The sequence below is a fragment of the Paralichthys olivaceus genome, chromosome 4 (genome assembly GCF_024713975.1).
Source record: "Paralichthys olivaceus isolate ysfri-2021 chromosome 4, ASM2471397v2, whole genome shotgun sequence".
Lineage (NCBI taxonomy): Eukaryota > Metazoa > Chordata > Actinopteri > Pleuronectiformes > Paralichthyidae > Paralichthys > Paralichthys olivaceus.
In genome coordinates this window covers 5,255,409-5,379,273 of record NC_091096.1, presented here as the reverse complement: position 1 = coordinate 5,379,273, position 123,865 = coordinate 5,255,409, and the positions used below count along the sequence as shown (strand labels likewise).

At 41.4% G+C, this 123,865-nt stretch overlaps 5 protein-coding genes and 1 long non-coding RNA gene across 10 annotated transcripts; all 6 read left to right on the top strand.

Annotated features, from left to right (window-relative positions):
* The first annotated feature begins 2,610 nt into the window (after nt 1–2,610).
* On the top strand, nt 2,611–7,163 carry cenatac (centrosomal AT-AC splicing factor). Of its 3 annotated transcripts, none has more exons than XM_069523409.1 (11): nt 2,611–2,873; nt 3,704–3,870; nt 3,994–4,092; nt 4,177–4,243; nt 4,351–4,413; nt 4,804–4,871; nt 4,981–5,095; nt 5,174–5,204; nt 5,645–5,746; nt 6,134–6,266; nt 6,523–7,163. In XM_069523409.1, exons 1-11 carry the CDS (start codon nt 2,757–2,759, stop codon nt 6,641–6,643), a joined length of 1,083 nt encoding a protein of 360 aa, XP_069379510.1. In that variant the 5' UTR covers nt 2,611–2,756; the 3' UTR covers nt 6,644–7,163. The 3 variants fall into 3 exon arrangements, with proteins under 3 accessions (XP_069379510.1, XP_019954560.2, XP_069379511.1); XM_069523410.1 differs by adding an exon at nt 3,272–3,363 and having other exon boundaries at nt 2,633–2,873; nt 4,981–5,204; XM_020099001.2 differs by having other exon boundaries at nt 4,981–5,204.
* Nucleotides 7,164–11,986: 4,823 nt separating this feature from the next.
* LOC138407452 (centrosomal AT-AC splicing factor-like) lies at nt 11,987–16,528 on the top strand. Of its 3 annotated transcripts, none has more exons than XM_069523412.1 (11): nt 11,987–12,238; nt 13,069–13,235; nt 13,359–13,457; nt 13,542–13,608; nt 13,716–13,778; nt 14,169–14,236; nt 14,346–14,460; nt 14,539–14,569; nt 15,010–15,111; nt 15,499–15,631; nt 15,888–16,528. In XM_069523412.1, exons 1-11 carry the CDS (start codon nt 12,122–12,124, stop codon nt 16,006–16,008), a joined length of 1,083 nt encoding a protein of 360 aa, XP_069379513.1. In that variant the 5' UTR covers nt 11,987–12,121; the 3' UTR covers nt 16,009–16,528. The 3 variants fall into 3 exon arrangements, with proteins under 3 accessions (XP_069379513.1, XP_069379512.1, XP_069379514.1); XM_069523413.1 differs by adding an exon at nt 12,637–12,728 and having other exon boundaries at nt 11,996–12,238; nt 14,346–14,569; XM_069523411.1 differs by having other exon boundaries at nt 14,346–14,569.
* A 5,435-nt stretch (nt 16,529–21,963) lies between these two features.
* On the top strand, nt 21,964–26,512 carry LOC138407453 (centrosomal AT-AC splicing factor-like). The gene is made up of 11 exons (XM_069523414.1): nt 21,964–22,219; nt 23,054–23,220; nt 23,344–23,442; nt 23,527–23,593; nt 23,701–23,763; nt 24,154–24,221; nt 24,331–24,445; nt 24,524–24,554; nt 24,994–25,095; nt 25,483–25,615; nt 25,872–26,512. The coding sequence occupies exons 1-11, from the start codon at nt 22,064–22,066 to the stop codon at nt 25,990–25,992; spliced, it is 1,122 nt and encodes a 373-aa protein (XP_069379515.1). The 5' UTR covers nt 21,964–22,063; the 3' UTR covers nt 25,993–26,512.
* Nucleotides 26,513–31,903: 5,391 nt separating this feature from the next.
* Nucleotides 31,904–36,442, top strand: LOC138407454 (centrosomal AT-AC splicing factor-like). Its single transcript, XM_069523416.1, has 11 exons — nt 31,904–32,153; nt 32,984–33,150; nt 33,274–33,372; nt 33,457–33,523; nt 33,631–33,693; nt 34,084–34,151; nt 34,261–34,375; nt 34,454–34,484; nt 34,924–35,025; nt 35,413–35,545; nt 35,802–36,442. Exons 1-11 carry the CDS (start codon nt 32,037–32,039, stop codon nt 35,920–35,922), a joined length of 1,083 nt encoding a protein of 360 aa, XP_069379517.1. The 5' UTR covers nt 31,904–32,036; the 3' UTR covers nt 35,923–36,442.
* A 2,074-nt stretch (nt 36,443–38,516) lies between these two features.
* Nucleotides 38,517–120,466, top strand: LOC109637135 (uncharacterized). Its single transcript, XR_002203242.2, has 3 exons — nt 38,517–38,795; nt 116,313–116,505; nt 116,655–120,466. It is a non-coding gene; the product is annotated as an uncharacterized lncRNA (long non-coding RNA).
* gas1a (growth arrest-specific 1a) lies at nt 85,493–87,898 on the top strand. The gene has a single exon (XM_020099315.2). It carries the CDS (start codon nt 86,225–86,227, stop codon nt 87,017–87,019), a length of 795 nt encoding a protein of 264 aa, XP_019954874.1. The 5' UTR covers nt 85,493–86,224; the 3' UTR covers nt 87,020–87,898.
* Nucleotides 120,467–123,865: the final 3,399 nt, after the last annotated feature.

Here is a 123,865-nt window from a genome sequence, read left to right as displayed (position 1 = left end):
GATAGGTATACAACATATTTCCTTCTCCAAGAACAGAGTCAAGATCGTTTTCCGTGTCATCTCTCCAAGTTGCTATACTTTTTAACTCATTCATTATGACTGCAGCTAAACTGTTGGCTACACACTGTTTGCCAGCATTATCCCCAAACTTCCAATGGCTTTGTGAGAATGAGCCTTTTAAAAAATGTCTTTTGGGTGCATTGGCAACACTCGTCCCAATATATGCAGCGTCAACATGGAGGTCATCTGAAAGCTTGGATTCAGATGCAGGGCCATCGACAGCTTTACTGTGAGGAGTGTTTATCAACTCTGCATCAGTACTTATCCTCATCACCTTGGAGGGCCTTTCTAGAGGACTGTCATTCTTGGCAATCTCATTGTAGGGCCTTTTTTTGCCTCTCGAGCTTCGACTCTGGGTGGGCTCACGACATGGCCTTTTCACCCCTTTGCTGAGTTTGATTCTCTTCCTTTGTGAGAGTGAGCCTTGTAAAAAATCTCTTTCGGATGCATTGGCAACACTCTTCCCAAAATATGCAGCGTCAAGATGGAGGTCATCTGAAAGCTTGGATTCAGATGCAGGGCCATCGACAGCTTTACTGTGAGGAGTGTTTATCAACTCTGCATCAGTTCTTATCCTCATCACCTTGGAGGGCCTTTCTAGAGGACTGTCATTCTTGGCAATCTCATTGTAGGGCCTTTTTTTGCCTCTCGAGCTTCGACTCTGGGTGGGCTCACGACATGGCCTTTTCACCCCTTTGCTGAGTTTGATTCTCTTCCTTTGTGAGAATGAGCCTTGTAAAAAATCTCTTTCGGATGCATTGGTAACACTCTTCCCAAAATATGCAGCGTCAAGATGGAGGTCATCTGAAAGCTTGGATTGAGATGCAGGGCCATCGACAGCTTTACTGTGAGGACTGTTTATCAACTCTGCATCAGTACTTATCCTCATCACCTTGGAGGGCCTTTCTAGAGGACTGTCATTCTTGGCAATCTCATTGTAGGGCCTTTTTTCGCCTCTCGAGCTTCGACTCTGGATGGGCTCACGACATGGCCTTTTCACCCCTTTGCTGAGTTTGATTCTCTTCCTTTGTGAGAATGAGCCTTGTAAAAAATCTCTTTCGGATGCATTGGTAACACTCTTCCCAAAATATGCAGCGTCAAGATGGAGGTCATCTGAAAGCTTGGATTGAGATGCAGGGCCATCGACAGCTTTACTGTGAGGAGTGTTTATCAACTCTGCATCAGTACTTATCCTCATCACCTTGGAGGGCCTTTCTAGAGGACTGTCATTCTTGGCAATCTCATTGTAGGGCCTTTTTTTGCCTCTCGAGCTTAGACTCTGGGTGGGCTCACGACATGGCCTTTTCACCCCTTTGCTGAGTTTGATTCTCTTCCTTTGTGAGAATGAGCCTTGTAAAAAATCTCTTTTGGGTGCATTGGAAACACTCTTCCCAATATATGCAGCGTCAAGATGGAGGTCATCTGAAAGCTTGGATTCAGATGCAGGGCCATCGACACCTTTACTGTGAGGAGTGTTTATCAACTCTGCATCAGTTCTTATCTTCATCACCTTGGAGGGCCTTTCTAGAGGACTGTCATTCTTGGCAATCTCATTGTAGGGCCTTTTTTTGCCTCTCGAGCTTAGACTCTGGGTGGGCTCACGACATGGCCTTTTCACCCCTTTGCTGTATGTGATTCTCTTCCTTTGTGAGAATGAGCCTTGTAAAAATTCTCTTTTGGATGCATTGGAAACACTCTTCCCAAAATATGCAGCGTCAAGATGGAGGTCATCTGAAAGCTTGGATTGAGATGCAGGGCCATCGACAGCTTTACTGTGAGGAGTGTTTATCAACTCTGCATCAGTTCTTATCCTCATCACCTTGGAGGGCCTTTCTAGAGGACTGTCATTCTTGGCAATCTCATTGTAGGGCCTTTTTTTGCCTCTCGAGCTTCGACTCTGGGTGGGCTCACGACATGGCCTTTTCACCCCTTTGCTGTATGTGATTCTCTTCCTCTTTAAGAAGGAGCTTCTTAATCTCTTGCGGATGCCCAACAGCCAGGCTTTAGCAATGGACCTTTTTCTACACCTGCGACCTATATTGGACATCTTGACACAAAACGTAAGCTAATCTGGTTGTAAAAGCACTTCTCGATCTATCTCTCTTGCAGCAGGAAGCAGTAAGTTGCCAACTTCTTTGTTGAAGTTAAGGATTGTAGAATTCCTTAGAAGTTCCTTTGAAGTCATTTGTTCCATGTTTGTATCTGAGAACAACATAGCAGAAAATGTGTTTGATGTCATTTGACTTTGATCAATCGACAAAGAAACTATTTGACATTAGAGCAACTTTAACAGAGAATGAAAGCTGGCATACAAAACTCGAAAGGTATTTAGTTTGTCCATTCTGGGCTACTTTAAAAACATGGCGGCCTCCATAGTGAGGACCTCCTCTCAATGTAAATATAAAGTATTTAAATATAAAGGGTCCACTCCAGGGTGAAGAAAACTACAATTCGAACATTTTAGATGATTGAAAATATCGCTAGGATTATTTCATATTGACGATGACAGATGTTCAATAAATTGTGTTTGTTTCAAGGGGGAAACATATCGAGACGGAACCGCTTCCTTTCTGGAGCGGATATCCGGGCTGTAGCTTGTGTGGCTTTCCGTTTCACCAACAATAAACAATGAGAATTAAAACAGAAATGTTCGGTTTCTGTGTCAGTTCATCTGTAATTTACTAGTCTCTGTGTCAATGGCTCCTTATTATTGCGCCGTGTGTCGGCAAACTACATTCGCCGGGAAGGGACACATCTTCGGGAAGAGTCACCAGAGCAGACTGAGAGTGGTTCTTCTCAAATTCTTAGAGAAGGTAAGTAGTTTGATTTACACCGATTCACGCCGATGTCAAACATTTCCAGCCACTTTGTGGATCTACACGCGTGCTCGCCCCGATGCTAGCACCTGGTGCTAACCAACAACATAACGCATGCCGCGTCAGGGACGCTGGGGACCAACAGTAGTTTGATAGAGAAGTGAATTTAGCTCATTTGTATTCACATTTAAACATTTTCTAAGCAACACAGTTCTTTACAACACTAAAACATTAGCCAACTTTAAGATTGAGGGGAAAGGGATCTATTGGCAGCAAAGTAATTTAAATTAGTGATGTTTTGACTCATGTGTTTCATCAACACTGTGTGAATTGTTATTTTCTTTACCCTATAATGGTCCTTTATATTTAAATACACCAGGTTTTTTTTTTTACAGTAGCCCAGACTGGACAAAGCAAACACCTTTTGAGTTTTTATGACAACGGAAGTCTGCAACAGGTTCCTTCCTGTTTGGAAGGGAAGGATGAGGTGAGGGGTGTTCAGCAGCTACATGCATCTACTCAGTGAACCTTTAAAACACCCTCATCAATAATAGTTATAGCAACACAACAATTCTCGGCGCAGTGAACGTCTACTGAATAGAATGATGTCTTCATGAGGTGGAGAATCAGATGATGGGATGCTGTGTGAAATAAAATAAACAACAAATCAAATTACAGACAAAGAAGTGATCAACATTCAACCTTTATGAATTTAGCGTTTATTGCAGAGCTGTTGTATTAGACTGCCTCAGATTTAATCAGAGCTCCAGTCCAACCACCATGTTTATCTATGTTTCCTGTATGTGTTTTCTTTCTCTCTGTACCAGGTGAAGGAAGCTCGTCGCACTCTTAAAAAGCCCCAAGTAGAAAAGTTTGACTGCAGCGAGCACCAGCAGAAATTCTGGTGCTACTGCTGTGGGCTCGAAGTAGACAGAAATGTTACAGACGGCAACATGACTGTGCTGTACGGAGGCTTGTTAGAACACATGGCCACGTAAGTTTGATCAAATGAACTGCTTTTTATTTTTTTAATTTTGTTTGTAATAAGTAAATTGCATGAAACTGTGTGCATTTGAAAAATTACTGGTTGACCAGTTTTAAATGTACTTGGTTTCAGACCAGAACACAGGAAGAATACCCACAAGTTCTGGTGGGAAAATAAAGCCGACCCCAAGCTTCGAGACAAGGTCATCATCACGGAGGAGGAAACTGAAAGGTGGTTCTCCGAGAGTTGAAAGTCAATATTAATAAAGTTTTTAATGGAAAATAAAAGATTGGATCATTTTTTGCTTTTTTTTAGGTTTAAAGCTGAGTTGCCACAAGTTTTGGAATCATTTGTGGAGAAGGAGGATGAATTCATTAAACAGGTAACTGTTTTAATTTGAATGATAATAGAGTCTACAGCAGTGGAGGCAGCTCTGAGACTGCCACTAGCATTCCTAAAAACTGTTTACTTTTCTTTTCATGGCTTAAGCAAGCTGATCATATCCGGGCCCAGGAGAAGCATCGTCAAGAGGTCCTTCAGGCTCTAATAGAGGTTTGTTTTCCAGAGATGCAGTGGCAGTATCCATCACTAAAGCCTTGACTGTTGCTTTTTGTGTATTTGAGTTACATGTAAGATGAGAAAAGTCACAATTGCCCAACTAGATCATTGTGAGTGTAACTGAAAACCTGTTTAACTCTAAAAACAAATATTTGTAGCTGGTGAAACCTTGTGTCTGGAGGTCATGGTGGTTTAATGACAAACTTAATTTTACACATCAGGTTATGGTTACAATTAGATGGAGATGATGAAAAATAAAATATTGTGTTAACATTTGGGGCAAAGTAGTGTGTAAGGATTGTGATAATAAAAGCTGAGATGAAGATGGGTAGTGGTCAGACTTCCTCTGTGAACCACTGTTGGCATTTCCTGAATCACTATCAGCGTGACGCAGACCCGGAGTCATTCAATGGTCCCAATGGCACAGACGCGTCTGCGGAGGATTCTGTCAGGTAACACTTTGTCTACCTGAGACATATTATCCTCTTTTTGTATAGTGTCATCAATATAATTTGAATCACTTAACTTTGTTCGGGGTTCATCTTGTTCTCTGGGGAACAGCTCGCAGTTTACATCTCAGGGATCAGACCAGCAGCCAGGGAGCAGCTTCGTTGAGTCAATGGTGAAAGCACCGCGGGCGGCAGCAGGACATGGCCTGACTTTCATCGGCTATCAGGTAGAAGGACACCCATCATTCAGAAAGTTTCTCATGAGTAACTGCAAACACAATCACCTAATTTTTTGTCTGTTACAGAATTCAGCAAACAGTGGAAATGTTCACACAGGTACAGTGAAGGATGAATTTCAGTATCTCAACTAAGCTCTGTATTTGAACCAGTCCAATAATATACATTGTGGAAATGTAATAATATGTGGTGTCTCTTCTGTGTTTTATCTTTTTAAATCCCATTTTCTTATTATCATAAACCACATTCAAGTTTTTCATAAATTTTCCAGATGACTCTTGACTGTTGAGGAGTTATCTCGATGTATATTTTGTCTTTTCAGTGATGTTGCTCTGCCCCCTGTCCCTCTGAGGATTAATATTATTCTGAAAACATTACAATGCATCCTGTGTGATCCTGAAAAGAAACATTTAATTTGCCTTTCACACAACAAAGTAATACAATCAAAAATTGAAAGAAACCCAGTGTCTCCAGTAGTTAGGAGCTCAGTTCACCTGTTGTATGTGTTTGAAAAGTGATCAGTGTCCTGACTGTTGTAGGTGCTGTCCCACCTTGGCTCCAGGACGATCCTTTGGAGGGGACCTCTGGGGCTTCAGCACATCCAGAGATTGGCCCATCGCTCCAAGAGTTCCTCAAACAGAGTAGGAATACTTGTTTAAATCTACTTGTCAGCAGAGCAGTTTGTTCCGTCCTTGTTTTTCATTTCCATGAGACCTGACAAATCATGTGTTACTGGATGCTGTTACATCACTTATGATAACCAGCAGGTTTTTATTATTTATCACTCATCTGATGTTTTGCTGTTTAAGTGACTTTTTGTCTTTGCTGCTCAAATTGCATCTGTGTCAAATATGAAATCACATAAACACATTCAAATTTTTGAAATCGTGGCGCTCAAGTATCAAAATATTTATAATACCGGTCATTTTAATCTTCTCAAGTCTCAGTGATGCAGAGATTGTAGACTTGTGTAGAATTAAACTAAATGAATTTGATGATTGAAAATGATCTCATCTGTCTTTTGCCAGAGGAGCAAGAGAAGCTGAAGAAGCTTCCACCGAACAGAGTTGGGGCCAACTTTGATCACAGCTCACAGACAGACGCCAACTGGCTTCCCTCTTTTGGAAGAGTGTGGAACAGCGGCCGACGCTGGCAGTCCAGGTGAGATCACACAACCCGTAACTACACAGAAGACTCACACAGAACGATGGAAAAAAACTATTAACTCCATCACATATGTTTAACACACTCAAAGGCCTTAAGCCTGTCGTTTTAGTATATCTGCCAGACTTTGCCTCAAAGCAAACATTCCATCTGTTGTCCTTATGTTAAAAAGGCACACATAAAATGTTTTTGTTATGTACATTAACTTCACTACTCTTTGCAAACATATGGAACTTTTTCTTTCTCACAACAGGCACCAATTCAGAGAAGAAGAAGGGAAGAAGAACAGACCAAAGAGGAAGCGGCAGCAGAACTCGGATGGGTCAAAGAAAACTAAAGCAACTGGTCAGCTGACAAACTCTGACGGCACTTAAAACTGAGTGTTCGAGTGAAGGGATGTGTAGCAGGATGTGAATGAGGTTTTATACTGGGTTTCTCTGAGAAGTTGTACCTGCCTCGGTAGACGCCTTTCTCAAAAAACATCTTTGTAACATACAGGCAGTCCACATATTTACCCAATAGGCACTGTTGATTGTATTATGTTACTGATGATTGTATATTTTGTATAAAAAGAAGGAGCTCATTGAAATTAGCGTCCACATTCTTCCACCAAGTCCAGGACTCTGAAGTTAATTTGAAATGTGAGCACAATTTGATGGTTCTGTCAAGTAATCAGCAGGGGGCGCAAGACACCGTTCTAGGCACCTGCTGTGTGTTCAGAGAAGAGTCGACATGAGTCTGTTGAAGGATGTAAACAGTAAACAGACTGTGCATTCACGTGCTCCTCGGAAAGTCCAGTTTTCCCACTTGTGAAGTCGTTGTTGTTCTGACTTCAGTGTGTTCACGTGCTTTCAAGTCAGAATGTGGAAATAAACATGAACGCAGTAAACAAAATGTTTCTCATTAATCCGTTTGAAACGCGTTTAAACAACACATTGACCACCCTTTACAATATCTGCATGATATCAACGATCAATAATACATTTGCTAAATTAAATGTTTAGATGTTTGTGCTACAGGTTATTAAATAGCAGCTACAGTACAGTTCATTTACACACTGGAAGACGACTCGCTATAAGATAAATGGAATCAAAACAGTGGACACTAAGGATGTTTAGCTGCTGATTAACTTAAGGTTCTGCTTGACACAGACAGACGTGTTCCAATGTCTCGGATATATTTCACCCTTTGTTAATTCTACCCAACACAAATCTCAAGAGTCCCATTTCATGAAGTCTAGTCTGTGTCCACTCATTTCTGTTAACTTCATGTATTTTTGTTGGATAAGTTTCATCTCTTGTGTTTTTTCCCACATTTGCTATGTCTGACCTCACAATATCTTCAGTATTGATTGAAAAGTCCTTAGATATATATACAAGCAGATTTACAGTTTACATTGATGTCAAAACCACTTTCCCTGGAACATCATGTGACCTCTGACCATTTGAAAGCAGATGGTTGATGGTTTCATTTGGTAAAACAGCCTTCAATAGTAAACTTTTTGTTGGTAAGGAAGCAGCTCCGTTAGACAACAGCTCAGACAGAAACTAAGCGGGGTGCTAGTACTACATATAGTTTTACTTGGAAATCAGAGGGATCTAAGTGTTTATGGGAGAAAATGCCGACGTACAAGACACTGCAGCAGTCAAGTTAATACTGTTCACTTGAAATATCAAACTTTCAATATTATTGCACTTTGTAGGCCATGTAACAATATCTTTTGTTAGTGAATAGTATATTCTAAGGCCACCATGTGACCCTTGTTTCAGATGTTGCAATGGTGGATAGGTGTTGTCATAACTCTGGACACGACAAACGCGTGAACTGGAAAGCTGTAAGACAGTGTTGCAGTGGTGGATCATCAACTCCTAACCATGTCTCTGTCAGGCAAATGCAATCAGCATTATTCATGTGTGCAATCGCTTGTATGCCTAAAAAAGTACTCTAAAGACTCTGAGTGTTGTGCAATATGATGGTAAATGCAGTCTGTGTTATGCCGCTTGATGTTAGAGTTGATATTTTGCTTGTTGCTTCTGCTACCTTTACAATAAATGGCAGATTCCTTAAACTCCTTAATAATTAGGGCACAGACTTGTAACATGGCTGAGAGCAACATATGCTTGACCAGAGGAAAAAACCTTGCTGGGAGACACAACAGAATTTTCAATTGTTGAACCATATATTTTGTGGACAGTGGAGACGTGCATTAAGTTCACTATTAAAACTTTATTTTATAAAGGAAGGACTAGAATTGGACAGATACATGGGTTATTTCTACTCATGTGTCATATTCATTGCTAGTTGAAATCACTGTTCGCTCCAGACCTCTTCTTCTGTTTTTTGCAACCTGATGATTTAAATTTTACCTTTGAGCAGGGCACAATAAAGAGGTCTGACTTCCTGTTGGTTAGTGTTGCTGTTTAGCTGGTGGTTGGCTCCTCACAATGTGGCATCATTATCTATGATCCTGACCTTGACGCCTGTCACCTCAAATGGCATGTCTTCTAATGTGTCACTGGGAAGGAGCAGTTGTTGGGCGAGGTTCAACAAGTGCCCATACAGTATTTCGCACTCAGAGTGATAAACAACAACGGCAGTACCTCGCTCTTCAGGTATACAACATATTTCCTTCTCCAAGAACAGAGTCAAGATCGTTTTCCGTGTCATCTCTCCAAGTTGCTATACTTTTTAACTCATTCATTATGACTGCAGCTAAACTGTTGGCTACACACTGTTTGCCAGCATTATCCCCAAACTTCCAATGGCTTTGTGAGAATGAGTCTTTTAAAAAATGTCTTTTGGGTGCATTGGCAACACTCGTCCCAATATATGCAGCGTCAACATGGAGGTCATCTGAAAGCTTGGATTCAGATGCAGGGCCATCGACAGCTTTACTGTGAGGAGTGTTTATCAACTCTGCATCAGTACTTATCCTCATCACCTTGGAGGGCCTTTCTAGAGGACTGTCATTCTTGGCAATCTCATTGTAGGGCCTTTTTTTGCCTCTCGAGCTTCGACTCTGGGTGGGCTCACGACATGGCCTTTTCACCCCTTTGCTGAGTTTGATTCTCTTCCTTTGTGAGAGTGAGCCTTGTAAAAAATCTCTTTCGGATGCATTGGTAACACTCTTCCCAAAATATGCAGCGTCAACATGGAGGTCATCTGAAAGCTTGGATTGAGATGCAGGGCCATCGACAGCTTTACTGTGAGGAGTGTGGTTGGCTCCTCACAATGTGGCATCATCATCTATGATCCTGACCTTGACGCCTGTCACCTCAAATGGCATGTCTTCTAATGTGTCACTGGGAAGGAGCAGTTGTTGGGCGAGGTTCAACAAGTGCCCATACAGTGTTTCGCACTCAGAGTGATAAACAACAACGGCAGTACCTTGCTCTTCAACACAGCCCCACCTGTTGCGACAATGAGGATCAAACACAGCAAAATGGTGGCCTTGCTTAACAATCACACATGTGTAACAACTAAGAGTGACAAAGCAAGCATCATGATCTGTCAATGCTATCTGAATAGCCATGTCCATGGGTATGTTAATATTCCTCATATATTCATCCTCTGCCTCTTCGAAGATACCAACCATTCCACTGTAAGTTGGACCATGCTTAATTTCAAACAGCACATCTTTCATGATGTACATATCTGGCAACTCATCAATAAACAGAAAGCCGCTTTCCCCACTTATTTCCCCACTGTCTTTGAGATAGGTATACAACATATTTCCTTCTCCAAGAACAGAGTCAAGATCGTTTTCCGTGTCATCTCTCCAAGTTGCTATACTTTTTAACTCATTCATTATGACTGCAGCTAAACTGTTGGCTACACACTGTTTGCCAGCATTATCCCCAAACTTCCAATGGCTTTGTGAGAATGAGCCTTTTAAAAAATGTCTTTTGGGTGCATTGGCAACACTCGTCCCAATATATGCAGCGTCAACATGGAGGTCATCTGAAAGCTTGGATTCAGATGCAGGGCCATCGACAGCTTTACTGTGAGGAGTGTTTATCAACTCTGCATCAGTACTTATCCTCATCACCTTGGAGGGCCTTTCTAGAGGACTGTCATTCTTGGCAATCTCATTGTAGGGCCTTTTTTTGCCTCTCGAGCTTCGACTCTGGGTGGGCTCACGACATGGCCTTTTCACCCCTTTGCTGAGTTTGATTCTCTTCCTTTGTGAGAATGAGCCTTGTAAAAAATCTCTTTCAGATGCATTGGTAACACTCTTCCCAAAATATGCAGCGTCAACATGGAGGTCATCTGAAAGCTTGGATTGAGATGCAGGGCCATCGACAGCTTTACTGTGAGGAGTGTTTATCAACTCTGCATCAGTATTTATCCTCATCACCTTGGAGGGCCTTTCTAGAGGACTGTCATTCTTGGCAATCTCATTGTAGGGCCTTTTTTTGCCTCTCGAGCTTCGACTCTGGGTGGGCTCACGACATGGCCTTTTCACCCCTTTGCTGAGTTTGATTCTCTTCCTTTGTGAGAATGAGCCTTGTAAAAAATCTCTTTCAGATGCATTGGTAACACTCTTCCCAAAATATGCAGCGTCAACATGGAGGTCATCTGAAAGCTTGGATTGAGATGCAGGGCCATCGACACCTTTACTGTGAGGAGTGTTTATCAACTCTGCATCAGTTCTTATCTTCATCACCTTGGAGGGCCTTTCTAGAGGACTGTCATTCTTGGCAATCTCATTGTAGGGCCTTTTTTTGCCTCTCGAGCTTCGACTCTGGGTGGGCTCACGACATGGCCTTTTCACCCCTTTGCTGAGTTTGATTATCTTCCTTTGTGAGAATGAGCCTTGTAAAAAATCTCTTTTGGGTGCATTGGAAACACTCTTCCCAATATATGCAGCGTCAAGATGGAGGTCATCTGAAAGCTTGGATTCAGATGCAGGGCCATCGACAGCTTTACTGTGAGGAGTGTTTATCAACTCTGCATCAGTTCTTATCCTCATCACCTTGGAGGGCCTTTCTAGAGGACTGTCATTCTTGGCAATCTCATTGTAGGGCCTTTTTTTGCCTCTCGAGCTTCGACTCTGGGTGGGCTCACGACATGGCCTTTTCACCCCTTTGCTGTATGTGATTCTCTTCCTCTTTAAGAAGGAGCTTCTTAATCTCTTGCGGATGCCCAACAGCCAGGCTTTAGCAATGGACCTTTTTCTACACCTGCGACCTATATTGGACATCTTGACACAAAACGTAAGCTAATCTGGTTGTAAAAGCACTTCTCGATCTATCTCTCTTGCAGCAGGAAGCAGTAAGTTGCCAACTTCTTTGTTGAAGTTAAGGATTGTAGAATTCCTTAGAAGTTCCTTTGAAGTCATTTGTTCCATGTTTGTATCTGAGAACAACATAGCAGAAAATGTGTTTGATGTCATTTGACTTTGATCAATCGACAAAGAAACTATTTGACATTAGAGCAACTTTAACAGAGAATGAAAGCTGGCATACAAAACTCGAAAGGTATTTAGTTTGTCCATTCTGGGCTACTTTAAAAACATGGCGGCCTCCATAGTGAGGACCTCCTCTCAATGTAAATATAAAGTATTTAAATATAAAGGGTCCACTCCAGGGTGAAGAAAACTACAATTCGAACATTTTAGATGATTGAAAATATCGCTAGGATTATTTCATATTGACGATGACAGATGTTCAATAAATTGTGTTTGTTTCAAGGGGGAAACATATCGAGACGGAACCGCTTCCTTTCTGGAGCGGATATCCGGGCTGTAGCTTGTGTGGCTTTCCGTTTCACCAACAATAAACAATGAGAATTAAAACAGAAATGTTCGGTTTCTGTGTCAGTTCATCTGTAATTTACTAGTCTCTGTGTCAATGGCTCCTTATTATTGCGCCGTGTGTCGGCAAACTACATTCGCCGGGAAGGGACACATCTTCGGGAAGAGTCACCAGAGCAGACTGAGAGTGGTTCTTCTCAAATTCTTAGAGAAGGTAAGAAGTTTGATTTACACCGATTCACGCCGATGTCAAACATTTCCAGCCACTTTGTGGATCTACACGCGTGCTCGCCCCGATGCTAGCACCTGGTGCTAACCAACAACATAACGCATGCCGCGTCAGGGACGCTGGGGACCAACAGTAGTTTGATAGAGAAGTGAATTTAGCTCATTTGTATTCACATTTAAACATTTTCTAAGCAACACAGTTCTTTACAACACTAAAACATTAGCCAACTTTAAGATTGAGGGGAAAGGGATCTATTGGCAGCAAAGTAATTTAAATTAGTGATGTTTTGACTCATGTGTTTCATCAACACTGTGTGAATTGTTATTTTCTTTACCCTATAATGGTCCTTTATATTTAAATACACCAGGTTTTTTTTTTTACAGTAGCCCAGACTGGACAAAGCAAACACCTTTTGAGTTTTTATGACAACGGAAGTCTGCAACAGGTTCCTTCCTGTTTGGAAGGGAAGGATGAGGTGAGGGGTGTTCAGCAGCTACATGCATCTACTCAGTGAACCTTTAAAACACCCTCATCAATAATAGTTATAGCAACACAACAATTCTCGGCGCAGTGAACGTCTACTGAATAGAATGATGTCTTCATGAGGTGGAGAATCAGATGATGGGATGCTGTGTGAAATAAAATAAACAACAAATCAAATTACAGACAAAGAAGTGATCAACATTCAACCTTTATGAATTTAGCGTTTATTGCAGAGCTGTTGTATTAGACTGCCTCAGATTTAATCAGAGCTCCAGTCCAACCACCATGTTTATCTATGTTTCCTGTATGTGTTTTCTTTCTCTCTGTACCAGGTGAAGGAAGCTCGTCGCACTCTTAAAAAGCCCCAAGTAGAAAAGTTTGACTGCAGCGAGCACCAGCAGAAATTCTGGTGCTACTGCTGTGGGCTCGAAGTAGACAGAAATGTTACAGACGGCAACATGACTGTGCTGTACGGAGGCTTGTTAGAACACATGGCCACGTAAGTTTGATCAAATGAACTGCTTTTTATTTTTTTAATTTTGTTTGTAATAAGTAAATTGCATGAAACTGTGTGCATTTGAAAAATTACTGGTTGACCAGTTTTAAATGTACTTGGTTTCAGACCAGAACACAGGAAGAATACCCACAAGTTCTGGTGGGAAAATAAAGCCGACCCCAAGCTTCGAGACAAGGTCATCATCACGGAGGAGGAAACTGAAAGGTGGTTCTCCGAGAGTTGAAAGTCAATATTAATAAAGTTTTTAATGGAAAATAAGAGATTGGATCATTTTTTGCTTTTTTTTAGGTTTAAAGCTGAGTTGCCACAAGTTTTGGAATCATTTGTGGAGAAGGAGGATGAATTCATTAAACAGGTAACTGTTTTAATTTGAATGATAATAGAGTCTACAGCAGTGGAGGCAGCTCTGAGACTGCCACTAGCATTCCTAAAAACTGTTTACTTTTCTTTTCATGGCTTAAGCAAGCTGATCATATCCGGGCCCAGGAGAAGCATCGTCAAGAGGTCCTTCAGGCTCTAATAGAGGTTTGTTTTCCAGAGATGCAGTGGCAGTATCCATCACTACAGCCTTGACTGTTGCTTTTTGTGTATTTGAGTTACATGTAAGATGAGAAAAGTCACAATTGCCCAACTAGATCATTGTGAGTGTAACTGAAAACCTGTTTAACTCTAAAAACAAATATTTGTAGCTGGTGAAACCTTGTGTCTGGAGGTCATGGTGGTTTAATGACAAACTTAATTTTACACATCAGGTTATGGTTACAATTAGATGGAGATGATGAAAAATAAAATATTGTGTTAACATTTGGGGCAAAGTAGTGTGTAAGGATTGTGATAATAAAAGCTGAGATGAAGATGGGTAGTGGTCAGACTTCCTCTGTGAACCACTGTTGGCATTTCCTGAATCACTATCAGCGTGACGCAGACCCGGAGTCATTCAATGGTCCCAATGGCACAGACGCGTCTGCGGAGGATTCTGTCAGGTAACACTTTGTCTACCTGAGACATATTATCCTCTTTTTGTATAGTGTCATCAATATAATTTGAATCACTTAACTTTGTTCGGGGTTCATCTTGTTCTCTGGGGAACAGCTCGCAGTTTACATCTCAGGGATCAGACCAGCAGCCAGGGAGCAGCTTCGTTGAGTCAATGGTGAAAGCACCGCGGGCGGCAGCAGGACATGGCCTGACTTTCATCGGCTATCAGGTAGAAGGACACCCATCATTCAGAAAGTTTCTCATGAGTAACTGCAAACACAATCACCTAATTTTTTGTCTGTTACAGAATTCAGCAAACAGTGGAAATGTTCACACAGGTACAGTGAAGGATGAATTTCAGTATCTCAACTAAGCTCTGTATTTGAACCAGTCCAATAATATACATTGTGGAAATGTAATAATATGTGGTGTCTCTTCTGTGTTTTATCTTTTTAAATCCCATTTTCTTATTATCATAAACCACATTCAAGTTTTTCATAAATTTTCCAGATGACTCTTGACTGTTGAGGAGTTATCTCGATGTATATTTTGTCTTTTCAGTGATGTTGCTCTGCCCCCTGTCCCTCTGAGGATTAATATTATTCTGAAAACATTACAATGCATCCTGTGTGATCCTGAAAAGAAACATTTAATTTGCCTTTCACACAACAAAGTAATACAATCAAAAATGGAAAGAAACCCAGTGTCTCCAGTAGTTAGGAGCTCAGTTCACCTGTTGTATGTGTTTGAAAAGTGATCAGTGTCCTGACTGTTGTAGGTGCTGTCCCACCTTGGCTCCAGGACGATCCTTTGGAGGGGACCTCTGGGGCTTCAGCACATCCAGAGATTGGCCCATCGCTCCAAGAGTTCCTCAAACAGAGTAGGAATACTTGTTTAAATCTACTTGTCAGCAGAGCAGTTTGTTCCGTCCTTGTTTTTCATTTCCATGAGACCTGACAAATCATGTGTTACTGGATGCTGTTACATCACTTATGATAACCAGCAGGTTTTTATTATTTATCACTCATCTGATGTTTTGCTGTTTAAGTGACTTTTTGTCTTTGCTGCTCAAATTGCATCTGTGTCAAATATGAAATCACATAAACACATTCAAATTTTTGAAATCGTGGCGCTCAAGTATCAAAATATTTATAATACCGGTCATTTTAATCTTCTCAAGTCTCAGTGATGCAGAGATTGTAGACTTGTGTAGAATTAAACTAAATGAATTTGATGATTGAAAATGATCTCATCTGTCTTTTGCCAGAGGAGCAAGAGAAGCTGAAGAAGCTTCCACCGAACAGAGTTGGGGCCAACTTTGATCACAGCTCACAGACAGACGCAAACTGGCTTCCCTCTTTTGGAAGAGTGTGGAACAGCGGCCGACGCTGGCAGTCCAGGTAAGATCACACAACCCGTAACTACACAGAAGACTCACACAGAACGATGGAAAAAAACTATTAACTCCATCACATATGTTTAACACACTCAAAGGCCTTAAGCCTGTCGTTTTAGTATATCTGCCAGACTTTGCCTCAAAGCAAACATTCCATCTGTTGTCCTTATGTTAAAAAGGCACACATAAAATGTTTTTGTTATGTACATTAACTTCACTACTCTTTGCAAACATATGGAACTTTTTCTTTCTCACAACAGGCACCAATTCAGAGAAGAAGAAGGGAAGAAGAACAGACCAAAGAGGAAGCGGCAGCAGAACTCGGATGGGTCAAAGAAAACTAAAGCAACTGGTCAGCTGACAAACTCTGACGGCACTTAAAACTGAGTGTTCGAGTGAAGGGATGTGTAGCAGGATGTGAATGAGGTTTTATACTGGGTTTCTCTGAGAAGTTGTACCTGCCTCGGTAGACGCCTTTCTCAAAAAACATCTTTGTAACATACAGGCAGTCCACATATTTACCCAATAGGCACTGTTGATTGTATTATGTTACTGATGATTGTATATTTTGTATAAAAAGAAGGAGCTCATTGAAATTAGCATCCACATTCTTCCACCAAGTCCAGGACTCTGAAGTTAATTTGAAATGTGAGCACAATTTGATGGTTCTGTCAAGTAATCAGCAGGGGGCGCAAGACACCGTTCTAGGCACCTGCTGTGTGTTCAGAGAAGAGTCGACATGAGTCTGTTGAAGGATGTAAACAGTAAACAGACTGTGCATTCACGTGCTCCTCGGAAAGTCCAGTTTTCCCACTTGTGAAGTCGTTGTTGTTCTGACTTCAGTGTGTTCACGTGCTTTCAAGTCAGAATGTGGAAATAAACATGAACGCAGTAAACAAAATGTTTCTCATTAATCCGTTTGAAACGCGTTTAAACAACACATTGACCACCCTTTACAATATCTGCATGATATCAACGATCAATAATACATTTGCTAAATTAAATGTTTAGATGTTTGTGCTACAGGTTATTAAATAGCAGCTACAGTACAGTTCATTTACACACTGGAAGACGACTCGCTATAAGATAAATGGAATCAAAACAGTGGACACTAAGGATGTTTAGCTGCTGATTAACTTAAGGTTCTGCTTGACACAGACAGACGTGTTCCAATGTCTCGGATATATTTCACCCTTTGTTAATTCTACCCAACACAAATCTCAAGAGTCCCATTTCATGAAGTCTAGTCTGTGTCCACTCATTTCTGTTAACTTCATGTATTTTTGTTGGATAAGTTTCATCTCTTGTTTTTTCCCACATTTGCTATGTCTGACCTCACAATATCTTCAGTATTGATTGAAAAGTCCTTAGATATATATACAAGCAGATTTACAGTTTACATTGATGTCAAAACCACTTTCCCTGGAACATCATGTGACCTCTGACCATTTGAAAGCAGATGGTTGATGGTTTCATTTGGTAAAACAGCCTTCAATAGTAAACTTTTTGTTGGTAAGGAAGCAGCTCCGTTAGACAACAGCTCAGACAGAAACTAAGCGGGGTGCTAGTACTACATATAGTTTTACTTGGAAATCAGAGGGATCTAAGTGTTTATGGGAGAAAATGCCGACGTACAAGACACTGCAGCAGTCAAGTTAATACTGTTCACTTGAAATATCAAACTTTCAATATTATTGCACTTTGTAGGCCATGTAACAATATCTTTTGTTAGTGAATAGTATATTCTAAGGCCACCATGTGACCCTTGTTTCAGATGTTGCAATGGTGGATAGGTGTTGTCATAACTCTGGACACGACAAACGCGTGAACTGGAAAGCTGTAAGACAGTGTTGCAGTGGTGGATCATCAACTCCTAACCATGTCTCTGTCAGGCAAATGCAATCAGCATTATTCATGTGTGCAATCGCTTGTATGCCTAAAAAAGTACTCTAAAGACTCTGAGTGTTGTGCAATATGATGGTAAATGCAGTCTGTGTTATGCCGCTTGATGTTAGAGTTGATATTTTGCTTGTTGCTTCTGCTACCTTTACAATAAATGGCAGATTCCTTAAACTCCTTAATAATTAGGGCACAGACTTGTAACATGGCTGAGAGCAACATATGCTTGACCAGAGGAAAAAACCTTGCTGGGAGACACAACTGAATTTTCAATTGTTGAACCATATATTTTGTGGACAGTGGAGACGTGCATTAAGTTCACTATTAAAACTTTATTTTATAAAGGAAGGACTAGAATTGGACAGATACATGGGTTATTTCTACTCATGTGTCATATTCATTGCTAGTTGAAATCACTGTTCGCTCCAGACCTCTTCTTCTGTTTTTTGCAACCTGATGATTTAAATTTTACCTTTGAGCAGGGCACAATAAAGAGGTCTGACTTCCTGTTGGTTAGTGTTGCTGTTTAGCTGGTGGTTGGCTCCTCACAATGTGGCATCATTATCTATGATCCTGACCTTGACGCCTGTCACCTCAAATGGCATGTCTTCTAATGTGTCACTGGGAAGGAGCAGTTGTTGGGCGAGGTTCAACAAGTGCCCATACAGTATTTCGCACTCAGAGTGATAAACAACAACGGCAGTACCTCGCTCTTCAGGTATACAACATATTTCCTTCTCCAAGAACAGAGTCAAGATCGTTTTCCGTGTCATCTCTCCAAGTTGCTATACTTTTTAACTCATTCATTATGACTGCAGCTAAACTGTTGGCTACACACTGTTTGCCAGCATTATCCCCAAACTTCCAATGGCTTTGTGAGAATGAGCCTTTTAAAAAATGTCTTTTGGGTGCATTGGCAACACTCGTCCCAATATATGCAGCGTCAACATGGAGGTCATCTGAAAGCTTGGATTCAGATGCAGGGCCATCGACAGCTTTACTGTGAGGAGTGTTTATCAACTCTGCATCAGTACTTATCCTCATCACCTTGGAGGGCCTTTCTAGAGGACTGTCATTCTTGGCAATCTCATTGTAGGGCCTTTTTTTGCCTCTCGAGCTTCGACTCTGGGTGGGCTCACGACATGGCCTTTTCACCCCTTTGCTGAGTTTGATTCTCTTCCTTTGTGAGAGTGAGCCTTGTAAAAAATCTCTTTCGGATGCATTGGTAACACTCTTCCCAAAATATGCAGCGTCAACATGGAGGTCATCTGAAAGCTTGGATTGAGATGCAGGGCCATCGACAGCTTTACTGTGAGGAGTGTGGTTGGCTCCTCACAATGTGGCATCATCATCTATGATCCTGACCTTGACGCCTGTCACCTCAAATGGCATGTCTTCTAATGTGTCACTGGGAAGGAGCAGTTGTTGGGCGAGGTTCAACAAGTGCCCATACAGTGTTTCGCACTCAGAGTGATAAACAACAACGGCAGTACCTTGCTCTTCAACACAGCCCCACCTGTTGCGACAATGAGGATCAAACACAGCAAAATGGTGGCCTTGCTTAACAATCACACATGTGTAACAACTAAGAGTGACAAAGCAAGCATCATGATCTGTCAATGCTATCTGAATAGCCATGTCCATGGGTATGTTAATATTCCTCATATATTCATCCTCTGCCTCTTCGAAGATACCAACCATTCCACTGTAAGTTGGACCATGCTTAATTTCAAACAGCACATCTTTCATGATGTACATATCTGGCAACTCATCAATAAACAGAAAGCCGCTTTCCCCACTTATTTCCCCACTGTCTTTGAGATAGGTATACAACATATTTCCTTCTCCAAGAACAGAGTCAAGATCGTTTTCCGTGTCATCTCTCCAAGTTGCTATACTTTTTAACTCATTCATTATGACTGCAGCTAAACTGTTGGCTACACACTGTTTGCCAGCATTATCCCCAAACTTCCAATGGCTTTGTGAGAATGAGCCTTTTAAAAAATGTCTTTTGGGTGCATTGGCAACACTCGTCCCAATATATGCAGCGTCAACATGGAGGTCATCTGAAAGCTTGGATTCAGATGCAGGGCCATCGACAGCTTTACTGTGAGGAGTGTTTATCAACTCTGCATCAGTACTTATCCTCATCACCTTGGAGGGCCTTTCTAGAGGACTGTCATTCTTGGCAATCTCATTGTAGGGCCTTTTTTTGCCTCTCGAGCTTCGACTCTGGGTGGGCTCACGACATGGCCTTTTCACCCCTTTGCTGAGTTTGATTCTCTTCCTTTGTGAGAATGAGCCTTGTAAAAAATCTCTTTCGGATGCATTGGTAACACTCTTCCCAAAATATGCAGCGTCAAGATGGAGGTCATCTGAAAGCTTGGATTCAGATGCAGGGCCATCGACAGCTTTACTGTGAGGAGTGTTTATCAACTCTGCATCAGTATTTATCCTCATCACCTTGGAGGGCCTTTCTAGAGGACTGTCATTCTTGGCAATCTCATTGTAGGGCCTTTTTTTGCCTCTCGAGCTACGACTCTGGGTGGGCTCACGACATGGCCTTTTCACCCCTTTGCTGAGTTTGATTCTCTTCCTTTGTGAGAATGAGCCTTGTAAAAAATCTCTTTCAGATGCATTGGTAACACTCTTCCCAAAATATGCAGCGTCAACATGGAGGTCATCTGAAAGCTTGGATTGAGATGCAGGGCCATCGACAGCTTTACTGTGAGGAGTGTTTATCAACTCTGCATCAGTATTTATCCTCATCACCTTGGAGGGCCTTTCTAGAGGACTGTCATTCTTGGCAATCTCATTGTAGGGCCTTTTTTTGCCTCTCGAGCTTCGACTCTGGGTGGGCTCACGACATGGCCTTTTCACCCCTTTGCTGAGTTTGATTCTCTTCCTTTGTGAGAATGAGCCTTGTAAAAAATCTCTTTCAGATGCATTGGTAACACTCTTCCCAAAATATGCAGCGTCAACATGGAGGTCATCTGAAAGCTTGGATTGAGATGCAGGGCCATCGACAGCTTTACTGTGAGGAGTGTTTATCAACTCTGCATCAGTTCTTATCCTCATCACCTTGGAGGGCCTTTCTAGAGGACTGTCATTCTTGGCAATCTCATTGTAGGGCCTTTTTTTGCCTCTCGAGCTTCGACTCTGGGTGGGCTCACGACATGGCCTTTTCACCCCTTTGCTGAGTTTGATTATCTTCCTTTGTGAGAATGAGCCTTGTAAAAAATCTCTTTTGGGTGCATTGGAAACACTCTTCCCAATATATGCAGCGTCAAGATGGAGGTCATCTGAAAGCTTGGATTCAGATGCAGGGCCATCGACACCTTTACTGTGAGGAGTGTTTATCAACTCTGCATCAGTTCTTATCTTCATCACCTTGGAGGGCCTTTCTAGAGGACTGTCATTCTTGGCAATCTCATTGTAGGGCCTTTTTTTGCCTCTCGAGCTTAGACTCTGGGTGGGCTCACGACATGGCCTTTTCACCCCTTTGCTGTATGTGATTCTCTTCCTTTGTGAGAATGAGCCTTGTAAAAATTCTCTTTTGGATGCATTGGAAACACTCTTCCCAAAATATGCAGCGTCAAGATGGAGGTCATCTGAAAGCTTGGATTGAGATGCAGGGCCATCGACAGCTTTACTGTGAGGAGTGTTTATCAACTCTGCATCAGTTCTTATCCTCATCACCTTGGAGGGCCTTTCTAGAGGACTGTCATTCTTGGCAATCTCATTGTAGGGCCTTTTTTTGCCTCTCGAGCTTCGACTCTGGGTGGGCTCACGACATGGCCTTTTCACCCCTTTGCTGTATGTGATTCTCTTCCTCTTTAAGAAGGAGCTTCTTAATCTCTTGCGGATGCCCAACAGCCAGGCTTTAGCAATGGACCTTTTTCTACACCTGCGACCTATATTGGACATCTTGACACAAAACGTAAGCTAATCTGGTTGTAAAAGCACTTCTCGATCTATCTCTCTTGCAGCAGGAAGCAGTAAGTTGCCAACTTCTTTGTTGAAGTTAAGGATTGTAGAATTCCTTAGAAGTTCCTTTGAAGTCATTTGTTCCATGTTTGTATCTGAGAACAACATAGCAGAAAATGTGTTTGATGTCATTTGACTTTGATCAATCGACAAAGAAACTATTTGACATTAGAGCAACTTTAACAGAGAATGAAAGCTGGCATACAAAACTCGAAAGGTATTTAGTTTGTCCATTCTGGGCTACTTTAAAAACATGGCGGCCTCCATAGTGAGGACCTCCTCTCAATGTAAATATAAAGTATTTAAATATAAAGGGTCCACTCCAGGGTGAAGAAAACTACAATTCGAACATTTTAGATGATTGAAAATATCGCTAGGATTATTTCATATTGACGATGACAGATGTTCAATAAATTGTGTTTGTTTCAAGGGGGAAACATATCGAGACGGAACCGCTTCCTTTCTGGAGCGGATATCCGGGCTGTAGCTTGTGTGGCTTTCCGTTTCACCAACAATAAACAATGAGAATTAAAACAGAAATGTTCGGTTTATGTGTCAGTTCATCTGTAATTTACTAGTCTCTGTGTCAATGGCTCCTTATTATTGCGCCGTGTGTCGGCAAACTACATTCGCCGGGAAGGGACACATCTTCGGGAAGAGTCACCAGAGCAGACTGAGAGTGGTTCTTCTCAAATTCTTAGAGAAGGTAAGAAGTTTGATTTACACCGATTCACGCCGATGTCAAACATTTCCAGCCACTTTGTGGATCTACACGCGTGCTCGCCCCGATGCTAGCACCTGGTGCTAACCAACAACATAACGCATGCCGCGTCAGGGACGCTGGGGACCAACAGTAGTTTGATAGAGAAGTGAATTTAGCTCATTTGTATTCACATTTAAACATTTTCTAAGCAACACAGTTCTTTACAACACTAAAACATTAGCCAACTTTAAGATTGAGGTGAAAGGGATCTATTGGCAGCAAAGTAATTTAAATTAGTGATGTTTTGACTCATGTGTTTCATCAACACTGTGTGAATTGTTATTTTCTTTACCCTATAATGGTCCTTTATATTTAAATACACCAGGTTTTTTTTTTTTTTTACAGTAGCCCAGACTGGACAAAGCAAACACCTTTTGAGTTTTTATGACAACGGAAGTCTGCAACAGGTTCCTTCCTGTTTGGAAGGGAAGGATGAGGTGAGGGGTGTTCAGCAGCTACATGCATCTACTCAGTGAACCTTTAAAACACCCTCATCAATAATAGTTATAGCAACACAACAATTCTCGGCGCAGTGAACGTCTACTGAATAGAATGATGTCTTCATGAGGTGGAGAATCAGATGATGGGATGCTGTGTGAAATAAAATAAACAACAAATCAAATTACAGACAAAGAAGTGATCAACATTCAACCTTTATGAATTTAGCGTTTATTGCAGAGCTGTTGTATTAGACTGCCTCAGATTTAATCAGAGCTCCAGTCCAACCACCATGTTTATCTATGTTTCCTGTATGTGTTTTCTTTCTCTCTGTACCAGGTGAAGGAAGCTCGTCGCACTCTTAAAAAGCCCCAAGTAGAAAAGTTTGACTGCAGCGAGCACCAGCAGAAATTCTGGTGCTACTGCTGTGGGCTCGAAGTAGACAGAAATGTTACAGACGGCAACATGACTGTGCTGTACGGAGGCTTGTTAGAACACATGGCCACGTAAGTTTGATCAAATGAACTGCTTTTTATTTTTTTAATTTTGTTTGTAATAAGTAAATTGCATGAAACTGTGTGCATTTGAAAAATTACTGGTTGACCAGTTTTAAATGTACTTGGTTTCAGACCAGAACACAGGAAGAATACCCACAAGTTCTGGTGGGAAAATAAAGCCGACCCCAAGCTTCGAGACAAGGTCATCATCACGGAGGAGGAAACTGAAAGGTGGTTCTCCGAGAGTTGAAAGTCAATATTAATAAAGTTTTTAATGGAAAATAAGAGATTGGATCATTTTTTGCTTTTTTTTAGGTTTAAAGCTGAGTTGCCACAAGTTTTGGAATCATTTGTGGAGAAGGAGGATGAATTCATTAAACAGGTAACTGTTTTAATTTGAATGATAATAGAGTCTACAGCAGTGGAGGCAGCTCTGAGACTGCCACTAGCATTCCTAAAAACTGTTTACTTTTCTTTTCATGGCTTAAGCAAGCTGATCATATCCGGGCCCAGGAGAAGCATCGTCAAGAGGTCCTTCAGGCTCTAATAGAGGTTTGTTTTCCAGAGATGCAGTGGCAGTATCCATCACTACAGCCTTGACTGTTGCTTTTTGTGTATTTGAGTTACATGTAAGATGAGAAAAGTCACAATTGCCCAACTAGATCATTGTGAGTGTAACTGAAAACCTGTTTAACTCTAAAAACAAATATTTGTAGCTGGTGAAACCTTGTGTCTGGAGGTCATGGTGGTTTAATGACAAACTTAATTTTACACATCAGGTTATGGTTACAATTAGATGGAGATGATGAAAAATAAAATATTGTGTTAACATTTGGGGCAAAGTAGTGTGTAAGGATTGTGATAATAAAAGCTGAGATGAAGATGGGTAGTGGTCAGACTTCCTCTGTGAACCACTGTTGGCATTTCCTGAATCACTATCAGCGTGACGCAGACCCGGAGTCATTCAATGGTCCCAATGGCACAGACGTGTCTGCGGAGGATTCTGTCAGGTAACACTTTGTCTACCTGAGACATATTATCCTCTTTTTGTATAGTGTCATCAATATAATTTGAATCACTTAACTTTGTTCGGGGTTCATCTTGTTCTCTGGGGAACAGCTCGCAGTTTACATCTCAGGGATCAGACCAGCAGCCAGGGAGCAGCTTCGTTGAGTCAATGGTGAAAGCACCGCGGGCGGCAGCAGGACATGGCCTGACTTTCATCGGCTATCAGGTAGAAGGACACCCATCATTCAGAAAGTTTCTCATGAGTAACTGCAAACACAATCACCTAATTTTTTGTCTGTTACAGGATTCAGCAAACAGTGGAAATGTTCACACAGGTACAGTGAAGGATGAATTTCAGTATCTCAACTAAGCTCTGTATTTGAACCAGTCCAATAATATACATTGTGGAAATGTAATAATATGAGGTGTCTCTTCTGTGTTTTATCTTTTTAAATCCCATTTTCTTATTATCATAAACCACATTCAAGTTTTCATAAATTTTCCAGATGACTCTTGACTGTTGAGGAGTTATCTCGATGTATATTTTGTCTTTTCAGTGATGTTGCTCTGCCCCCTGTCCCTCTGAGGATTAATATTATTCTGAAAACATTACAATGCATCCTGTGTGATCCTGAAAAGAAACATTTAATTTGCCTTTCACACAACAAAGTAATACAATCAAAAATTGAAAGAAACCCAGTGTCTCCAGTAGTTAGGAGCTCAGTTCACCTGTTGTATGTGTTTGAAAAGTGATCAGTGTCCTGACTGTTGTAGGTGCTGTCCCACCTTGGCTCCAGGACGATCCTTTGGAGGGGACCTCTGGGGCTTCAGCACATCCAGAGATTGGCCCATCGCTCCAAGAGTTCCTCAAACAGAGTAGGAATACTTGTTTAAATCTACTTGTCAGCAGAGCAGTTTGTTCCGTCCTTGTTTTTCATTTCCATGAGACCTGACAAATCATGTGTTACTGGATGCTGTTACATCACTTATGATAACCAGCAGGTTTTTATTATTTATCACTCATCTGATGTTTTGCTGTTTAAGTGACTTTTTGTCTTTGCTGCTCAAATTGCATCTGTGTCAAATATGAAATCACATAAACACATTCAAATTTTTGAAATCGTGGCGCTCAAGTATCAAAATATTTATAATACCGGTCATTTTAATCTTCTCAAGTCTCAGTGATGCAGAGATTGTAGACTTGTGTAGAATTAAACTAAATGAATTTGATGATTGAAAATGATCTCATCTGTCTTTTGCCAGAGGAGCAAGAGAAGCTGAAGAAGCTTCCACCGAACAGAGTTGGGGCCAACTTTGATCACAGCTCACAGACAGACGCCAACTGGCTTCCCTCTTTTGGAAGAGTGTGGAACAGCGGCCGACGCTGGCAGTCCAGGTGAGATCACACAACCCGTAACTACACAGAAGACTCACACAGAACGATGGAAAAAAACTATTAACTCCATCACATATGTTTAACACACTCAAAGGCCTTAACCCTGTCGTTTTAGTATATCTGCCAGACTTTGCCTCAAAGCAAACATTCCATCTGTTGTCCTTATGTTAAAAAGGCACACATAAAATGTTTTTGTTATGTACATTAACTTCAATACTCTTTGCAAACATATGGAACTTTTTCTTTCTCACAACAGGCACCAATTCAGAGAAGAAGAAGGGAAGAAGAACAGACCAAAGAGGAAGCGGCAGCAGAACTCGGATGGGTCAAAGAAAACTAAAGCAACTGGTCAGCTGACAAACTCTGACGGCACTTAAAACTGAGTGTTCGAGTGAAGGGATGTGTAGCAGGATGTGAATGAGGTTTTATACTGGGTTTCTCTGAGAAGTTGTACCTGCCTCGGTAGACGCCTTTGTCAAAAAACATCTTTGTAACATACAGGCAGTCCACATATTTACCCAATAGGCACTGTTGATTGTATTATGTTACTGATGATTGTATATTTTGTATAAAAAGAAGGAGCTCATTGAAATTAGCGTCCACATTCTTCCACCAAGTCCAGGACTCTGAAGTTAATTTGAAATGTGAGCACAATTTGATGGTTCTGTCAAGTAATCAGCAGGGGGCGCAAGACACCGTTCTAGGCACCTGCTGTGTGTTCAGAGAAGAGTCGACATGAGTCTGTTGAAGGATGTAAACAGTAAACAGACTGTGCATTCACGTGCTCCTCGGAAAGTCCAGTTTTCCCACTTGTGAAGTCGTTGTTGTTCTGACTTCAGTGTGTTCACGTGCTTTCAAGTCAGAATGTGGAAATAAACATGAACGCAGTAAACAAAATGTTTCTCATTAATCCGTTTGAAACGCGTTTAAACAACACATTGACCACCCTTTACAATATCTGCATGATATCAACGATCAATAATACATTTGCTAAATTAAATGTCTCGCTATAAGATAAATGGAATCAAAACAGTGGACACTAAGGATGTTTAGCTGCTGATTAACTTAAGGTTCTGCTTGACACAGACAGACGTGTTCCAATGTCTCGGATATATTTCACCCTTTGTTAATTCTACCCAACACAAATCTCAAGAGTCCCATTTCATGAAGTCTAGTCTGTGTCCACTCATTTCTGTTAACTTCATGTATTTTTGTTGGATAAGTTTCATCTCTTGTGTTTTTTCCCACATTTGCTATGTCTGACCTCACAATATCTTCAGTATTGATTGAAAAGTCCTTAGATATATATACAAGCAGATTTACAGTTTACATTGATGTCAAAACCACTTTCCCTGGAACATCATGTGACCTCTGACCATTTGAAAGCAGATGGTTGATGGTTTCATTTGGTAAAACAGCCTTCAATAGTAAACTTTTTGTTGGTAAGGAAGCAGCTCCGTTAGACAACAGCTCAGACTGCCAGTCTACCCACAGAAACTAAGCAGGAATACTAGTACTACGTATACTTTTACTTGGAAATCAGAGGGATCTAAGTGTTTATGGGGGAAAATGCCGACGTACAAGACACTGCAGCAGTCAAGTTAATACTGTTCACTTGAAATATCAAACTTTCAATATTATTGCACTTTGTAGGCCATGTAACAATATCTTTTGTTAGTGAATAGTATATTCTAAGGCCACCATGTGACCCTTGTTTCAGATGTTGCAATGGTGGATAGGTGTTGTCATAACTCTGGACACGACAAACGCGTGAACTGGAAAGCTGTAAGACAGTGTTGCAGTGGTGGATCATCAACTCCTAACCATGTCTCTGTCAGGCAAATGCAATCAGCATTATTCATGTGTGCAATTGCTTGTATGCCTAAAAAAGTACTCTAAAGACTCTGAGTGTTGTGCAATATGATGGTAAATGCAGTCTGTGTTATGCCGCTTGATGTTAGAGTTGATATTTTGCTTGTTGCTTCTGCTACCTTTACAATAAATGGCAGATTCCTTAAACTCCTTAATAATTAGGGCACAGACTTGTAACATGGCTGAGAGCAACATATGCTTGACCAGAGGAAAAAACCTTGCTGGGAGACACAACAGAATTTTCAATTGTTGAACCATATATTTTGTGGACAGTGGAGACGTGCATTAAGTTCACTATTAAAACTTTATTTTATAAAGGAAGGACTAGAATTGGACAGATACATGGGTTATTTCTACTCATGTGTCATATTCATTGCTAGTTGAAATCACTGTTCGCTCCAGACCTCTTCTTCTGTTTTTTGCAACCTGATGATTTAAATTTTACCTTTGAGCAGGGCACAATAAAGAGGTCTGACTTCCTGTTGGTTAGTGTTGCTGTTTAGCTGGTGGTTGGCTCCTCACAATGTGGCATCATTATCTATGATCCTGACCTTGACGCCTGTCACCTAAAATGGCATGTCTTCTAATGTGTCACTGGGAAGGAGCAGTTGTTGGGCGAGGTTCAACAAGTGCCCATACAGTATTTCGCACTCAGAGTGATAAACAACAACGGCAGTACCTCGCTCTTCAGGTATACAACATATTTCCTTCTCCAAGAACAGAGTCAAGATCGTTTTCCGTGTCATCTCTCCAAGTTGCTATACTTTTTAACTCATTCATTATGACTGCAGCTAAACTGTTGGCTACACACTGTTTGCCAGCATTATCCCCAAACATCCAATGGCTTTGTGAGAATGAGCCTTTTAAAAAATGTCTTTTGGGTGCATTGGCAACACTCGTCCCAATATATGCAGCGTCAACATGGAGGTCATCTGAAAGCTTGGATTCAGATGCAGGGCCATCGACAGCTTTACTGTGAGGAGTGTTTATCAACTCTGCATCAGTACTTATCCTCATCACCTTGGAGGGCCTTTCTAGAGGACTGTCATTCTTGGCAATCTCATTGTAGGGCCTTTTTTTGCCTCTCGAGCTTCGACTCTGGGTGGGCTCACGACATGGCCTTTTCACCCCTTTGCTGAGTTTGATTCTCTTCCTTTGTGAGAGTGAGCCTTGTAAAAAATCTCTTTCGGATGCATTGGTAACACTCTTCCCAAAATATGCAGCGTCAACATGGAGGTCATCTGAAAGCTTGGATTGAGATGCAGGGCCATCGACAGCTTTACTGTGAGGAGTGTGGTTGGCTCCTCACAATGTGGCATCATCATCTATGATCCTGACCTTGACGCCTGTCACCTCAAATGGCATGTCTTCTAATGTGTCACTGGGAAGGAGCAGTTGTTGGGCGAGGTTCAACAAGTGCCCATACAGTGTTTCGCACTCAGAGTGATAAACAACAACGGCAGTACCTTGCTCTTCAACACAGCCCCACCTGTTGCGACAATGAGGATCAAACACAGCAAAATGGTGGCCTTGCTTAACAATCACACATGTGTAACAACTAAGAGTGACAAAGCAAGCATCATGATCTGTCAATGCTATCTGAATAGCCATGTCCATGGGTATGTTAATATTCCTCATATATTCATCCTCTGCCTCTTCGAAGATACCAACCATTCCACTGTAAGTTGGACCATGCTTAATTTCAAACAGCACATCTTTCATGATGTACATATCTGGCAACTCATCAATAAACAGAAAGCCGCTTTCCCCACTTATTTCCCCACTGTCTTTGAGATAGGTATACAACATATTTCCTTCTCCAAGAACAGAGTCAAGATCGTTTTCCGTGTCATCTCTCCAAGTTGCTATACTTTTTAACTCATTCATTATGACTGCAGCTAAACTGTTGGCTACACACTGTTTGCCAGCATTATCCCCAAACTTCCAATGGCTTTGTGAGAATGAGCCTTTTAAAAAATGTCTTTTGGGTGCATTGGCAACACTCGTCCCAATATATGCAGCGTCAACATGGAGGTCATCTGAAAGCTTGGATTCAGATGCAGGGCCATCGACAGCTTTACTGTGAGGAGTGTTTATCAACTCTGCATCAGTACTTATCCTCATCACCTTGGAGGGCCTTTCTAGAGGACTGTCATTCTTGGCAATCTCATTGTAGGGCCTTTTTTTGCCTCTCGAGCTTCGACTCTGGGTGGGCTCACAACATGGCCTTTTCACCCCTTTGCTGAGTTTGATTCTCTTCCTTTGTGAGAATGAGCCTTGTAAAAAATCTCTTTCGGATGCATTGGTAACACTCTTCCCAAAATATGCAGCGTCAAGATGGAGGTCATCTGAAAGCTTGGATTCAGATGCAGGGCCATCGACAGCTTTACTGTGAGGAGTGTTTATCAACTCTGCATCAGTATTTATCCTCATCACCTTGGAGGGCCTTTCTAGAGGACTGTCATTCTTGGCAATCTCATTGTAGGGCCTTTTTTTGCCTCTCGAGCTTCGACTCTGGGTGGGCTCACGACATGGCCTTTTCACCCCTTTGCTGAGTTTGATTCTCTTCCTTTGTGAGAATGAGCCTTGTAAAAAATCTCTTTCGGATGCATTGGTAACACTCTTCCCAAAATATGCAGCGTCAACATGGAGGTCATCTGAAAGCTTGGATTCAGATGCAGGGCCATCGACAGCTTTACTGTGAGGAGTGTTTATCAACTCTGCATCAGTACTTATCCTCATCACCTTGGAGGGCCTTTCTAGAGGACTGTCATTCTTGGCAATCTCATTGTAGGGCCTTTTTTTGCCTCTCGAGCTTCGACTCTGGGTGGGCTCACGACATGGCCTTTTCACCCCTTTGCTGAGTTTGATTATCTTCCTTTGTGAGAATGAGCCTTGTAAAAAATCTCTTTTGGGTGCATTGGAAACACTCTTCCCAATATATGCAGCGTCAAGATGGAGGTCATCTGAAAGCTTGGATTCAGATGCGGGGCCATCGACACCTTTACTGTGAGGAGTGTTTATCAACTCTGCATCAGTTCTTATCTTCATCACCTTGGAGGGCCTTTCTAGAGGACTGTCATTCTTGGCAATCTCATTGTAGGGCCTTTTTTTGCCTCTCGAGCTTCGACTCTGGGTGGGCTCATGACATGGCCTTTTCACCCCTTTGCTGTATGTGATTCTCTTCCTTTGTGAGAATGAGCCTTGTAAAAATTCTCTTTTGGATGCATTGGAAACACTCTTCCCAATATATGCAGCGTCAAGATGGAGGTCATCTGAAAGCTTGGATTCAGATGCAGGGCCATCGACACCTTTACTGTGAGGAGTGTTTATCAACTCTGCATCAGTTCTTATCTTCATCACCTTGGAGGGCCTTTCTAGAGGACTGTCATTCTTGGCAATCTCATTGTAGGGCCTTTTTTTGCCTCTCAAGCTTAGACTCTGGAGGGGCTCATGACATGGCCTTTTCACCCCTTTGCTGTATGTGATTCTCTTCCTTTGTGAGAATGAGCCTTGTAAAAATTCTCTTTTGGATGCATTGGAAACACTCCTCCCAAAATATGCAGCGTCAAGATGGAGGTCATCTGAAAGCTTGGATTGAGATGCAGGGCCATCGACAGCTTTACTGTGAGGAGTGTTTATCAACTCTGCATCAGTTCTTATCCTCATCACCTTGGAGGGCCTTTCTAGAGGACTGTCATTCTTGGCAATCTCATTGTAGGGCCTTTTTTTGCCTCTCGAGCTTCGACTCTGGGTGGGCTCACGACATGGCCTTTTCACCCCTTTGCTGTATGTGATTCTCTTCCTCTTTAAGAAGGAGCTTCTTAATCTCTTGCGGATGCCCAACAGCCAGGCTTTAGCAATGGACCTTTTTCTACACCTGCGACCTATATTGGACATCTTGACACAAAACGTAAGCTAATCTGGTTGTAAAAGCACTTCTCGATCTATCTCTCTTGCAGCAGGAAGCAGTAAGTTGCCAACTTCTTTGTTGAAGTTAAGGATTGTAGAATTCCTTAGAAGTTCCTTTGAAGTCATTTGTTCCATGTTTGTATCTGAGAACAACATAGCAGAAAATGTGTTTGATGTCATTTGACTTTGATCAATCGACAAAGAAACTATTTGACATTAGAGCAACTTTAACAGAGAATGAAAGCTGGCATACAAAACTCGAAAGGTATTTAGTTTGTCCATTCTGGGCTACTTTAAAAACATGGCGGCCTCCATAGTGAAGACCTCCTCTCAATGTAAATATAAAGTATTTAAATATAAAGGGTCCACTCCAGGGTGAAGAAAACTACAATTCGAACATTTTAGATGATTGAAAATATCGCTAGGATTATTTCATATTGACGATGACAGATGTTCAATAAATTGTGTTTGTTTCAAGGGGGAAACATATCGAGACGGAACCGCTTCCTTTCTGGAGCGGATATCCGGGCTGTAGCTTGTGTGGCTTTCCGTTTCACCAACAATAAACAATGAGAATTAAAACAGAAATGTTCGGTTTCTGTGTCAGTTCATCTGTAATTTACTAGTCTCTGTGTCAATGGCTCCTTATTATTGCGCCGTGTGTCGGCAAACTACATTCGCCGGGAAGGGACACATCTTCGGGAAGAGTCACCAGAGCAGACTGAGAGTGGTTCTTCTCAAATTCTTAGAGAAGGTAAGTAGTTTGATTTACACCGATTCACGCCGATGTCAAACATTTCCAGCCACTTTGTGGATCTACACGCGTGCTCGCCCCGATGCTAGCACCTGGTGCTAACCAACAACATAACGCATGCCGCGTCAGGGACGCTGGGGACCAACAGTAGTTTGATAGAGAAGTGAATTTAGCTCATTTGTATTCACATTTAAACATTTTCTAAGCAACACAGTTCTTTACAACACTAAAACATTAGCCAACTTTAAGATTGAGGTGAAAGGGATCTATTGGCAGCAAAGTAATTTAAATTAGTGATGTTTTCACTCATGTGTTTCATCAACACTGTGTGAATTGTTATTTTCTTTACCCTATAATGGTCCTTTATATTTAAGTACACCAGGTTTTTTTTTTTACAGTAGCCCAGACTGGACAAAGTAAACACCTTTTGAGTTTTTATGACAACGGAAGTCTGCAACAGGTTCCTTCCTGTTTGGAAGGGAAGGATGAGGTGAGGGGTGTTCAGCAGCTACATGCATCTACTCAGTGAACCTTTAAAACACCCTCATCAATAATAGTTATAGCAACACAACAATTCTCGGCGCAGTGAACGTCTACTGAATAGAATGATGTCTTCATGAGGTGGAGAATCAGATGATGGGATGCTGTGTGAAATAAAATAAACAACAAATCAAATTACAGACAAAGAAGTGATCAACATTCAACCTTCATGAATTTAGCGTTTATTGCAGAGCTGTTGTATTAGACTGCCTCAGATTTAATCAGAGCTCCAGTCCAACCACCATGTTTATCTATGTTTCCTGTATATGTTTTCTTTCTCTCTGTACCAGGTGAAGGAAGCTCGTCGCACTCTTAAAAAGCCCCAAGTAGAAAAGTTTGACTGCAGCGAGCACCAGCAGAAATTCTGGTGCTACTGTTGTGGGCTCGAAGTAGACAGAAATGTTACAGACGGCAACATGACTGTGCTGTACGGAGGCTTGTTAGAACACATGGCCACGTAAGTTTGATCAAATTAACTGCTTTTTATTTTTTTAATTTTGTTTGTAATAAGTAAATTGCATGAAACTGTGTGCATTTGAAAAATTACTGGTTGACCAGTTTTAAATGTACTTGGTTTCAGACCAGAACACAGGAAGAATACCCACAAGTTCTGGTGGGAAAATAAAGCCGACCCCAAGCTTCGAGACAAGGTCATCATCACGGAGGAGGAAACTGAAAGGTGGTTCTCCGAGAGCTGAAAGTCAATATTAATAAAGTTTTTAATGGAAAATAAAAGATTGGATCATTTTTTGCTTTTTTTTAGGTTTAAAGCTGAGTTGCCACAAGTTTTGGAATCATTTGTGGAGAAGGAGGATGAATTCATTAAACAGGTAACTGTTTTAATTTGAATGATAATAGAGTCTACAGCAGTGGAGGCAGCTCTGAGACTGCCACTAGCATTCCTAAAAACTGTTTACTTTTCTTTTCATGGCTTAAGCAAGCTGATCATATCCGGGCCCAGGAGAAGCATCGTCAAGAGGTCCTTCAGGCTCTAATAGAGGTTTGTTTTCCAGAGATGCAGTGGCAGTATCCATCACTACAGCCTTGACTGTTGCTTTTTGTGTATTTGAGTTACATGTTAGATGAGAAAAGTCACAATTGCCCAACTAGATCATTGTGAGTGTAACTGAAAACCTGTTTAACTCTAAAAACAAATATTTGTAGCTGGTGAAACCTTGTGTCTGGAGGTCATGGTGGTTTAATGACAAACTTAATTTTACACATCAGGTTATGGTTACAATTAGATGGAGATGATGAAAAATAAAATATTGTGTTAACATTTGGGGCAAAGTAGTGTGTAAGGATTGTGATAATAAAAGCTGAGTTGAAGATGGGTAGTGGTCAGACTTCCTCTGTGAACCACTGTTGGCATTTCCTGAATCACTATCAGCGTGACGCAGACCCGGAGTCGTTCAATGGTCCCAATGGCACAGACGCGTCTGCGGAGGATTCTGTCAGGTAACACTTTGTCTACCTGAGACATATTATCCTCTTTTTGTATAGTGTCATCAATATAATTTGAATCACTTAACTTTGTTCGGGGTTCATCTTGTTCTCTGGGGAACAGCTCGCAGTTTACATCTCAGGGATCAGACCAGCAGCCAGGGAGCAGCTTCGTTGAGTCAATGGTGAAAGCACCGCGGGCGGCAGCAGGACATGGCCTGACTTTCATCGGCTATCAGGTAGAAGGACACCCATCATTCAGAAAGTTTCTCATGAGTAACTGCAAACACAATCACCTAATTTTTTGTCTGTTACAGGATTCAGCAAACAGTGGAAATGTTCACACAGGTACAGTGAAGGATGAATTTCAGTATCTCAACTAAGCTCTGTATTTGAACCAGTCCAATAATATACATTGTGGAAATGTAATAATATGAGGTGTCTCTTCTGTGTTTTATCTTTTTAAATCCCATTTTCTTATTATCATAAACCACATTCAAGTTTTCATAAATTTTCCAGATGACTCTTGACTGTTGAGGAGTTATCTCGATGTATATTTTGTCTTTTCAGTGATGTTGCTCTGCCCCCTGTCCCTCTGAGGATTAATATTATTCTGAAAACATTACAATGCATCCTGTGTGATCCTGAAAAGAAACATTTAATTTGCCTTTCACACAACAAAGTAATACAATCAAAAATTGAAAGAAACCCAGTGTCTCCAGTAGTTAGGAGCTCAGTTCACCTGTTGTATGTGTTTGAAAAGTGATCAGTGTCCTGACTGTTGTAGGTGCTGTCCCACCTTGGCTCCAGGACGATCCTTTGGAGGGGACCTCTGGGGCTTCAGCACATCCAGAGATTGGCCCATCGCTCCAAGAGTTCCTCAAACAGAGTAGGAATACTTGTTTAAATCTACTTGTCAGCAGAGCAGTTTGTTCCGTCCTTGTTTTTCATTTCCATGAGACCTGACAAATCATGTGTTACTGGATGCTGTTACATCACTTATGATAACCAGCAGGTTTTTATTATTTATCACTCATCTGATGTTTTGCTGTTTAAGTGACTTTTTGTCTTTGCTGCTTAAATTGCATCTGTGTCAAATATGAAATCACATAAACACATTCAACTTTTTGAAATCGTGGCGCTCAAGTATCAAAATATTTATAATACCGGTCATTTTAATCTTCTCAAGTCTCAGTGATGCAGAGATTGTAGACTTGTGTAGAATTAAACTAAATGAATTTGATGATTGAAAATGATCTCATCTGTCTTTTGCCAGAGGAGCAAGAGAAGCTGAAGAAGCTTCCACCGAACAGAGTTGGGGCCAACTTTGATCACAGCTCACAGACAGACGCCAACTGGCTTCCCTCTTTTGGAAGAGTGTGGAACAGCGGCCGACGCTGGCAGTCCAGGTGAGATCACACAACCCGTAACTACACAGAAGACTCACACAGAACGATGGAAAAAAACTATTAACTCCATCACATATGTTTAACACACTCAAAGGCCTTAAGCCTGTCGTTTTAGTATATCTGCCAGACTTTGCCTCAAAGCAAACATTCCATCTGTTGTCCTTATGTTAAAAAGGCACACATAAAATGTTTTTGTTATGTACATTAACTTCACTACTCTTTGCAAACATATGGAACTTTTTCTTTCTCACAACAGGCACCAATTCAGAGAAGAAGAAGGGAAGAAGAACAGACCAAAGAGGAAGCGGCAGCAGAACTCGGATGGGTCAAAGAAAACTAAAGCAACTGGTCAGCTGACAAACTCTGACGGCACTTAAAACTGAGTGTTCGAGTGAAGGGATGTGTAGCAGGATGTGAATGAGGTTTTATACTGGGTTTCTCTGAGAAGTTGTACCTGCCTCGGTAGACGCCTTTCTCAAAAAACATCTTTGTAACATACAGGCAGTCCACATATTTACCCAATAGGCACTGTTGATTGTATTATGTTACTGATGATTGTATATTTTGTATAAAAAGAAGGAGCTCATTGAAATTAGCATCCACATTCTTCCACCAAGTCCAGGACTCTGAAGTTAATTTGAAATGTGAGCACAATTTGATGGTTCTGTCAAGTAATCAGCAGGGGGCGCAAGACACCGTTCTAGGCACCTGCTGTGTGTTCAGAGAAGAGTCGACATGAGTCTGTTGAAGGATGTAAACAGTAAACAGACTGTGCATTCACGTGCTCCTCGGAAAGTCCAGTTTTCCCACTTGTGAAGTCGTTGTTGTTCTGACTTCAGTGTGTTCACGTGCTTTCAAGTCAGAATGTGGAAATAAACATGAACGCAGTAAACAAAATGTTTCTCATTAATCCGTTTGAAACGCGTTTAAACAACACATTGACCACCCTTTACAATATCTGCATGATATCAACGATCAATAATACATTTGCTAAATTAAATGTTTAGATGTTTGTGCTACAGATTATTAAATAGCAGCTACAGTACAGTTCATTTACACACTGGAAGACGACTCGCTATAAGATAAATGGAATCAAAACAGTGGACACTAAGGATGTTTAGCTGCTGATTAACTTAAGGTTCTGCTTGACACAGACAGACGTGTTCCAATGTCTCGGATATATTTCACCCTTTGTTAATTCTACCCAACATGAAGTCTAGTCTGTGTCCACTCATTTCTGTTAACTTCATGTATGTTTGTTGGATAAGTTTCATCTCTTGTGTTTTTTCCCACATTTGCTATGTCGACCTCACAATATCTTCAGTATTGATTGAAAAGTCCTTAGATATATATCATCATTTTGTATATTTGGATATGTGTACATACATCAGTCATGATCCCATTCCGCCATCATAACGTCTTTCATACACTTACACCATTACATTAGTGGGTAAAGTAGTAGTAGTAATTAAGCAGAATTTGTCTTTACCAAACTTTATGACATGTTCCAGAAACCAATTGTTTTTTTATACTTTTTCTTTAATTTTGAATTTAAAATCTAAACCATAAATCTCACCATTTACTGGTAAGTTAGTTATTTTAGTGAATCATGTTGGTGAACGTCAGAAGTGAAATCTCACAAGTTTTTTTTAAAGTCATGAGACTTCACATCCTACACTTTTTTCATTACTTCCTCTTTGTATAAGAACAGATTTTATCTTCTCCTCTTCCCCTCTGTCTTTTATATTCACAGACTGACACAATCAAAGGCTCGCGCACTGCAAAATATTATTTTATCGCAGGTTGCTTTCAGATATCAGAACATAATGTATATGCATGTGTATAGCTGCAGTCGTGTTGGGGATATACACAATGATACAGAATCTTTCATTGATTAAAATGAAAGGAGAGTCTGGGAACGGTTTGTGTCTCTGTGTCAGACCACCCACCCACCGCTCTGTACTGTATATTCATCAGTAATCAGTGGATCGTGGCTCCTGACTCATTTCGGAGCATTAGCAGTTCACAGGTTGCTTCATAAATCACAGAGATTGTGTTTGTTCAGCTGGTTGTAACCTCCACCCCCCCACCCCCTGAACCCCAACCTCCCTCAGCCCCCGTCTCCATTTCAAACCAATATTCATAATCATGACTCTGCTCATTATGTGACTGATGGAGTAAGTGTGAGTTCAGGCCTTTGAGGGGCTGCAGAAAAACTTTATTATCTCAAATGCATTTTATTTAGTTTCTGTAAAACTTGCACCATTTATTAAAAAAAAAGAACTTGGTGATTATTTTCATCTTCCATCCAAATCACAGAGATTTCTTCCCACTGCTCCTACTGAGTGTTTGACTTCTACCACTACCATCCCTCTGTGCAACACACCTCTACCCGAGGGCTTCCATGTAATGTCATTGTATTTAATTTCATTGTTTTCGTGAATCGTACTTATTTTCTTATAATGTCTGTATTTATGAGTTTTTATATTATCTAATAGAAGAACAAGTTTATGGGGTTCTTAATTGAATTTCAGTCAAACCCTTCAGCTATAACCACTACTACTACTACTAATAACAATTATATTAGTGTTTCCACTAAAAGGGAGAAATGGGCTGAGTGAATAGCTTTGAATCAAATCTCAAAACTTTCATTGTGCCACATTCTCTGATTTCACCTGATTATGTTCTGTATTATTGTAATGGAGGGTCATGCAACAGTGTTTTGATTTGTTTTCGTGTTATTTATTAAGTGAAACACTTTGTTTAAAAAACAGACATGAATTATTAATATTATGATTATTATAATTTTAAGCACCAGACAATCAATTGTCAGCTTCACTGACACATGTCCAACTGTGTTCACCGCATCTTGCATCCAACGCACCCTCTCTCACCCTCTCTCTCTCTCTCTCTCTCTCTCTCTCACTCTCTCTCTCACCTCTCTCTCACTCTCTCACCTCTCACCCTTCACCTCTCACCTCAGCATGGCGGCCTGCTTCTCTTCCTGTCCGCGGTGTCACGCTGCTGCTGCTGAAACTCTTCCGTCTGACCCGAGGCTTCGTCGCACAGTTGGAAACTTAAAGTTCTGGAAACAAGTCGCAGAAAGAGAAAGTGAATCCTCAGTTTCAAAAAAACCTCCAGAAGAGCTGAGCGGAACCACCTGAGTGTAAAGGAGACTCACCTGCAGCAGCTGAGGACCAAACTCAGTCCACCTGTCCACATGGTGCAGATCCGCTGCTTCTCTCCAAAGGTAAGAACTGAACCTCCAGTTTGTTTGATATCACAACCTGTGTGAGTCTGTTTCTGTGCAGAGCTGCTGGTTTTCGTTGTGTTTTCATCTGAAGATGCATTTGGTGTGTGTTTGTGGCATGGGCCAGTTGTGTTGTGTTTAACAAACTTCTGTCACTGTAGCATCTGGTGATTCATTTGAGTTTTTCTAGATTTCTGTGTCGCTGCAGGTGCAAAGGCTTCAGTTTGTTCTCTTGTTACTTTGTGAAATTCAACATGTTTTGTTTAATTATTCATTCTTCTATTGTTTGTGTTTATTTCCTGTTTTTATCTTAATGTTTGTTTTGTACAGCATCTTGTAACTGTGGTTTGGAAGGTGCTTTATAAGTAAAATGAACAGACAGTCATATCATTTAAATTTGCCAGCTTGCTTTGCGTATCTCCATATCTGTGCTCTTCAGATCCTCTGCTGTGTGTGTGATGATCAACTTTACTTTTTCATAAGTTTCAAGTTCAGATTTGACAGAATAGAAATAGTTTCTCACGGTTCCAAAGTGCAACAGAAGCGTGCAACGTATACAGGCTGTGGATGTTGTGTACTGGTGGTTAATGTGTATTTAAACATAGTGTAAAGAAGCCATTGTTATGGGACTGGTGGCATCCGTGTGTTTTAAGGAATCTGAGAGGTTGTAGGCAGAAACTGGTGCAGAGGGTCGATGGTTTGATCCCCAGCTCCTCCAATCGGCACAGCAAAGTGTCCTTGGGCGAGACCTAAATTGCCCTGTGCCGTTGGTGAGTAAGATATAAGAAGTTTCATCCAAGAAGTCAGTATCAGTGGGAACTTTCCCCTCTGTGTCATTCTTTCCAGTGAGGCTGTAGTGGGTCAAAAACGGACACATAAAAAGATAAAAAAGGTTTTGTGTATATTTAACCAAATTAAATAAAAGCTTAAAAGGATTTGTGATGAAATCCCAAGCTCAAAAACCCATGTCTGTGAAATCCATCATGGTTTTCACAAGCTTTCCCTGGCGATTAGCATTGGCTGGAGCATTGGTGTGCACTGCAAATCAAAACCATATCCATTCTGGCCAGACACGCTCGTGTGCTCGCAGAGAGTGTCTCAGTCGGTAACCCCGTGATTTATAAACGTTTATCTCGCCACAGTGGCCGAATCAAAGGCCTGGGAACAAATTAACAGAAAGGTATTTTGCTTTTCTGAGGGACCTCATTTTGAAAACCGCAGTATTCATAAAACCACAGTGCATAATTATGTTTTTATGGCTGTATAAACTATAATGTTACCTTGTAATTTCATGGTTACTTAAGTAGCAATTTCGAGACCCCAGTTTTGCTTTGGCTTTGTTTGTTTGCATTTTTGCGTAAGAAGTTTTGCATGTTTTAGAAAAGGGAGACTCTGATTTTCACAGGATGTGGGATTTGTATAAATGTTGCGTTTGTGTGTAGAAGTCCCACGAATGTGGGGCAGCGGCCGCTGTGCAGTGAAAGCTGGCATCAGGTCTGATGACTCATGAGCCCGAAACTATTGATCATAGCCCGCTGCTGTATAATAAGCTGTGGTGCCGCTGCAGCCAAATCAAAAGGTTTCACTCTAACTAGCACCAAGTGTCCATGTCCTGTTGTTTTTAAAGACAAATGGACTTTACCTTCACGATAAAACATCTCAGCCACAGAACGAAGGATTTACTGCCTGTTGTGGTTTTGTATATTTCACATATATAACGTTTGCCAGATGGTTTTTATAACATTTTAAGGACTTTTGCTCTGATGTGATGTCAAGTCTTGATTTCTCCTTTTATTTCATTCATAAAAAACAATGTTATTAAATATTCAATTAAGTTTATCATGATGTGAAATTTCATTGAAGTGATTTTATCAACATTGCCCACTTCTAAGTGATATTTTAACCTCCTGTTCACATGTTGTTATTGTCTCAGTAATCTGTAATTTGTTTTAATTCAATTATTCATTGTTTAACCCTATAGAATATTAATACATATTGAAATACACACACTTTCACAGTCTTTTGTGACATTGCCCAGCTGATACTAGGTTTTTGGGGCAGATTCTGGTTATTGATGTAGATATTTGCGAGTTTAAGAAACTAATTTTATATTAATTAGTAGTAGGCTATAGTAATGTTTTTTACAATAACATGAATAAAACAAAAATCTTGAAATGGGTCTGTTCGATTTGTTTTGAAATGATCATATATAGACTGAATGGGACATTTTACTGTTGAAATCACTTGGCGGTGCCGTCTGGTGGACAAATCATGCAATAACCTGGTCGATTCATCTGTATAGCTCTATGATAATATCATAAGCTTTATTAGTACAACACCTTTACCACCTTAACGAAGTCACAAAATACTTCATAAAAGGCTGAAACAACAATAACACTAAATCAAATGGGGAAACTGACTCACAGGGAACAGGAAACCTTGATGTCCTGAAGCCAGGTTTTTATTCTTGATGCCCTCAAATTGTTTATTCTCTCCACTAACAGATGAATAGTTTCAGCAGTTAAAGACTTTTTTGACTCTGTCCTCGAAAATAACATTTGTGAACAATGACATGCAACTGAATATGTTGTTTGGTTTGATGAAGAAGGTTTTTAAATTTTTTTTAACCTTATACTAAATACTGTTGAGCTTCTGCCACAGATGATTGGCTGAGGAGCCACAGGACGACCCCTGCAGTGTGAGAGGTGCAGGTGCATGTTCTCAAACACAGCAGTACACCACTGAAAATGTCAAGGACCAAAACACTGACGTCTGCTTTTAAAACTCGTTTTATTTCTTTATTTATTCCTCACACAAATGACTCAAACAGTGAATTGATAACAATCAAATCAAAAACCAAATTGTCTAATTTACAGGTGGGATACGAGCTGCGTACTGACCTCATTTTAGCCCTATTGACATTGACTGACAGTTACGATACCCAATCTAATCTAATCTAGTGAACCTGCATGAAGTTCAGTCAACAGCCCAGAATGTTAAACTGTTCATACTGAAAACAATGAAAGCATCAGAATAAAGTCAACTATGTCTGAAAACACATGCAAACACATATAAACCAATCACATAACACAAGTGTTTTCCTCCAGTTGTTCCAGAATGTGTCCAAATCGCAGTTCTTTCTTAAAACGTTTCTCTGAAAGGAATGAGTACCTGCCCATGGCCACCAGGGGGCGTTAGTACCCTTGTTGATTGTGCTGTGACTTGCCTCGTTCTGTTTTCCATGTTCAAAACTTCTTTACATTTTATCACAGAGAAATACAAACCTTTGTGATCAGGATTTAAATTGACGCAAAAAATAAACCTGCCTGAGAAAGAAAGAAATCCAAAGTTTGACGCTTCTCAGGTACTTTTAAATACTCGTCACACAAAGTGTGGATCGGTTCTTGTGTTTTCGTCTCACGGCGTTGGTCTGTGTGAGTCTCTATCTGTTGTGTGTGTCTGTGACCAGCAGCTGTGTGAAGCAGAGGTGAGCTGCAGAACTCGTAAATCTTCCTCCGCTCACAATGGTGTCGACTGACTTCAAAGAGAACCCCTGTCTCCAGATGAACTTGTTGCCTTCACTAACTCAGGTTTAGCTTGGCCAGCTGTTTCAAGTGTGTGTGTGTGTGTGTGTGTGTGTGTGTGTGTGTGTGTGTGTGTGTGTGTGTGTGTGTGTGTGTGTGTGTGTGTGTGTGTGTGTGTGTGTGTGTGTGTGTGTGTGTGTGTGTCATTTTAAACAACCTTACCAATGGTTTCACACAAATTAGCTGCGCATACTTAACATTGCTCTCTGTCATTCTTTGTGTGTCTTTATATCTGTGCAGTGTTTGTACCAATTTCCATTCACATATGAAAAGTCAATGATTTTCTTTAAGAATAATTAAAGTTATTAAAAAAATGTAGTGATGGGAACCCATTCGTGTTTTGTCTCAAAGTGAGCCACACCCATTGGAAGCAACACAAAATAAGAGCTCGGACATCTCGTGAAATTCAGTGTTTGGCTGCCGGACAGAAAATATTTTCTTTGCACATGAGAACTTTGGTGTAACTTGAGAATCATCCTGACACGAAAGTGTTCACATGTTGAGGTTGGCGTTTTCTCAAGAAAGTTTGTGGGAAAACGTTGGCGATGGAAACAGAAGCTGAATGTGATTGATCCGAGCGGTTTTAAATATCGATGCAAGAATTTGGGAAACAACTTTTCATTTCAACAATGGAAAATATTGCAATTTCTCTGGAATAGGAGTGAAACCAACATGAAACACCTGAAAGTTTATAAAGCCCGACCGAGTCACTGGTTAAAAATCATTCGCATCAATGTTTATATTTGCAGATAGAAAAACTTTTACTTTTTTTTATAACATTGGCGTTTATTTTGTCATTTTCACTGATTTCCCAGGGAATGATTCATGGATCTTTTTGGATCAGACACATTCAGGGGACTGATTTCTATGAGTTTGTGCAATTTGGTGCAGCTTGATTGAATTTGAGGTGACGATTGGGCCTGAGTGGATTCATGCAGCAGTTTACTGAGTGCCTTCTAGTTTTAATATATGTATATATCGGCCAATATATAAGTAGTTGACTCCCTAATATCAGCATCAGCCCCCAGAATTCCATTTATATATATATCCATACATAAGAGACCCATCACTTTAGTAACAGTCTGAGCTGCTGTTATAGTGAAAGCAGCTGATCATGTGTTGACGGCCTGCAGGGTGCTCCAGTATCTCTCTGCCTGAGCTCTTTCTTTCTGGCATCTGTCTTTGTGCTATAACTTTGATCTGCGGAGTTCATACCATCAGTCTTTCACCCGCTCACTCTCGTTTCACCCCTCTCCCGCCTTCTCTCCTCGTTTCTCTCACCCTCTTCCCATCCCTCGTGTTGGTTGTCTTTCCGTGTCAGAGACTAAGCAAACAGAGTCGTGTGTGAGCAGCCTCATAACTCCAGCGTTCCTGGGAGACTGGGATTTCTCAGACCAGCGCAGCTGCGTCTTCATTTGCTGGTTGTGTTCGGCATTCCCCAGATATCTCCAGGGGGCTCCTGGGCTTTTTCTGTGTTCTGCTCTGACCTTGTGCCCCCTGTGACAGGCTGTGTGGACGGGAAGCAAAGAGGGACATATTTTCAGGTGGAGTTATGAGGTGGACGGACATTTGAGATGTACCACTCCAGGAGAAGTTTGATAGATTTACAGTTAGTCCACCCGGGCGATACAGTTGAAATCAGTAGTAAGTCCTCATATCAACATGCACATGTACAGTCACATGTTATCTGATGAGTTAAACAACCACATCCTCAAATTTGGAAAAATAAAATCAGTGAAGTTTTCTTTTCTCGTTTCCTTTTTAAAAACCTTTTTACAACAATGCAGTTGTAAAATACAATGACTTGTATTTCACTGTTGTATATTAAACCAAACTTCTCACATGTGAAACCAGAACATTTGGTCTGAATAGTTGCAGAACTTTGAGGAAATGATGCCGCTGCAATAAGGCGTTTAGACACTTCAGAAAAAGAGTTTCACACTTTCACATGTGAAGAACGCAGCAGGAGATTGTTTGAGTCGGACGTGTTCACAACAACAGAGATATGTCCGGAGCATTCAGATGAGTGTGGTGTCTCTACGAACCCACTCGCTCGTTCCGTGAAATGTCCGAAGCAACTAACTCTGAATCATTTGCTCCACCAAATGTTTTTTAAATTTTTTTTATTTCTGATGAAATGTACAAATATCCTTCTCCTCCCTTACTTGCTTTCCCTTTGACCTCTCCCCTCCTCCATATTGCAGGAATCATATTCACTCACGTCTCTTTCCACACTCCTCCCCCGACTCTCTCTTCTCCTCTATCTCTCTGTCTTCTTTGACTTTGAGGAAATGAGAGACCCTCTCTCTCTCTGTCTCTCTCTCTTTCTTTATCACTCTCTCATCTGTTTTTCAGTGCATCTGGCGAACATGAGCTGTGGAAAGACAATAGACAAGTAATGGGAGGTGTGTGTGTGTGTGTGTGTGTGTGTGTGTGTGTGTGTGTGTGTGTGTGTGTGTGTGTGTGTGTGTGTGTGTGTGTGTGTGTGTGTGTGTGTGTGTGTGTGTGTGTGATGAAAAAGGCAACTGCTTGACTTTGTCAGCTAAATCCAATCTGAAAGTATTTTCCTATGAGCTTTTGGTTCTGTAGCGACACTGAACCAACACCCGCAAAAACCACTTCAGTATCTGAACTGTCCACAGCTGCTCAGCTCTGTCACTATGCAACGATATATCACCAATATTAACCAGGGCTGCATGATTCATCAAATGGTTTCACAATCGATTCACACACACATGCACTCTCTCTAACTGACAACCATTCTGCTGCATTTTAATTGGATACTTCAGCTGCATCAAAACAAGTGCTCATACTTTCTCCCTCAGCCGATGACGCATGAAGCATCACTAAATTTGTGTTGTCCTGCTTACGTATTGGTTACTGCTCGTTTTTCCTAATTAAAGACAAGTGCAGTTTATAAAATCAGCCCAACTCGGACAAATTAAATGAATCCAGTTGAAAGTGGTGATAACCAACTCCACCGTGCTCGAACTGTAAAAAAGTTCCTCAAGTACCATCATACCCAGATTATCACGATGCAGCAGCAGATTTTCTGACAAGCTGTTACAAGTACAAACATCCGAGACCCTTTTAAGCCCATGAATTGTTCTGTATGTTCACTGTAATAACATGAAATGAGAAGGCCACCTACTACTTTGATTGTGGTTATGAATAACTCATCAAAATATTAGATTCTCTATTTGATTTCATTTTAAAAACATATCTCTCATTGCAAAAAATGACCTTTTGTAGTGAAAGTATATGTGTAAAGCAAAGTCAAAGTCAAATGACCTTTTACTGACATACTGTGAAACCTTATTTATAAAGTCTGATTATTTTTGAAATCAAATATAAGTGTCAGATTGATCTTTTTTATTTTTCTGTCATTTTTCTCCACTCTGTGACTTTTGAGCTGAAGCATGTGAAGTGCACGGTTACAAAAGACGGTATTCATGTACTGCACTTTGCATATTGCATATCCACGGCCCTGTGCTGCTAATGAATGGTGGGTTTGTGGTTCAGAGCAGTCGGACGCCAAGTTGTGGATGTGCAGATCCTGCCAGTGACCATTGCTTATGCGGTTAAATCTACACAGTGAGTAATATGACGACCTGATGGGCTAATTCGCTAAGAAGTAACATCTGTGAAGCTAAAACATCATCTGAAGTGTAAACAGATGAAGGTTGTAACGGTTTCTGTCGGAGCCAGTCTGGTGGTTTGTACTTTCAACACACCTACAAAAAAACAGCACCAGCCACCGACCACATCTCGTTCATCTCTGGCCTCGCTCTCCCTGAGGTTTTTCTCTCGAAGCACCTTTTTTAGCACCTTGCAGCCCACAAAAGAGCTACCTGACTCTGGGGAAGTGACAAATTGAGAGGTTTTGGCAGTCTGCTGGTGGTAACACTTGCCTGTTTACATGGGAGGATCCCACAGAACCACAGATATGTATCTGCCAGCCAGTAAGAGAGGAGGAGCGACTGAGGGGAGAGGTGCAGGAGGGAATAAAAGGAGGAGAGAGAAAATAGGAACGCTGCCAAGATATGAATACCAAGATATTAAAACACAGGAGTTGTCTGCAGGTCAAACCCAGAAGCACAAACTTGCATGTGCACATGGTTTTTCCCAAAATGTTGTCTAGTGTTCTAGCATTGAAGACATTCTAATTTGTAGAATAAAGATTACAGTCTGTAGATCTGCTCCAAATGAAAAGTGTCTTGGAGATTACTCATGTCATGATTTAACTCTATAAATTACATTTTTTGACTTGTCTGCTCATTTGTTCCCTGAAATGTCTAAATATTGTGTGAATTTGAATTTGTTGCGGATGTTAATTGTTCCCTGAGGATAAATTTAAATTATCCTTTGACTCAAGTGCCTCAAGTGCCATTTCACATTTGTGGTTGTGAATACAACTTTTAATGGAACTTGGTTCAGACCATAGACCCTAAAAGCCAAAATGTCTTGATCGCCACCTGGTGGCTGATTGTAGTATAGGTCATATATCCTGCCTCCTTCATGCTAGCAGATGGGAACTAAGAAATCAAAGTACGCGTCTAGTAATTCTTTCTCGAACATGGTTTCTGTCATTTTGGTCAGTTCTTATCACACTGGTGTATTTTACAGTAAGTTATTGAGTTTGCTGCTGTAAAAGTGGGCTGTAACTGACTCATGATTGGTCGAGTGTGTTTACCGATGGAACCTTGCTGCCGTGGCTCCACCCACTGATCGCTATTTGGCAGACTCTGGCTCCAAATATGCAAAATGGTGTTATTGGTATTTTGGCTTCATTTTCAGGACGAGGACAAGCGTCATCCATCTTTGTATTTAGTCTATGATTCAGACATACATTGGTTTTTGCTCATGACAGCCCCACTCTTTCTGTGTTTAGTGCTAATTAGCTGGTGAACATCAAATCAAATGCATCTTTTCTGATTGTTAATCTTCTTACTGAAAGTCTTTGTCTTTAGTTGAGCCTCCTGTGGAGAGGAGCTCAGGTTTCTGGGCCAACTTTTAAGATGCTCTGACAGAAACTCTATCCTGCACATGTCATTGTAGCTCAGGAATATTCTATGATTTAGAGGGTGGAGAGCACAGGGCTATGGAAACACACAACTCAGTGGCAGGACACACAAAGGACGTCTGTTCTTCCACAATGGAAACTTTGTTGGCGATTTCTTCGGTCCTTGGAGAAAAGTAAAGAATAAACAACAGTCTGATGTCCCCTGTCTCTGACATGAGTGTATATCTGAGCTCTTCCGAAATGGAAACTAGGGTGGATTTAAAGTCATCAGCCACAAATCTCAGCTTGATGATTGGCTTATTTGATTTGGTCTATCGGGCTTCACTGTGACATAAAAATCACGAGTGTTGACTGAAGCTGGACTGTAGCTATAAAAGACAAGAGATCAGTTGAAGTTATATTTGAATATTTTCAGATTAACTGCTTTTTCTCTGTTTCCCATCACTTTTAGTAGCAGAAATCACTTTGCTCTGCGGTCAAGCACTCAAGTCAGGCAGCAGGATAATACTAAACGCTTTGTATCTCCACAGAGTTAAAGTTTAAAGACATTAAGAAACTGCAAGTTCAATTTATTCATTGTTGATTATTTTCTTGATTAATGCATTAAGCGTTTAGCCTATAAAATTTCCTAAGGCCTGAAGTGACGTCGATATGGCAAAGATATTCATGTAATATAATGTAATATAATGCTGTAATATAAATGCAGTATCATTTTCTGTCAATGGACAGTTTCAACTTAATTAAATGTTTATTTTTGAACGCCTCATTTCTAATACAGCTAACTTCTCTTGAGGTGCAGATGCTAAGGATATTATGAAGTTGAATATGAATATGTAGGTTGACAACCCTAGCGGGAATATTGTGTGCTATTATAATGAATGCTTGCCATTAGAACAGATTGCAAAAATAGCATCTTTATTTAAAAAAAAAAAATCAATTTCTTATTCTAATCAATCAAATCAAAACCACAATTGTTTCACTGAGTGAACAAGGACAAATTAATTATGTGGGAATTAAACATGTTGGATTAAAATCTAAAAAAATTAAAAGTAGACATTTTTTAAGTAATCAAATGCTTCTGAAGGTTCTGGTGATTCCTTGTAGACGGCAGTTCAATGATCCACATTATTCCCTTTGCCAGAGGCGAGTGAAGAGTTTAATTTGAGCAGAAGCTCACAGGAAATGAACCAGATAAGATGGAAAAACGTAGAAAAGATGCACATGATATTCTCCAGACGGAGATCTGTTCCAGGAACTGATGCCGAGTCCCCTGCTTCGACATCTCATTCATCATCATTTGGACAGTTCAAGAAGAACACACACTTCAAACAGCTGGACAAGCTAAACCTGTGTCAGCGAAGGCAACAAGTTCATCGTAGACAGAGCTTCTCTTTGAAGACGTGTCATCTGAGGAAACAACAAGTGGTCTGAGGAGGATTTATGACCTCTGACCTCACCTCTGTTTTCCTGCAGCTGCTTCACACTCTGCTGGTGACAAGCAGCAGGAAGAGCTGCCACATCGACCAAACGTTCCTCTGCATTAGCTTTACTAGAGCGGCATCTATTCTGCAGCAACTACAGGAGCCTTTGCTAGAACTCTGAAGTAAATGAAGTTCCCCAATAATCGTTTTAACTCCCAAAAAGTCATTTGTAGGGTTGGGGCCTGCAACGCTAATGATTCCTGATTTGTGGAGAACAACATTTAATTTCAGCTGGTCAATCCTCGCAATAGCGTGTTAAATTGAATGAAGTGTTGACTCAATTATTCCATTTGCAAAGCAGTTACTCACAGTCAACAGCAGCAGTAAATATTGATTTGTCTCCTCCTGTGGTTGGAGGTGAACACAGCACAAAAACAAATCTACCGTCAGTTAGAATTGCAGAAGTTTTCTCTTAAAGCTGTGATTGGAATATCTCTGTTTTGAGCAGAATACCACAACACAGAAGCATTTTTTCCCTGAAGAAACTTTTAACGTCTTGTGCCAGATCTGTTTAAATTCAGGAGCTGGTCCTACACTGATTTCTGCTTATTAGAGACAGATTAGAAGGAAAACTGTGTTTTTACAAACCCAGTGTGTTTCAGAAGACTTGTTCTCATGAACAAAACGTGGGAAAAAAAGGCAGTTGCTATTAAAGCTACAGATTTATTTATAATTATTTGCTTTGGCATTCATTCAACACAGGCTTACATTTATTAAATGACAGATCATCTGCATCGGCTGATCCTGAAAACAATCAAGATAAATCCTTGTTCATAACACAGAAATAAATAACACTAAATGTTTAAGTAACCAAATAATCCAACATCTTTCTTTGTCTTCTCATTCTGAAACAATTCCAGGGTTGACTTTGATGAGAAAACAATCTGTCCATTCATTTGCCTTAATGTTGATATTGTTTATCGATAAATGGCTTTTAAATGAGAAAACTGAGCTAAGAGATGAATGTATGTGAGCATGGAATATATTTCCGTCATGTTTCCTTCCTGATTGCTGATTTTTTTTTTTTCCCCTGATAGAATTGTTTCACTCGGAGAGAACAGGCCCACGTTCAAAGGCCGAGGTCGGGGTTTGATCAATTTGCTGCCATCTTGATTAGCCAACGATCCACCAATCTGCCCGGCAATCAGCAGCAATTAGCCGTCCCAGAAATAAATCTCCTCCTCAAAAACCTCCAATGTGCATTTTGTCCCAACTTATCAGTCTGGTCCGAGCACCAATGGCAGGCGCTGGTTGGAGTTCCTGCGATTACCTTTGGCGTCATCTGAGCCGCTATCTCCTCTCCTGTGTAGTGAGGCCAAAAATGTGCAGGCACTGAAGGGGGACTAATGGGGCCAATTGTGAATGGCCCAGATGGCCACAGAATAAATTTTGGTCTAAGCTGACAGTTTATCCAGGAATCCGACAATTACAGGCTCCTGCTGAAATAAAGGGCAACATTTGGAGAGTTCATTTAGATCTTAACAATGGAGAGGAAATGTCAAAACACATTCCCACACATAGACGGGACCATATGGCAGCCATCTTACCTGGGTCTGATTCAAAGCCTGCTATTTAGATGCTCATTTTGTGAACTTCCGTACTTATGCTTGCTATTTCAAGTGCATTAGCGGATTCACAGTGACAGCTAACGCAACAATTTTCCATGTGGCGTGACTCACAGGCGGCACACACAAAAAACATTAAAGGTTAAAAGCAACCGGCAGATATCTGACCTGTCGGAATTCATATGCTACACCAGTGGGTATACTGTGTAGACAGTGTACTACACTGTATTTCAAAAAAACGTACAATATTTTCTCCATTGTAAAAATAAATTTTTACAGCAGCAAATTGGTAGAATGAAGCAGATATGTACATTTTTATCGACCAACAAGTAAAAAAACTCTTTATACTGTGTGTGTGTGTGTGTGTGTGTGTGTGTGTGTGTATTTTATCTTGGCAATACACTGTCTTAGGTGTTGACAAATAAGGGCCTCCACCCACTGAGCACTGTGAGTTTGATGATTCTAATCATTTGTGAAAGCTAGTTTGAGTTTTGTCTTGTCTGAAGCATAACGCCTACGACTGACTGCACCGGGAGACTCTCATAGAATAAACCATCAATTTTCCTGAATGCATGCTAGAGAGTCTTAGATCTAACATGTTCTCCCTGCACTGTAGCTTCCAGGCAGCCAATACTTTGAGTTCATGTCACCACAGAATCCACATCCACTTGCAGAGACTTGAAACTTACTTGAGATACATAAAACGTCACAGTTGACGCCTTAAGTTAGTCCGAGTTCTTGTTTCTTGCAGTTTCCAGTAGAGTCTGTGTATGTAGACTGTTCAGTTCAGACAGTGCATTAAAGTGCTTGTGAGTGGAGAGTTATTTATCTTGTGTAAAAACCTAGAGTGTAGCTCGGGTTGGAAAAACTCCACAGCAGTTTGGTGCGGTCGAACTAGAGCTTTTTATTCAGCTCACTCTTTTATGGAGGGAGAAATTAACATCTTGTTGACTTCAACATCAATTTATCCTCTTACAGTACTTCAGATTGATGACTTCAGACGCATGTATAAATATAGGTTACAAAAGCGTGTGGTTGAAGGCTTTAGTGCAGCAAAACTTTCAAATCCCTCATTAGTTTGGTCCACTGGCAAGTGATGAAAGATCCTAATGTGTTCGATTCATAGAAAACAAAACAAATAGAGCGAATGAGTAACATATGGTTTGGTGTATGATGCAGAATTAATCCCCAAACATCTGCTGCAAATTCACCAAAGAAGACGACGAGAGAAATAATAATTATGCATGAAACTCAAATATAGATGCGACTTCAGTTACGATCAAAGCTTCGCTTCTCTTTAACAACATTATGATGCAATCATGAATTCAGTAGTCCTCTGACGAGGTCAGGAAAACACGTTGCCTCATAATGATGAGAGTACTGACATATTTTAATGCATAAACAAGGGAGTGGTTGTGTATTTGCAGAGCAATGACTGGTGTCTTAAATAATGCAAAAACATGACAGTGTTGCATGTTTACAGACACTGCAGAAAGAATTTTTATGCAGAAGATTATTATAATTATGATATATCTTTTTACTGTAAAATGAGCAGGTATACGCAGTATTTTTAAACATGGGTAAACCCACTTCAAAAAGGGATTGACTCCTTTTCATTGCCAATAAAGGAATTAGCTTTTTTCCGGAAGCCAATGTGTCAGAAACTTTCTTGCTAGTGTTGCATCTTGCATGATCAGTGAAAAAAAAATCGCTGTTGCATGTTGTCCCCAAGATGTAAAAAAACAAGAAGTGCACAAAGGTTTATGGATGTTTATGCACCAACGCCTTTAAGTTCAATCAGCGTCAGAAGGCCTTACCGGAAGAGGTGCAGCATCTGGCTGTCAGAATAAAGAAGGAGAAAAGAGCTAGTTCACTCAGGTGTCATGTTTGACCTGGGAGTCAATGCCGGTTGTATCTATTCTCATTGCATTTCCATTTTCTGACCAGTTCTAGCAAAGTGACATTTGCTAGAAGTGTTCAAAATTCAAATTATGAGGCTGTGTGAGTCACAGCTGAATCAGCCATGTGTCTTTTTGCAGATCAGTGGGAAGTAAAACCTTTCTTGTGAGTCCAAATAATCCTTGGAACCAAATGTAAGTGTCTAAGAAATGAGATTCATGGACAGTTTGATTCCAAGTGCATGCTGATCCACAGCAAAAAGTGATTTTCATGGATGAACAATACAACTGTGTGAGATAATCCCCTCCCAAAGTGATCCCTCTATCTGCACCGAGAGCTCTTCAAATCCTGGTAAACGGGACCCGGAGCGAAATGAGCCCAAAGATAGAGCGACAGATTTATCGCACCCCAGATGCGCCTGATTTACAGCCATTGTTTAATCTCCAGATTCCCACCACATGAAGGTCTTATATTTAGAGCCTTAATTTATAGAGCTCAGAGAATGCAGGCTTAATGTTTTCTCTCTCTGCAGAAGATGAGCCAACACTGTGACAAGGGCACATAAACAGATGCTTGGATTAACATTGATCCTATAAACAGATGTGGAGAAAGGTTATCTCTTGAACAGGCCACATTAGTTTTTTTGTCAAAAACAGAAAAACTGCATCTAAACAGCAATGAATCCAACATGAAAACAGTTCTTACTTGTTTATTGTTGCATTTTAAAAGGTCAGATAAGAACTGCATTCACAGAGGCCTCACAGCTTTCACTCCAACACTTGCTTTCAGTGCTGGTAGAAGGCAGAAGTGTCACACAAGTAATTACACATTATAATATGTCTCCAGTTTTCTTATTCCCACCCTTTGGCACCACTGGCAAGTCCTCATTACCAGATCGGCTGAGCCGAGAGCCTCAGGCGGCTGGTTTTTCCCAGCGAGCTGGTTTTCCTGTGTTGTGGTGGGAGGGTCGGCAGAGGCGACGGGCAAATGTTGCTGTTTATTTCCATTCTGTCATGTGTGTGAATCTGATTACAGGTCGCTAAGTCAATATTTAGCTTCTGCGGACGGCATCATCGTCGGCCAGTTTATTTTTTTGGGGCCCCGCCACATCTGCTGCCAATGTCATGCGCGGTAGCCGACGTGCGCTGCTACCAGGTATGAAAGCAAACAGTGAGTCTGCAGTCCTGGTCCAGTGAGTCAGGCAAAGGAGCGGTGAGCATGAAACCATGATTTACAGCTAGAAGTCAGACTGGTTGGAGGATGGTGGTGATTGGAGCAGTTTGAGGGATGCCGTAATGGATCTGACGAGGGGTCATGGAAGTTCACGGTTCCCTCACATCAGCCTTGTTCATATGTGAAAGAAAAACAAACCACAAGTAGCTAAACACACAGAAGATGTGATAAAAGTATGTGATGCTCAAGTGCACACTTCCAGTTCAGGTGATAACTGGAGTAGAAACCTCTTCCATACTGTGTAGACTTTGTAGAAACTGCAGGGACAGTAATTGCATTTCATGCATTTTTTCGTTTGATTCCCGTCGTCTGAGAATCTTTCATGGGGGGCTGCCATTTTATTACGAGCCAAGAGGAACACGAGGTGGGGGCTTCTTTTCATCTGGCCCTCGGGCAAGAAGGATTTGATATTTATTAAAAATAGAGAGCAGCATATTTCTTCCAGTCGTGACTGCGTTACCTCAGGTTATTCCAGTGAGGCGGACCACACACAGTCACTACATCTGAAATACCTCCTCTGCCTGTTTGCTGGAGCTACTATTTAAATTTCAGGGTTCACAGAATTGTGGACTCTTGTGCCAAAGATGTGCAAGTCAGAACTTCATTAAACTTGGAGAAGTTTCTGTGCCGGCTGTTACTTGAATGCAGTTGGCAATAGTAGAGTTTGTGTGGACTTGCTCTTATTTGAAACTATTTCGACTTTAACGACTGTAGATTTTGTATTTGTGTTTCTTATAAATGTAAATTATTGCACTGGTTTTAAAGCCAAATTGGATTTTCTCTGCGTGTTCACTGAGGACAAAATGTCTTAGCACGACTTTGGAGTCCTGCCATGTGTAAGGGGTCTTTATGGCTTTTTTAGGTAGGGTACATGCATAGATTATACTAGAACAACTCCCCCTAAACGTGTGCACCCCTCCACCCCTTAAAACTCACTTTCGTCTGCAGAACATCTGGAATTCATTGGGAGGAGGAGGGTTCGGGTAAATGAACTCTGACAAGAGTCTGTAGATCTGGGTGCAGCCCCCCTGTTTTAGGTTCCCTCAGATGGTTGAGATACGCCTGCAGACAAAACCACTGGTTTGTCTCACACAGACTTTTACCTGTCCCGCCCTGAAACAAAATAATTCTTTGTTGTGTTAAGAGTGGAACCAAGTTTAGAATAAATCGTCTTTCATTGCATATGAATACAGTAACTGTGGCTGTGCAGAACCTTCCTTTTTGTTCAGTAAAGACGTAAAAAGCAGCTTTTAGAGTTGAGTACAGTTCGCACCAATGTAATCCATAATGAAGCTGTTTCCTTGTCCCACATAAAATCCACCCTTTGCATTTAATGACCTCATGAAAGGGTCGACGCTGTGGGAATATGTTAACGGATTTTAGAACAGAGTTTTCAGTAAACCTCCAGCAGACCTGATGCTTTTTCCTAATAAAGACCTGAGTCATCTTGTTAGTCAGAGTGACCAAACACAAAGAGCTGGAGCACTGTTCTAGAGGTGAAGGTCATTTCTGTGTTTGGGGATATGAAGAGTCATGAAAGACAAGTAGACGATCTATAGAACCAAGAGAATTCTGACCAGACGATTGATTCATCTGATGGAAAATGCAGTGACGATAAACTGTACGTGCATAAAAGCAGCCAACATTTAATTCAGTTACATTGGGTTCATGTGTTATACCATTGGTTATCTCAGACTATAAAAGAATGGACGACAAGACAGCTCCTTAAAGTGAAGCTGAATCATCTTGATCGCCCCTTGGTGGCCGACTGCAATATAGGTCATAAACCCCGCCTCCTCCATTTAAGCGAGTGGAACATGGACCACAACAAAAAAGTTAAAATACATGTTAAACACATTTTAGCTTGTTCATCTCACACTGATATTTGTTCAAATATAAACTTTGATAAAATAATCGTAAATTAAGCTAAAAGTTTGACATGTTCGTGATATTGACTTGAGGTCATATCGTCCAGCCCAATCTTTATAAACAGACTATGATCTGTCTGAACAGTGCCACTTTTCATTACCCCTTTTAATAACACAAATACAACGGTGCTAATAATGTAAAATCACTTTGCCGCTTCACAAAAATCCACACCCAAGACACGTAGAGGCGTTGGGAGTCCAGTATGTGCACACTGTGTCGAAACGTGTTGCGTCTTCTGCTTCCACAAAGAGCTCTTTTAATTGGTGCGCAAATGAAACACCTGGCAGTGCGGGATGTGAGTGACCTTACACACGTGTCAAAGAATCACCTCTCCCTCGCTCTCATTCCCACTTGCAGCACATATTCACTTGTTTTTTTTGGGTTTTTTTCAAACACGCTTGCCAGCTCCTGTCGACTGCAGCAAAATTAAGTTGTGAATCACGGTTTTTCCTAGAAGTGGTTTGTATTTCCTATAATACCTACAGTTCCCCAGTATTTTGGTAAATATCATCTTTATTCATTGCGGCTCTTGTTTTCCTCCCTCTTTTTGTTCCCCTACTTTAAAATATGAGAGAATTATGAGCCTAGAAATCCTTGTTAAACGAAACATGCATGTAGCAGCGCCTGGAGCAAATAGTTTCTCAGTAATACACGGGTAGAGGCTTCATGGTGGCCTCTTTATGAACAGAATTACATCTGTTTTTTGTTGGTCTGAGACATTCATTATATCCCTCTGGAGTTGTCTACACAGTGTTTGTGTAACTGATGGTAAGACAAAACACTACCTTTAATGCCCAATTTTTTCGTTAATGATCTGTCTTTGTTCTCGAAAAATGTTTTCGTTTGAAGTTCTCATCTGATGTTCGTTACACGTGTAAATCGCACATCAATGACTCGAGAGTGGAAATCAGTGCAGTTTGAGATTTTCTTAAACTGAATGACAATGTGACTTTTGCTTTTAACTTTTCATGGAAGTCCAGTTTTAACTTGCCTCTCAGCTCCGTTTTTGGTCTCCACCTAATTCCAGCTCCCAAATTCTCCTCAGCTCTATATATCCTTTGGGGGTGTGTCCTTGAAAAGTGTGGCTGACTATGTTTGAAATGGAGTCTGACTAACCAGTTAAACAGTGAGCTGTAATCCAGTGAGAATAATTACATTTTTTTGTTTAAATGTAGAACGAGTCACAGTAACTTGACTGAATAATGTCAGCTGCAATATTTTTCTAAGATTTTGCGAACATTAGCATTCGCCACCATGAGATGCTTGAGCAGCAAAACACTTGAGTTTGTTGTGTTTCATTTGAAAGATTAAGACTTTTCTTTTTTTCCTAAGCGACATACAGTACATCTAGCAGATGTTTTTAAAGCTTAATGAGGAGCCGTTTGGCTGAGGAGTCAAGAAATCTGCCTTCATGGTCAATGTTTCCTCACGACAACGAGACTAAAAGTAAATAAAAATAAAAACTTTTGAAAATTAAAACATAACAGCAGTTTTCGTCAATGAGAAAAACAATAATGTGAAGCTTGTTTTAATGCAAAGTCTTATTCAACAGACAGCAATGTTATTTAACATAACCTAAAAACAGTCCAACAATGTGCATGACTGGCTCAACCCTGCTACAGTTTCTAAGCAGCCTCATTAAAGTTCCCTTTCTTTGGCAGGAAAACACAAGATAAACCTGGTGAAACAAACACTGCTCACATTTAAGAAGAGTATAAAAAAGCTGATATGGTGCATTAATGACAGAAGCGAAAAGACCTTCACTTTGGTTTTGGAAAAACTTAACATGCTAGCTTTGGTTTTAAGTGTTCCCAGCTGGTTTTTTTTTTTCTTTTTTCACCAGGCTTCTCTCGACAGGTCTGCAGTAACAAGGGTGCTGCGCTGTCCCGGGGTCCTTAAACTTTATAATACACAGAGCTGAGGATCAGCGTGCCAACATAGGCCACTAAGCCCCTGCTTTAATAACCTCAAATATGCTGCACTTCATATGGATGTGGTTCGACCTATTTGTGATGGAAAACTACACCCTGACTCGGGAACCAAAACACTGATCCCGTCAGCGCAGGGCAGGGAGCGCTGCCAAAATGCTGCACTAATTTGGGGCTGGTTCCTGGTCACCGGAGTGCCGCTCAGGTCCTGCTGCCATCGTCTGAAAGAGTCTTTCAGAGAGGATTTGAGAGGTGGTTTTCACATGAGGTCAAACTGTGCATTGCTGTCACGTTGAGTTAATTTATGAAATGGAAGAACTGAAGGTTCAGTCAGAGGGAGGAACGCTGCGTCAGCAGAGTTTGACAGGTGAGAACCTCAAGGCCAAAAACTATCATCCATGTTGCTTCAATACACTTTGCCAAAAATCTCCTTCTATCGTCTGTTCTCTCCCCTTCTTGTCTTTTCACCTCTGCCAAAGAGGTTACACATGCACCACTGTTTGTTTGTTTGTTTGTCAGCAGGACTACACAAAAGCTACTGAACAGATTTCCATGAAACTTGGTGGATGGGATGTGGGCCAGAAATGAACCAATTAAACTTTGGCATTGATCCGTATAAAGGGATGTATCCAGGAATTAGTTTCACCTTCTTTTACTTTACGAGATTTTCTCCCATAAATCTTGATGAATATTTTTTTTATGGAACTGATATTTATGAGTGGATGTAGTTTGATGGACTTGGTGGAGATGTGTGCTCTACTGAGTGACATTCTAGATTTTAATTTATTGATAGATTTCATAGATTTCATTATTTTTATTCCATCTCTCCAGTTGCAGATGAGCTTTGACAAAGATCATAGATTTAAAGCCAAATCTGCATTAGATCGCTAGTTGCACCATCGCTATGCATGAACTCTTAAAAAGACGGGATTCCAGCTTGATTTGTCATTGTTGTTTTCAGACATGAGCTCCGGAGAGTGTGTGCAGAATTGGGTCCAGACTTTCTCTGGAGTTTGCCTTTCACGCACGAAAGACGCGGCGGGCGGTTCTCCGCTCAAACACATTCACAATAACATAGAAATCTCAGGTAGCTTTCAGGTAAAAATTCAGCTGCAGGGATCGAGTGTTTTTGTTTAGAGAACATCGACACAGCTCTTATCACCAAAAACGCTCGTGTCATCTCATCGAGATATTGGTTTTCATTTTTGCGTCTGTTGCATGTTAGAAAGTTCATCAACCCTCACTCGCTCTGAATCCTGCAGAGGATCTCCTGCTCTGTTCCCACATTTTATTTCAGACATTCTCCGGAGTTCGGTGTCTGAAAGTCATGTGACGTGAACTTGGCATTAGACAGAAGAGGATTCTCAAAAGGACGACAGAGTCTTTAACTTCTCCTTATAACCTCCCATAATGACAGAAACAACCTCAGCAGGTTGTTGAAGAAACACTTTTTTCCTGATTCTAATTGGTTTTCTGTTTTCGTCCAGCCAGGCTGCAGCGTTTAAACACTTTTTCTGTGTTTGCTTTTGTTTCCAAAAGCAGCTGTTGCAAGAAATTATGAAGTGTGTGAGCACTCGTCACCGCTCAGTAGCTCAGAGGGCGGAACTCTTTGGATTATCATCTAATCCCTCAAACAACGCTGATAGCTGTGTCAACAAACTCGCCTTTTTTCACACTTGCTCCGTCTGTGTGCTTTGCTCTTTTGGCCGCGATACCAAAAATAAACAGCTCGGCGAACGTGGCTGCTCTGCTCAGGATTTGTGATTTATCTGTCCATAAACTTTTGGCCCTACTCAAAAGTAGTAAACAAGCAGCAATTTCAGTCTGGTTGTCAGCCAAGGCAAATGGTTATATTATGATAACAGGCCTATTTCCTGTAGTTAACATTTTTGTTTAACATTAGGCACTATTCTCAGTCTGCAACTGGCGAGGAGCGGTGGCCCACTTTCGACACTCTTAACCTCTGCCTCAGCCGTCCAACCAGATGTGGGTTCCCTGAAGCAAATTATTAGCGGTTCCTAGTACACACAGGTTCCCTACTAAGTGTTTCCAGCTCAGATTTGGCAGGACACCGAGGAGACATTCCGATGGTGCAACATCATATTTTCCCCTCAGCATTGCCACAGCAACTAATTAATTATTGTTCAAAAAAAAAAAATCCATCCCTGAACCTGACTAATATGTTGTGTCACTAATGATTTTCTGGATTGAAATAAGAAAGAGGTGTTTTTATGATAAGGGAATTGTTTGGGAAGCAAAATCACGCAGATGTGTGAGGCTCACTGTGATGATGAGTCACGCTTGTGTTTGCTTTTGTGCTAAAATGCAACACACACAAGAGACACATTGATTTCGGTGACACTCAGTATATTTTGTTTCTTCATCCTCAGTGGTATGAGCCAACATAGCGCTTTAATTCTCATATTCTTTCTCGTATTATTCCTCCTGTGAGGATTTTATAGATATTTGAGTGTTTAAATAATCTTAAGGCTGTAGTATTTTCTGGCCTTATTATAAAATCCATTTACTGTGTATTTATTGCTCAGGGAACAGTCATTGAATTAATTTCCCATGTATAAACATGTACAGACAACCAATTTCTTACTCAAAATCAAAATCTTGGAAAAGGGCAAATGTTATGTGACACCAAACTACTGTAAATGAGGCGATGATGCAAATGACTGAACTATTTATGTTTTATTTAGTATTCACAACACTTGAAAGTCATTTCAAAGTCACCATTACTCAGCTCAGTACATAAAACCACTGTTACGTTTCTAAGGCGTCTTGCAGAAGGACACATTTCTATTGAGAGAACGCTTACTCTCTAACAACACGAGCCACTGCTGTCTCCATCAGACTGAGCCCACACCTTTTTAAAACTTGAGTGTTGCCAGAGACGGCGGCAGACAAATGCACAGCTAAGGAAATATTTACAGTGGGAGAGCACTCGCACACGGCGGTTGTGTCTCTCTTGACGGTGCTGATGGCGCTCGGAGGTGGTTGGTCTCCAGAGTGAAGGTAAACAATCAGCTGGACGAGGAGCCCACCTGGTGCTAACGCCAAACCCTTCGACACGTAAACACATCGTTGAGCTGTGTGAGCGAGCGGCCGCGTAAAACACTCATCACAAACGGAGACGTCAACGCGCTGAGAAGTGTCGCTGAGTTCAGCAGCTCTGAGGAAATAGATTGGTGTCAAAATGAGCTGTAAACTAACATTTCTTCAGTTCCATCAGTCACTATTGAGGTTGCAACCAAATAAATGTGTTTCAACTAAACCAGGGAGGACTACAGGTTAGAATACTTTCTCATATAATGTACAAAGCCATTTTGCAAAAGCTCCTCTTTCTCTGACTTGCTGATCTGGAATGTTAGACTCAATCACAAACTCACATAAGAAAATCAGTGTTTTTGTCTGTGTTGTTGTATTGCTGCACCTCGGCACCTTTGAAAATGAGGGTTCTACCTCAATGTGTCTCCCTGGGTTTTAAATAATAAATGAAACCTGCCTGTTCGCTCGGCCTGTGTAGAGCTGGTTGCAGCTTCGTTTCTGAAACTCTAAAAGAGCTGTTCACCTGCATATTTAGGTTCTGCACAACCCCAAACTGGAGAATCAGTTGTTGTTGCCATTATTGTGAACATGCCTGTTGTCATGAACGTGCAGTTGTTCTAATCCCAGCCGCCGCCGCTGCAGAGCGCTGGTCGCCTGTTTATTTAAAGTTTATTAATACTGAACTTATCCCGTGTCTCTGCTTTATAAATTTTACTAACCGGCTCTTGATTTTTTTAAATCTCTCATTATTCCCCCCCCTCCAAATGCCAACGGACAGGGAGACACTCGGAGCAGAAAGCGGGGCCTCCTCTCTCTAATTGCACTCCTTGCGATGACTTCCTGTAGAGACTCCACAAGGGATGTTTGGTCTTGACTCTTCAGATGACCCCAAACCAGAAACCTCAGTGCTCATTCCTTCTGGCTCATGAAATATGTTCTGGATTCAAACCACTCCCTGGTGGATCATTAATACAGCACAGTGTCTGAGCTGCCAGCGTTTGCTTACAGGCCTTGTCTCTTACAGGGAAACAGGCCGGGGTTAATAGAATATAATCACAGTATACAGGCGGATTTGTTCAGCTTGTTCTGTTTAGACGCCATGTTAAACCGAGTGTTTGCCCTCTGCTCATGCTGTTGTTTTAATCCTCCAATTAGTCTTGATGCTTTTGTTTGCACAAAGGTGTATCGGAAGAGATAAATTGCCTGTTTTGCACAGTTTCCTGGTTCCGAGCCCAGGTTTGCTCAACTTTCTCAAAGTGTTTCACTCGCTGCAGGAAGACTCCCTGTGCCGGCGCTGATTCCACTGCCCTCATTTGCTCTGACAACACGGTGAAGCCCCAGAGCTCGAAGATAGATTTTCATATTCAGGTTGTATTTACATTTGAAATTGTTCTGAGAGCAGCTTGTCTCCGAGGCTGCCAGGAGTGTACACTGTTTAATCTAGAGACACCAGATAAATCACATGCAGTCTGGACGACGGTGCTGAGCGATTTCTAGCAGGATCAAAATCACATCCATCTACTGGACAGCTCAGGACTCACTATTAAAAGCTTGTGTGTGCTCCTGGAGACGAAACTCACATCAAAAAATGTTTATTCTTTGGAAGATCAGAACGAGTGGAACTCAAGTATGGATGAAGTTGAAAGGTCATTTTATCCAAATTGTACAAAAACATTTTCAGTATAACGACTTTTAGGTAGTTAGGTTTTTATTTCTCCTGGTTTCTTCAATCATGATTCTCTCTCGATATTTTTTTCCAATATAAATGTTTGTTACAGAAGGAAATGCAAAAAGAAATATGTTGTTTTTTACCGAGAGGGTTTAATGTGAAATGACCCTGAGAATTTGTGGAAACTGTTTATATTTTGTTTTTTTGGTTAAGTTTGAGGCTGAATCGTCACATGACTTTTCTGGTTGCATTTAAATTCTGAGCACACAATCTTTTACATATTTAAGCTGCTTCTCTGATTGCTGCTCCTAACATTATGATTTTTAAAACCAGTCTGGACGCTCACAGTCAAACATCTCCTTTTCACCTCCAGCTAATCATAAAGCTCAAGTGAAGACAAAGCCTCCTGCAGTTATTTCCTTTGGTCTGGAACAAACCTGGAGTTATTACAGACGTGGAAACAGTGATAATATATCAGTAACAGCTTTGAATATCAGACTGGACCACCCCTTCAGTGTTCAGCTCAACCAGGACCAAGGCGCTGCAGGCTAAGCTTTATTTAGACTGTCACAGGTGTATTTGACGATAAGGTTTCTAAATCCAGTGCGTTCTTTGAGATAAGTTGGGTTCTGCTCTGTTTCTGGACGAGCTTCAAGGTCTTTTTGCCTGTATAGGGTACTTATCTATAGTATACATAGCAGGCTATTCTTGTCTGTGTAAATGTTACATTAGAAGTTACAGTACTTTAAATAGTAGTGGATACATAATGCTCACTTTACTTCCTTCACGGTTTCATTCAGCAGTTTTTGCCTCCTTATACAAAGTCAGGCAAGACATTTAAAACACACATACTTAGGAAATATAATATGGAAGGAACAACAACTTTTACACATGTTAGCTACAAAAAGTAGATTAATAGTGATGGTTCTGAAGTCGTAGTTAAGGTTTTTGAAGTCGCGTCACTTTGGTACATGATCCTCAGACTGACATTCTCTATTTAACCTGATTGAAAGTCACCCATGGTTAACCCTTCAAGCAGTGCTGATTGAATTACGCTTCAATTTGACATCTACAGAAAAAACAACGTGAACGTGATCTTGTCTGAATTTGGATCCTGTGCCAATTTTCTGTCTTTAGCCAGAGAAGTTTACACACTCACGCCTCCGGCATCAGCGCTGACACAAAACCAGACTGGATGAATTTCAATCATGTTTTCACCTTTTATTCAACCAGTGTCCTCTCGAGGGGTGTGAAGTGATGTGGTGCAGGATCTTTGATACTGTTCCTCATTTTCTCTACAGTAAATCACTCAAGTAAACATAAAATCAATGTGTGAGGCATAATCATTTTTTAAAATTTAACTTAAGCCAATTGAGACAGAGTATAAAAACCAAGAGATGAAATAATCAGCTATGTCCTAAAACAAACGGTCGTCTGAAACCGTTGCTTCAACCATTTCGTGATGTTCCATCTGTGTCATCATCAAAGAACAGACTTAATGTCTCATATTTTCCACGACTGCAGCCGTCATCTCCAGGGATCGTTTATTTGTCATCTGCTCCCATGACCTTCAAGCAAAGGAATCACATTATCTTTCAATGGAATTTAAAAAGTTTGCTTTGGACTTGTTTAGAAATCTTTTCCTTTCTCGCTGTGCCTCTGAATATCCATGTGAGGTTTTGAATAAATCCTCAGAACGTGTCAAGGCTTCTTATTTATCTAACCCCTCTTCCCTGGCGCGCTCGTCTGTGTCTCTGATGTTGTGGAGATACTGAGTAACCCGGGACCACCCGAGTCCCGACTCCCACTCACAGGTGGGAATCTAGTGTTTCAGCTGAGGTTAAAAGTGATTATTGTGTCTCGAAACAACCCTGTCTGCACACTAGCATGTCAAATAAAGCTCTGAAGAGGGTGAAAATAGCCAGCTATGTAGCAGCGCGACGGATCCTGAGGCCACAGCCGCCTGGCCGCCCGCCTGCCGCTTGAAGTTTAACAAGCTGGTCATTTAAACACTGCTAATAAAACATCTCGTGCTGGGGGGACAGGCTCTTCATAAACCCTCACTTCACAACGTCGAGTGTACGTTTCCCTCTGCCCCCCCCCTTCTCCCCTCCTCTCCTCGTGATCAGTGACAATTCAAACAGGCATTTATGCAGGCGTCCTGTTTTTAACTATAATTGGAGCGATAAAAGTGAAACAGCTTCCACATTATAGCTGCTTTAACTCATGTCCAGACCTGGGTAACACATAGGGGAGTTGTATGCTGTTGTGTAGGAGTTATGTTCTATCATAGTGGAGGAAAAAAAACAATATTTAGTTTAATGTCTTCGTCATTAAAGGTCCAGTGTGTAGAATTTAGTGACATCTAGTGGTGAGGTTTCATGTTGCAGCTGAATACCCCTCACCCCACCCTCCCCTTCCAAACATGAGTGGAAACCTGTGGTAGCCTTCAGTTGTCATAGAAACTCAAAAGGTGTTTCATTTGTCCATGCAGTTTGGGCTGCTGTAAAAAATATGGCGGCCTCATAGAGAGGACCCACTCCTGATGAATATAAAGTTTTTATTTTATTTAAACCTAAACCTTTGATGAAAGCCCAATCTTTAAATTGTAAACAGAACATTTACAATTTTGCAATATTTGATTTAAATTAAAAGATCTGTTATCTTATATTATATTAATGATGTGTCTGCAGTATTTCACTCTGGATTAAAGTGCAGTTAGTGTCCTTTTAATTTTTTCCCAGAGCTGTCACATAAGAAAAACATGAGAAAAGTAGAAATAATCAAACGGATTTGGCAGAAGACTGATGACATTCTTGTGAGTTTCTGGGTTCCTGGCCTCATGGGGTCGTCCTCCTCGTGGGACAGCAGGTCTGGGTCACATTCAGGGCAGCGAGGCAGCGTCTCCTCCTCTCCTCCTCCTCTCCTCCTCTTCTCCTCTTCTCCTCTTCTCCTCCTCCATCTCTTCACCCGCACTAAAGCCCTAAAACCTTCATTATCCACAGAGGGTGATTTGAGACCCTATATATTACAGATTATTGAGAAATTGAATAAATGTGCAAGTTTCCAGTGAGCTTGTATTATGTCATTATCCTGTTGGCTTGAGCCGTCCTGAAAACTGCTGAATTGGAGTAAATGATTTACTTTTGGGTTTTTGATGTTACAAAGTTTCCCACCATCAGGGACGTCTTACATTTCGTAATATAAATGCTGTTTTTGCTGAAAGTACTTAGTGGCTCCAAGGAGGTTATGTTTTCACCCCTGTCCTTTTGTTCGTTGTTTGTTTATAAGCGAGATTATAATAACATTAAAATGTGGTGATGTTCCATGAACCTTTATCACTCTGACATTTCGAGATAGGGAGATTTAATACTAATTCATGGATCTTGATTTAAAAAAGGCTTATTTAGGTGTATATTTATTAATGGCTGTGCAGATCCAAGTATAAATGCAGATTTATGGATTTAAACAGGATTTTATTAGGTATGTGTAACCCATTACATTTTGGAGCAGATCATGGAATTTCTTTTTCGCTTTCCTTAACATTGAGAGCATACATTTCTCAGAATATACTGTCGTGATGTAAAGAATCGGACATATTTATGGTGCTGAGGTTTGTGAGTTTGTACAGTTTGTTGCAGATTATCAGACTGTATGTTGTAACTCTGGGTGCCCACAGACAACAATAACTTTGCTTTACCTCGCTGATTCTCTGTGATATCAGGAGAATCTTGACACTGAAAGGCTGCTGCAGGTTCAAATATATTCTGCTCGCTTGAATACATATTTGCATACGTGCAAATGTAAATTGCTTCATTCACAGGACAGTGTAGAAGCACGTAGATAGACTTATACCTTTGCTGTTTGACATTTATTATTGTTCCTATTAGAGAGAGGCCTCAGGATATAGACTGAAAACCCCCTCAGGGTAGAAAGTGTGGGAGGCAGAGATGAGGGGGGGCATTCCTGATATTAGGTTTCATTCAGTTAAGATGCCAGAGTTCTTCAGTCATTCCAAACCTGGAGACCTTTGACAAAAGCTGGATTCCATTGCTGGTCTGCAGAACTTCATTATCAGCTGATGCCTCTCGTCATGGAAAACCGTGGGGTTTTTTTTTATAGAAAGATGGAAACTACATCTGTGTATGAGTCCAGTTTGTTTCTGTATTATCATGTGAATACGTCTTAAAGTCTCAGTGTGCAGGAAGCAGTTTTGAAGGATAAGAAAATCCGGATATATGAGCTTTAAAAACACAAGATAAAAACTTAGATAAAGAGGGGCTTTGAAAATGCAGACGTTCTTAAGTTCTTATTTCAAAAACGCTGGTGAAGAAAGTGATTTTTATTTATTTTTGTAAAAAACATATGTGGGTATTTCAGAAATGGATATCATATTGCAGCGCAGCCTGAAGCCCCCATCTGCTCCTGAACCCCTACCATCATATAGCCAGGTTGCAGCTGCATCCTCCCTCAGTAACACACACACACACACACACACACACACACACACACACACACACACACACACACACACACACACATACACTCACATACGAACACTCAAACACACATATCTTTCTCTCTCTGACCAGCTGGCACCACCAAAAGTGCAGCTATCTCATTTCCCTTCAAGCATTCGGACCTCACTCAGAAATCATGAGTCTGTATTAATAATAAAAGATGCAGATGAATTCCTCACATTTAATTTTCTCAAATTCATTAAAAGAGGAGATTATGCAACAGGTCAACACTTTTAGATATAAATATATATTTGAGCCACGATGTTGCACTGGAATGACACATTCCTTGATGATGTCATTAATCTACAGTTGAAATTGTCCCTGACAACAAAACCGTTGACTGTTGTTGACTCATCGTGATGAAGCTACAAAGAATGATCAGCTGTCCTCAGCTTTACGGAGCTTTATAGTTTCAGCTCAGCTGTTTGGCCACAACTTTACAGTCCTGCTCTCACCACTGTCGTAGCATTTTAATTGTCGGCAGGAGGCACCTGCTTTCAGTGAAAAGGCTTTAAAACGCCATTGTTCACTGGTCATTTAGAAAGTGAAGCCAAATCCTTTGGACTGCCCCCTGGTGGCTGGCTGCAGTACAGGTCATAAAAAACACCTCGTCTGTGTTATGATTGGTCGAGTATTAGTGAGATTCAAATTGGAGACACTTTATTTATAATCACTGGTTCAGACAAAGTTAGTGACCCGTGGTAAACATACCAAAATAGTGGAGCCAGATATTTCCAATTACCATTAAAAAGGTACTAGGATGTGCAAAGTAGTTTTCCTTTAATAAAATGATGGAGCCAATAAAGATCTCAGTAGAAATTAACGAGCTTGGGATAGAACCGAGAGGCAGGGAACCGTTGTTATCCTTTTATACTGAGTTTGTGAAGGTGTGTGTCCCTGTGACTGATCCTCTGTATCTCCTCTGATCAATATGTGAACGTGACACCTAACCAGCAGCCTGTGGTGCATCCTCAGCCCTTCAGTCTACCTGATGGACACAGGCGGAGGATCTCTCATGGAGGCAGCTCCATGCGGGCGTGCAGCTGCCGGTAGACTGAAGTTACAGGTTGAAAGAGTCATGTGCTGCAGGAAATGAAGATGAAGTGTCACTGTTCAAAGCAGAGGCCTCGTTTGTGTCATATTAAGGAAAGAAAGGCCGAGGCTCCACGCAGGGGCTTTGATTTGTCTCTGTCAGATTCCGCAGAGGTGAAGAAATTCCTGCAGGCTTTGCCTCTGCTCCTCTGTCTCCCACCACTGAATGATACCAGCACTTGAAAGTATTCTCAGATTTCCTGCTCTGAAGCCAGATATCCCCTCCATTTACATTACATTTCCTGTAACTTATTATTTCTCAACACTTTGCTGTTGGCTCCCTGTCGCAAAATGGGATAAATTACTTTTGTTGGATGAAATGTCATCATGATCTCACCTGTTATTTAAACTACATGCCAAACTATGTTTTGGTAACTTGCTGGACAGGATTGATTAATTTAATGTAATTATCCTCCAGGATTAAATCAGTCTTCGTTATCTGTGTTTATGTGAGAAAAGCCTAAATATTTTCTAAATTTTGGTCCGAACCTCGGGTCGCGTATCTACGTTCACGCCCTTCGGAAAAAAATTTCATAAATCTGTCCGATACTGTATCCCTCCTTTCTCATGATACATTTGGCCTGCAGTGATTAAAAACCCTCTCACAGATGTTACTCGGCTCCTTGTCTGAGGAGGTCTCAGGTTAGTCCAGACAGTCATCACGTGGTTTCTGGTTTCGGGAATCTTTCTCCTCCTCCTTTTTTTTTGTAAGATTTGATGTAACTGCAAGAGAAGCTGATGCAACAAAGAGGTTTTTGGAGTTGAACCTTGTGTTGGTCCCTGCTGTAGCTTAAGTTCTCCCTGAACAGGCCCCTCAACTAATTTGATCCAAGCAGGAGAGAAAAGCAGACACAAAAATCTGCCTGTTAAAAGTTGAGCTGAGAAATGTTCACTGTAACTTTATTGCTTTTTTAAACTGGATTCCAATTACTGTAATATTTCGCCATAAAACTCTCTTGCCTTAATGGATGAGAAATATTAATACTGACATTTATCTAATGGGCGTTGTACGGAATTATTAGCAAATATCCAACAACCCAACTCCCTGCATTTTCCTTGGGAAAAGAAATAAAAGTGATTGAGGTTTGGAGTTTTCTCACCATTACGACGACAGCGACACGTTTATCTTGGAATAGTTTCGTGTTGACCGAAAAGTGTACCGTGCCTATCTGAACATCAAAACCAGGCCCTGGAATCGATGCCAGAAGCTCCCTCACAAATGAGTCCCACATGGCTTCAACCAAAACAACTCGTTGGCATTGTCTGGATTTACACAAATCTGCTGTGGACTACACAGTAGTTTGACTCCATGCTTGTTTAAATGTGTTTGCGTTAGAGTTAACGCTCCTTAGCAAAGTCATCTTTCACTAAATATTGTTATGAGCGATACAGTAATTCTCAGATTCCCTCAGTCTGCGTCAGATGACCCATCAGAGTTTCAGATTGTACTGTCACTGAAAGGGAATAAGAGTAGCACCCTTTATATTAGCGCTGCTTAAATATTGTCAGATTCCTTTTGTAAATAACGTTATTATGTGGTTTGACAAACATTAATTTAGTTCTTCTGCGGCAGCGTCTTTTTCCTCGACCCTCAGAAAAAAATGATAATCGAGTGAGTGGTGCGAACTTTCTCAGGCTCATGTTTTATGCATCAGCGCTCGCTGCCTGTCTGCTTTTGTCATTGATATTGAGCATGGCCTGCTGTGCTCTGCCTGGAATGGCAAGAGAGCTTGAGTTTCCTTCCAGCACATCCCCTGTCCATTACCCAGGGGGCCGTGCGTCTCATTCCATGGCCTTAACAAGACCTTGGACCTGCACTGGCTTGTGTAAAGTCTTGCATTAGCTGTTGCGTATGATTAATTTGAACTTAGCAGAGTGAGAATTGGTAAGAAGGGTGTTGTCTTCACCAATTTATCATCAAAAAATACACTTTCAGCGTGCACTGATTTTACAAATCCAAAGATAACAACGAATTTGTTCTTTTTTTTTTTTTTTCTGTCCTCTGGTTTTGTCCACATGTAGCAGTGGTGTAACAAATACTGAGATCATTAACTTCAGTAAAAGTAGAATTACCACAGTGAAAAAATACTTTGTTACAACTTAAAGTCCTGCATTCAAGATTTTATTAATGTAAAAGTGTCAAAATTAAAATAACTTATTATACAATATACTATATTTTACATAATATATCATTGGATTATTTGAACTAATGTTTAAGCGTAACTTCAATGTTGTTGTAGATTATTTTAACTATACTTTAAATACTTTTTTGTTCATGAAACATTTGTATATACATGTTTATATATTGTGTACATGTACAAGTCAGTAATAAATAAGTAACAAGTGCAGTATTTCGCTCAAAAAATAACAGAAAATTGAAATACTCTGGTAAAATGCTGCAAGATTGTGCTTCAGCACTTGAATTGTTCTATGTAGCTGTTTGGTGCATTGACCCAGAACATATCAGCGTAATTGAACATGTGAGTGAACACACTGAGGGGCAGAGGCGTGCCAGCCTCGGTAAAATTAGAACGTCATATTGAGTGGTGACAGAAATGCTGAGAGCAGGGCTGTGCTGCAGGAATTTTGTAGATGACATAGTCTATCTGTCATGAGGTGCAGCTGCTCCTGTCAGGTAGCGGTCGGGGGTTGGTGGGAGGAGGAGGGGGGACACAGCAGGATGCGTAAATCAGCTCTTGCTTGTCCCCAAACTCAGACCAGAGATTTTTGATGGAAAAATCAGGCTCCATCCTCCAGACTTTAAACTTGTCCTCTGTTTGCCCCGAACACGTAGAGCTGCACGAAGGAACATGAGAATCAGTTTGAGGTCGATGGGGAGAATAACGGTCAAGACAAATCGCATCATGATGTGTTCAATTGTTTGTTATTTTACTAGGTTCTTTTTCCATCTGAGGCTAACTCGATCTTAGATGATGCTTTAACGATAAGACCTGAGTGAGCTGCAGAGTTTGAATCCAGGGATTCAAGGATCAGACACGTTGACCTTTTTCTGTGTGAGGAGAAAATGTCTGTACTGTTTACCCCAAGTAAAGCAAGTGGTTTTTAACTATTTGGATCAGTCGTCCTGTTTTGTCTTCTTGGCAGATTAAAAGGTTTGTGTCACGTTCCTCGTGCATCAATCAAATCGAAGCTAAACACTATAAAAACTCTTTATTTAAATCTACTGTCCACGTAGAGGACTGTAACTTCAGCTGGTGACAAAGACAAACAAAAGTAGTGACTATTCCCACTGTTGCACATTAACCTATTTTTTTTGTATCTATTTCATCAAGAACTTCTCAGCACGTTACAGTTTGACACTTAGAATAAAACTTACGTTGAACAAACTAAAAAAAAACGTCACTACTCTTTGTCCCAGATCTGTCAAAACACATTTTTAGATTGAAATCGTTTCATGAATGACATCATAGAACCTCCAGAAAGAATATTTGATGCGTGTTTGTGGGTTGAGCTGCGCTGACAGACAAGAAAAGTACATGAGATAACATTGTGGATTTTTTAATCCTTTTGATATCCTAAGTATTTCTGAACTTGTGTTTTTCTGACCTAACATCAAATCAAAACTGTGACTTGTGTCACTGCCCTTGTCAACGTGTCTTTCAGCCACAATAACAAGACCGATGACTTTGTTTGTAACGACTTTATTAACTGAAGCTGAGGGTGCAGCTGTATTTTAGTCCTTTTCTAAATTTACCAGCTTGACTTTGGAGTTCCTGACATGTTTGACCTCAAAAGTCACCTCAGGCAACTATTAACAGGAAACCGTTGACGTATCTTTACAGTCATTATTGTGACTTCGGCTGCAATCACCTAAATGTGAACGGCTCGCCCTGCTGCTGCCCTAACGAGAAACATGGGGACCTACTTTTCTTTAATCCTTGAGTTCTGACTTTGAAACTCCAAGGTTATCATTAGTGCTCTTGAGTATTCTCGGGAACATGTCTGGAGGAGGTAGATAAGAGAAATCCGCAGGGGGACTGAAAGGTCTTCAAGTTGACATTATCCAGCCATCTGCGTTGTTGACTGATAAATCAGGCTCTGGTGTTCTCCTCTATCTTCATTCGCTGCGGACAGATTGCTGCAGAATGTGCGTCTGGACAGAGAAGGCCAGAAGAAGGAGCAGATTGTTCGGGCCGCTGTCACAGATGGATCAGAGGTCTGCTGTGTGCTGGATGGATGAGTGTGTTCGCTGTGTGTTTGCACTGTCTATATGGGCTCAGACTGCCAGACTCCATACATAGAGACAGCCAGGGAGCACGGCTGGGTCCAGGAAATGACCGTGATTATGCCAAATGTCCTGTTTGCCTCAGTGTCCCCACTCACGGTGATGGATATGGTATGTAATGGAGTGGAGATGTGGCCCGTCTGCTCTCAAGCATCAGTCTTTGCTGTCCTGTGAGTCTCCGCTACAAAATCACCAAATTAAGCCATGAATCAATTTGCTGTCTGCCTCTCTGTGCGCTCGGTCTCGGCCAAAAAGCGTATGCCCTCTCATTGCAGGCAGTCCAGTTCCAGTTATATGTTTTGAAAGGTGACTGACATAGCAGGCCCCCAAAGGTCATAAAAGGCGTCTTTGAGCAAGCCACTGCACATCCATACTCACATTCCTCCCGGCTCAGAGGACGACCAGGGGCTAATGGTGTGAGGGAACAGAAAATGGCAGCATGTGAGGTCGTAAACCTTTGGCCACCGCAGAGGGACACACCTGCCCTTAAGACACAGGGAGGAACCATGGGTGCACACCTGGATAATAATGATAATAATAACTTTTTATTTGTATAGCACTTATCTAAACGAGGTTACAAAGTGCTTCACACAAAAGTTCATGGCATAATGAAGAATGGATTGTGATAAAAGGTATTGTGTTCAATCCAATTTAAGAGCCAAATCATAAAAGAATAAGGTCAAGACCTTAATGTTGGGACACGTGAGCGCAGCAGCAAAATCAAGCAGTGAAATCTTTGGTATTTTTTTACTGATAGAGACGTTTGATCAATTATCAAAATAGTTGCAGATCAGTTTTCCATGAATGGATTAATCGTCTAATTGTTGTGGTTGTTTAACTTTAGGACGGTTTAATCCAATAAAACTTTTTGTGCTTTTCTGAAACCACGGCCAAGTAACGTAATCCAACATTTATTTGAATTGTTCGTGTGTCTATAATGACTTGCTGGTTTTCGCTTCATGCTATTAATATGCACTTCTTTACTGAACTTAATATTAGTTAAGCCATTGTACAAACCTGTGTACAGTGTTTTTGTTTAATCCATTAAACTCATAGGTCTTTGCTAAGTTTTTTATAAACAAATGAAATGTGTGTTTACAGTTATTGTTACTCACAGTTCATGTGTTGAACAGATATTTGCAAAGCTGTTTTTAGGTATTTTAAATCCTGTATTGTTTACACGTGAGCTTGCAGTCATTGCCTGTGTCTTTGTTGGCTCATTGTTACATATCTTGTCATGTTAGCAGCACCGGTGGATCAGTGGAATAGTGTGGAACCACTGGCCGGAACGTGCATCACATTGCCTGCATACGTGTGGCCTCGTGCGTGAGACACTTAACTTTAACGTTAGTTGGTTAAAACCGTACAATTCTTCCAAAACTGTTTGGTTCAGGTTCTGTAAAACTGATGTTCTCTCTCTTCTGGCCTCTCCTCTCTTGTTTCATTTTACAAGCCAGAACAGATCTTCAGTGTTTCCAACTTTTTTCAGGAAGACTAAACACATTCCACTGGAATATATTACTTCTAATTGAGCTTTTATGTGGTGTTTGATTTTTAAAAGATCTCTTACTTCAACAAACATGGGCAACAGTTAACGTTATTTGCATAAAAGGTTTGAACTCAATCTAAAAAGCCTGGATTTTATTGAGGCTGAATAATCAAAGCATTAGCAACACTAGAAGTAGCACATGCATACCTCTACCAAGGATGAGGGTTGAACAGTGGTGTAAATTTGCTTTATTAATAGAAAATATGCATCATAAAAAACAAAATATTAGACAGTCATGCTGATTACCTTTTGTGGCAAGAAAAAATATAATAAAATTTAATTATGTGCAGGAAATTTGAATTTATCAGCTATGGTCCAACTGTAAAACATCTTTCAATTTTACAGCTCATTTAGAGTAGAAAAAAAATTAGAGCCCAAATTATCGAGGTATCTGCTGATATATACTGAAGAAAAGAGTGAGTGAAAGGCTTGGTCTTAGTAGCCAACTGATAAATTGGTCACCCTCTACATAAATAATTGTTTCCAACTTCACTGTGGAGCTATTAAAATATGAAATGAACCAAAACTGTAGATTTTCTGACTCAATTTCAAGAAAACTATTATATATAAAAAGGGACAATTTTTATTCGCTAATCCACGAGCACAAAATGGGTAAAGATTGAAAGGACATTTTAAATCCAAATATTAGAAGAATTTGTAAAGTGCAAAATGCAAAGTTCCATTTTGGTTCAGAAGAAGTAAAGCTGAACTAAAACATTTATGTCCCTGGTTGAAGTTTCCCATTTAGTTTTAACCGCCTTCTGTGAAGTAACTTTTGACTTATGCTGCTAACTAATGAATAGATGAAGTGTTTGTGTAATAAATCCCAAAGTCACTCATGTGGTTTCAGGCACTTGATAAAGGGTAAGTGGTTCTTAATCACCATGATATTTGAATTTCTCAGCCATTAAATATTTGTAATAACTGAGCCTCCAGCATCATTATCCTGAGCTTCCTCTTCCTGAGGATCAGCGTGAAATTAGCCACAAATTCAGTTTGACTTATAACTTGTTTATACGCCAGAAACCAAACAAACATAAACCATCGTATAATGATTCTAATGGGACTTGTCAAAGCGATCCAGTGGAATATGAAGTCATTAGTTTTCTTGGTCTGAAGAAACTCCATTATGAACCACAACTTATGTTTATGTTTAAAATCTCTTTTTAATGCAGCGTTACACGGGGAAACTCCAAGACTCGACACGAAGATGCTGCTTTAAACACATTTTCTTCACCATCAGTGTATAAATTGAATCCAGGGCAGACTCTCTCTGCCAAATTCCTTCTGATAATTACTGAATGCTGGGCGATTTGTTTGTTAGCTGTTGCTGTGAGCAACCGGGACGCAGAAGACACAGAGTGGCATCATCCTCGCTGCGTGCCGCCATGTTAGGAGCAACCCAGAGGGCTGAATAATGAGGACGCTACAGTCATCGAGTGGGAGCCTCGTCTCCAAGGAGATAATTGATGTTATCGTAGAATTATAAGAAACAGCTTGTCATCCTCGTGTGTGTGTGAACTACTTCACTGTCTACACACACTTGCACACAAACCTTTATTTCCCTTTCAAGGGCGTGTTTCATAGATTTATCAGAGCGTGACCTTTGCACAGAGCTACAAACTCGGAAGACGTCATAAACTGCGGCGTCAATGGAGTCACAACCTCAGCCCAAACTGAGCCGGGGAAATAATCTGTTTTATTCTGCTCCTACCTGACACCTCTGAATTAGCTCGGTGTCCTGATGGATTACCTGCGTCTGACCTGAGGTGTAAGCTGTGATGAATCTGTCCAACGCCATCTGGGGCCCCACTTGAGTTATTGCCCGGCGGTTATCGGCAGAAAGGAGACACTGGCGGGGTATGTTGTGGCAAAACATCAGCACCGAGGAGGGCTTTTGTTTTAACATCTGCGAGTGTTGAGTCAGAAAGAAGATGCTGGGAAGCTTTCCCTCTCGCCCCTTATCTTTTCTGATTGCATAATAATTCCGTTTTAAATTTCCGACATATGAAATCCCAGACCGTGACACACAAGTGAGTGAACCGAGTCCATCAATATTAAAACATCTGTTTAGGACATTACATTTTGTGGAAAGAATTTGACACAGTGTCTTATAAAAAAAGAGACTCATAGGTGTTGGTCTGTTCCATTTGGATTTCTAATGTGCTGTTCATCCTTCATTCTGTTTGAAGTAACCAGATTACTTTGTACTCTTCATTTTAATAGGACAGATTTTGACACCTAATTGTTTTAACTTAGCTGCTTTCAGACATGCACTGAACTCTGGAGATTCTCCGGAGGGGCTGTATGACACGCAGCTTGTTAATCACCTTGAGAAATGAGTCGAAGAAAGTTTTCATGAGGAAGAGACGTAACTCTTTACATTAAAAACCAACATCAACCTTGTTTCCTGGTCAGACTCTGTCGGCGGTGAAACTTTAACTTTAGGTCAGAATTATGACGTCCAGGGTTTCATATGATCTGTATTTCATTTTGAATATTTTGAGTCAGATCAGTGTGTTGCCCTTTGGTTCAGTGTATTCTTCATCTTCCTCTCCTCCACCCCTCAGCTGTTTCCCAAACGCTCGTCTGTTACCTTGATGTGCTTTCTTACAGAGAAACAGCATCCAGCCTGAGGCCAAGGGAACTGGCATCGATAAAGTCAGAAGAAGCTGAAGGTGACGGAGGGAATGTGCAGTAAAAGCAAAAAAAGTTCTGAATGGTTTCTTAGCAGGTCTTGTCTTCACATGTTTGGCTTTGCGTTCACGTTCGACTCCTCTCTGATACTGTTATTATCTGTTTAAGAGGCTGATTTAAGCAAATCCTGCTTGATTTTGTATTTTAAAAACCTACATATTACACCTTGTAACCATTGCACTGGGACTTGCATAGCTTCAAACAACATAATGTATTCTGTACGAGAAAACCCTCCCTTAAGGAAGAGACATCAGGTTCAAAAGTTCAAGAAAAATCAACAAACTTTTAAAACTTAGGGATTTTATAACAGTATTCTTGAAAGCCGATACTCCAAAATGGTGCCTGTGTTTCTGCGAAGTATGCAATATGTCGTTTGGTCACATGATTCTTATCCACGGTAATCCCCCCGGAGTCAAGAGTTCAGGGAGGATTGATGCATCTCTGGTGCTATGTCAGACATGTGCTTTTTATTTGGTCACCAGGCAGCCACGCTGACTTATCAGCATAACAGAACCAGCTGGGAATGCACTCCTGCACTACTGGGGACATTGGCAAGAGGTAGCAGTGTTCTGACTTTTTTTTAAAACTCACTTTGTTTGATGAATATATCAGATTTTCAAGAGTTTTACAAAACAAAACGACCACTGAAAGAAATGCACCTCACAGCAGAGACAACAGTTTTCCATTGGTCTTATACTACTCGCCTCCTACAGAACTGGATTATGCTTATTGTTCAAACACAAGCTTATATCAATACAAGCCCCCAAAGCATGGCGCTCCCTCTGTCCCTAAACTCCCTAAGAAGGAGGAACAATGAAATCCAGTGTCGGTGACATTTGTCGTTTTGACTTTCGAAACAATTTTTGCTCCGATAATCTGAAGCACGTTTCTTTTTACTGTTACGTATCTTTGACTGAACACATGTAGAAAATATTTTAAGTGTCAGAGACGAGAGAGAAGTGAAAAACAAATCACACAGTATTACTCTAATAGTTAGTTGAGCTGCTTTTCATTAGCTCTCCGCAGAGCTTATGAATCATTATTAGTATTTGCGCCGGCCTCGGTCCTTTTGAAACGCCACAATAATCTTTCATTGAGAATTGGATTTGATAGAAGTCCAATGCCAGCAGGATTGTGGTGAGTTCATTTCCTCCATGTGCAGCGTGGGAGGAGGTGGAGGAAGAGGAGGGTGGGGGGGTTGCTGCAGAAGGGGGCAGTGGTCTTGGAGGAGTTGAGAATGACACGCAATTAATCAGCCCGAGCAGACGACCGATATCACTTCACCGCAGAGGCTGGAATAGAGGCACGTCTGTACCGAACAGCTGCAGGAGGAAACTGGCCCTTTGCCTTTCTTAGACATGTGGACGGAGGGAGGACGAGTGAGAGAGTGAAGCAGCGAGAGTGTAGGAGAGAGAGAGAGAGAGAGAGAGTGTGAGTGTGTATATGTGTGTGAGGCCACTTACAGATGGAGCGGAGGAGGGGGGGAGGAGCAGATGAAGAGGGAAAAAAAATGAAGGTTTTAACAGCCTACCCACATCTGTTTATTTAGAAAAGAAACCATTGTGTCATTCAGTTATTCTAACAACCTACACCAGGGCCAACGTTAGTCCCACAATGACGGCTTTTTAAATACACAGTTTACACTCCTATGAAGTGGCCTCATAACTGCGTTGGAGCCTCAGGAACGTGCCAAATGGGGGAACATGCTTGGGTTTCACATTCCCTCTCACACTATTTGACGTCTCTGTAGCAGGCTGCTGCCATGCCAGAGTTTGGCCGGGGATGGGAGGGGGGGGGGGGATCTGGTGGGGGCCATTTGTCTTGGTTTTCTGTGCTTTTTCTGCGTCTAATCTCTTAAATTGGTACTCGAGGTTTGGAGGGCGGCCAAAAAACAAAGACTGCAGGGGGTTCTGGGACACAAGTTTGAAAGCGGTGCGAGATGGTGAGCTGGAATTCTGCTGTGTGTTCTGTTGTTTATGTTTCCTATCAACTGTGCACTCTAAGACCGGGGAGTGTAAATGCTGCTGATGCACAGAGACGATCAACGGAGTATATTTCACTTTGAAAACACACATTAACAAAACTCAAAAAGATCATAAATCTCCTATATATCAGCTTTGTCTGATCCCACTTGGTTTACATTTTCACTGGGCCATGCAACTACGCTTTGGCTGAAATGAGTGTGACATAGTTCAGTTGTGGGAAGGATTAGGCAACAGAAACTGTGGTTAAAGTAGCTATAACCAATACTTTTTACTGTGTAGGATCAGATGACAGGAAAACAATGCCACTAAGTGAAAGTAGTACAGAGTATCATCACCTCCGTCTGCAGCTTCGAGCTGTCTGGCCTGCAACTTCACGGTTTTGGTCCGGTGACTAGCTGGTGAACATAGTGGGACATTTAGCTGCTAAAGATCCATGATGTTTCCTTCAGGAGTTGTTCCTTCAGAGGCCAAATGAACAAAGTAGAAATAAGCAACTGTTTGCGAAGGAGTTCACCGTGTCAACTGAACAGATGATGACATCTCATCGTTAGTGCAGGTTTTAGGTGATAGAAATATCATGGGTGGAGTCAGTCTTACGGATTGTGTTGCTAGCATGTTCACATTGACACCTCAAACTCAGTGTCTCAGTTTAGCACGTGAGAATACTAACATTAGCTTGTCAGCAAACATACTGCCTGCAGTTTATTTGAGGATAGTGCGATGATGCCATTGGTTTTACTGACACTTGACACTATGTAATAAAACTTTTGACCAAATGGTGGCGCTAACATTAATGTTTGGACTCAAATGAGTCACCAAACAAACCCTCCACACCCTGACTCTCAGCCCTGCTACATATAGAACACGCTACTTCCTGCAGGGGGCGCTGACATAAGTCGTGATCTGCAGAATCGACTCTCAATACACTGACTAATTGTGAAATAGTATTTTTAGCCTTGTTTGTTAAGTTATTCTAAGATACTTCTGGAAACTGTCCTACTTGGATGTTTTGTAGAGGCAAAGTTCATGTCGTAGTTATAAACTTTAACCCAAGGTGCTGAACTTAAATAAAGTTATTTAAAATATAATTTGCATTAAACATGCAGTTGCTGCAGGTGTCGACTGTCACGTCTCTTTAACGAAGCCGAGCATTTCATCAACAGCAGATGAGGAATGTTTTGCACTTGCGGTCAAACTGATTATGTACATGAATGCTTTGTTGTGTTTTTTATATCGTTAAATTCTTTGTTGCTGCGCTCTGTGAGATTAAGGTCGTATGTCTGAGTCCGGGGTTAGGTCTTTATTGGTTGGTCCATATGTGCTGGTGTTTGTCTGCAGTGATATGAAAGGCCTTCAGGCTTGTATAAACAGCCGCTCATACCGGCTGATGGCTGAGCAGCATATGTTGCAACAGCTGCTTATGTGATTGGTGGTGCGTGGAGGCCGTGTAGAGATTCACAGAGGTCTGTCAGAGTAAATACTGAAGAAGATACCTGGATGTAATTACAGTTATAAAAGCACACGCTCTACCTCTAATGGACTTAACTGTTGGTTTACTAGTTCTTGACATGAGGGTCGAGATGAGAGCTGCCCCCAAAGTGCGTTTGAAGCCCGAGGCAAGAATATCACTATCCTTCTCACCAGCAGAACAGACAGAACAGACAGAGGAGGTTTTCATCCATGAAAAACAATATGTTCGTTGCAGCTGAGTGGCCTCAAGGTTCAGATTTAGAGCCAAAATTAAAGTCTGTTAAAAAATGTGCAAAATAAAACTTTGATTTCAACTCCACGTTCTGTTCGTTTGAAAGTATCACAACAAAAGACATGAAATAAGACAATCAACCCATTTTCTACACGTGAATGTGACACCAACAGCAGAGAGAAGAGAGAGATGAGGAATGAAAGGTCTGAGACACTGGTTCATTCTTTCGACCACCATCGCTCGACCTTCCCTTCTTACATTTCCCTTTATTTAATTAATAAATTAGTAAATAACTTATTCTCTACTCGATGGATTTGAGACACTAATCAATGCTACGTGTGTCTTTTAGTTTTAGCTAACTGGATTTCAAAAGGCATCTCTTTTGATACACTAACGGCTTTCGTCCACACAACTCCATAGTCTGACCATTCCGTGCAAGACACAACATTCCCATCTCTAACAAGCTGTGTTAAATGGGTCTTTCAATGGAGGCTGTCGTGATTGTTTTTGAGAGTTTCTATCTTCAAATGTGTTGATCGGATTAAACTGAATCCTATAGAAATGATGGTGCAGTGAATTGAGTTTAAAAAAGGTCAGGAGCATCAGCTCATATTTGACATGATGGGTGACTTTAATCTTACTGATTAAAGGAGCACCCCCCCGCCCCCATAACACTTCATTTAACATTTTACCTCTTTAGCAGGATTTTGAAGGAGTCCATCTTCCCCTTTTTTTGCACAATAGGACAGGGGAGTTTGAATGTCCTGCCCCTTCAAACTCTAGGGAGAAAAGTAAATGCTGTTTATCCCTGAAACTGTCTTATATCTTTGTTTTGTAATGTTGTGAAAGGGACATTTTTCACTGTCGTTTCAGCCTTGAGGGGATTTGCTCATAATCACTACCCCACGAGCAAAGCAATTTCCAGGGATTCATGACTTTTACAGCCTAAGCACTCAAGCAATGGTAAAAATAGGTGGTTTATTTACGGCCGTCTGCTATTATCTGCCAACTAGTGCAGTTGTAATCACTTGTGTGTCTCTCTCTGGAGTCCCAAACCGAACAAATCAACACAAATCCCCGGAAGAGGACGGACAGAAAAAGAGGCAAATTAATAGGCAGACATGAGGAAGGAAATGAATCCTTAATCTAGTTTGGTTGGGTTCCAAAAAACTTATCACCGCCTTTATCACTTCTCTGAAATCCCAAAGAGGAAGTAATTTGAATGGATAGTTCCTGCCAACTCATTTCCTGTATTCTGATATTTCCTTTTTCAGACAGCACCGTGCAGGCCCACTGCCGCTGACCTGCTCTGCTGGGATTCAGCTCAGTCACAGCACAACTCTCTGAGGCCACATCCACACTAAGATGTGGAAGTTTAGAAATAATACTTTAAAACGAAAATGATCTCAGAGCGTTTTTTAGGCTCCATATCAGAAATAATCTCCTCTGCACTAACACACCTGAAAACACATGTTAACAAGAGGCAAATTGTCTAATTTGCAGTTTGTTGCTTCTTTGCAGAAAATACTATACACAAGTGTAATGGAAAACTTGCATATTAACTTTACTTGAACTCTTTCCTATGTCTGATCAATGCTTGTGTGCTGTGTTCAACAATAACTCATATAGAAACACAGTTGTGCTCGCATAAGAGGAACTGCCTGGCGTAAGTGCAGACGGACGATTCAAAACTAGACAGAAACCTTCTACTGTTTGACTCTTAACTATCCAATGCCCTGACTGTTGCTATGCACTTGGCAGATGTAACCTCAGAGTTCATGTCCTTTCTCGATGATGATCCTCTCGTTGACCCTGATCTTTGCAGAAGCAAACCTCTTCTTTCTTGCAGAAGTAAGAGCAGACAGCTTCCTGTGTTAACCAGACTACGGGTGGCTTCAGTTTTTTCATGCCATTACTCAGAAACAGTTATCTCTTATGTTTCCTGTTTAACTGACTCTATAGAACCTTCTTCTTTCCCTATTCGGAGTTGTTCCACTCGAAGCATTCATGCTGAGTGTGAAACCCTCTGCAGAGCTTTCTATTAAAGACCCAAAGATAACTCCGGTCTGAGAAACTCTTTATTTCACATCTCGAAATAAATTTCCACCACACAAGGAACAGTAGTAATGAAAAGTAAAAACCAGGGAATTATTTTATTCCTCTTTTCTTGGACAGGCAATGAGGTGGGACGATCGCTTAAGACGGAGTCCAAGCACCTCTGGTAGTCCAGTCACGACTGATGAGGACCAATCTGGACACAGGTTTCTGCATTTCCAAACAGGATGAGCAGAGTGTTCTCTGTTTTAGGTGCTCGAAAACTCAGTAGCTTTGATGTCAGACGTAAAATATAGTAAAAGTCATGCATTTTAAAACAAAAACTTATTCGCATGAGGTTGAGCTGCAAAAATATCATCTGCAGCAGTCTCTCAACCAGTAATGAATGTGACAATCTCAAGAACATTCCTACTCCACAACATTTTATTTACAGGTTTGTGTTGGATCACAACTTTGACTGTGAAAAGAACCAAAGACAATCTCAGCCTCTGTTGATCACTTTATTATTGACGAATCGAACCAGAGCGTGGGACTCTGCGTCTTTCAAACTTGTACATCCTTTTTTGTGGTGTGGAAATATGAGAAAAACTATTTTTCACACACACACACACGCAACAGTTTAACAGACATTTTTTTAATCTTTGTTCTCTATTAAAATGAGTTTCTGAAACTCATTGCAATGCTTTGGTCCTGTATAAAACAAAAGCCTGTTTTTATTTTAGTCAACGTAATTTATTAGCCTGGTATGATGTTCCTCACAGAACATTACTGAACTTCACGAGCTCTCAGTGTTCTCAGCATCGGCAGGGGATGGTTTTAATATCATTATGTTTGTCCCTTAATTGGACTGTTGCGGCAAGAACTCGGATTTAATTGAGCCCTCAAAGTAACGACGCTCGGCTCTCGGTGCGGCACATCTGGCTGAAGCGAACAGCTGTTGCCGGAGGCAGAAGTGTTGGATTATGAGACAATTCCACCTCTTTTTTGTTTTGAATTATAGTTTCTTTAAACAGGCGGTTTCTCCTATAAATCTTAGCATAATCCATATATAGAATACTCGTTTTTGAGTTGCTGTTTTATTTACACTAATGCAGTCAGAAGGTGGCTGAATAAAAACCTCACTGGCACCGCGTTGCCTCTGTTTTATATTACAGTTGTTTCTAAAAGCACTTGAAACAATGAGGACTTTGGTGTTTGGAAATCTTTTGTGGCGACGCACAGTGTTTCCATTCTTTGTGCCGGCGGGAGAGGCAGGGAGAGGGACTCCTGAGGTATTGAGTTCCCTGTATCCATCATTTTCGACGAGTTGGGACCTTGGAGTAGCGCCAGCAGCGTCTGTGCTCGCCAGCCGTAACTGACATTGAGTGCATTGTTTGCAGTTGGAAGCTCACGGCTGTGGCCTAAAGGTACATTCCTGAGATCAGAATGCTGTTTGAAACACAAACAGCCTTTGTGCCCTCGCTCGTCTCTTCCCCTGACTCCCTCATCCACATCAAGCCTGAAGAACTAAACTGCCTCCTCCCGCTCATGTGTCAACATGTGGGCTATCATTTTACTCACACCCACACACACACACACACACACACACACTCGCACACTACCAGACTTCTGTGTCATTTTGATGATGAGGTCCGGGCAGGTATCTAAGGGTGACTATCTTAAGCTCTTGGGGGGAAAAAAAGCTGCACAGTCAAAACTTTTTTTTAAAACAAACAAGGTGTTCAGATTTTTGTTGATGTTTTTAATGGTCGGACAAAAAGCATCAGAAATCTAGAAAACTACAAATTGTGGCTTTGAGAAAAGCTGCAGATTTCAAAAGTTTGACTTTTGACAACTGACACTGTGATTCTTTTTTAACACATTTCTATATTTGAAACACATTTTCCAGGGAGCAGATTATTGTTGATTGGGATTAGAAAGTTTCTGCAAACTTTAAGATCAATTTGTTTTATTGATTCAAACCTGTCGTGGACAAATTTCCTGGCTATCAGATTATTTTATTGTGTAAATTGAAATAATTAATTTTATTTCTAACTTGTATATGTGCTATTTGCAATGTGAATTGAGATAAATGGGAATATTTAAACTCTGCTCAGCTACAGATTTGAATATTCATCCCTCAGGATTAAGGAGCCACAGAGATTTTTTCACAGAGGAAGCAGTGGTTTCCAGTTTTACCACAAATATCCACAGCTGACCAGGCTACGTTAAGATCTTGTGATTTACATAAGAGAAACACTCCCTGCTTCACTTTCTGTCTGAGCTTGTATTTCACATATGAAGAAGGCAGCAGGAGATTATCTGGGTCAGCCGTCTTCACAACATCAGGAAAAACCTTCTCCAGAATATCTCAGGAAATTATCTGGAGTTCAGTGCAGGTCTGAAAGCTTATCTGACACAGGCAAGGTTGATTCATTCATGTTTTACTGAAATTAGTGTGACTACACGGTGTGTAGGATCAGTGTCAGACCACATGTTGAAGTGAGTCACTGCCAATAAAAGCTCAGATTCACCAGCTGAATATCTGAAGTTTGCCTTAATGAGAGATTAAATGATTTTCACTGAGTGTGCTGTTTTACCACAATTGATTTGCACTCAACTGCTCTGCTGAGGAAGAATTAATAGGATGTGGATGATTGAATTACTTCATCAGAGAGGAAGCTGCACAGACCATAAGCACAGAGTTGTGGAGTTCATGTTGTTACTGTGCAGCGGCACAGTCACGTTGTCATCATCTAGTGTAAAGACAGAAAGTCATGTCATAAATTGTGAAAAATCACTTCATTCAACAGACAACTTCTCACATTTGAATATTTATACACTACAAACATTAGCTGGAGTATAATATGTCACAAGCAGTTTATTTTCATCATATATCACTCTAAACCTTCTCAAGGCTACATCCATAAATAATCAGAACGTCGACTCAATAAGTCATTTGTCTCTCTCACTCACTTTCTAAATTATTGCTCCAAGATTACAGTAAAAGTATGATATACAGTACAATATAAGAAACAATATTTAATAAATATAGCTGGGGCTGTCGCAGGCGCGCTTCGGCGGCGCCTCCGTCCCCCAAGTGCAGATGCTTTTGTATATTCAAGATTTCATTCAATATATTCAGACTTCATTCAATATATTCAAAGTTTCATTCAATATATTCCAGGTTTCATTCCATATATTCAAAGTTTCATTCCATATATTCAAAGTTTCATTCCATATATTCAAAGTTTCATTCCATATATTCAAAGTTTCATTCCATATATTCAAGGTTCATTCCATATATTCCAGGTTTCATTCCATATATTCCAGGTTTCATTCAATATATTCAAAGGTTTATTTAAAAAAAATACACGAGGTGTTTTCTTTATCATAAAAAGGACAAATACCAACAATATTTTTATTTAAACGCAACTCTTTTATTAGAAACTTTTCACGACGTATAAAGAACTTGAAATCTCCATCTCCTCTCGTCCCTCTCGCTCTTCACTGGGTTTTTCTCTCCACCACATTCACCTTGTATTTCTCAACACCACCCAAACTCCCGCCCATCGCTGCGTAGAGACCCACAACAAGCGGCGCAGCCAATGGGACGCAGCTCTCCAGTGCGCAGAGAGGGTGGGGGGGGCGGGCTGAGGAGCCGAGAGCCAGACGCACAGAGGGGAGAGAGGAGAGGACCACTCTGCGACCTATAAGGGCTGTTGTTTTTCCCCCTCATGCACGTTTTGTTTGCCCTCCCGTGCGCAGAAGGACCCGCTACATGATCCGGCGCAGTCCTGCGGAGGACTCTCGGGACTTGTCCGGCTTCACTTTTCTTCCACAAGGAGAGAGAGAGAGACAGAGAGAGAGAGAGGACGGGGAGCTGAGCTGGAGCCAGTTTTGTTGCGCTGCGATGGAATAAGCCGCTGCAGGAAGAACTCCTCCTAACTTATGGAGATCACTTTCGCCTCATGATCTTTCTGTTTTAGCTTCCGCTTCCCAATCATGTATGGATAACGGGAGGGTCTCTGAAGAATCCGGCTCAAATGGATCAGCGCTGACGGGAGCCGGGATTACTCCGTGCACTGGCAGCCTGTTGAACGCCCACACACGGGCCTCTCACGCACCATCTGCCTCGCAATAAACACTCTCCCGTGAAGGCAGCATCCATGGAAGCAGTGTAGAAGTTTTACTTATGACACCGCTGTGAGTTTTGGCGTTTTGCGTGCAGCCGGAACAATGGCAACCCCTGGCGCATTATTGGCACAGCGCGTCTGCAGGTCCGCGTCCACCCTGAGCTGCGTGCTGTTGTTTCTGGGCTACTTCTCCGTGGCCTCGCCGTCCCACGGCCGGCGGCTGATCTGCTGGCAAGCCATCATGAACTGCCAAGCCGAGCCCGAGTGCAATTACGCGTACGAGCACTACACGCGCGCATGTGGCCCCGTGCTGAGGGGCGAGAGGAAGAAGTGTCCCAGCCACTGCATCTCTTCGCTGGTCCAGCTCAACCTCACCAGGAACGGTCCGGCGCTGGAGGACTGCAGCTGCGCGCACGACGTGACGTGTACGAGCACCAAGCGGGCCATCGAGCCGTGCCTGCCCCGGACGACCAGCACCGGCTGCACGGAGGCCCGGCGCCAGTGCGAGCGGGACCAGCAGTGCAGCTCCGCCATGCACGACTACCTGAACCACTGCGGGAAACTTTTCGGCGGCGCCGTGTGCACGAACGCATGCCGGAACGTGATCGCGAACATGCGTAAAATACCCAAGGGTCAGCAGCTGGACACTTGCATGTGCGACGGCACGGAGCGGGCCATCTGCGAGTTCGTGAAGAGCAGCATGAAGGCGCTGTGCTTCGATTCGGCGGAGAGAGTCGAAGCCAGCGGTTACGACGGCGGGGACCAGGAGTACGACGACGACTTCTCGGATCAGGACTATGTGGAGGAGCTGGAGAGCAGAGCAGCCGCTCCTCCAGCGACGCACGGCTCTGTTGTGACCCTGCTGGCATCCATTTTGGCCCTGCTGCCCCTCGTTTAATCCCCGGGTACACAATCTGCCCCCCTGACTGTTGTTTGGATAAAAGGGGGCGATCTCAACTTTTTGTCACTCGCTGACCTTCTGCTGTTGTGAGAGGCTGGAGCCGCACAGACTCGGGGCTGAGGGCGTCGTGGCGCAGGCCTCGGTTCAATTCCAGACGCTGAAGGATCTGGAATCTGGATATTTTTCTATGCAACTGAAAGCAGAAAATGTATTTTTTTTTGGAAAAGCGTGGGAGCTCCAGGCTGCTCTCTGGCTCCCTTATCAACACCACACCGCTCCTCTCCAGATGCTTTGCTTATGTGATAAGCTAAATTGGATTGTCGACGTTCTCACAGTCAGACTGATGGTCCAGTTGTCATGGTAGAGACACGGTTGGTTTGTCTTTGGTATCAATGCAACATGTAATCAGTATATGCTGTGCACTGCCAATCTTTTTGTTTTTTTTTTTGTTTTAAAGATATGAGCTATTTTTGTATGATAGGCTTTGGCCATTATTTGGCCCCAGGTTTATCTGATCCACGAGTATTTAATGCTGGAGTCTATGAACTTATGTAAATAGATTAGGAGTTAAAGTGAAACAGTAATTTATTACAGGTCTCCTAGTTGCATCCAAATGTCCATCATGTGAATAAAAAGACTGAGAATTCCAGCTTTAAAGGGAAGTTATTTTTGACTGTATTCTCTTCAAAGATAATGTACATTGTATATATGTTTATAGCCTATATAGATTTTTTTTCCAGAGAATCCTCTATGTTTTAGGCTACAAGATGATTTATTCACTGTGTATAGCCTAGAGAAAGAAAATGTCTAAATCCACTGTATGATCGCCTCGTTGATATACTTTTATAGAAGGCATAAAGAAACTTGAAGATAACGCTCCTGACTACGAGTTATTTGTTGAATTTCTTTTAACCAAGGTTGTTGCAGACAAACACATCATCCCCCTGACAGAGTTGTGCCTTTATTCAGAAAGTAAAATGGTTTAAATGACCTGGAAAACTGTTTATATCAATATCTGTCCCTCAGTTAATTTGGGTTTTTGCATGAACTAAAATAGACATGGGGTCAAAGTCAAAATCACAAGGGACTTTTTAAGTTGCATTAGTTGCCTTCAAATTCAAGGGCATAAGAAATAAAGAACTTGATCTGGCAAGTGTCTTTTTTACTTCTTAAAACTGACCATTAAACATTGCATGGTGTTCATGATCAGCTGTACATGGAATAAACCAAGTGTAATCACAGCTTATTTTAAACAACAATAGTCATATTTAATGTACTGAATGTTGGCCATGCTCCTTTATTTGATTTTGCAGTATAAAGGGGCTTTACTCAGTCATTGTTTGACTTCACATTAAAGCTGTTCCTCATGAGGATAAAAATGAAATATTAAACTCACCAATAGTTTCTAAGTGACATGATTCTGGCACTTTTAGTCATTTGTTCCCAAAAGAAACATTTCAGCTCCATCATTGGACCAAATACATGTGAACTTTTACACTCACAGCTCAGCACTGTATCCACAGGCTCATTTAAGATGTAGGTCACTGCCCTCTGTTTGTACTGATAACCCAATGATCTTCATTATCTTGATTTACCTGCCTATTGTCAGAAACGTCACTGTCAGATTCTCCCCTGCACCAACACAATTTAAAGTCAAGCTGAAAGCTCAATCTGTATTTTTTTTTAATTTTATTGTACTAAAACTATATAAAATATTAGTATTACTACAAATGTTAACGTGTTATCTTTGGTTAAGAATATTTAAAAAGATATATCTAACTTTCCCCAGTGTTAAAAGTCATTACTAATCTAAATAAATCTTTTTACAGCAGCTTAAATAGAGTTGTTAGTCCGTGTATTTATTTACAGAGCTGTCATTCATTGTAGGAGTAATGACATATTTAAATCCCAAGGGGACAACTTTGTTTTTAATTTAAAGCACGGATTATTCCTTTAATGGTGTGCAATTACAAGCAGCACAAGATGTGTTTACTTTAGTCTCTCATTTGAATACTAATCTGCCACTGGAAGTACGTGTGCATTAACAGTGTTTGTGGAATTATAGGTGGTATTATTTTCAAGGTATCTTGCAGATCACGCCACCCCCCCCCTCCCTCTGGTCAACTTCGGAGGCTTTAAACCAATGATTTGCTGCAAAATGTTTTATTAGAGGGGGGACAAGAGCCCTCCAGCTTAATGGATGGAGGAGAAGTCGAGTGGCATCTTTGTCATGGAAATGTTAAGCACATAATAGTTGGGTAGCACAATAGGGAGGCACTTCATTCTTTCAGGCCGGCTTGACACCTCTGGAGAGCCGAGCGGTGGGGAAGCATGTGGGAACGATCTTGCTGCTGCTTGGGTCTCAACCCTCTGGTGCGAGAAAAGAAGAGGAGGAAAACAAATGACAGGCCTGGAGAGGGATGTTTTATCCTCGAGTCCTCACTTAACATCTAATCAAATCAAATATACTTTATTGGAGCCATGGGGACATTTTTCTCGAGCCATATCATGTAAGACCCAGAATAATAATGTAGAAAGTGAGATGAATATCACACCTGCCCTGAAAACAAATCTTACTAACTTAACTTAACATCCCCTGTGTCTTTTGTGCATTTGTTAATTTTAGTACTTTTGCACCAAGAAATTACAAAAAAAGAATATAAGCTTGACAAAGTCACTTCAAAAAAATGTCTTTTTGGCAGCTTGCAACAAAATTGCATTTAGAAAAAAAAAAGCTATAATGTACTGATGAGCCCCTGGTATCCTCCTCATGAGCGTGGCTCTTAAATAAATGACCCTGTCAGTTTCTTTACAGTGTCGGTATGTGCATGAGGCTCCAGTTCTGTAGCCTCACTCACAGTCCTCCGCCTCCCCCCCCCCTCTCTCTTTCTCCTCTTTCTTTTTTGCCCCTTGCATTTGTCCGGGCAGTTCCAGCACTTGGAAAAAGCACAGCGTGCGATTATTAGGCCATAATAATGCAGGGCGTGTGAATGGATGAATGAGGTGCGGAAAAACTCCCACAAAACTGGCCTGCTTGTCATTAAATGGAAGTGGTGCACAGTGAGAGCTCGGGTATGTTTGGTGGTGTTGTGATTGTCAGTTTTTTAGACAGCGGCTAAAGCATAAAGTGTGGTTTTTAGTTAAATTTAGACAAATGCAACATTCGCAGAAAGTTTTCACAGCTGATCTGGACAACGTGCTGCTGCTAAAATGCTCCACTGTGTGTGTGTGTGTGTGTGTGTGTGTGTGTGTGTGTGTGTTGGGGGTGGTTCTGGGGTTAATTTACAAACTGTGGCTGTTTGTGTTCCAGCTCTTTGAGCGTGTGTAAGGTATCTCTGCCATCAACTGTGCTTCAGTGAGTTCACTTTGCCTGTGAGCTCTGTTTCTTTGGCCTCGCGAACAAAACGGCCCACACTTCACCCCATGCAGATCACTTCACCCCTTCACCCCTCGCGTATCACAGCACACTGTTTACAAAGGTGCAGCTCTCCCGACCGCGGATGCTGGAGCTTCAGCGCTCTGTGTCGGCTGCCTGTAATGCCATCTGTTATAATCCTTTACAATACTTTCTATTTTTTTTAAACACATAAAATCACATTGTCTCTCATTTCTTTTAAAGCTCTACTCTATATGTGCCCAGCAATATAAGCTGAATAAGTTAAGTTTAGGTATTTATGAAAATATGGAATATTTGACCTTAGACCTACTTTTCCTTGCAGTGTTTTCACTTAAGTCCTGGCATCAGTTGAGCTGGTGTTTTTTCTTCACGGAGAGGTAAATGGAAAACCTATATGGAACCTATTCAGCTGGAAGTTGTTTTACTTAAAAAAAAAAAATCCTCAATCAAAACAAAAAGAAGTCTGAAATGCTCCGGTGTTTCCCTGAAGCCTGAGGGCTTCAACATAAATGTACACATGTAAAGTCCAAAGACACATTTCTATGGTTGTGAATGTACATAATGTGTGTTAGCCTCACAAATAAGCCTCTTGTGAAAAAAACCCAAACTGTATTCCTTATGTTCCGCTCCCCACTCCTGATGTGTGCTGACCATATTTCTCACAGGCATTTGTTTTGGCCTCGGCTCCATGCGAGCTTGAGCAGAGAGTGATGTAGAAACGGTTGGACAGTTGGAATGGCTGAGACGGAGGAGGAGGCACTGAGATGGAAAGTTCATTTGAAAGGATTTGGAAATAATCCCCTAAAGTTACCACAGGGTATTCGATGGAATGGCCTCCACCTCGACTCCCCTCTGTGTTCCTGCCGTAGCTTAGCCGCACATTTGTTAAAAGGTTGTCATAAAAGAGGCGGTTTGCTGCGAGTTGTGATTCTCACCAGGAACTTGTTTCTTCTGGTGTTGTAAGTTTGTGCAGTGCTCCGGGCGACGCTCCCCCCCCCCTCGTCGCCCTCGCTCGGGGTTGCCTCCCCGAATCCGTGCCATTCGCAGGAGACACCAGTGACACGGCAAAGCAAAGATCATTGATTTTGCATCTCTCTCATTAGCTGCTCGGCCGATTCCAGGAGACTTTCAAGAAACTCTCGTTGTTTTTCCCTCGTCCATTTCAGCTGCCACTTTGATTTCATCATGCAAGACCTCTGCTGAGTTCACAACCCTTTGAAATGAGAAAAGGCCTGTAATCCAGTTACTCGAGCCGCAGCCCGACTCCTCGGGTCCTGAGAGAAAACCTGCAGCACTAATCCCACTGTCACCAAGAGAACGCTTTGCTACCTGACTGTTTGTGGCAGCCATTTGATATATTCGCTGTTTAAAATGTTGCTGTTGAGTATTTCACAAAGAGGGTCACAAAGTGTTGCTCAGCGGTTTTGTTAGTTGTGTTGCAGTGCTTGATACAGCCGGTGTAGCGTTGGAAAAATCAAAAGGATGATGCAAGTAAAGAGGAGGGAAAAAAAAAAATAAAAACCTATAGAAATGTATCTGCAGAAGGAAAGAAAAGCGCTGGTGGTGTTTTAAAGGTTTAAAAGCTTTTGTGCAAAAGGTTGAGTTTTATCCACAACACACAGCTCCTCTATTCACCTTGTTAGTAAATGAAAAAGATGGAAACAGAACACACAGCAGCAAGGTGAACAGGAATGGTGCATGTGTGTGTAACATGTTTTTACCCTAAATGTCCCGTCCCAAGCTGTCACCATGGGATCCCAATCACAGCGAGTTGGGTTTGACCAAATCAAATTGCGTTGGACCATTGGCACTATCCATCAACATGATGGGAGGGGGGGATCTTCAACTGTTTGAATAGAAACTTTCATGATTGTTGCGGATTGTTGAGGAAATTAGATGCAGCGAGCATTCAATGATGATATTTATGAATACAGGTCATCATTTAAAGAAGCTACACTGGTGGGCAGCAGGTAAAATCCTCGTAATGAGGCTGCAAGATAAGCAGCAATGTAGTTTAACTAATGAGGAGAAGAAACTACGTGTATTTTATAGGCCATGACTTGTGAATGTCAGTCCTAGAATGTGAAACAAACACAGGAATCATTTAAACTGGTTTCAATCTCATGAGTCACATTGATCATGTTGTGGCAGGACACAACAGAGGGAGATGCTCCCCCCCCAAAAAAAACATCACTTACTTGCCTGAAGTTTGCCAAAGAGCACATTGACAAAACACAACACTACTGACAGAAGGTTTTGTGGACTGATGTTTGCAGACATGCTCTGAAGTCCGAGCATTTTCTTTAAATGATCTGGAGGAGCTGTGAGAACTCAAATGTCTGAGGAAGTTGCTCAGGACATTTTCTGGAACTTTTGCCAGCCGCTGAGTAGAATGTCTGGAAACATCTCAGGATGAAAATGAGGAGCCATACACACAATGTGAGTTCAACTTGGAGAGACAACAAGATTCCAGAGCTTCTGGTGATGACGGCCAAAGCTGGTGTTGATGTGCTGTAAACAAAAACTTATGTCTCGTGTCCTCCCTTTTGCTGCTCGACCCAGGCGCCTCTACTCGTCAATAGTTGGCATTGATCAGCCCTCGCAGATGCAATAGTCACTTCGTGCACTAAAATCTACGTAATCGCCCTTTAATCAAGGTGTTAACTGCTTAATACTCTGTCCCGTGGTGCGGGGATTTGTCTTCTTCACCCTTCATCCGCTTGTAGCAGCCAGTGGGCCCAGCTGCTTTGTGGACCCAGGGGGACATTCCTGACGTGTTCACACATCACTGGAGGAGCCGGAGTGTTTGCTTTTCACTTTGACCACAACACAAACAACTTCGCCCACAAATAAACAAAGCAGGAGGCAGGGGCCACAAGTGCAGCAGGACGCGGTCCAAGAGGCCCAGAGACAACGAGTCAGGGCCGCCTCCGCTTGTGTGCCTGTGTTTACTTGTTCATTGGTGTGTATGCAAATGCTGGTATATATTAGTGGAAGTCTGTGGAGGAACGCAGAGCAGTTGTGTTGTTTTGTTTTGTAGTGAGCGCTGAGACTTTTTTTTTTTCTTTAGAGATGCACCAGGGCTGTTGTGCAACCCGTCTCTTTTTCCCAGCATGTTTACCCATAACCCACCTCCACCTCCAAAGGCCTCCTCTAGCTGTGCACTTTTGTAGAGGCCTCCACAATTGAAGGAATAAGGGGAGCAGGGCAGAGGAAAGAGGGGGAGGGGCAGGGACGAGAGACAGAGAAAGAGACAGAGAGAGGAAAATACAAAACTTGCTGACACGGGGCATAACTTAATTTCCACGGTAGGGGGACAGCTGTGCAGTGTAATCTGCCATGGCAGCCCATTCAGACTTCAATGGCAGGCTTGACCCACCAAGGAAAACTGGAACTGCAGCCAGGCCCTTCTCAGTGGAGGAGGTGGTGACCAGTCCACCATTTATGGGTGTCTTAAAGAAACATGCCCCTCTCGCTTGTTACTGATAACAACCCCCGACACACACACACACACACACACACACACACACACACACACACACACTCACACACTGTCACGACTTCAGGGGAGATTACTTTGACTTTCTCTATTTCCTGGAGACTTATTCTGACCTTAACAATGACCTAATTTTACAAGAACATTAAAACAACGGATGGATCTTAATGTGTAATGATTTATGTTACAGTGATTTACTTCTTGTCCCCATAAGGAAGAGAAGTCCTCATAATGCGACCGTGTGAATAAAATTAGGGCCCATAACACGAGCAATGAGCTGTTTTCAGACATGAAAATGTTTTAAAAATTGGGTCTGGAAATTTTTCGGGAATTTGCCTCGACATATGAGGAATGCAGCAGCAGATTGTCGGGGTCAGTCAGGTGAGGGGGGGCAGGTGGTTAGAGCAGGAGACAAAAAGTATAAATACTGCGAATCACTTGTTTTTCTTCTTAGAGCATTTCACCACCAGCGTCGGCCCTTATTGACAAAAGCTTTCGAATCTCGTTATCTTTCCTAATTAACATTTGGTTTCTTCTACAAACGTGAAACCTCTTTTTCACATTTTACTTGGCGACTGGCAGGAAATGTTTTGGAAAATGTGCGGAGCAACTGACTTGGACATTTGCATCAAGTTAAGTGCATGTCTAACTATGATTATAGTTCAACTATACTTTAACCATAAGCATAACTACTACTTGCCCAACCGCAACTCCAACTTTAACCTTAGTCTAACCTTACCATTACCTTAAAATGTCCTCACCTTAATATTCAATGATTTACTGTTTCCCCCATAAGGAAAACAAGTCCCCATGATGTGACTGTGTAAACAGAATGAGTTCACACACACACACACACACACACACACACACACTCAAGGCAGTGGGGTTCTAAGCTGCCATAATGTCTTTGGGAGCCACATGAAGTTTCAGGAGGATCATATTCCAGTCGTCTTCAGTCAAAACCTCCCAATTATCACCATCTGTGGCAAACGTGGATTTATTTCCCGAAATTTTGCCGCTGGGTAAAACTGACTTGTTGTCATTGCCTCGCCATCTTAGTCAGAGCTTCTAGATAACATCAAAAATATCCTCAGTAAAATCTTTTTGCATTTTTAAAGCAGGTTTTTGAGCATACAAAGGGCACATTTTTGAGAGTGGCCCTGTTGAGCAACAACTTGATGAGTAGGTCTCGGTTTACAGTTGTTCAGAAAATAGCGCTGAGACAAAAAAAGCAAAAACAAGACTAATTTGGACCACTGCTGAGGGCTCATGGGAAAAAATGCAATGTTGCATCTTGCACATGGCATCAAACCATGGTCATTGTCGTGCAGCCATAACTTAAGATGGTCAAATATGTTCCGATTCTAATTTATGATGGAGTCCATTGTAATTTTAACAGTTTCCATAGTGACAATCACATATTTCCTGTCATACAAAACGCTGTGCAGGGTTTTGGCATCTGCTAAAAAGTCAAATCGTCAAAAATGCCAATCTCATAATGTTAAAAAAGTGAATAAAAGTTCCTCGATCCCTGCCCCTGTATACTGCTTCCTTCCAGCATGTTTTCTGGATATTCGTCATGTAGGTTTTGTATAATCCTGCAGACAGACGGCATAAAAACCTTTGTGGGGAAATGAAAATGACCACTTACAGCATGTACAATCATGTGATTACACATTTTTAAAAGATGCTGCAAATGGTTTTGTGATGTTTTTTGTGATTATATATTTTTTTCAGGCAAATGCAATTTACTGAGAAACGTTGCAAACAAAGCCGTCTTTGATTTGAGTTTGCAGCAGTTCGAGCCGCAGGGCGTTTGTTTAAAACTGTCACATTAACTTTAATGGGTGAGGTGTGGTTTTAAAAGTGACTTTCACATTGATTTCCTTGCGGGAGCGGAGTAATCCACCAACAAAAGTCAACTAAACACGACAAAACATCTAAACAGGAAATGTGCTCTCACCCTGAAATGAATAATGAGGCTGTAGCTCGGGAGTTGTGAGGAGTTAATAGTTTGGCAGTGGAAGTCAATAGGGGCTGGGGTCTCACTCCATTAAGCTGACCCCCAGGGCCACGTATTCATCCCTCACACATTCATTTCCTCTTTTATGCTCACTCTCCTTTCACAGCAGAGGGCAGGCGGCAGCGCGGGCTCATGCAGAACAGCCTCTACAGACTGTAGGTCATAAATATGTTGGGTTGCTGTGTGTGTGTGTGTGTGTGTGTGTTGATGTGGTTTTGTTAACCAACACAAATGGAAGCCTTCAGTGTATTTCAAAGTAAAGGCAGGTGTGGAACAGAGAAAGCTGTGAAAAGTAATGATCACAACACTGCATCTCAGTTTTATCCTTCAACACAGTTTCCGTTATATTTATAATTGTTGTGTTTTAATGTGAGTTTTTTTTTTTTTTACATCTCTACCATAGTTTATGTTTTTGTTTGTTTGTTTCAAGCAAGATTACAGAAAATCATCAAAAACTGATTTTCACTAAATTTGGTGGAAGGATGTGGTGTGGATCTGGATCAGTGGACGGATGCAAAATGCCAAATGCATTCTGCCTTAAATAAAATCCTCCTTAAATATATCATCTTAAATGTATTTCCTACCTCATAACAACATCTGCAGCATCTTTTTAAAGTGTGTAATCGTACAGATGTGCATGCTGTGCGGCAGATCTGGATCAGGATGAAGAATCTGTTTTTTACTTTCTTTAAAATTTCGAGATAAAGCTTTTTTTCCACATTTTCACAGTTAACTGAGATAATAATTCAAGAATCTTGATGAAAAAAATCAGACATGTTCAGGCAACTTATATTTATGAGTGTGTGAAAAGAGCCTTGGTGGAGTGAAATTCTGGTTTCTAACTATTATCCTTCTTCTTGAATGTATATTTATAGGATATATCCGACGTGGTCTCACCTCCATTTACTCTGATCATTATATTTGATCAGTCTTAGTTTACATATACGTAGTTCAATAATTCTTCAGGTGTCCAGCAGATTAGTAAGTGATCCACATCAGCTCAGTGCGTCATTCAAAACACCGGTTCAGATCTCCATTCTTCCTGTTGTGCTCCCTGCAGTGACATTTGTAAACATCCTCGAGCGAAATCCCAAGAGCAAACACATCCGACAGCCTTCAGCAGGCCGCACTTCACCCCTCAGCTGAAAGAGGCTCAGAGCCGAGGGCGTCTGTGTTTGAAGTCCGACAAGTGGCAGTGAGAGAAGAGTGCTGAGTTCAACGTGGAACAGGAAGCCATTATGTGATTTGAGATTTGACGTTTCCACAGTAAAAAAATACGTGTTTTTTGCAGTTTTTTTTATTTTGTGGGTAACAGCTGCATTTTTTCCATCCACCACATCCTTTGTCTGATTTTCAAAAGTTAATTACTTCCCATTAAACGATAAATAACCATTAAAAGTAATTGTAACCTATAATAAAGTCAATTCACGTCCTACGTTGTGAAGCACAAAGGCTCAGAACATGATGAATCTGTAATAAACTCCGCAGACAAGAGCTAAACACATAATGAATAATCCCGCTCTGGCTGCAAAGGCGCAACGCACAATGGTCCAGTTTAGCAAAGCGACTGGGAGCATGGCTGGTGATTCAGGGTCATTAATAAAGCCCTCTTTGTGCCTGGGTTCACGATGGAACAGGAAGGTTTTCAAATGTCTCTGCATTGTTTTAGGATGACAGATTGAATCCGCAGACGGAAGAAACAGAGACGCAGGAAGGTTTTCTGGCATTTTTCTCCGTCTGCGATTGTTGTGGCAGAGAAGTTTGTTCGCTTGCTGGAAAACAGCAGCTCACGAGGAGGATATATAAACCTGAATGTGTGCCCTCATTTTCCACCGTGTCCATCAAGATGGTAATCGAGAAAATAACGGGCAGAAAATGATGAACTGAGGGAGGATAGTGATTATGTGGACAAAAAATAATACAGAAGAAATCCATAGCTATCCCACCGCTGCCTTTTTTTTCCTGGATCAAACTGAGGCCTGTTTTTCCCCCTCGTCCCATGGAAATCCAGATTTAGCGGCTCTCTAGTAAAGACAGAAAGCTGAGTGAGTCTTTTCCTGAGCTGCTCGTATGTCATGTTAAAGACACTCCAGGAACAGCAGAGGAAGGCGGGGCGTGCAACAGGGAGTTGGTAACGTCTGGAGTGAGACACAGAGACGTGTGTGTGTGTGTTTGGGGGGGAGGGTACTGCAGGAGCTGCAAGACCAACAGTGGAAGTGATCAGGCTGAAATTTTGGCATGGAGTGTTTGTGTTTTGCATCATGCGTCTCGTTGGACGCTTGTGATCGGATCTCGCTCCTTGGTTCAAATAAACATGTATTGTTTTTGTCTTTTTTTTTAAACAGCGGGAGGAAGCAACATATTTCCTTTGTCTAATCTGCTGCAATTTGGAATCAAGAAGATGAAATCAAAACAATACAGACTAGTTTTTTTCCTGGCGTGTTCCGAGCAAACTTAACCATCGGATTTGTCGGACGCACTTGTAGTACAGTATCTCCATGGGCTTTTCTTTCTAGTGTTTTTAGGATGTTTACGAAAACAGTCTTCGTGATTTGCAAACCGTCGTGAAGTGTTGAACTATTCCTTTAAATATTCATAAAGGATTCTACAAATAAAACTATGGATTCCTGCCGTTCATCAAATCATTAGCGTCAGTGCTCTGTGATGAAAACAAATGTGTCTTAGATTTATCAATGCGCCGTGTGTATTTTTCTGGGCAGGTTGAGATGCATGTGTGTCACATTTATAGTCGATCATGCAGAGATGATGATTTCCTGTTCAGACCTCTGGGATTACGTTCATAAATGTGGGGATTGGCTGGATCTTTACAAACATTATCAACGATTAAATGGGATCACAGAGTCTATAGAGTCTTTATAGGGCCGAGGCCTCTGGTGTGGATCAGGCTGAGAGCAGCAGACAGTTTGGGGCTGGTGGCAGTCAGACAGGTAAACCCCTGGAGCCAGCTGCTTCCACTCAGGCCGGAATCCCCCCATCCACCTCAGACTGAACGTCAACAGACACACACACGCAAACTAGAAAAGGATTTATTCAACTCTAAAGTTACAGAAAAACTTAAATTCAGTAACTTGATTATGTCATTTAAAAGGTTTATTTGGATCAGATAATACTATTTATGGCACTCAACGATTAAGCTGATTTACTTTACTTACCAAAATGTTGAATAAGCCCTTTAAACATAATTCACGTTAGAAGTTGACATTAACCGATTAATTAAACACACAATGCATAACTTTGGCCACTAGGGGTCTCTAAATCTAAATGACGTTGTGAAGCAGCGTGGGATCATAGGAGTTGTTGTTTTGACCAGTGTTGCCGATGAAAATCTAAACTGACCGTGAATAATCATTAACTATTACGAGTGACCAATACAAACAGTGAGAGGAAAAACAGCCGACTGGCTAACTGGCTAGCAGTGTGCTTTTCTTTCATCATATGTTGTTGGCCCGGAAATTCATAGCACAGCAGAAATTACGCAATTTAAGGGCAACAAAAATGAATATTATATATTTAAAACATGTATCAAGTCTGCAGCAGTCATGTCATGCACCCATGATTTTGAGAACTGATATGGTTCAATGGTAAGATGTTCCTGAAGTGTGTTCGTCCCTCAGTAGACGCTGTAGTCAACTGTTCTCTAGAGCCTTTGGTCATTTCCTCCAAACTCAAATTGTTGTAGAATTTGTGGTCGGCTCCAGAAATGAATTAAGTTGGTGTGGTCCAACATGGCAGTGACAGCAGAGACTTCCATCAGACCTCAGTCTGATTGTGATCATGCGATTATTCACCGAGACAGTTCAACTCAAAACCCTGAAACTGGATTTGTCGAGAGACGGGCGTAAGTACCCAGACGGACGGCCACACCTCAGACGGCAGCCAGAGGGAGAACATCATTCATGCTGAACGGTTGTTTCAGTGTTTGAGCTGGAGACAGTGTTGTGGTGCATGTAGCTCAACATCTCGTTTGCTCAGTACTCTCAAGTGTTTTATGACGGGGGCTACAGTGGGATTTATGAACCAGGAAATCAGTTCCAGCTTCGCAAAACCAAACAATGAAACTAATATTTGTTTATGTGCAGAATGGAATTGGCACTGCCTGTTTTTGGAGATGCAGGAAATTACTCCCCTCCTTTCAAATTATTAGCAAAAAATAACTTCAGAAAATCTCTGAGCCTTTCTTTAGTCATTTGTTTGGCATCTCGCTGCTGGCAGCTCAGCCCAATACATTAATCATCCCCTGTTTTTTTTCTCCTGTTTCTGGTTGAAACTAAAATACGGCGCCATTAGATTAAGTCTCCCCTCTCGTTGGACTTTCTTTGCCTGCAGCGACAGATTGTCATGACTTAAGAGAAAAACTGACTCACTCCTCCGCACCCGTTTCATTTTACACCCGCCCCTGGATGGCATATCGGCTTCCAGTGGGTCCTCAGCCTTTGTTTGGAGAAAAGGATAAAACAGCTGTTGCCTTCACAGGATTTATTTTCTAACCTGGGGTCCTAGGAAAGAAATAAAATCTGCCCTTTTTGCTTTTTAAACAAAAGAAGTGTAAAGTTACCTCGCCAAGGAATCTGCTTCAAATTGACACCACCAGCAGACGCTTGTCTCTGTTTATGACATCTACACACTTTCTGTCTTTTGTTTTGCTCTTTCTCTTTTCCCCACATACTCGGAGGAGGAATAACCAGGGAGAAAACTCACAGGTTCAACTCCTTCTTTCACCTGTCTCATTATTAGTGGTGATGAAGGACACGGCCAGAATTCCCTCCAATTATTCTGTCTGCGAGCCGCCTGTCTCGCTGCGTCCACCTGTTGACAGAGCGGCTCAATGAGTCCCGGGCAGGAATGTTAATCAAAGAATCTGACATGTTGCTGGAGATTTGGCCTTCAGCCTCTGCGTGGGCCTCTCGGACAGGTGGATGTAGCTCTGTGGAGCAGCTTTGCTATCGGGACTGTGGTACATTTCAAATCTAAAGTATTTCTCGTATAGTTTTGAAAATGTAAACGAGCCCGACAGACATATTTTACCTGAACTTGAAGAACTTAAAACCAAAGAGAATTATCCAACTTTGGTGGAAAAATGTGTTTTTCTGTCTCCAGGTTTCGAAACATACTTTACTTGTGCCGTCGTGTTCTTCGGTAGAATCGTCGAAACAAATCGGTAGCAGTTTTCTCTGGATTTATGAAAAACACAGTGGACGATACAGAATTTGTAAGAGAAACAGATAGTTTGGTGTCTTTCACACTATCTTCATCTTGACTTGGGCTAAATTCTGACCTAATAGCTCCCCAATAGAGTGACTGGCTGCAGTAAACCTCATAAATCCCACTTCTTCCATGTTAATGGACGGGACATGGACCAAACTGTGGAACAACTGTATTTTCTGTAACCAACTTCACATCGTTTACACTGACACACACATGCCCAGAGTTAAAACGCTCATCTGGATGAAGATTATTATAGTTTTTTAAGTTTGACAAGTTATTAGTTTGGATGTTTTGTGTTGTTTGGTTTCATCACCTCTCGGACATCGTCTCTCCTGAATCCAGGCCACAGAGACTAACTGGCACCGTTGAGCTACCATTTCTTTTCTCTTGTAATCTCCATATATCACCACAATCCTTCACGCACAAAACTACGTAAGAGGGCAGTTTGCAGATCAAAGACGACTCCCATCTCATTTAATGTCATTAAACATAATCAGAGACGACAGATTAAACTGACGTCATTGTGATGTGTCACATTTATCCAGGAAATGTGATCCTCCGACTCATTTGTCTGTGGTTTATCTATCAGAGGACGGTTTTGCTGAACCCTCAGAACAATGTTTTTTCTTCTTTTCTGTGCCAGTGAACATCGTGGCATTGAGAGGATGTGCTCGTATGATGAGGTTACTGTGACAAATTCATCATGTAGCTGAAAGAGCCGCAGGGCAGAGGAGATCATCATCAAACAAAACACAAGCTAATTGCAGAACATTACAGTGTGGGTTCGGCAGCTCAGCAGTTTGATGTCTGTGTGTGTGCATGTACGTGCTCTGGCCTCGTTTTGGGGGGAAACCACAATGTTTAATCTTGACATTAGTACTTCTGAAGCCGGCGCGGTGCCAAGCTGCGTATGTTTGCTGGTGGTTAACCAGCAGAAGAAAAGATCCTAATGAGTTACCTGTGTACACTCATCGGCCGAGCTCAGTCAAAAAAACGTTTGTTCAGCCCGAGGAACAAAACTCACCCGCGCTGTAAAAATACAATTATTTCTCTGTTTGATTCTATTTGCAGAAAATTCCTTTTTAAAACACAAGTGGCAATTTTCCTGAGATGAAGCCGTCATTCATCGATGCCACATGTATTTTAGTTAAGTGATTTTCAACTTGAATTGGCTGTGTTTCCTGCCTCGTAAAAACCTTGGTAAATTGAATTTCCATTTCGGTCTCTGCTGTTCTATTTTTCTTTCTCATTCTTGAGGCTTTGCAAAGTCACAATTTTCCTTTTTCCTTTAACGGCAAAGAAATAAAGATTGAGTCAGGTAATGGATTAGTAGTTGATCAACAGGTAAATAATGGGCAGCTGTTTTAATGTTGAGCTCATATTTCAAGCAAAAATATTTTCTTGGACTAGGTTCTTTGATTTGAGGATTTGATTTCATTAGGAACTCCTGAACTCAGGAGAAGGCCTTTCTCCGGAGTTGCCTTTCACTCATGAACAACAGGGCCAGAGAAACTCCACAGAAAGTCCTGAGGCTCTCAGTCAGACATTCTCACATACAGCCTCTTCTGGATACTGAAGAGACCAGAGCCGATTGTTTAATTCGGGAAGAGGACACACTCTGCTCATACTTTTACGTTTAACACTTAAAGTGTATTTAAAAGCAAGTACTTACTTACATTTACTCGCGTTGAAAAGTTAACGTGATACTTTTACTTGACTGGATCCCTCAGGACGGGTGTTAACACCAGGTCTGAACGGGATTTGAAGACTTTCCCTGATCTTTCACTGTTAAACAAACAAACCCTTAAAGAGAAGAGCAAAGGGCACAAAGCCAAAATTAACTTTAGCCCCTTGCTTGTATAATCTTAGCCGCAGCTCGATAACACCTTTTGTTGCTTTATTTATCTTCCTATTCATGCGGTAAGTGTTTAGAAACCAGTGATAGTTTGGAATGTGTTTGAGAAAAGCAGGGACACAGATCATAATGTGGATTAATCTCACGTAAACGCCTTCACTCAACAGTCACTATTATCTAATGAGCAGCTTTTGTGTAGGTTTTGTCACTCACAGTTAATCAACAAAAGGAGAGAGTGTTAGTGGCACCCACAGGAATTAAATCCAATCAAACAACATGACCACAATGAGAAACCCTTCTGATCTTCTTTCAAATCCCCGCTTCACTAAGCTCGGCTCGACACCAGCCAAAGTAAACTACCTCCCCTCTCGCGCCCTGAGTGTGAGCAGCACTGAGGAGATGCCGCAGCCCTCCAGATCCAAAGCTCTTTGTTTGTGAAGCCCTTTTAACTGGAAACTCTACTGTAAAAGATAACTAATTATCCAAAGCCGGCTCGTAAAGAGAGAAAAAGGCTTTGTAACCAGGTGCATTTGGCCTCATAGCAACACTTACTTCTCATTTTGTTCCTGAGAGGGTTCGAGGGTGAGCGCCTCCTTTGTGTCTCACACTAAACCCACACGTGTGTTATTGTAGACAGGTAATAAGAAAGAGGAAGTGAGGGGGGGGACCGAATTATGACGAGCGTTTCCAACAGTGGACGCACTTAAATCAAATAGAAATAATATATAGTGCTGTTTCATTGATATGAAATCTGTTTTATGATGTGATAATGTTGTGGTTAATGTTGGTTTAGGTGAGGCACGAAAATGACCGGATTATGTTTATGGAAGGATCAATGTTTGAGATTGTAATAAATCGTTGATTTTGTTAAGTTCAGGGAAACACTTTGATTTATGTTTAAATTATTTATTGCACCTTTGTTGCTGTTGGTCACTTTAAAGGAAACATACAGTATGTTGTTCATTTTATTTTACACCTATTGAGACTAAGGTCAACTTCTCAGGTCTGTTAAATCCAGTTAGACGAGTGTTGCATCCTGGGAGTGTTGGTGTTTTTTGGTTTTACTTTTGTGAAAAATAAAAATATTTCCTCCAGTTGTTTTCTTCTGCCTGACCCTGATACTCTATTGTACCTGTCCTGTAAAATAGTTTGGAAACAGTTGGAAAAATATTTAATATTGGTGACAGATGTTATTTAAACTACCCAACTCCTTTAAAATAAAACAAAGTGACTTTATGTCATGTTCATTATATGTGTGCATAATTATTTGCAGATGTAAGCGTGAATGGCGACACACACTAGTTGTGAAAGCAGCATTGTCAACCATAAATAAGGATCAATGCAAGTGGAATAATATGTTTAGTAATTTCAAGACTTTTTTGAGAAATATTGTTTTCTGGTGAACGCTCTTTGAATCTCTGCTTCTGCCTTTAACTGCTTGTCACAAAACCAGATGAGTCCCAATCTTTCTTCTGGTGGCGTCCCCACATAACCAGAGCAGAAATATGTTTTCATCAGTCTGGGTTGAGTTTCTCTTTTGGTTTCCTCGGCTGAAAAAGTCTCAGAACCTTGTCTGTCTTAATATTAGTTTTTTATTCAAATAGACGTCGCTGTGGTCAGATTCTCCCTCATGATTAATATTGATCGTAGAAGTGATAAACCGCCGATTAACCGCAGCTTCAAATCCACTTAAGATTCATGTTACGAAGCAGGAATATTCACGTCATCTCAGACAGGAAGTTGGAGGTGAAACTGTGCAGAGAAAATGGCAGATTTAAGTGAAAACAGAGAACAGGTCTGCACCAATCTGCTCATATACGAAGCCAGATGCAGCACAGAGACATTCTCTTAGTGCCGAGTCCCTCGATGACCAATTCCACTGCACGCTGCCGCGCCACAGGAAACAGCCGGGGCCTTTAGTCTGACTGGCGTATGACTCTATATTCCATAGCACGAGGCCTCTGCGCTGCCAGAGACGGGAAACATCGAAACGATTGTGCACCGCAGTCACTCAGGGGAACAGAAAAAAAAAACCATGCTGGCATAGAGCTCTGCTTAAGGACATACACAGATTCACAGCACACCAGGCAGAAAAGATTTACACACCCACCGAAGAGGGAGACATGTTCGAGCCAAGGCAAACCCACACTCGTGTTTATGGACATTTTTTCTCTTGCACACCACAGGCTTTCCGGTGGTGGCTTATGATGGGTCCTTGTGTGTGTGTGCGTGTGTGTGTGTATGTTTCTATGATTTCAGCAGGTTTTTTTTCTTTTCCACATTAAATCTCACTATGATCCGTATTTTTTGACAGATTTAATTGCATCTGGTCGACTTTGGTGTTTAACGACAGCACATGTAGGGAAAATTAGAATGAGCTAATAATCAGTACTTTTCAGTTCGTGCTTTTTTGTGAGTTAGAAAGTCACCTGCAGTCATCCAACTCGGCACATGTTACTTTTTAATTCGGATTAAATAAAGCTAAAATAAACAATTAATAAAAATAAAAAAAGATAGAGGGGTGCTCTGCCAAGCCTAATGCCCTATCCCATAATTTTAAAGCAGCCAATAAACATCTGGACTGTGGCGGCCCGCCATATTCTAATTTGTCACGTCCCATAATAACATAACATGTCCCACCACTCTACAAAATTTCATGGAGATCATTTGCGCAATCCTGTTAAATAATTAACAAATAAACAAACATCACCTCTTTTGCAGAGTTAATAAAAAATCAATATAAAATAAAGTGGTATATATTTATTGGCGAGAACATTTCCCTGTACTTGTACATCACATTAATCATAATCTACCCTGATAATAATTATGTTTTCAGATTGTAAACATTGTTAAGTGTTGACCACAGAGAAGTATTGCACCATACTGTCATTTTAATACTGTGTATTTAGTTCATATTTATGGCGATATTTGATTTAATGATTAAATTGAATTTGAACAATACTTCTTTTGTGAATTGTGGTGAAATGTCAAAAATAAGTTTTTCGTTTTCTGTTTTTAGAGGAAACAGGAAACACGTCTCGAAGCGAGACAAAAAATAGCTGAAACTGATCTGCCTCTGAAAATATGTGACTTTTGAAAACAGTAAGCAGTGGGGGTATTTAAGGAGACTTGTGTCATGGCTGAACCTGTAATTTCAAGTCAAACCACAACAGAAACTGTGTGACAAATAGAACGACGTGCTGTTTCTGTGCAGCCCAAAGGCGTAATTTCAAAACGATGAAAAGGGTTAAAATAGTGAATCTGGTCCTCGTGAGCTTGTTGGGAATATCATGTTTTCGTGCTTTGTAGTGTTTTCGCAGATGGCCAGCTGCTAGTGGTTTGGCCAGCCATGGGAAATCTCCCTCCCATTAGCTTGTCTCCTGCCTTTAGTCATCTCTCTTATCTTCTGGTCCAGCCCACTGAGAGAGCAGTCCTGCACCAAATGGACAGAAATATTTCCCCATGAATGGAGCTACAGATAACATCTTCCCCCATGATACCCTAGAGCATATAGTCCTTCTCTCTGGGTGCTATGCCCTGAACTATCAGAGCTACATCCAGGCCTTCCAGCTACTAAACCTTCTTAATGAATGGACAATTAGAGCAGCCCTGGGTCAACTGAGGCCTACGGGTCCAGATGCCATCCATGTAAGACGTGCACTTGTTTTTAGATATTTGACATCAGCTCAGTCTTTGCACTTTAGCCACAATTAGCTGTGCAGGAAATGATGTCTGAATACACAACAGCAATGGAGAAGAGAGGCAGCGGAGAGGGTGAGTCAGTCGTGTTGGAGTCAGAAGGGCCTTTGTACAACTGCGGCGTGACGAACACACGACATGAAAATGCAAAATACTCACCTGTGGATATTTCACATCAAAGCTCTTCGTATTGGCAGCGACGGGACTTTGAACCAGCTGCAACAAATTTTCATGAGAAGGTTTGAATAGACTCACGCCAGCTCATTCTTTAGAAAAAAAAAAAAAAAAGGATGACTTTAGCATCACTGCTCATTATAAACTTATCCTCCTCGAGCGAAAAGGAGAAGAGGAGGAATCTCATTTTATAAGGTTGAGAAAAAGAAAGGAAAGTTCCGTGGCCTCATACAGAAGCTGAAGCTGCAGATCCAGATGTGAGTGTGGTAGTTTGAGGTACCGCTGGAGGTACTCGCAGTTTCTGTCAGACTGTCTGAAGTAACGTCCTGTGTACCTCAAATACTGTATTCACATGAAAAAGAGAAACAAACGTCCTCGCTGTGTAAAGACCTTAAGAGGCTGGTGGTCTCAGCGCAGCCATGATACCAGGGCCAGTGCTCATATAGAGCCCAGAGTAAATCATGTAGCCAGAGGCTCCTTTTTTTACACTGGTGGCATGTTGTGGAACAGCCTTCTGTTACAAGTCGAGCTCTTAAATCTAAGAGCGGCTTTTAAAAATCAGGTCTAGAATCTTTTACGGAATAAGGTTACAGATTTCTGATGATTTAATGGAACCTATGAGGATTTTAAGATTAAGATGAGTTCTTGTTAAATGTTTGTTTTTGTCTTGACATCTTGGGAACGTGTTGGAAATAAGTTTTTGTTCACTTTTTTGTCTGCTAATTCAAAAATAAAAATCAATTAATCAATTACTGCAGACATTACGGCCAACTGACCCCAGATCTGCTCATAAATGTGTTAGTAGAAAAATTGACTTGACTTAAATTCATTTAAATAAAGGCCAAATATAACGTTTAACTTAGTTATGCACATTAAAAACACTAAATACAAATCTGTACAGCATACAGCGATATGGTCTAATCCTTAGACCACAACAAGCCTCTTCTATATCAAATATTGCAAAGGGATCACTAGTCCATTTGGATTCCTACTATTTATTACTTCCACAAAGGAAGTTTTCACCCACATCTGTTTGTTGGTTTATTTGTTTGCACGATTACACAAAAAACACTGAACCAAGATCCACCAAACTCGATGGAAGACATTGGTCTGAACTTGGGAGCAACCCATCAATTTTTGATTCTAAAGGGATTAAAGCAGGGGTCTTGATTTTCTCTGTTTTCTGACAAATAAATCAGTTAGATTCTCAGAACACTGTATAAACTGAGCAATCAAATGTGTAGGATTGTTCGACCGCGGTGGACGTATGTGCGTATTGATTTTAAGGAGGCTTCTCTGCTACTCTGTGTTTGAGTTTTTGATGTAAAACAAGTTAAATTCTACATGAAAAATCTAACTGTCAGTTTTTGTGACAGTGAAATGAGTTGACTTTTCAATTGTGATCTCATAAACAGTGAAGCCTCAGGCGGTGAGAAGCCTCCTCTGTTTTATGTCGGATGACTTTGCTGCCTGTTTGCTCAGCCTCCTCCTGCACACCCTGACACAGCAGCAGACATTCTTTGCCCGGAGTGGAAGATAGCACCAGCACGAGATGGGGAGATAAGAAAAGACTGTCATGACATGCATGTTGTCTTTCGAGTGAAAATTAGAGGCACAAAAATCACTGGAGGAATTCCTGCTTCCAGCGTTTGTGGAGCTACAAACACTAAACTGTCACGTGGCGCTTGAATCAGATAAGAAGATTTTTTTTTAATGAATGTAGAAATGCACAGAGGTATTTGCCATGCACACTGAAACATGATGAAAACAGAGCATGTCGAGAAAACAATACGTGGTCAATAAAACAGTAAGTGAGATTGTTTGTCGTGTTCCCTTTCTAACATGTTTTGCCTTGGGGACTTTTTGCCAGCTGCACTTCATAAAGCGCTCGTCCGACCAAAGATGCAGGTTAATAAAAAGTCTCTGACCCCTTCGGGTTTTGAATCCCGGGCCTCCGAACGCTTGGCTTCATTATTTTAATTTCCGCTGCCCCGACTTGTATGTGTACGTTTTCAATTTCCTACTGCACACATTCCTGTGCAGTCAGCACGCTGCAGCGGACATGTCACGTTGATTAGCAAACGACTTTCACACGCCAGCAGCTTTGTGTTTCTCTAAAAACAAAAAAGATTTGGAATTCTTGAAAAGAATCTGAATCACAGGAAGAAGAACTTAGGGATGAGCAGTGATGCAACTACAGACAACAGAGAGGGAACAGAAAGTCGTACTTTGTTCAGTAGAAGCAGCAGATTCTATTTCTGGAAGGTGCAATGCCAAACGTGTGATACAGAAATCTCCTGTCTTTGGACCATCCTTGTCTCATGTACAACACCAGTGCATTTCATTTGTTTTCTTTTTTCTACCTGCGCCAACTAAAGCCTGGTTATGTTTAGTGTTTCCAAAACCCTAAACCAATGTTATTCCAAAGCCTAAATCAAACCACATGCAGGAGGCAGGTGCTTAAGTCGTGTTCTTTGTATTTTCAGCATCCACGTTTGTTCTGGACACCGACAAAATACTTTCTGATCAGTCAGCGGAAACACACGTTTTCAAATTGATAAAGTAAACTCCAGAAAGCGGTTCCTCATTTACACACCCAGCGGTTACTGAGCAACATTCATGTGGTGTCATGTTTTTGACCACCACTCTGACCAATGTCCCATATTCACTCTCTTCTAGCTCTTTCTTAAGTCTCTGCCAGCTGCTGATTAAACGCTCTAAGTTGAATTTCGTGTCTATCACTGTCTAATATTGCTAACACTTACAATCACCTCAGTTTCACCTCATCGTCCGTCCAAGAGAAGAAATCCTTTGTCTTACTTTTCACCATTGTTTTTTCTCATTTGAGTATTTTCCTGTTTACGCACTACTCCAGTGTTCAGCTGTGTCAGAATGTTATTTAGATTAGTTCTGACACAAGGATACCAAAAATAAAATTATATCATCCCTCTGATGCAGTATCACATGTTTATAGAATCATATTCTACATCTCATCCTCTGCATCACAGTTCAACACAACTTTTCCATTCTCCAAGACACATATAAGAGTCATTGTGCTCAACGCTGTGTTCCCAGTGATGTCATGTAAATTCCTATGGCGGTGTATCATTTACTAGCGTCGGCCCTTATAATTCAGAGGAGGTGAGCCGCCCCGATATCGCAAGTGACAACCTGTTGATGTGTTTTTGCTGCGCGGCGAGGGAGTTGCTAGGCGCTTCTTTAGATGGGAATTAATTTCAGCTCTGGCCAAGGGTGGGTGTGACGGTCCAAATGGCTCGGAGAGCTTGACAGCGGGCCAAGAGAGAGTGTGAGAGAGGGAGAGCATGAAAGAAAAACAGAGAGAGCGAGAGAAGGAAGGAAGGAGAGAGGTTCTTCCAGCCGACTTCAGTTTTATGAGCAGCAAACCACAGTAAACAAACAGAAAAAGCACATAAATTGTTCATAGACTACCTTCTGAAAGCCAAACTCTGGGAGCGTTTCTGGAGCGAGAACCCGATCTCCTGCGTGATGAGGATTCAATTACCATTTTAAAATTTAACCCTTTATTTATTAAAGTACAAATTTATGTTCAGATTGAACACACAACTCTGTCCAGACACACTGCTGCAGGAGTCGTTACACAACTGTGTGTCTCTGCGTCACTGCACGTGATGACTCAAATGTCAACAGAAGGAGTGTGTCTGCGGCAGCGTTGCCTTTTTAGTGTTGAATTATACAAACTTGTAATGTTTGTTTAGACAGGAACACAAACGGTTTGGACACAGTGAGAGTGATGTATGTACTCACCAGGCTCCGACAGGCGCCGCCCTGTACATGGAAATAAAGATGTCCCACACGGGGGGGGGGGGATTTAAATAAAGACACGCCTGGTCCTCCTCAGTCAGGTGAACTAAAAACTGTAAAATTAGCTCATGTGCGGAAGAGCTCCCTTTAAAACACATGGGTGGCAGAGCTGCTTCACTTACATGATGAATGTACATTACAGCTGAACAAACAGTCATTACGGACTCTGCGGTTCCCCTCAGCTGTACGGAGCCTTTCCGTGTCTTTCAGATCATTGTTTTGGTTTCACAGTTCAGAAAGATCTTTAGTTCCCAGCAGCAAACTCTATGCAAAGTTAGTGACCTGCTGGTGAACGTACTGGATCATCTATCTACCAATTATCTGTATCGCTTATACTCTACGTCTCAATCCATCTGGACGGGCAGAAACTGGGATGTTGTGATGTCACAATGTTGCCTTCACTGATTCGTCCGACTCCACAAGATGCTACTTCATTCCGGAAGAACTGGCATTATCCTCGGCTACAGTGCAGAACACAACATATAATCGATTACAAGCGTTGCTGACCCTGTTGTCTCTGCTAACAGCTGCTGCACTGTTCAATTCTGTATTTTGCAATGATACAACAACTTAAACACGTAGGAGATGAGCCATTATTATCTGTTTGGTGTGTTTAGTATGGACAGGGATTCAAATGCTTGTGTGTGCATGTCGCCATAGAGACACGGAACCATTCACAGTCACACCTATGGGCAATTTAGAGTCTCCAAATAACCTGCATGTCTCTGGACTGTGGGAGGAAGCCCACACAGACACAAAACGAATGCTACACAGAAAGGCTGTCAGGTTCAAACCCAGAACCTTCTTACTGTAAGGGAACAGTGCTAACCACTTTACCACTGTGCCGCTCCCATACTGGAGCTTTAAGTAGCTAAACATTTAAATGTTCCTGTCAGGAGTTGGTGCAGAGCGAACACAGAGATCTACAGAGAGATCCAGCCGCAGGTTGGGTTCGGACTGGGCCCTTCGCTGCAGGTCTTCCTCGCTCTTTCTCACTTCAGGTTTGGTTTAAGAGTACTGGTCAATACAATCATTTGTGTTAATTTACCATATAGTGATCATAATGTACTGGAGGAAGTACGTCCAAAACTTTTTACACATACGATTATCAGGACCAGCTGAAATAGAAATACATCCTTCTGAGAAAGTTTTCACTGAATTCAAAATCCACATAATTTATCTCTGCGCACTGTAATTTTGGAACGTGTGTACCTGGGATGACTGACATGTTCAGCTGAGGCCTCATATTATCTTCAGCAGGAGCAGAAGTATGCGTTTGAACAAGGGTGGTTGATTTATAGAGGAGGAGAGGAATACTTCAGTCACAACGATGCAGTTTAAATCCACAAATGTGAATTTTGTATTAAGCTGAAGTAGAAACGATCCAAACCAACAAACATTGAAATGTGTCAGAAATACAACATCATGTATTAGAACTGGTGCAGAAAGCAGAATGAAGTGTCAGGCCGTGTTTCTCTCTCTCTTCAGATGTATGTGGACTCATTTACGTTAGCTAATGGAGGCCAACGACATCTGGACTCACTGAAGCACTATTAGCAGCCTGCTTATAATTGGCCCTGACCCCTTATTGCGAGAGGTCATCGGTCAGAAAAGGTTGGGTAGTTTAGGAACAGGAAAATTAACTTCCTGTTATTCAATGATGACGCCGCCATTAGGTGCAAAGTTAACAGAGGGTTGTTAGAAAGAACATCACACACACACCACAGCTGCTTTTCTGTTTTGTGTTTAGAGAGTTACAATAATAGAAAATAGGCATCGAACTGCAGAACTCAAGTTCAGCCAAACCGCGATATGTGTATATATATATATATATATATATATATATATATGTGTGTGTGCAGTTCTGTCGGTGTATATATATTCTTTACATAAATAGCTCAAACGTGCTTGTATAAATGGCACCAAGCCACTGAATGAAACCTTAATTTTAACCTCCATCCAAATTTCACCACACTGCGATGGTTTAATGGGTAAAGCACCTACTCAGGAATCCTTTTCATCCTTATTGGATGCCAGCTTTTTGTTCTCACGTCCAAAAAACATAAACTTTGACTGTAATCTTTTGAAGCTTTATGCTGCCTGCAGCGATTGGAAAGCGTCTCACTGAGGCGACTGCTCGCTGCTGGTCCCGTACGGAGACAGAGAGGGCCCGAGGCGCTCTGCTCCGCTCCTAACTGACTCCATATGGCGCGAGTCTGGACATCCAACTGACTTCTAAGAGTGTTGCAGACTGGCGCAATGTAAACTTAGCATCTCATCTGAGCAGGGGCCACGGGCAGACCCCACCTCCCCACGCTCTAAGGAGAAGCATCTGTCCCCAGTCGCTCTCAATATCCACCTCGCCCACTGCCAAAGGCTCCGGCAGCGACGTGGCTTACATTTGAAATCCTAGCTGGCTCGGAGAATCCAGCTCCTGCGTTGATTTACACAGATCAAATCAGAGAGGTTGGAAGTTTTAATAACTTAAAGAGTTCAAACAAGCAGCACGGAGAGGATCCTCTCTCTTCCAGTCTTTGTCAGAGTGTGAGACACTTGGATCCCTCTGTCTGTGAGGAATTTTAGTTGAGTAAGTCTTTACTGAGGGAGATGGTAGAAAGGGAGCGCTGGCGCTGAGACGGGACTGGTGAATGAGCAGAGTAAGAAAGAGTACAACAGGTAACAAGGACCTACTGCTGAGAGACAGATGGCTGAGCTGCACAATAAGAGGCCTGTACACTAACGGGACGCTCTGTGTGTGTGTGTGTGTGTGTGTGTGTGTGTGTGTGTGTGTGTGTGTGTGTGATTGTGAGTAACAGCCCCTTTTATTCGCTGTATGTCAATTTGTCCAATGAGCAATCAAAGAATGCCCCGTGAATGACTGTTTCACAGAGCAGCAACTGACATTTCTTTGGGGGTTACTCACTCTGTGCTCTCTAATGAGCGATGTAAAAGTGAACGCTCTCACTGAAAGAGAAATAAATTTAAAAAAAAAACCTCAGTTACAGAGCCGCAAGATTTCACATGGTCACATCACAATTCAGCACAAAAACACACAATCTGAAAAAGAATAAAATAAGATAAACTCTTAAATTGTTTTGTAGTGGACTGGCATTTGTTGTTGTCAGATTATAATCCCCAATTTAAAATACTGTTCAAACAGATAAAGAGCAGTTTGGTGCTGAGGGTAACAGAGCAACAATCACAGAGCTGAGACAGTAAAAAAAAAGAAAGAAGAAACATACTGTTCCTGTTGTCCCTTTTTGATGAAGCTGTTATAAACTACTTAAATTAAAATACTTCTGACTGTACACAGCTACAAGCATGACGGTGTTGCCAAGTTAACTTCTAGTGGGCATGTATGGAACATGTCCATGCAAAAAACACCCAATATAGTGTTTGCAGATCCACTGTTGTCTGAACCTGCTCTCAGATTTCTGTATCCTCGTCAAGGGAGGTAGAGTGGAGGAGGTTATCTTTCCATTTCACTTAAGTCGGTGGAAGGACAAGATATGGACCAAGAAAGAACCTTTTTAATTAAAACTCTTTTTGTCACATTCTACACAGGACGTTCTTTCTCTTTCACTAATTTCCCCTTGGAATAACGCATGGATCTTTTTAAAGATCATTTTTTATTGTGCAGGAGAGCTCAAGCCTCCGTATGGCACCTGCTCTGTAATGCGTGGATCTTGATGGGAAACTATCAGGGATATTTAGGGAAATTTCACCACTCATATCCATGAGTGGAGAAATTTGGTGCACTTGAATGTAAGATTTAATTTACAAATATTGGAACGTCGCTGTGACTGTGGCCACGTCTGTCACTCAAATTGCTGCGTGTCTGTTTTTAATTCTGGCTGACCGAAGCTAACGATGTTGTTACATTTTAAATCTCACCTGCTTAACCGTGACTCACCCTTTTATAAGTAAAAGTAAAAATGGTGACTCTATACATAACCCCCCCACTGGCTTAGTTCTGGAGGATAAACCCGACACTCGGTGCAGATGTTTTAAATCAAGGAAAATGCTCTGCAGTTAAACTCCATCAAAACTGCATTGGAAATATGTCCGCATGACATCACATCATCTAACTTATGCGTGGGAAAAGTACAACACTCAGTGTCCTCAGGAAATGCAAAGGACATTGCAAACAGCTGCATTTAAACAGTTGCAGAGCAAAAGTAACTTTTGCAGTATGTAGTAAATAAGCCATGTCTGTTTTAAAACGCTCGGCTCTTGACATCTTTAATTTTTAAAAATCTTACAGCTGATCGTGGATTCCTCCAACAATATGAAACAATTGACAACAGGCGGGGAAACGGCAACAATAGACATGTGAGGGTATCCCCCCCCCCCCCCATCTGCATGGTGATTATTGCAGGAGAACATGAGAAGCAGTCAGGCATGCAGGCATAGCATGGATGAATCACTGAGGATCTCAGATTGCAGAGCTCTCGCCACTGTAATCGATAGTAAAACCACCATCCCCCCGCTGGGAGAAAATCTACAGCAAAGAGTCAAACCACATCCAGTTTGGATCAGTGCCAGTGAATTATTCATTGCTTAAGTTATCTGGGCCAGTGTAGAATCATATGGATTATACACACACACACACACACACACACAGACTCACGCTGGTGCCCTATCAGGGGCAGACTGACTGAGTTTTCTGGAAGTGAACTTGTTGGCTGCGGTGGCTCTCCACACTAAATAGCGAGGCTAACCAGTGTTTGCTTTGTGGAAATCCCTCTGGCGTTTGCAGAGTGAGATGGGACGGATGGCTCACACAAGCCTGTTGCCCTCCTGCCTGCAGTCATGTGTGGGATGGCATGTGTTAGAGGCTGCGTGTGTTTTCAGTAAAATATGGAGTAACTGTGCCACTGGAGCAAACAAAACATGCACACAATCACACTGAGAAAATCAGCAGTTTGACGACGGAATAGAAGAGCTGAGCGATGCAGAATATAATTATGGAATTGCAGTCGTGGGAAAAATGTAAGATTTGCTCCCAAATCCCTTCAAATGCTTCGGACAGGTTGAGGCTACTTCTACTCAAAGAAAAGCGAAGTTATGTTTAGAAACAAAATAATCATCATATAGAATTACAGTTTCATGCAATTTAAATTTTTAGTTCATTTATTGTTGTCTGTATAAGCCATATGTTGTAATGGAGTGAGGATGCAAAACGGAAATAGTTATATGTAATGTTATATATTTTACAAACTGCTGAAGTAGCTAAAAGTAATAGAACTGTTTTATAATTAATGTGAGTAAATAACACACTCATGGATATCAGTTGTCTAAAGTTTTTTTTTGGCAGAATATTAAAGAAATTACAGAGAAATTCTCACAATGTTAAAGAAAGTGGGGAAACAAATCCTCAATCTGTGTGTGTGTGTGTGTGTGTGTGTGTGTGTGTGTGTGTGTGTGTGTGTATGAGACACAGAGACAGACAAAGATTTCTGGAATTATTAGATATAAGATCCACACTGGAATGTGACAGGGGGTGTTGATGGAGGGGTCCTGTTGGGAACCACCCATCTGTGATTTTTTTTTTTCTCCTGTGTTCTCCCCTGTCAGGAATCGACCCGGCAACCTGCAGGCCTGAAGTGAAAGCTCAGCCCGAGGTTGGGGCCCCGGCCTCTTATCATCTGGTTTCTATTCTCTTTGCCCTGTCCAATGAAATCTGACCTGCTGTAGAGGAGAACTGAATTATGGGCCCATCAACAAAAACCATATTCCCCCTTTGAAGTTGCGTACGTGATGGAAAGTGGTAAGATGTCATGTGTTAAAGTTATTACCCAATTCCTTAACATTAACATGCTGTGCTCGATGTTCCTGACTTTTGAAGGCTGTTGTGGCTTCATCTGTCCTGACAGCAGCCAGACTCACCCCCTTTTTTTCACTTTGCCCAAACGTCAGAACTATTTTCAATCTCCCCGTGACTTTATGTGACCCCCGCTGAGGTATTCCAGCCGAGCGAGAGGAGGGGGAGGTGGCTGCGTTACAGGAGAAAAGATTGACTCTGAACATTCGTGACAAAGGTGGATAATTTTACCAGCTGCTGGATAGTCTGCTCTTGAGTCATGTGGAGGTGCCTGTAAAGCCTGTGTGTAATCTTCCTTCCTCCCACTCTTTAATTGTGCCTCATGGAACAAGTTGCTTTTGTTAAAGAAAGAAAAAAAGAGAGAGAGAGATAGCCTCAGGTTCTTTTGATCTAACCAGGACATGAGGGTGAGGTCTGCATTCAGAGCTTTACTGTCCTGCTGCATTTTTATATATTTTTTTGCTTTATCTGATATTTTTAACTTTGGATTGAGACGAGGAAAGACATTTTCAACATGTAACAAACAACAGCACATATATCATCTGGATAGTTTTTCAAAAAATCTACTGTACATTTTCTCAGCATTACAAAGGCAAAGCGTCCTGGCTGATACCTGCACGTGGACCGTGTCAATGAAGATCTCAAGTTTAAGACGCGGCCCTCCGACAGTTCAGAGGGATCAGAGGTTATCCCTGCAGCAACAGCTGCCTGTGATAATGAGGAACAACACCGCTGCCATCCTGACTGCACGAGTGAAAAATACCTCGGCCATTAAGGAGCCTCACGTGAGGCGAGGAGGGAGGATGATCATCACAGAACGTGGTGAACTGAACCCAACATCTGCAGTTATAACATTAAAGGAGAGCTGGTAGTAAAGGCACTAAGTACAAGTAGGTCCGGACACTTTCCTGAATTTTTCTAGAGGGGTACAAAGAACATTTGCCACAATTAAATGTCTTAGTGATCCCAATACAGCAGGAAAAGATGAAAGATTCACTGGGAACATGCGGTGGACATGAGACCGGAGGGACACACAGGTAGAAGACGCAGACGACTTGGAAAGACAACGAGACATTATAGATTTTAAACATCATGTCCTGCCTCCTGCTCTCCTCAGATTCCAACTCGTGCCTGAATGTTTTGGGAGTAACCCTGTTGTCCTGAACGTGTCCGACTCAGACCAGAATTTATTTGAAAGACAAACAAAATGTTTGTCCCCCTATTTTTCAGACATTGTCCAGCGTTCAGGTCTGAAAACCGCTGCATAGAAATTAAAAGCTCCTGTCGGATATATATGTGGTTTTTTTTTTGCCTTATTTTCTGGAAATCTATTTATATCCATCGAGCTCGTGTACATATGAGCGAAGACACACTTCTCTCAGAACTGCCTTTATACTGCAGAGTATCTGTTGACAGAACAATTGTGTTGTTTCATTGATGCATAGGAGGAGGTGTGAAGATGTCGTCGGTGATATTCATTACAAGCCGGTGCATCAGCCCGTCAAAGCTCTCCTTTGTGGAGGGGATCAAGCCAGAGGCAGGTTAAGTCTTTCCACAGAGACGCCTGTGGTTCGCTCTTCCTCTTCGCTTCCTCCTTTCTTCTTCTTCTGCGTTCTTGAGCATCTCATCAGCAGCTCTGCACGATCTGAGCTGTTGAACTTCACGAGCCCTGGTACTTTCAGCCGAGTCGGATTCGGCAATCATAGAGTAATCTTTCCAAACAGGAATTTGTTGAAAGAAATTTTACCCTGATACTTTAATGGGATTATTTTCACATTTAGTTTAAATATACGGATTTCTTTAAACAAAACTTGATTTAGACTAACACGACTACCAAAGACTCAAGACTAACTGTGCTAGACATTTCTAATTATTTCCTGATAACTCCATTTATATACAAAACAATGAATCAGTCAATTGTTAGTTTAGATTCATTGAGATAATAGTTTCAGCTGAATACATGATTATATCTGCACTGACAGCTGCACAGTTGTAGGTAGAATTACAGTAACAAGGGGTTTAATTCATAGCTGTTAAAAAGTCACCAGGTGTCTCACGACCATTTAAACCCACATGAATGAAATGAAGGGGAAGTGGTGAGAGAGATTCCGACAGAGATAACATTCAATCAGACGCAGAAAGTCTTCAAGTGAGTGACTGAGAGCCGGCAGGGTGTTTCCTGTCCAGCGCAGGTTGTGACCCTGCAGAGCGGATCAGCTCCTGCAGAATGATCCGTCTGTTCAGAGAAACCGCTGAGCCATCAGAGCCGCCGCCGACCATCAGATGAAGCTGCCCCGGGACCTTTGACAGGCTCAGATCAATCAGCCGACACCGCGGCCGCCTCGAGGGCCGTCCCACCTTGACCAGCAAAGGTCACAGTTTTAAATTAGACTGTTCCTCCCTAAACTCAATCATTTGTCTGTCATACTGAAAAAAAAAGAAATGGTTGGAAAAGTTAAATTCCAGCAAAACTTTTTAACTAATGACTTTTTATTTGTTTGCTTTGATGACTGTGGTCCTGAAGACAAGCACCACTCAGTTATGTTGTTCAATTTACTAAATGTGTCTATATGAAAGCTCTCTACTGTGATTTCCGTTTTAAATCCAGTGAGGATCATGTTATTGACATTTTGTCTCTACCAAGGAGATTTTAATTAAAGGTAGTTAGTTATTGAGTTAGTTAGTTATTTAGTTAGTTAGTTAGTTAGTGAGCAGGAGAACAGAAAAACAACTTTTTTTTTTACAACAAAGCGTGGTGGAGGGGAATAAAGAATTGAAGAATCATGAAGAATTCATGACATTTTTGTGCGTTTTTCAACATTTTCCTTGATTTTCTCAGAGATTCATGGGTCTTGAATAAATAAACAGTCATGAGTATGAAATGTGGTGCAGATTGTCGGACCTTGGCGGAGGTTTGTGCTTTGGTATTTAAGTAAATGTCAAAGGCAGCTGAACATGTAATGACCGACTTAATGAACTATCAGCCACACACTGACTACAATAAGCAGGAAATGTTAAACCACTCCACTTCACATTTGGTCGAGGTTCTCCCAAATGTTCTTGGACGTCCTCCCTGGATGTCTGAGGCAGGAGACAGTGGAAAAGGGAGGAGAGTTACAGCAGGAGTTTTGTTTTGGACTCATTGTGGGAACGTGACTCCCTCCCTCCATTCTTTCCAGCTCAATTATCGGCCCTTTTCCCTCCTCCGGGCCCGAGCACCCAGCAGCAGCAGCAGGCTGCGACTTGTGCGGGGGTCTCAAAACTCTGGTCGAAAAAGAAAATAAGGGCGTCTCTTTAAGTCATAAAGTTTCAAACTGTCCCACTCGTTGTGTCATTCAGTCCGTTCACTACGTTATTGTACGTGTACAGGTTTGGTTTGCCAAGTTATTACGAGCCAAGAAACATTTAATACAACTGAAATGTAAGATTGATTAAATTAATAAATGTGCTGTTACTCAATCATGTCCCATAGGCGCCTGTCAGAAGAAGTGAAAAGACGTTGATGGAGAATGAAAGTGAAAGTATAGACAGTGTCTAGGTAATCATTTCCCTTCAAGACGTCCCTCCCTCGCTCTCTCCATCCATCTATCACTATCTCTGTCCCTGTCCGCCCAGACGCTTTCCTTCTGTACTTTGCAGGGAAAGTATCGAATGCCACGGACAGATTTGTCTTTCTAAAAGACTGCTGACACCTGTCTGGTGCTCATTTAAAAACTTTTACTGGCCCATTTCTCCAGGGCATACACATGTAGAGAGGCCGGGGCGTCCAGAGTGTGCTTTCCACTTAATTCCCTGATGAAAACAGTGGGAAGTGGCTTCAGTCAAAACCTCCTCCAGCCACAGTTTGATTAGATTCAGAAGAAACTTTGTGAATCAGCAGGGCTCGATGCTTAGGCCTGTACTTTTATCCCCGGGAGCACTTGTGTTAACCTCAGTTCAAAAATGTAGTCGCGTTTAAGACGTTTAGTACCAAAATGAAAACAAATCAAATAAAGTGTTTTTATTAATAAAGGGATATGAGAAAACATCTGAATCTATATGTACACAATGTGTTCACCACTGTGTGTGTGATTGTGTGTGTGCAACAATAACTCCTAACGCAGAGACAGATTTCCACTAAACTCTAGAAAGAAAACTAAGAACAGTGATATATAGCAAGTTAATGCTGCTGAGAGTGAATGTGACTTTGACAGGTGGTCAGTGAGTTTGTGTGGGAGAGAGGACTTTAGGTTTCAGCCATTAAAAGTAAACTGTAGTTATCAACATGAATTAAATGTTCACACAAGTTTATCTGCACATGGAGCAATTCATCGAAAAGGACACAAGGCGCGACATCATTTGCTTTTATGTGTTCTTCTTATACCTTAATGCATGAATCCAGCGGCCAGAGGAACAAGGTAACATAAACTCAGTGGGCAGTTTAATAATAACTGTAATACATCAGATCTGCCATACATTTACTTTTATATACTTTTGTAATTATATATTTGAATTGTAAGATTACATCAGATTGTATAGGGGCCCTGGCAGGATGTGATACTGCCACAATAAAACCACATCTATTATTATTCATATCCACTTTGCATATAAATCGATATAATTGCTTTCAGCAGTGACTTATATTTATATTTAATGAGTGATCACACACAGACACTGGAGGTTTACACTAAATGAACCACAGGAACAAAACTGAAAAAATCAAACCTGTAAATACCACAACATGACTTGACAAGTTAGACATGAGGGCATGGGAGGCGTTTTTTTTCTTTTTTCCCCCCAGAGGATATTGGAAACATGCATTCCAACATGTCTCAATTAGGTTTCGTCTTCTCATTAATTCACCTCGGAGTTTGTTCTTACACACAACTTTACACTCATTGTTTTCTGGTTCGTCTATAAAACGGTCCGTGTGTTGTGTTTCCTTTGTTGAAATAACGCATCGCTTTGACGTTATGTGTTGAGCTGCTGTGCTGCAGTGTAGGTGTGCATGTTTTTGGATCAGGGGACCCCTGTGGCTCTTTAATATCCCCCCTTCATTCCCTTCTGTCGTCTAATCAAAGTTTCCAGGGTTCTGGAGGGACTTGGGGGAGGGGTGCGGGGGTCCCCTTGTGTTAGACAGCTTACTGCAATTAAAATTTATTTAAGGCTTACAAGGAATCCTTTCACTCTTGAACAAATCAGAGTGAATTCCTTTGACTCTGACAAGGTTGTCCCTCCCTATAATTATCCTCCACTCAACAAGCACTGAGAGAGCAGCTCTCCTTTAACCCCCCCTCCCCACCATCCCACCCCTGCAATACCTCAGAGTTTTACACTTGTAATTAAATCATAAAATAACAACAACTGCAAATTCAGAGTTTTCAAAACCAGCACTGCAGGAGCTGTGATTTGAGGAAACGGGTGCACGCCAGATGACTTCATTGATGTCAATTTCTCAAGCTTGTGTCATAAATCCTGTGTTTTTAAAAAAAAATTTTTTTATTGCAGAGGCGTAGTTCAGCTCTTCAAGGCCTCACGCTGGGAAACGAAGCACCGCTGGCGTCCTGAGGAGTGTCGCTGCGTGTGTAATGTGACACACGGCAGGAGATTACAAGTTTCAACAGGTTGCCAGGTACAGACTGATTCTGGTCACGTGACGACACACGGCAGCTTCTGACTCACACGTTAATTTGACATTTTTGTCATTTTACAGTGATGTTCTTATCGTTGTGTTGCTGGGCACCACGTCCTGCTCTGCTGTTGGTTTTGTTTGCACAAGCATCGTTCACACATCACTGGAAATACACGTCATCTAGGTTTTGATATTTAGTTGACAAGAGCAGAAGTAACGTCTGTATTGAGAATAATTTTAGGCCTTAGATCCACAACAAATGCAACTTGCCTTGTCCTCATGGCTGTGATTTGAGTTTGGAGATGGTATTTAAATAAACAAACTTTAAATAAAAACAAACTTTAAATTAAATAATTGCAATTAATCAACATGAAATAAAAACAAAAAACACGTCATGCACATACATCCCCTCCCTCCCTCCCTCCCTCCCTCCCTCTCTCTCTTCTGTCCCGTCAGCAGAGTTAAGATTAACAAACACAATGATTAAGTGTCACTTGTCACATGAAGGAATGTTCACATCATCAGATCACTCAAAATGTCGATGTCAGCAGGAAAAAGCTGGAATAAGAAAAGATAAACGATAACTCCCGGTCCCGATTAGAGGCAGGTGCCTTTAACATTGAGCTACAAGAACATAAAGATATAACAATTAACCATGACTGTCCTTATTCTTGTAGCTTCAACAATAATAAACAGCAATAATGAAGATTAAAAGGGCGATAAACCAGTTCATCTGAAAGTGTGTGTGTGTGTAATATGACTTTTTTTTCATCCCCAGCCTCTGGAATAAGTGTAAGGACCTTTAGAGATCCAAAAGTGTAATCGACGTTTCTCAAACATCCTTTCAAATGTAAATCTGATCTCCTCACACCTGTAATACATCCTTGATCCTCTGCTGCAGGTACAATCATTTCTCAGTGTGAGTAGAGGTCAGTATTTCTCTGAAGTCATCTCTGCGGTTCCTCTGACACTGTCTCTGCTTGTCCTTCTAATGTGTTTGAACGATTCCCCTCTGATTACTTTGCCCTTGTGACCGAGCGATGAATTAAATGCCTAATTTAACATGGGCCTTTTGTTGGCCCCCTCTTTGTTGGGAAGCTCTTTCTAATCGTCCAGCGGGGGCAGCAGTGTTGTTGATGGCCGGGGGCCGCTCAGTCCGCTCGCATTATCCCCCGGTGACAGCGTGTCCTTGGGCAAGGCAGCAGAGCTGTCAGGTCCCTCTGTCACACTTCTCTGCAGGCAGGACGTAGCCAACCCACAGCACAGACAGGGGTCCTTAAGACCCGGGGCACTGCCGCTCATCTCCGAGGATGCCTACCTTGGTTGTCTAGCGACCGACTCTGGCTGACAGCGTTTGTTGGATTGTGTTTGGCTGCTGTGTGATGGAGCGCTGGACGGGGGGGGGGGCTTACAGCGAAACTAACCAAACAACACGGTGGGAGCTTTTGTTGCCTCACTAAAGAGGAGGAGCTATCAGGAGATCCCACTATGTGTCCTTTCAAGGCCCCAAGTCATGGGAAGTGCAAGCATGCACACACACACACAGACACACACACACACACACACACACACACACACACACACACACACACACACACACACACACACACACACACACACACAAACACACACACACAAACACACACACAATAGACAATATAGAGTTCTGTACAAGTGTCACAAAGCCTTTCTCAT

Bases quoted from the DNA above. Each gene is read 5' to 3' on its own strand.
- LOC138407452 (XM_069523411.1), top strand. From the start codon at position 12,122: ATGGCTCCTTATTATTGCGCCGTGTGTCGGCAAACTACATTCGCCGGG. The intron at 14,570-15,009 runs GTACAGTGAAGG...TGACTGTTGTAG, and splicing joins CAGTGGAAATGTTCACACAG to GTGCTGTCCCACCTTGGCTC. The intron at 15,632-15,887 runs GTAAGATCACAC...TTCTCACAACAG, and splicing joins GGCCGACGCTGGCAGTCCAG to GCACCAATTCAGAGAAGAAG.
- LOC138407454 (XM_069523416.1), top strand. From the start codon at position 32,037: ATGGCTCCTTATTATTGCGCCGTGTGTCGGCAAACTACATTCGCCGGG. The intron at 33,151-33,273 runs GTAAGTTTGATC...ACTTGGTTTCAG, and splicing joins TTGTTAGAACACATGGCCAC to ACCAGAACACAGGAAGAATA. The intron at 33,524-33,630 runs GTAACTGTTTTA...TCATGGCTTAAG, and splicing joins AGGATGAATTCATTAAACAG to CAAGCTGATCATATCCGGGC.
- LOC138407453 (XM_069523414.1), top strand. From the start codon at position 22,064: ATGTGTCAGTTCATCTGTAATTTACTAGTCTCTGTGTCAATGGCTCCT. The intron at 24,222-24,330 runs GTAACACTTTGT...TCTGGGGAACAG, and splicing joins TCTGCGGAGGATTCTGTCAG to CTCGCAGTTTACATCTCAGG. The intron at 24,446-24,523 runs GTAGAAGGACAC...TGTCTGTTACAG, and splicing joins TGACTTTCATCGGCTATCAG to GATTCAGCAAACAGTGGAAA.
- cenatac (XM_020099001.2), top strand. From the start codon at position 2,757: ATGGCTCCTTATTATTGCGCCGTGTGTCGGCAAACTACATTCGCCGGG. The intron at 4,093-4,176 runs GTGGTTCTCCGA...GCTTTTTTTTAG, and splicing joins ACGGAGGAGGAAACTGAAAG to GTTTAAAGCTGAGTTGCCAC. The intron at 4,244-4,350 runs GTAACTGTTTTA...TCATGGCTTAAG, and splicing joins AGGATGAATTCATTAAACAG to CAAGCTGATCATATCCGGGC.
- gas1a (XM_020099315.2), top strand. From the start codon at position 86,225: ATGGCAACCCCTGGCGCATTATTGGCACAGCGCGTCTGCAGGTCCGCG.